The sequence below is a fragment of the Prunus mume genome, linkage group LG2, assembly GCF_029339155.1.
Source record: "Prunus mume cultivar Tortuosa linkage group LG2, ASM2933915v1, whole genome shotgun sequence".
In the NCBI taxonomy this organism is placed as follows: domain Eukaryota; kingdom Viridiplantae; phylum Streptophyta; class Magnoliopsida; order Rosales; family Rosaceae; genus Prunus; species Prunus mume.
In genome coordinates, this window is record NC_142699.1 from 1 (window position 1) to 135,206 (window position 135,206).

Consider the following 135,206-nt stretch of genomic DNA (forward strand, 5'->3'; position numbering starts at 1 on the left):
TGTAATTTAATCTTTTGCATTAATTTTTGTTGTTGTTAACTTATTTTGTTTTAATGTATATTTATGTTATATTAGTTTTTTTTTTTACGAGCATTTCTACCCAAAAAAATTTAAATTTAGAAAATATTAAAAATATAAAATTTGAAAGTAGACACAATAAAATATAAAGTCCTAATTATTCAAATTTGTACTTTAAAAAAAGAGGCATATTTAAATGTAGAAACATAGAACAATTGAAGTATGTCCATGAAAGAAAGAAAAAATGAAAGCAAAGAGGGGGGAAAAGAGAAGAAGAATGAAACAGCAAACATAAGGGGAAAAGGATCGTGGCAACAGAAAAAGTAATTTTTAATATTTTTCAATATGTAGGGCCCGCTGGTTTTTAATGCTTTTGTGGGTTCAGTTTTTCAAAATGTGGAGCCCATTGGGGCTCTAAGGCTCTATACAAGTCCATAGATTTAGGATTATCTCCGGCCAGATAAAACAAAGGCAACATTCTTCAGCTTAATGCAACGTAGAAAAGATTAAGCAAGTACCTGTGAGAAAGATTGAATTTTCCCAATTTGTAAGGAGTAAGGAGAGGGATTGTGGGAGGTTGAGCAGCCATGTCAGAGTTCAGATCCCCTACTGTGGTCTTGATCTTGCAGCTTGGCCTTTTAGCTTTTGTGTGTTTTGGTTTTTGATTGCGCTCTGTTCTGGTAATGAATTGAAACCCAATTGGGTCTTTATACGTCCAGTTGGAACTAAACAACAACAATAATAGCAAATTATGGGCCCCGCACCCCCCAACTTCCCTGGAAGATGTGGTACGTTACAAATCACCAGTCTGCGGTCTGCCCAAGTTTCAATAGATTTTTCTTTTGAGTATCCTACACTCAACTTATTTTTATCCCATATTTCTATATCATATTAATTAAATTAATGTAGTGTATTTTAATAAAGAAATTTTAATTAACATTATTTCTTAAAGTGTTAATAAATCATAAAAGAAAATGTTAAATAAATCAATCGATTATTGTCTACTTCATCCACTAAGCACATGCATATTTATAATACGATACAAATATAGCAGATTATTATTCTTTCCTTTTTTATTTATATTTTTATTATGTACAAAAAATATTTGTTGAACATGAAATTTTGTTTGTTTGTATTTTTTAATTATTTACAGTTTAATAGACTAATGTCTTGCATATTTGTCCCTTTAGATGAATTCGGGGCAGTTTTAGATTAATAAATATTAAAATATAATCATATACGCTTTTAATTACTTTGTTTTGGTATCAATTAATTTTTGGTTTAGTGTTACTTGTTTTCACTTGATTGGAGGGGCGCTCAGGTTTGATTCACATGAATGACGAGAACAATATATATTTGTGATGAAATTAACACTTAGTTGTGACTAGCTCATTCTAGTGATGTAAAACTAGATCAATGAAATTGATACTTTCATCACAATTCATTGCCAACACAATTCATTCTAGAAGACAGAAGGGAATTCAAAAATGAGAACCACAACAACAAAGTCACTGCAAACGTAGCCCGAGAATGAGCAACAACATCGGTTTGAGAGATGTTTTAGTGCGCTTTGTTTTTGCGTGGGTGCTGATGTATTTGAACATCTTTTAGTTGTCTTTGTTTTCCCACGCAATTGTAAACGTCATCAAACGTCTCAATCATTGCATTAAAAAACTGCACAGCTTCCAACTGTTGTAATTGGATTTCTAGATGCTACCAAAACGTATAAATCCCCAATTGGCTTTCCATTAATTTCCAGAGCCAAAAAACCAAAACCCAAACACAAGGGCAAAACCCAGGTGAATTCTGATAGCTGACATGTCTGCTCAACCTCCCACAATTCCTCTCCTTACCCTTCACAAAATGGGAAAGTTCAACCTTTCTCATAGGTACTTAAATCTCTTCTACATTGCATTAAGCTGAAGAATGTTGGCTTTGATTTATCTATTTTTTGCATGGTCTGTACTGCTAGAAATGGGATTTAGTCCACTTTGAAGCAGGTATTTGTGGAAAATCCCAGTTGGCTAACAAGAATAAGAATTTGAGTCACTTCTTGCGTCTTTCTAAGGGCTTTTCACAAATAGGTTCATTCCTAATATGACATATTATAGCAAAACCTTTATAGAGCCTATTTGGAGAGCAAAACCCAAAACTAGCCAATTGTCATTTTCTAATTAGTTCTTAGTGTGTTAAAATTTTCTAAGAACCAAAGAAAAAATAACAAGTAGTTGCATAAAGAGGAGTACATATCAAAATGCTGCATTCTTTTCGAGTTTGGGTTGTGAATTGATGATGTCTTGCAACCTCTGGGGTAGTCTCTGTTGATGTCTACAGCTGCTAAAAACACTTGTCCTGCTTTCTGTTTTTTTCTAGTTGTCAAATTCCTAGCTCCTTGCCTGTGCAGAATAATCATTTATTCTTATTATTCTTGTGGGAATCCTTGAATTGATGATAATCTGACTATATCTTCATAAGTAAAACATATGAATCTGATAAAAATAAATAAAAAATAAAGGACATACATCTCTGTATCTATAATTTATATTCTCTGTGTTTTCCAGAGTTGTTTTAGCACCACTGACTAGAATGAGATCATACAACACTGTTCCACAGCCGCATGCCATCTTATATTATTCTCAGAGAACATCTGAAGGGGGTCTTCTCATAGCTGAAGCCAGTGGAGTTTCTGACACAGCTCAAGGGTAATTTTGAGAAGAGAAGCTTTCCGGTTTCTTTTACCACTGGTTTTAATTGAATACCATACATTTGAGTGTGTACTTTCTTCATTTCAATGTTGGATGACATCTCTATTCCTTTCATATCTGAAGTTTCTCAGATTGTCCTGGCTTATGACAAGGAGCAAGTTGAAGTGAAACCTGATTGTTGACGCTGTTCATGCAAAGGTGGTGTTTTCTCCAGATTTGGCATGCGGGCCGGGTTTCAAACAGCGGTGCGTTTCTGTTATTCACCTTTATGACTTCACTTCTATCATAGAAATACTTATGAGCAATTAGACCATTGAAGCATTAGGAAGCTGATTTTTCAGGAACATATAATCTATTGTGTTCAGATTGTGATTCTGTGTCTCTCTTTGTTTTCAGGTTTCCAGCCAAATGGCCAGGCTCCAATCTCATGTACCGACAAGCCACTTACCCCCCAACTACTAGCTAATGGCGTTGACGTTGCTCAATACACACCTCCAAGGCGATTAAGGACAGATGAGATTCCACAAATTGTGAATGATTTCAGACTTGCTGCAAGGAATGCTATTGAAGCTGGTAACTTATCTTTTAAGTTAAATATAAATCAAAATTTGCAAGAAATCAAAATGGACCATAAATAACTACTCAGCCAAATGTACTTAATAACGAAGATCACGCTAGATTGATGCTTGAATTGTATTTGTTTAGATTTAGAATATCATATGATTTATAATGTTAAGTTAGTAACATCTTGGCTACATGGAAAATGCTTTTCTGATATATAGGCTTTGATGGGGTTGAAATTCATGGGGCGCATGGCTACCTGATTGATCAGTTTATGAAAGACCAAGTGAACGATCGAACAGATGAATATGGTGGATCGCTGGAGAATCGTTGCCGGTTTGCTCTGGAAATCGTTGAAGCTGTTGTTAATGAGATAGGAGCAGATAAAGTTGGAATTAGATTATCTCCATTTGCGGACTATATGGAATCAGCTGATTCAGATCCGAAAGCATTAGGCCTTTATATGGCCAAATCCTTGAACAGATATGGGATCCAGTACTGCCATGTGGTTGAGCCAAGAATGAAGACAGTTGGAGACAAAATTGAAAGCCCTGACAGTCTTCTGCCCATGAGAGAAGCTTTCAAAGGCACCTTCATTGCGGCTGGTGGTTTTGACAGGGAAGATGGGAACAATGCTGTGGCTGAGGGCCATGCAGATCTTATTGTCTATGGACGTTGGTTCTTGGCTAATCCAGATTTGCCAAAAAGATTTGAGCTTAATGCTCCTCTAAATAAGTACAACAGAGATACGTTCTACATATCTGATCCGGTTGTTGGTTACACTGATTATCCATTTCTAGAAACCACCGCTTAAGTTTCCTGCAGCCTATATGGAAGCTTGAACACATACTTAGATTTATATTCTGTATTAATCTGCTCGAATGTGTATTGTTACTATTTTTGCATTGGGTGTATAATTAAATAAAAGAAAAAAAAATGGTGAATAAAAGTTCTAGTTAGGTCTGGTATACTATGTATCAAGTGTTCTGTATGCGGTATCCTCACTCAAGAGCCTCGAATAAAGTGAATACTAAATGCCACTAGACCAATAAGTAGAATAAAAGTAAATGAGGTTACTCTTGGAAGCGTCAATGTGTGCATTTAAAATATGTTGCTGATATGACATTTTAATTGTCGTAGATTTTAATCCAGTGAAACGCCAGAGAAAAGGGTTAAGAATTAAGATGCAAAGCCAGTGAAAACAAGGAGAATATCTAAGTCCTCTCTTTGGAGTCTGCCAGGACCTAGTGTTGTTAAGTTCCTTTTGTTTCTTGGTTGGGTCATTCCAGTACAGAACAATAAAAAAACCTAAAACATGGGGAAATGCCAAATGCAAAATCAGATAGCGAAGGAAGTAAGGCCTGGTAAATCTGCCAAATGCAAAATCTTAAAAGAATTAGAATCCGGTCTCTTAGAAAGAATTGGATCTCTTAAACACAAATAAGTTTACCTTTTAAAAAAATTGGGTTCTTAAATAGTGTTGAGAATCAAAGATTATCCTATAATTTAGGGATTGTATAATAGAATAGGAATGCTATATTATTTGACTTCCTGTATATATTCTTTCCTAGCTAGTTAGCTTTCTTGTAGGAGTAACCTACGGAATCAATGAGAATTCATTCTGGTCCAATATATTTTCTTATACCAATTTTACAAATAGTATTTGGAAAATTATGATAGTTCATAGCCGAATTTAAAATCAATGAATTCAACTCTGATTGCATAAACATGACATGGATATTATTCGAGATTTTCTATTTAAACCCCACTCTTCTCTTAGTCCACCCCATGTTTTAAGTTCACCCCAACTTTTAATTTAAATTTTCACAATTTCTAAGAAAACCCCACTATTTTCCCAAACAACCCTTAAATACACCCCAAACTGAAAAAAAAAAAAAAAAGAACTAAAAGAGATTTTCTATTTAAACCCCACAATTTTTTTATTCCTAGTAAAAAAACACAAACAAATGAAACCCCAAACCGAAATTTAATACTTTCTAGAGAAAGAGAATGAACTTTACCTCTCTCCAAGAATCAGTAACTGGAATTCTAACACTTGGATATTGTTGAGTTGAGAACTTGAGAGAGAGAGAGAGAGAGAGAGAGAGAGAGAGAGAGTTTGTAAATAGAAAGTTCGAAGGAGGTTTCTAAAACTTAATATGAAGAGTGGTGTGATGTGTGTATAGATGTACTAGGGTTAATTATTAAGTTGGATGACCTTTTTTGTCTTTTTACACAATTATAAAACTTATAGCTTAATGATTTAAGTATTGGGGTGAACACAATAGTTCTTCTTGAATTTTTGTATTATTATTATCACGAACTTTTAAAACTAGGTAGGGGGTTTTAGCATATTAAGAATTCATAGCCTTCCTTTTGAATACTTGAATCAGATTAAATTGTGAGAAACAAAAAATTACAACAGAAAAAGGAAAAAAAAAAGTTAGATAACCTATAAGGAACCAAATAAAAATTAAAAATAAAAATGGGAGCAATCAAGTTACTTTCACAAACCAGAAAAAACCCAGAAAGAAATATCATCGAAAGAAGAAATATGAAGAAATGTGATAAAGAAGAAGAAAGAGATGGTGGGAGCATTCGTCATATAACTACCTAAAAATGTAAAAGGGGATTTTATTAATTAAATTGGGTTAAAGAGTTTATATAGTGATAATAATTTAGAAAAATAATATATATATGTACGTACGTATTTTTCAATAATACATTCGTGTTTTATACACGTCTCACATTTTTTGAAAAGCAAACACACAATAGTCGTATTGTACATATACGAATGTATTTCTAATGTTTTATACATGTAATTTTTACAAACTTTTCAGCACGTATTATACAAACAATTCTCACATATTATTGAATAAGAATAACATATGTTATAAAAACTATATTAAAATATCATATATAGGAAAACTAATATCTACTTTAGATATGTTGAAACTAGCAAATTAATCTATATATATATATATATATATATATATAAAGCAAAAGGCAGAGAATGATGAAACATTCAAAATACCAGAAATACCCTTGGTTAATACAAATATTAAGAATTGAAATTATTAATTAAATGAGGATAATATGGTAAATTTACATTTTTTCATATTAAACAAAATAAAAATAAAAATAAAATCAGATAATAGGTCCTACTTTTATGGACCATAACCATAACTACCCATGTTATCTTTTCTTAATTCTAAAAAAAAAGTAAAAATTAAAAAATAAAATCAATTGGCACATGCTCAGGGGCTAGTATTTATAAGGTACAAACTAAAGCAACTAGGAACGTCCTTTTTTATTTTTTACATGACACTGAAAGATAGAGGGTCTTTTAAAAAAAAATAAAATCGTAGCCGCACGGCTATACTCTGTGTTTTTATTTATTTATTTTAAATGGACTTGTGTTGTCACGTGGCGCCTAATCGAAGGGGGTCTTTTGTTTTATATTTAAACGGGTTTTCTTTTAGTATAGTTTATAGCATGCCTATACTATTTTTTACACGTGAGCGCTTAGGTGATGTGCAATGCTCAGTAAATAGTATAGCCGTGCGCTATACTCATTTGTTTTTTCAATTTTTTTTAAAAAGTAGTATAGCGGGGCTACTGTACTATTTTTTATTTATTATTATTTATAAATTGTCTTTAATAAATAGTATAGACGAGCGGTTATAGTCATTTACATATATATATATATATATGTCCAAAAAATACTTTATACATTTTTAAATTAATATATATTATATCTATGATATATATTATATTTTGATCGATCTTCCAATCGAACTATAGGATCTAAAACAAATCACGCAAAATTGGCACATTCTGGGAGGTAGAAAAGATGGCGCAGTGAGGTGTGAGGGTGAGACGATAGAGAAGGATTCTAAAAAGATAAAATAATAATAATAATAATAATAATAATAGACATAAAAGGCAATTTGGAAGAAGAAGAAAAACATTTTCTTTCTATAAGTATATATATGGGTCGCCTGAATTCTTAGGCTCTTGCCCTTGGGCTAGGGCCGACCCGGATATCGATATTTTATCTTATTCATCATAATTATGAGCGTTTTGGGTGTAATTGACATATGGGTTGTGAGGATCAAATACTTTGTATTTATTTATTTATTTATTTATTTCTTTATTCAATAGTGAAAATATTCAACACCTCATGGACGTAGCCCGGTACCATGTAAATCTCTTGTGTCTCTTGCTCAAATTTTATTTACAAGATGCAATTCCTAAGCACTAGAACTCGTTCTAGGGGAGAACCTGCTTGGTCATGTCAAGTTTATTTGAAAGGATTGCGGACCTTGATCTCGAAGAAGTCATTATGTTGTTCAACCAAATTTAAGCATCAACAGTATTGCACATTAAAAAGTTAATGAACTCTCACAATAGAATTATTTGGCTTGAAGGTGATAAAATCTCCATACCTTTTTAGCCTTTAAATCTCATTAATTATATGTTTACTAACCGTAATTGGATTAGGAGGAATTGAATTGAGCAGGAGTTGGATTGAGAAGAACTAGATTCTGGATTTTTATCAAGTTGTTTACTAAACTATATGGAATCAGGATAGGAGTGGTACCAATTACTAAAGTGTCCTCGTTGTTAGGTTAAAGTAGATGGCAAATTTGAAATTTTGAAAATTGTGTGAGGATATAATGGGTAAAAAAGATGAATTCCTAATGGGTTAGTTATCAGGAATTAGAATACCACCTCTCACCTAAGAATCAATTTCCAAATCAGAATTCAATTTCTAATTTCAGATGATGGGCCGACTTACTTTTCAATTCTTTGAAGAACGCATTTAATCCTTTATATTTAATTCAATTTGAGAATTCCAATTCCTGATTAGTAACTACACACCATAAAATACTACAACTTGACACGTCGAATGAAGTAGTAAGGTAGGTTTGCAAAATGTCAAATTTCTCATCATCAAATTCAAATTTGATGTTTTGCATTAAAGACCAATAGTTTGAAAAGTATAAAACGTGAAAAGTGTTATTTGGTAGTTTTAATAAGAACCACGCAATTGCAAATGTCAACATCTCAATAAGCGCATTAAAACTACACGGCTTCGAACTGTTTTTGGATTTTCTAGTTCCTGCCAAATGTTTAAAGCACCAATTGGGTCTTCCATTCATTTCCAGAGCCAAAAACCAAAACCCAAACACAAGAGCAAAACCCAAGTGAAGTCTGATAGCTGATATGTCTGCTCAACCTCCCACAATTCCTCTCCTTACCCCTTACAAAATGGGAAAGTTCAACCTTTCTCATAGGTAATCTTTTTTAAATTACATTATTGATGATATATTGCTGCAAGGTGAAGAACGTTGGCTTCGTTTATCTATTTTTCTAAATCTGTGTCTTGGGTCATTCTGTTGGTGCACAAATTAGCCATACACATGCCCTGTTCTGCTAAAAATGGGATTTAGTCCACTTAGAAGTTAGGAGCAGGTGTTTGTGGATAATCCCAGTTGGCTAACAAGAAATTTTTTTTGAGTTACTTCTTGTGTCTTGCCAAATGAAGTTGTTTTATCTTTTTTCTTATCCTATATCAGCACTTTCATCCACCATTCATTTTCTTCCTCTTTTAGTTCTTAAATTCAGTCCTAAGTTTATTTGGAGTCTGGACAATCTTTATTTGGGTGGTTTGTTTTGTTATGCAGCATCAGCATTTTTTTATGTCAGGCCTAAATTTCTACAGCTAGGGATTGGTTTAGTTAGATAATTTAGATCGCCCAGTTTTCTTCTGTCTCTCCCCGTACTCTTTCAGTATAATTCTATGCTTTTTAATGATAGTAATGCCTCTCTATCTGAGTTTGGGTATTGAATTGATAAGGTGTTGCAAAAAATACTTGCCCTGCTTTCAATTTTTCTTTGTTGTCAAATTCCTAGTTGCTTGCCTGTGCCTGTGCATAATAACCATTTATTCTTACTATTCATGTGAGAATGAGATTCTCCTTGAAGTTGATGATAGTCTAACATATATGAATCTTATAGAAGTAAATTATACAATAAAAAAAGAGGGGGTTGGGGGGGACAGAAAATAGCATCAAGGGGCTCCAGAACTTGAAAATCTATAAATATGTAAGTGATGCCTAGGAGGAGTGACATATGGTTTGATGTTTCCCAATACACCGTGCGGTGTGAAAATGAAAACCGGAAGGATTCATTTTCTTTTTTGTCATCAGTTCATAATGGTTTAACTCTTGCTTATTTTTCTTAAATTTTGTTTTGTATAGCCAGATAGGATAATTATTTGCTGGGTAGTTATATTTTTCTCTTTCAAACCAGTCACGCCATGGAGTTATAGTTCTGATGGTATACTGTGTTCTCCAGAATTATTTTAGCACCTTTGGTTAGATAGGGGCCATACAACAATGTTCTCATCCACACTCCCATATTGTGTTACTCTGCATCTATAATTTAAATCTTCCTTCTTTTCCAGAATTGTTTTAGCACCATTGACTAGACAGAGATCATACAACAATATTCCACAGCCGCATGCCATCTTATATTACTCTCAGAGAACATCTCAAGGGGGTCTTCTCATAGCCGAAGCCAGTGGAGTTTCTGACACAGCTCAAGGGTAATTTTAAGAAGAGTAGCTTTCGATTTCCTTTTACGTTTCTTCATTTCAAAAATGTTGGATGACATCTCTGTTTTAATTTCTGAAGGTATCCAGATATGCCTGGTTTATGGACAAGGGAGCAAGTTGAAGCGTGGAAACCGATTGTTGATGCTGTTCATGCTAAAGGCGGTGTCTTCTTCTGTCAGATTTGGCATGCCGGGAGGGTTTCAACAGCGGTGCCGTCCTGTTGTTCACCTCTATGACTTCACTTCTATCATAGAAAGACTTTTGAGCAATTAGACCATTGAAGCATCAGGAAGCATATTCTTCATGAACATAAGTATTGAGTTCAGATTGTGATCCTCTATCTCTCTCTTGCTTACAGGTTTTCAGCCAAATGGGCAAGCTCCAATCTCTTGTACCGACAAGCCACTAACCCCCCAACTACAAACTAATGGCGTTGACATTGCTCAATACACACCTCCAAGGAGATTAAAGATAGATGAAATTCCACAAATTGTCAATGATTTTAGACTTGCTGCAAGGAATGCTATCGAAGCTGGTAACTTATCTTCTAAGTTAAATATAAATCAAAATTTATAAGAAATCAAAATGGATCATAATTAAGTACTAAGCGAATGTACTAACCAAGATCACGCCAGATTGATTCTTGAATTGTACTCGTTTAGAATATCATATGATTTATAATGTTAAGTTAGTAACATCTTGGCTACATGGAAAATGCTTTTCTGATATATAGGCTTTGATGGAGTTGAAATTCATGGGGCGCACGGCTACCTTATTGATCAGTTTATGAAAGACCAAGTGAACGATCGAACAGATGAATACGGAGGATCGCTGGAGAACCGTTGCCGGTTCGCTTTGGAAATTGTTGAAGCTGTTGTTAATGAGATAGGAGCAGATAAAGTTGGAATTAGATTATCTCCATTTGCGGACTATATGGAATCAGCGGATTCAGATCCGAAAGCATTAGGCCTTTATATGTCCAAATCCTTGAACAAATATGGGATCCTGTACTGCCATATGGTTGAGCCAAGAATGAAGACACCTGGAGACAAAAGTGAAACCCCTGACAGTCTTCTGCCCATGAGAGAAGCTTTCAAAGGCACCTTCATTGCGGCTGGTGGTTTTGACAGGGAAGATGGGAACAATGCTGTGGCTGATGGTCGTGCAGATCTTGTTGCTTATGGCCGGTTGTTCTTGGCTAATCCAGATTTGCCAAAAAGATTCGAGCTTAATGCTCCTTTAAATAAGTACAACAGAGAGACGTTCTACATATCTGATCCGGTTATTGGCTACACTGATTATCCATTTCTTGAAACCACAGCTTAAGTTTCCTGCAGCCTATGGAAGCTTGAATATATTTTATTCTGTATAATCTGGTTAAATATTTTGTTATTCTGTATGTAGAATTAAATAGAAAAAAGGTGACTAAAAGTTTTCTTAAGGTTTGGTATATTATGTTTCTGTGTTGAGGCTCACCCAAGAATCTCTAGTAAGGTGGGGAGTAGGCACTAGACCAACTGCAGTAATTTTTTTTTAATCAAAGATAAACTTCATTAGATAAACTTCAATAGTACAATCAAAGACATTAATAAGACATCTAAAGTACCAGTCCCCATAGGACAACACACTAACACGTTAAAAACAATACTAAAGCTGACAAATGCCGCACTAAAACTACTTGTCCACATTACCACAATTAATCATAAGCCCAAACAAATCTCACATACCAATATAACTGAAACCCTAAAGCAACCCATGAGCCTAAATGAACCCTAACACTACCACCTGAAGAAGCCCGTCGTAGCCACACCGACTACCGCATTCATAACAAATTTGGGAAAATACGGTTTCCAGTGATCTACCTGTGCATAAGAGCGAACAAATAAATGAAAACAACTACCTTGACAAAGAACAATTAGGTGATTTGCAGCAACCTCCGTCAAATACGACGTGGACCCAAATTTAGAGAACATGAGTAGTGTTAGAGACTGGGTTTTGGGAGAAGGATTGGTTTGAGAATGCCTAAAATAGGTGAACGAGAACTTCAATCTGAACATGGCTCAGAAGGAATCACCACAATAGGCTTTTTATTCAAAACCCCACTGTGGACTTATTCACTAACCCAAAAGAAAAAATGCAAGGTAAGAGAAGGAAATGAGGGGCAATGACGCTTCTTTCTCCTCCCCCCCTCCGTGGAATTTTTCTTTGAGACTCACAAAAGGAAATGAGGGACTAGAGTTTTTTCGACCCCTCCCAACATTTTACCAACTGTAGTGTTGAATAAAGGAAAAACTGGATGAGGTTAATCTTGGAAGTGCAAATGTGTACATTTAAAATTGGATAAACTGTTGTTTTGCTCTTGAACTATGTCATAATTGTCAATTTACTCCCCAACAAAATCTTTTGGTAAATTAAGTACAAAATTTTTGTACAAATAGCCAACTTCCCCTTACATCAAAATTTTCAAATTTCATCAAATTTTCCATCCATATTAAGGGTAAGTTTGTAATTTTAAGGAAAATTAAAATCATACCATACTAAAATAAGAAATAGTAGTATTAAAAAGGTTTTTTTAAAAAACAAATCAGAAAAAGAAAAAGGAAAAAACCCGAGCCCCATCAGCCACCCACCCCAACAAGTTCACCTTCATTCATAAGTCCACCCTGCCTAATCACACCGACGGCTAGAGCTCGTCTCTATCATGGCTAAGCTTGGAGGCCAATTAAGCCATGAGTGATGCTATTTGAGCATCTTGTTTGACTATTTTCCTCTGCATTTCTTGAAGTTTTTTCTTTAATAGTTGATGTGCTAGTAACCACCACTAGCATGGCTTCAGAGTTCATGTCTTCATTTCGTTTCAACGCTCGAACTTGGTTGTTGATTTTGAAATTTTTCTCCTATGGGTAATAGATTGGGAACTTGCTAACTCTAGTTGTCATTTGAAGCTAAGAACATTTTTTCGAGAATGAAGTTGGAAATTAGATAATTATATATTTCCCTCTTTTCGGCTGAGGCGGCTGACGGAAAAAACTTTTGGTCCTTCTTCTTTTGAGTGCGGGGTGTGCCATCATCAAACCCCGAATTTGGGCTTAAATGGAATGTGAGTAGATGGATGTGTTGCGTTCGAGATCTGACTTTAATCAAATGATTGTTCGGCCGAACAAGGAACCTCTTTACGGCTTAGGTTCTTTCACTACCTTGGGGTCAAGGCTTTATGTGAGCGACCAAATGATGTGGAGTGGGTAGAAATGAAGATTGAAGGTGAAATGTAATGCAATGAAGAACACGTGTGTAAAGTAAAAGGTGCTTGAATTTAAATATAATTTAAAGACAAATGTGTAAAGTAAAGTGCGAAAGATAAATAACGTAAAGACGAGAATTAAAGTGCGACAAAATAAATCAAAGCGATAAGTAAAGCAAGAATGAAATGAAAGCCATAAGAACGATAAAGTAAAATAAACTTGAAATTAAACTTAATTGAAGTGTGATAACAATGAAAAGTAAAACAATTGAAATAAACTTGAATTTAAATTAAGAAAATATAAATTGAACGAGAATTTAAACTTACACTAAGAAAAGGAAGAACTCGCTACACTAGGTGCATGAAAAGTAAAATCTTAAGTCTATGAAAAGAAAAGTGCGAGATAAAAAGTAGGTTTGTCTGTCTAATGTTGTGTGTCTGATGTCTTCGTTTGGTGAGGTTCAGTATAGGGCATTCGTCAGCCCATGGGCTGGCCATTGAATGGCCAAATGTCAATTCTTTTAAAACTCTTTCCTTTTGAAGCCCCTTGAATTCGTGGGATCACATTGGTGGAAATATTTTGATTGCTTGATTCTTTCATGTTTTGGAGTATACTGAACTATCATCAATCTCCTTAATTTGTTTCCTTGTGAGGCATCCATCATATGCACATTGACCTCCGGCAATCTTGGGCGTGAATCCGTGGCTTGGGCCTTGACCTTCGAGGTTTCATCTTGACATCTGGTGGAACCTTGTGCCTCTTGAGTTTTTAGAATTCTAGAGTTGGCTTACCATCCGTCGACCATCCGCCAAGATGGGTGGTATAGGAACTCCAAAAATTTGGATGTTGGGCTTGACCCTATGTTGGACTATATTTGAGTTCTCAAATATTTGAATATTGGGAACTTGGCGGACATACCTCCTGCCAAACTTCAACTTCCTTGGCCCGACTTTGCTTGCCCAAGTGTTGAGAGAGGGCGCTAAGGTGCGTAAAGAGAAAATTCCCCCGACCCAGTTTTTTGTAAGAGCAGTGGTCGACCAAAGTTTTTAAGGAGTGTCCAGCCCAACTTTTTGAGAAGGAAGCATTCGGCTACTTTTGCAAGGAAACGCTCGGCTACTTTTACAAAGGGAAGCGTCCAGCCATATTTTTGAGAAGGCACCACAGCCTTTGAAGAAAACATATCGGCCGCATTTTTGAAAAGGCACCATGACCTTTGAAGAAAACACCTCATCCACCTTTTTTGCGAAAGCACTTCGGCCGCATTTTTGAAAAGGCACCATGGTCTTTGAAGAAAAGACCTCAACCACCTTCTTTGAGAAAGCATCTCGGCCGCTAGGAATTCTCGTCCGCTAGGAATTCTTGGCCGCTAGTAATTCTTGGCCGCTAAGAATTCTCACTGAGAATTCTTCGCCGCTTAGGAATTCTCGGCCGCTAGGAATTCTTGCCCGCTAGGAATTCTTCGATGCTAGGAATTCTCAGCAGCTAGGAATTCTCGCTGAGAATTCTTCGGCCGCTAGGAATTCTTCCTTAACAAATTGGGTAAATTTTGACCACCCCTAAACATTATAATATTTAAATTTATGATTGAGTGAAAAAATAAAAGAGTTTGTTTTGCTCGAACAATTGCATTGTTTCAAATGCAATTGATATTATTTGTTAGCATTCAAAAACAATTGTTTTGTTGAATGCGGTTATCAAATATAGAAGCATTTTTTGCTATAAAAAGTTGCGTCTGTTGGTGGATACCTGATGGATTCTATATAAACTCATTACCATCTTCTTTACAAAAAAAAAAAAAAAGAAAAAAAGGAGTTTTATCCACTCATGCTATGTTAGAGTAACAATCTTCAAGTTTCCTTCCAAAGTGTCTTGAGAGTATAGATATATAATTGGTTCGCCATAGTCTTAAATTGAAGTACTTTAATTTAGAATTATCGATTGTTGAATCTTGAGATATAAACGCCTATAGAACTGCGAGCAAAAGGGCAAGAGCGAAATCTATCTTTATGACATTGCAATTCTTGCAAACCTCAATCGCTACAGCTGTCATTATTTCTATTTGTGTTTGTTCATTTACATTAATTTCATGTAAAATTGTTATTGTATTTGATGATTACAATTTTGTTGTGAATTATTATAATCTAAATTCATATTTTCTATTGTTCCTCCAACAAATGATGTGACAACCCTTGAGGCTTTGAGGCAGTGACACATCTTTAGAAGCTTTGGCTTGCCTCGGGGCTTATCCCTGTGACATGTCAATTCGATGTCTTGCTTAAGGAATGCCCCCGGTGAAACTTGAGCTCGAAGTCTCATCACTTGTTTGTCAGAGCTTTCCTTTGCTCTGTTTGTCTTCACGAATTCATCTGGTCCTAAGATATTGAGGGCTCTGTGCAAAACTTAAACTAGAGTCCTCACATAGTCTAATATGAAAATACTAAATAAAAAATTTGACATAACGTAATATTATAAAATAATTTTTTTTATAACTAAAATTCATCAATTAGCATGAAATAACAATCACAAATCAAATTCATAAATTTTTTAATATTTTTTATTTGATAAAGTTAAATATTAGTATGTTCAGTAAAAAAATAAGAGTTCAAGAGAAAGAACAATGGCATGAATTTCTGTTTTGGTTTTGTTTTGAGTGGAAGTAAGAACTTTGTTTTTAGGAGAAAGCCTATGGGTGTGATATATAATGTTGTTAGTTTAGTTGGATCTTTCCCCTTCCTTTTTTTTTTTTTCACGTGCTTATATATTTTTTTAAAAACTATTTTAAAATTTGCTGTTATAACGAAAAAAGAAGAAAAATATAAATAGAATGACATCACTAAGACTCAAACTTGGGCCTTGTACTAAGGGATGTGTGCTAGAAACTAGTTCCACCAAATACACTTTTGTGTCAAATTGTTGCATGCTGGAGTATATATAGAGTTTTTATAATATTAGTATATAATATAAAGTAAAAAAATTTCGGGAGCCCTCAAAAATTGGGGGCCTTGTGCAGTTGCACCACTTGCACCATGCCAGGGCCGCCCCTCATTAGGGTTGTCCAACAGTGGCTCTTCAAAGTCTTGGCAACCGTCCTCTGATAGTGAGGTTTTTTCTTTTGTAGAAGTCACCATTGTGGGTTCTGTGATGCCTAAGTTTATTGGGATTGAACCAATCACGATTTGAGTGCTTGTAAAGGCTTTAGCAGCCTTATAATTCTGGATGACTTTGTTGTGCTTGACCTTGTGGTCATTGTTGTGGTAGCTTCCGCACCTGCCATCAGGACACTTTCTACAGCTTTCTCAACAATTCTTTTTTTCAACGGTAATTTGACGGATTGGACAATATTGATTAACGGAGTAAAACACAATAATCAAATTGGCTAAATTGAAAACACGAGGACTAAATTGGCCAAATAGGTAAAACACATGGACTATTTTAACATTTAAGCCTTCTTAAAAACTAACATTTACGATAGTAGGAGGTAAATTTTAACTATTTTTGATATATAAAAAAAAAACTCAAACTCAATGCGTTTATTCTCCCAACCGGAGGAACCCAAATCTTCCTCTTTTGTTTAAAACCACTTTTCATCTTGTTGTGCATTTGACTCATCCCAGGAGTGCACCAGCAAATTTAAATTTGGAATCCAAGTAGTGAGTTTTGACTTGGAGACAGATATTCAAAAGGGTCCCAATGGCTTGACCTTGATTTGTTCAAGCCACCTATTGAAGCTTGTGACTTTGGGTCTGCATCAAACTTTGTCCAAGCGGCCACCGCTTCAAGTAAAAGAATGACGCGTCTTTTCTATTGCAACACAATTCATTCAAGAAGGCATAAGGGAATTCAAGCATCAGAATAATCACAAGTCACTACATACGTAGCCCCACAATGAGCGGTTGGATGACGTTCGTATTTACATGGGTGCTGATTTATTTGTACTTTTTTTTTTTTTTTTCAAAATGAAGAAAAGTATAGGGAGATTACTCTCACTACCAGCAGGGCAGACATAATCTCGAGTCGGAAGGACTTAAGCATGGCACCCAACCGCCAGCCACCCGTATGGATTTCTGTAGGAAATGACAGATCACGCACGAATGAAGACTACTGGCAGCGAAACTTGAACACTAGTGGGTTTACACACAGTGCAGGGACCTTATCAACTATTAGTAATGTAATTTCAATAACAACCCGGACCTAAAAAGCTTGAAAAGTGTGATTCATATGTAATTTCAATAACAAGCACATAATTGGAAACATCATCAAACGTCTCAATGTCTTGTCTTTGGGTTCCTACTAAATGTATAAAACCACAATTGGGGTCTTCCATTCATTTCCAGAGCAAAACAAAAAAGAACCAAAACCGTTACAGAGCAAAGGCCAAGTGCAAAATAACATGTCTGCTCAACCTCCCACAATTCCTCTCCTTACTCCTTACAAAATGGGAAAGTTCAACCTATCTCATAGTTACTTAAATCTCATGTACATTACATTATTGATTAGACATTGCTGCAAGCTGACGATCTGTTTTTATAAATCTGCATCTTGGGTCATTTTGTTGTTGCACAAATTAGCCATGGCATGACCTTGTTCTGCATTAAATGGGGTTGTTGGTACCACCATGCCCATTAGGAGTCCACTACTTGTCCAAACCATGTATTGTCCCGACCTTAACCATCTAGGTACAATTAGGAGTGGTCCACCAATATTTCAATTGGATTATTGTTGTGTTCTCCAATGTGGAACTTACACATCATGAATTGTATCGAGCCGCGCCTACACCAACGATCTCCACCTTGGCGAGATCTAAGCCAAGGTAGCCTGCCCATTACAACACTCTCAGTTTTCAAAGATGGCACGGTCCCCGCAACTCCACCTCTTGCGACAAGGATTTCTTGAACCTCACTAGGAGCCCTTGCCCCACCTACACCAACAGTTTAGTCCACTTAGAGTTAGAAGCAGGCGTTTGTGAAAAATCCGAGTTGGCTAAGAAGAAAAATCCGAGTTGGCTAGAAGAAAAAAAAAAAAAAATACTTCTTGTGTCTTGCCAAATGAAGTTGTTTACCTATATCAGCAGTTTCTTTCTCCACGCATTTTATTGTCCTTTCTACCTTGATCATTTCATAATGGTTTATCTCTTGCTTATTTTTCTTAAATATTTATGATAATTATTTGCTGGGGCTAGTTATGTTGTTCTCTTTTAAAGCTATCACAGGTGATGTAGTTTATATGGTTGTGACAGTTTACTACCAGGAAAGATTGATGCTTATATTTGTAATTTGTAATTTGTTTCTCATCCACATGCCATCTTTTACTCTATTGTATATTTAATTTATTTTCTCTGCCTTTTCCAGAATTGTTTTACCACCACTGGCTAGAATGAGGTCATATATCTCAGAAGAAATTCACTAGAAATTGAAATTTATGAGAATAACACAGGAGATGCAATCAAACCATAAAACTCCTGGACAGATTGAACTATTGTGTTTCTGCCTAATTGGAACCATCAACAATTTTAGCAACAATCAAAGGTTCAAACAATCTATTTGAAACAGCTTTCCCATTAACATAATAAGCTATTACTGCTGAGCATTTTCTCAAGAGAACAATTTGGGATCACATTACCTATATACTCATCTTTCAGACCAAAAAATTGAAACATAATAATTAAAAAAGTTATAAATGCAAAAGAGACAGGAAAACATGGTAAATCAGGTTACCTGCCAATCTCAATTGCATGCATAATCACCACGAATGGTTCCAGGGGCAGATTCTGCTGGGTTGGTGGCACCAATAATCTTTCGGCCAGTTAGGATAACATTCTTACCCTCCCAAGTCATAGCAACAACGGGACCAGAAATAATATAATCAATCAATCCACTGAAAAAGGGCTTTGCAGATAAGTCCTCATAGTGTTTCTCAGCAAAAGGACGATCCACATTGATGAACTTCAAACCTAAACAGATACCAGAAAAAAAAAAAAAAAAAAATATTGAGAAGAAATTCCTGATAAGTTACACATCCAAATTTAGCTAAGCATCCCAAAAAACTTATTGTAGTATAATTAACACACAGAACTGTAAGCCATACATCAAATTTGATGTCCGAAAGTTTTTGTCTGTAAGTCAAGATGATAATCATTATAAAACAGGAAAGGCTTGTTAAATAGGGTTGTCACAAATTATCAAAGTGCAAATAATCATACAAGATCAAACATAGTTGGTTGAAAATTACCTTTCAAATAGAAGCCTTCTTCTCAAACCTGCTAATGATGTCACCAACCTGCAACAAACATGAACCTCTCAGAAAATTTGAAAACTTTCACATAATTAAACAATACGCATACGAGTTGGATTAAAATAGTTTATTGGATTCTGTGTAAGAAAATAACTATATATATGGCCGAAGTTACAAAGGACGGCCTTTGTTCACCCACTTCACACATCCACAGATAATTAAAACTCAAGATTATGCGTGTAAAATCCAACCACTACATACTACAAATATTAAAACTTGATGCATGTAAATAAAAACCCAAAATCCCAGCTCAGAATTGTTAAAATTTGCTTGCTCCCCAGTCCACCCTAAAGAAAACCAAACCCTTCAATTCCTAGGTTTTTCCACCAACCAAACACCATACCAGTAACACTTGCTATGAATTCATAAACAAAAACAAGAACTTAGGCAAACCCACTTAAACAATTATGTATGCTTTTTTTGACATCACCAAAGCCATAAGGATTATGCATATCTACACTACAAGCCTCCAAATAAGGTGTACAAAATTTCAACCAAAATTTTCTTTGAATCTGTTGAAGAAGATTTCATTGGCCCGTACTATTACCTCCTCCTCAATATCAAACTCATTCACATAGTCTAAAGTAGCGTCCACCCCTACAGTGCTATTCCACTTGTACAGTCAAAATATTTAAATAAATAAAAAAATTTATAGGCATGTAGATGCAGAGCAGAAGATGCAAGGATTTTCTAAGCGACTTTATTAGACAGTAACATTAGGCTTCTAATACTAGAAAGAAATCAACAAAGCAGAAAGGCATGGGTGAGCAAGGCCCAATTTTCCAGTCCTTCGACAAATAGGGTTGAGCAATCATCTTCACGTTCACCATACACAGAGGTTCCTCCGCACCCGTGAGAGACAAAGCTTCCCATCTTATACTATTGCTCTGTCTCTCTTCTCCTCTTTTGCTCTCTCCGTGAAATTACAACATGGCAACCCGTTCGTACAATTCTCTATCTGTATTTTTATCTGTAAATTTGAATGCGTTTGTTTTTCTTCTTTGTGAAAATTTGGTTTTGTTTTGTTGATTGTACAGCGGTGGCAAGATCCTTTCTTCAGGTGGCAGCGACAGAAGAGGTTGCTTCCCCTCTCAGAGTTGTTCAGATCGAAGGATTGGTAACTCCATGATTCGCGTCTTTTCTCTGTTTTGCTGCTTGTAAATTTTTGGAAAACTATGCATGCCTAAGTTGATTATAACAATGGACACGACCCACCCAGGCCACCCTGATCCTCCCAGGCCGCCTAGATCCGCCTAGGCCGCCTAGGCGCCGCCTAGATCCTTCCAGTCAGCCAAGGCGCCGCCTAGATCCGCCCAGGCCGCCTAGATCCTTCAAGGCCGCAATGGCGCCGCCTAGATCCTTCCAGGCCGTCTAGGCGCCGCCTAACTCCCTGGCGTCGGTGTCCTCCCGCCTAGTGCCTTGGCCGATTTTTCGAACACTGATCGAAACCTGGCATGGGCTTGCTCTATGCCCTAGACGTTCGTAGTGACGAGTTCGAGTCCTCTATCCGTGGCTACCATGGCATCCAATTTACGTACGTTTCTGATTTTGCAATTTTTTTGCTTGTTTACATGGAAAAGGATTAACAGAGCTAAACCCTGGATACATTCAAGAGTATAGCCGAACGGCTATACCTTTAACATATTCAAATATATTAAAAAAGTGTAGCAGCACTGCTATGCCTCTAAAACTAGTGTTACAGACACCATCTTTCTATTTCCTATAGGAAATGCAAGACAATCACTCTAGCAATAATTATGACAATAACAACTTTGGACACTTACAAGTATATTTTTCTTAAATGGTGTTGAGTAGAAGTGTTGATCAATGCTTGAAGCTCCCTTTAAGAACCTTTGAGTGGAAAATATAAGGGGTTCTTAGATCCAAAATGATTAGCTGTCATTGAATTTAGTCCACGTGTTTTTGGTTTTAGATGTAAGTTCTTTGACTTTTATTACTTTTTTGTTGTGTCGATTTACCCATTGGGGTAAATAAAGAAAACACATTGAAAATCTAAATTTAATGCATTATTTCCTCATAATTGAATTTCATAATTTAAATTTTCAATTCTTTCCTTGGTAATATTTACCTCATATATGGGTACATTTTAATTTAATTCATGACAGTGAAAATCCACGTATTATACCAATTACTCAGGCAAGCACCCACATGAAATTATGTACCTAATGTAAAGGTAAAGAGTGTTATTAGTAATGGAAAAAACTTAGTGATAAATCGTGTTACGTATTAGTCAGGAACATAAATTAAAAGACCACCTATAAATTAGGAACATAAATAAGAAGACCACGTATAATTTAGATACAAAAATAGACAAATAAAAATTGTATTCTACCTATGAAAAAAAAAATTAATGGTACATAAAATACTATTATATGTTGTCGAAAATATGAAAAACACATATATATACCAACAATATACCTACACCATATGATAATATATCCACAAGAGTATGTAATATACCTCTACCATAGGGTGAACAAAAATAAATTTTTTACCAATAAGCCATGTGCTAAATGATGTGCTACTGTATTTGCTTCCCCAAAAACATGTAAAATAAAGGCTCGAGCAAATTGAGCCAAAATAGACATGCAGTCATCCACCAAGCACCTTGCTGTGCCAAATGAATTTCAAGAGACTTTCCGTATCTTACATCAAAATTGACATCAAAATGGTTCCCACTTAAAAAGGAATTGCTTGCTGCATTGAAGGCTACTGATGTGAAGAAGAAGTGGGAGAACAGCTCTTGGGGTATGAAACTGATTGTTCATAAGAGAAGTGCATCTTAGGAAATATCATGATATTTAGTTTACATTTTTGCCACGTATTTTCTTTTGGAAGCTTTATGTTTGCCACAGTGAGGGAGGGGTGAGAGAGGTGGGTTGGCACAAGTGGGGCACGGCAAAGTTGGAAGGAGAAGGAGATGGAGGTTTTTATTTAAATGCTCTCTGGGATGTGTTTGCGGTATTTTCCTTTTCTATTCAATGACAAACATCATAAATAGATCAATATTATCACATAATCGTATATAGCACAAAAGTCAAAGGACTTGTATCAAAGTCGCCAAATCCGAGGATTAAACCCAACTTCTCAATGAAAATTTGTATTTATATCAACTTTTCTAAAAATATAAGATCTTAGTAATACACAGATCATTATTTCACTAGCTGTTGAAACAAAACTAGAGATTTTTTTCCCTATTGTTGAGGCCCAAAATGTCAAGAGAAGCCTAAGAATATTCAAAGCCCAATGTAACGTCCAAAAGTTGTCACATGCTAATCCAAGCTGTATTTCATGAATTTATTCCCAAATGAATATACGAATGTTTTTTTGAATCTAAATTTCCATGTCCTAAAAAAAGTCTTCATGGTATTTACTCTTTATCTCCTTCCTTCTAGGATTAGAGTCTGAGAAATATATGTGGGAGAGGGAAAGAGACTCCACTCACAACTACTACTCAATCTCACTCAAATATGTAAGGAAGGAAATATATATTTAAATAGTATAGCCGCATGAAATTTGTATATTTACTGATATACACACCTTAAGGTCCAATGTATTGATACTTTTATAAAACTATCTATAACTATACACCCTAAGGTCCAATGTATCTACTGATAATATATCTTGCTTTGGTTACTCCAGTTCAATAATTTGCTTAGATAACAATCTGAAATTAAAGTCAATTTCATCCCCTGGAAAGCATGGTAAAACAAATGTTAGCAAGCAAAGCATGAAAAAGCCATGTAGTACCTGGAGAATATTAGGAACTGATGGTAACTCCATGTGAATCACCAAGTGATCAGACAAAGATACTCTTATGAGAGCATATGATTCCCATGTTGAGGTGTTCCCAAGGACCAACCACCATATGCTTCGTTTTTCACCTGTAAAAGAGAATCTGGAGCTCAGTTTGGTTTCTCATTACTAGTTTAGAACAAAAAGAAGTTTTAACCTTAGGGAAACGAGGGGTAAACGCTCTTGATTTGTTTTGCCTGAAATTGGTGTTCACCGGTGTAATGTCTAAAAAGCGAGACTTTCAGCTGTCCTGTTGCTGAACTTTTAATTACACTTTGATACGTGGAAAAGGCTGCACTAGAAGAACAAAATATTATGGATGCAATGCCTACTGAAATCAGTCAAAAAGTTGTCCAGTCATGTTAAATCTTGACCTGTGGGTTAGTCAGCCATGTGTCAACTATCTTAGAAGTCTCTACCTGATACAGTTTTGAAGCAGGAAAATTTCCAATCATGGTCTGCAAAGTTGCCTTGGGGAGACACTATAGTTGCTGTACGCTGAATATTCCTCTTTTGCTTAGCGAGTCAGCAAGTTCAACATTCATGCATGGCATCATATCCATAAGGAAGAATCCCCATCAAACCATAAACACTGAAAAGAACCCGAAAGATATGAGGAGGCTAGGAGGTGAAAACTCTACTTTCTTAAGGAACAAATCATCTCAGTCAAAGAGTAATTGTTTAAAAAAGATAATTAGATAAATCAAAGCTTCACCTTTTTCAGAAACAATTATTGTACCATTTAAGGGCAAGAGCAGCACATTGTCCTTGCAGACAAAAATATAAATGGCTAAATTCCAAAGTGGCCCTTCTAACAACACTTCAATGAGTAAGTGCTTTAGGGGTCTCTGAAGGTCTGGTTAACTCACATCCAACCCTTCCTCAGGCCAGATAAATCTACATGAGAATTGAGCATGGTATTACCTAGACAAGTAAGGGCTGAGAACCTCAGGTTTAGAATTGTCCAAGCCATAGTAAGCTGGATTAAACATCTGTAGAAAACTATTCTCATGTAAGATCTTGTACAGGCTTAATAAATCAAATACTAAGGACTGTAATCAAAACCAAAAGGCTTTTAACTTGTGTCTTCACCACCATATTTAAGTACAAGAGGATCATTGCCAATTGAAGTTGAAAACTATATGCAACTTTGCATCTAGAAAAATGTAAATGATAGGCGTTCTGAACTTTGACAGCAAAAAAAAGATAGGCGCAGAGTATTGAAAAAATAAAGGGGAAAATGCTTTATTGATTAGATATAGGAATGCAAGACTTCATCCATTGACTTTATTAGATTTTCTGATATTCAAAACCCCAAACAACCTGATTCCTAGTATTAATATTTGAGGCAAATATTCAGAAAGTAATATGATTTGTGTTTATTGATTGTTAGGCGGGCGGATTGTGATAGACATCTACTTCCATCTTTTTTTGTAGAATCTGAGCAACTGTTGATTATAAAGGGAGAAAAGCATGTAATCTCATTCACATATTTCTTTCTTTCAATTTTTCATTCTATATAGTCATGTGTGACCAAAACCATTAGTTGCAATATATCTGCGATTGATATTGGAAAATTAACATATCTCTTACCTTAATAATGACCAGATGATGATGACCTGGAGGTTCCTCCGCGCTCGAGAGAGACAAAGCTTCCCATCTTATACTATTGCTTTGTCTCTCTTCTCTTCTATTGCTTTCTCCGTGAAATTACAACATGGCAACCCGTTCATACAATTCTCTTTCTGTATTTTTATCTGTAAATTTGATTGCTTTTGTTTTTCTTCTTTGTGAAAATTTGGTTTTGTTTTGTTGATTGTACAGCGGTGGCAAGATCCTTTCTTCAGGTGGCAGCGACAGAGAAGGTTGCTTCCCCTCTCAGAGTTGTTCAGATCGAAGGATTGGTAACTCTCCATGATTCTCGTCTTTTCTCTGTTTTGCTGCTTGTAAATTTTTGGAGAACTATGGATGCCTAAGTAGACTATAACTATGGACACGATCCTCCCAGCCCGCCTAGATCCTCCCAGCCCGCCTAGATCCGCCTAGGCCGCCTAGGTGCCCCCTTGATTCTTCCAGGCCGCCTAGATCCTTCCAGGCCGCCTAGGCGCCGCCTAGACCCTTCCAGGCCGCCTAGGTGCCGCCTAGACCCTTACAGGCCGCCTAACTCCCTGGCGTTGGTGTCCTCCCGCCTAGTGCCTAGGCCGATTTTTCGAACACCGCCGAAACCTGGAACGGGCTTGCTCTGTGCCCTAGACGTCGTAGTGACGAGTTCGAGTCCTCTTTCCGTGGCTACCATGGCGTCCAATGTACGTATGTTTCTGATTTTGCAATTTTGTTTGTTTGTTTACATGGAAAAGGATTATCATAGTTAAACCCTGGATATATTAAAACGAATAGCCGACCGGCTATACCTTTAAAATATTCAAATATATGTCATTTTAGGGTTTGGGGCAAAAATACCACTTTTGCTAATTAGGATAGAGTAATTTCTTCAATTATTTTATTTATACATGTGTTATTGTGGAATGAGAATTTAAATTCTTTATGATACCTCACATTCTAATGATCTTTCTAGCTATTAGCCCATTAGGCAAGAATAAAAAATGAATTTTATTTATAAGAAACTAGCCTCTTCGCACGAGTTTCCGCGACTGCAAGAGGCTTTTCTTTAAAAAAATAAATTTATTTTAGAAGTAAAAAAGATAAAGGATAGTTGTATTCCATAAAAATAGGACATATTATCCGATCTTGTTTTCATTTTCATTTTTTTTAATATGAAAAAAATGTGAATTTAACAAATTATCATCATTTAATTAATCATTAGCCCTACAAGTTTTCTCCAGAAAAAATATAAATAAAATAAAATTGGTGTCACACTCCAAAAGAATCTGAGGTTTGCCTCAAAGGTGTTTATGCAAGTTCCATGTGTCAAAACTCAAAAGCTATCCGCCCCTAATGTAAATTTACTGCGGCTATTCAAACAAACATTTCCAACCAGCAAACGATTGCCAAACAAAGTTAATTTGTAACCATAGAGAGAGTCCTCCATCAAGATCTTGGAAGGTAAATTAATCTTTTTGAAGTGCCTCTACCAGTGTGGGGTCTCTCTAAGTGTGTCTGTGCATTAGTGTTACTTACCCAATTTGGCTCTTCAACAAATTTAACCATCCATTATGCACTTGGCACGATGATTCAAACACAATAATTGTCTTAAGGTGCATACCTTCTCATTTCTAATTAATCGAAGATGTTGAACAAGAGCATGAACTTTCCGTTCATGAGGTTCCATGACAACAGCTCTTCTATTTTCAAGAAGTGGCCTTCCTCTACTGGGCATATCCTTATAGGCTTTGATGCAAATGGTAAAGCAGCCTGCAATGACTTAGGAATCAAATCACCAATGGGTTGAACTTCTTCAGCTTCCTTTCAATTGGCTGTTGACACAAGAACATGAAATTAAGTACCATTGGATAACACAAAAAAAAACTGAAGAAAGAAAACAATAGCAGTACTGCCGGGGCAGAATTGAGAGAAATCATGTACCACTGCAATAATAAGCAGCCTCACTGTGAGCCCCTCATATCATAGATTACCTTGTAAAGTGAATCTTTGTTAACAGGAATAGGAATATTATGTTCTCTCCTCAATTCAGCAGTAGTTTTCATCCTTTGCCAGGTCTTATCACGAGGTTGCAGTGATGTCGTCAATGGGTTGTAAAACTGAGGAACTTCAACTTGGGTTCAAGCACGCTAAAAAACAATGTCACTCATCTTGATTTTATCCTCAAAGGTGCACCTATGGCTATCCCTTCTTTTGGTTGTCCACCCATCTTTTTCGGTTGGTTGCCAATTTTTCTCTAATAGAGGCGGAGCCCACTAACACAATGAGTCTCACGCCTATTAGACCAATTCCAACGGCCTACCTTTTGCCCGGGCAAGGGGGCCCTGGGCCCAAAAAAGGTTTCCAGTAGACAAACGCTGCCAGGGCTGTTGGTGGGCTCCACAAGCCTGGGCTGGCCCAAAGGCAAGAATTGGGTTTATTGACGTCAACAACAAAAAATTATAATAAAAATAATAATAAAAAGAATCTATAAAAATACTTAAAATTTTCAGAATTTTTTTTTAATAAATACTTAGTCATATTCTTTACTTCCCACACCAAAACTCTATACAAATTCCTCTTCTCATATCTCATGTGAATAGTGGTTGCCATGGTAATGGATGGAAACACTACAAGCCTTTTACAAGGGTCACTATTTATGTGAATAGTAACAGCCTTTGTCTTGCCCTTGCCATTTGCCATGACAAATGAGTGGAAGTGCTCTTAGAGAGATGGTACACAAGTTGATATCTAAAGAGTTGGATAAATTATACAATGGTACCGTATCACCACGTCAGCTGGTGATACTTCCATTCAAAATATGCCACGTATTATTATTATTTTTAAATAATTAAATCTTTTTTTATACAGCTGGACTTTAATTATGTTTTTATCTTTAAAATAAAATTGAGAAAATAAGAATATCCAAAAGACAGAAGAACCACCGCCCAACCCAACCCTGGCTCCCTTGACTGACGTGCCCTCCCTATCATTTTCTTCCTCCGTCCATCTCTCTATTCCATAAACAACAACCATATCTCTATTTCATTGGATCGAAGTGCAGAGAGCGTCATAACGCCTTTTTTTTGGGGCTGATTTTTCTCCACAATATTACCAAAGGGATTAAGATTCTCCTTCTCCTCCTCCTCCTCCATCACTCACTTCCTAATACATATTAAGACCAAAAACACCAACCCAGTTTACAGTTTACTTTTTTTTTCTTGAGCTATGCTTGAAAATGAAAACCCAAGTTTAAGATTTAGAATTTTTTTCGAACTGGGTTTAAGTGATGGATACTCCTGACATACTTAGAATATATGATATTGGTTTTGTTTTCTGCTCCCATGGTTTAAGAGATCTTGCAGATTTTTATGGAGAGAGAGAGGAGGGGGTGGCAAGTAGTGGGAGTGGGGAAATTGGGTTGGGTTGGGGTGGGAGGGAGGTGGTTATGGCGTCTTTTGGTTTTTTGTCTTTCTAAAATTTTATTCTAAATGTAAATAATGAATTTTAAATACAGCTTGTAAAAAAATCAAATTTATTAAAAAAAAATTGACACGTAGCATATTTTGAGTGGAAGTGTATCGCAGCTAACGTGGTGATACGGTACTATTCTATAATTTCTCCTAAAGTTGGTCTCCCTAACATTTTCCTAAAATTATTCAAAGTAAATTAAATTAGCATCATGGGTCATATGAGGAAATATGCCTATCTACGCCCAGAACATTAATTACAATGAAGGATGCTAAGAGCATCCACAATGGGCTCCCTAAACCATCTCCTTAGACAAATTTTAAGGAGGCATTGTAAAAATGCAACTCCAACCATGCTCCCTATCCACCTCCTAAAATAGGGAGTCCTCTAGGAGCTCCTAAATTTGAGGAGAGAGAAAAGACTCCTAGTGACTCCCTATAATTTAATGCTGCTTTATTTAATGAGCATTTCAAACCTTAATTTAATGCTAACTATTTTTTATTTTATTTTTTTAATAGAGATAGACCAATCAAAAAAGAGTTATAACATTTATGACTCTCCAAATTAGGGAGTATGGTTGGAGATGAAATTTTTTAGAGAGCTCCTAAAATAGCTTTCTTATATTTTTAGCTAAGAAATAGAGAGCATCATTGTGGATGCTCTAATATGCATATGTTTCTGCTACCTATATATATGCACTATGCAGTAACAACACCAGCTCAAGAGTAAAGATGAAATGAAAATCATTCAAATTAGACGACGGAGCTATTCATGCTTTCATATATGGTATGGAAGAGTTTAATTGCCAGAATGAATATTAAACTGGCAAAATCCACATGGACAAATAAAAACTGCACACACACACACACAAATATATATATCTATATATATACATATATATATATGGGGCCGGATCCGTGGCACTATATTTTTTACACAAGTTTGACACAATTTTTGGGCCATTAGATTACTCTACCTTTAATAGTTGAGATTAAACATGACATGGCAAAATAATATTTTTCTCTTTAATTAATATTTATACATTAGGATTAAAATTCTGATACCATATTAATTAAGAATTCATTCTCTCTCATCTAATTGATTATCTTTAATTAATTCATTCTCTCTCTTTCTTCTACAAAGAATTGACGCATCCTTCTTTGCCTTTGTTTCTTCTTTCTCTCTCTCTCTCTCTCGTCCCCAAACCAGCTTCTTAATTAATATTTGCATTGTGGTTTCATATCGTTTTCATTTTCCTCCTAAATTTCTTCCTTTCACTTTTTTTTTGATGTCTAAGAGGTGGAAGACCTGACTATCATCAGATAAAAGCTATAGGCAGATCTGACTGGTTTCATATCATTTTCATTTGCCAATTCAATCAAAGAGCTGAGAACTTGAGAGATCAATATAGGCAGATAGAAAATGGATTAAACATAATCTGGCAGTGTGAATCGGGTTGAGGCAAGGCCAGCTTTAAAGGTTGTAAAAGCAGAGGAAGCAGAGTCGACAAGGTAGAGTCACACGACAAGGTAGAGTCACACAATCTATGGAGCAAGCAATAAATCTTGAGTTTCCTACCAGAACATAGCATATTAAGTCTCACGCATTTGATCGATTTTGGTTCTGGTAGGGGGTTTTGATTGATGACTGTTGTGTGCTCCTCTCTCAATTCCAGTCATCTTCCGTGGCCCATGTGCCTAGGCTTTGTAATCGAGTTGCTAACAGGCTTTGCCTTGTTTGCTTTTCATTTACTCCGAGATTGTTTTTGGTTTGGTGAGGCCCCTGAGCTTGTTCAGGATCTCCTCACCCAAGACTGTTGCCTCAATTAATCTTCAATGCAATTGATCGATTTATTTCCAAAAAAAAAAGTCTCACGCATAATCTATTAAGATATTATCAAGTGTGGAGAGAAAGTATAGCTTCAGTCAACTTATATTCTAAATCATTAGAGAGAGAGAGAGAGAGAGAGAGAGAGAGAGATTAGATTACCAAGAAAAAATAGATATTACCAAGAAGAGAGATTACGTTTCCAAGAAAAAAGGGAGGAGAGGAGAGGAGAGGAGAGGAGAGGAGAGAGAGAGAGAGAGAGAGAGAGAGAGAGAGAGAGAGAGAGAGATTAGATTACCAAGAAAAAATGGATATTACCAAGAAGAGAGATTTCGTTTCTAAGAAAAAAGGGAGGAGAGAAAATAATTTTATTTTATTTTTATGAGAGAGAAAATAAAATTAATGATTGTTTATTTAAAACATTAAAACTATTTGTCATGTTAGATTTAATCTCAACCATTAAAAATGGAGTAATCTAATGACCCAAAAATTGTGTCAAAACTTGTGTCAAAAATATAGTGTCACGGATCCGCCCCTATATATATATATGAGACGTAAACATCAAACAAGCATACCTTTTTCACCCGCCTGGATGCCATTAGCGTCAATAGCAGCTCCTTCAAATCGAGCTATTTTGAGATCTGACGTAAACGTATCTTTTACAAGTGCAGTGTTCTTGAAGATCTTGCAGGGGTAACCAACTAGTTTGAGTTTCTTCACTATTTGTGATGCGTGGTTGAACTCAAGCACAACTGCAGTTGCTGTGATCCTAAACTGCTCCTCCTAGACCAAAGAAAGTAGTTTAGGAATGAAGAAAAGGTATAAACATTAAATTCAAAAAAGTTAAATGAAAAGAGAGAAATAAATAACGCACACATGAGAACGAGAAAGGTGGCACTTGAAGGTAGACTATTTGACCACTTTCTTTTTATCAACATTAATTTAATGGAATGGACAATATTGGTTAACAGAATAAAACACAAGGAACAAATCGGCTAAATTGAAAACACGGGACTAAATTGGCCAAATGGGTAAAACACATGGACTATTTTAACATTTAAGCCTTCTTAAAAACTAACAATTATGAAAGTAAGTGGTAAATTTTGGCTATTTTTGATAAAAACTCAAACTCAATGTGTTTATTCTCTTAACCGGCTGAACCCAAATCTTCCTCTTTTGTTTAAAATTACTTTTCATCTTGTACATTTGAATCATCCCAGAAGTGCAGCAGCAAATATAAATTTGGAATCCAAGTACTTAGGGAGGTGTTAAGATTTTAAAAGACTATTTTAGGATAAAAAAGTCTGGTGGTATTCAATTACGACTTTTAAATAATCTAAACAAGTCTTGTGGTATTCCATTGAGACTATTATGATTTTTAAAAGAGGGTGTTAAAATCACGTGGTATTCAATTAATACTTTAAACAAGTAACAAAAAATCTTATGGTATTCAAAAATTTACTAACTTCGAAGGATTTTTTAAAATGTGAAATTGTGTGAGACTTTTTAGTAGGAGGTATAAATACCAAACTCTATCTCAAATCCCACTGTGGCATGAGATTTTTCACGTGAGATTATTTTTTTCTCTAGAAAAGATGAACACCAAGCTCTGCCGAAGGACCTGCCAAAACCTATCGATCCAGATCACAAAACCACCCTCTCCAGCGATCCCCAGGTAATCTGCCCTCTACATGGCTCATGCTGGTCTTGACTTTACAATTTTTATACTTTACGTTGTGGGCAAGCTCTTAAAGGAATACTTAGACCAATTCAGTGGGCTGTGCTTTGTTTAATTCCTCTCAAAGGTATACAACGAAGTCTGGGTATTGTTGCAGCATCTGTTTAATTCCTCTCAGCTGTTCTTGTAATCCTCAGCTCTCAGCTGGTTCCCACCATCTGTTCGACGAAATGCCTCAAAGAGGCTGCAGCAGCTGGGAACCAATATGCCATTGTCCAGGGATGTTAACTTACCTGGTATGCCATTTGTGACTGAAACAAAAGCCCAGGAGGACCTCCCTGTCCCTACCCTTTGTAAATCAGAAACCGTTTCAGGTTTGGTATTTGCTAAGACAAAAAGATCCCCAGGCAAAGTTTTGTATGGTTACTTCCCACGATCATTGAATCTGTTTCTCCAGCAATCAACCTTGATATCATATACATTTTCTCCATAAGGGCCATAAGGATTGCATTTTCACAACCAACAACTTCAGCAAAAGGTGCTCTGTTAATGGTTTCCATACTTGATTGCACCTGTGCTCGAGTTTCTTCTAATAAAGGATATAAATAAGAAGAAAAATAATGCTGAACCGAATCAAATGATTCAGGAAGTTTTTGCACCTGAAACAGTACTAAACAGTACTCAAAGAGGCTCACTAGCTCAGGTGGAATATACTCTAGTGGGGTTTCAGCTCAAGACTCTGTTAGTAAAGGAGATAATGTTTCTGACAATCTAGTTGCAACTGAAAACAAAATGGTAAATTATCTTGATGATGGGGTAATTAGTGACAATATGACAAGTAGTGATGTAGTCGAGGATCAAAAAGTTGAGATGCGGCAGAACTTGACTGAACTTGAAGGTAGTGTTCAAGCAGCAAGGGACGATGGTTTTGCTAATAGGGTACTACCACTGATTCTGTCGAATGAGATGTAATTCAGCTGAAAATGCAGCAACCCAAATCTAAACTTGTTCCATGTTGAGGAGACTGTGGTTTTCTCTTTCTTAATATGAAGTATAAATTATTTCAGCTTTGTTTTTTTGGTTGTGGAATTTTGCTCAATGTGCATGGTAGAAAGAATTAACCCAACTTTGTGTTTTTATTATCTTTGATTCTTGCCACCATTCAAGAGGGGCTAATGGTTTCTAGCATAATTGCAGTTAGCATTGTCAGTTTCAAAAAAAACAAAACCAAAACTTATTTAGCTGATGTGGTATATTCTAAGCCATCGGATTTCTTAAACTCATAATCTGTTAAATCCATATGGTCCTTTTAAATCTTTTAAATCTTGATATAAATCTTTTAAAATACATAAGTAAAAAATCTTGATTATAAAAAATCCATTAATAAAATCCTATATGTCATTACATTTTGCTTAAATCCACAAGACTTTTTTATCCCTAAATAGTCTTTTAAAATCCCAATTGAATACACCCCATTAGTTTTGACTTGTAGACAGATATTCAAAAGGGTCCCAATTGCTTGACCTTGAATTGTTCAAGCCACCTATTGAAGCGCCTTGTGACTTTGGGTCTGCATCAAACTTCGTCCAAACACAATTCATTCAGTAAGACATAAGGAAATTCAAACATCCGAATAATCACAAGTCACTGCATACGTAGCCCCACAATGAGCTGTTTAATGACGTTCGTATTTAGGCGGGTGCTGATTTATTTGTACTTCTAACAATTATTAGTAATGTAATTTCAATAACAACCCGGACCTAAAGAGCTTGAAAAGTGTGATTCAGATGTAATTTCAATAACAAGCACGTAATTGCAAACATCATCAAACGTCTCAATGTCTTGTCTTTGGGTTCCTACTAAATGTATAAAACCCCAATTGGGGTCTTCCATTCATTTCCAAAGCAAAAAGGAAAAAAACCACAACGCAGAGGCCAAGTGCAAGATAACATGCCTGCTCAACCTCCCACAGTTCCTCTCCTTACTCCTTACAAAATGGGAAAGTTCAACCTTTCTCATAGGTACTTAAATCTCTTGTACATTGCATTATTGATTAGATATTGCAGCAAGCTGGCGATCTGTTTTTCTAAATCTCTTAAAATGGGTTTGTTGGTGCCACCATGCCAATTAGGAGTCCACTACTTGTCCACACCATGTATTGTCCCGACCTTAACCACTTAGGTACAATTAGGAGAGTATTCTCCATTGTGGGACTTACACATCATGACTTGTATTTAGCCACCTACACCAACGATCTTCATCTTGGAGAGTTCTAAGTCAAGGTAACCCACCCATTACAACACTCTCACTTTTCAAAGATGGCATGGTCCACACAACTACACCTCTTCCGACAAGGATTTCTTGAACCTCGCTAGGAGCTCTTGCCCCACCTCCAACAACAGTTTAGTCCACTTAGAAGTTAGAAGCAGGCGTTTGTGGAAATTCCGAGTTGGCTAACAAGAAAAAGAATTTTACTTCTTGTGTTTTGCCGAATGAAGTTGTTTACCTATATCAGCAGTTTCTTTCACCATGCATTTTATTGTCCTTTCTGCCTTGATCATTTCATAATGGTTTATCTCTTGCTTATTTTTCTTAAATATTTAGGATAATTATTTGCCGGGGCTAGTTATGTTGTTCTCTTTTAAAGCTATCACAGGTGATGTAGTTATATAGTTGTGATAGTTTCCTACCAGGAAAGATCAATGCTTATATTTGTAATTTGTTTCTCATCCACATGTCATCTTCTTTTACTCTATTGTATCTCTAATTTATTTTCTCTGCCATTTCCAGAATTGTTTTACCACCACTGGCTAGAATGAGATCATACAATAATATTCCACAGCCACATGCCATCTTATACTACTCTCAGAGAACATCTCAAGGGGGTCTTCTCATAGCTGAAGCCACTTTTGTTTCTGAAACAGATCAAGGGTAATTTTAAGAAGAGTAGCTTTCCATTTTATTTTACGTTTGGTTTTTTCAATGAAATTAATTACATAAATTTAATATCTAAAGGTGGGTGAATAATCCTGGTTTATGGACAACGGAGCAAGTTGAAGCTTGGAAACCGATTGTTGATGCTGTTCATGCTAAAGGCGGTGTCTTCTTCTGTCAGATTGTGCATCCGGGGAGGATTTCAAATAGCGGTGCGTTACTGTCTTTTACCTTTATGACTTCACTTCTATAATAGAAAGACTTATGAGCAATTAGACCATTGAAGCATCAGGAAGCTGATTTTTCATGACCATAATGTATTGAGCTCAGATTGTGATTCTGTTTCTGTCTCTGTCTCTCTCTCTTTGCTTGCAGGTTTCCAGCCAAGGGGACAAACTCCAATCTCTTCTACTGACAAGCCACTAACCTCACAAATACTAACTAATGGCGCTGCTCTTGCTGAATACACACCTCCAAGACGATTAAGGACAGATGAGATTCCACAGATTGTCAATGATTTTAGACTTGCTGCAAGGAATGCTATCGAAGCTGGTAAATATAAAATAAGATTTGCAAGAAATAAAAATGGAACATAATTCATAAGCCAAATGTAGCTATTAACGAAAAACACGCCAGATTGATTCTTGAATTGAATTGTGTTGGTTTAGAGTCTCATATTGTTTAATGTTTTAACTTTGTAATCATATGATTCAGTTTTGTCTAATTTTAACTTTGTAACATCTTCGCTGAATGGAAAATGCTTGGCTGATATATAGGCTTTGATGGGGTTGAAATTCATGGGGCACATGGCTACCTGATTGATCAGTTTATGAAAGACCAAGTGAACGATCGAACAGATGAATATGGTGGATCGCTGGAGAATCGTTGCCGGTTCCCCCTGGAAATCGTTGAAGCTGTTGCTAATGAGATAGGAGCAGATAAAGTTGGAATTAGATTATCTCCATTTGCCGACTATATGGAATCAGGGGATTCGAATCCGAAAGCATTAGGCCTTTATATGGCCAAATCCTTGAACAAATACGGGATCCTGTACTGCCATGTGGTTGAGCCAAGAATGAAGACAGTTGGAGACAAAAGTGAAACCCCTTACAGTCTTCTGCCCATGAGAGAAGCTTTCAAAGGCACCTTCATTGCTGCTGGTGGTTTTGACAGGGAAGATGGGAACAATGCTGTGGCAAAGGGCCATGCAGATCTTATTGCTTATGGACGTTGGTTCTTGGCTAATCCAGATTTGCCCAGGAGATTTGAGCTTAATGCTCCTCTAAATAAGTACAACCGAGAGACATTCTATACATCCGATCCGGTTATTGGTTACACTGATTATCCATTTCTTGAAACTACTGCTTAAGTTTCCTGCAGCCCAAGGAAGCTTGAACATACTTGGATATTAATCTGCTTATTCGTATTGTTACCATTCTTCCAGTATATGTATAAGTAGATAGAAAATAAAAGGTGAAAAAAAGTTGTCATTTTTTTATGGTGGAATGAAACTTGTCATTGGGTTTGGTATATTATGTTTCTGTGTTGGCTAATATTTGTATCAAGTGTTTCTGTGTGCGGCAGCCTCACCCAAAATTGTTCTCCTGTCAGTAAATGCCACTAGACCAGCTGATGAGAATAAAAGTAGATGAGGTCTAACATGTATTGCATTTAATTGCATCAAAGCTTCCTATAAATGACATTTTAATTTCATGGTCTCATCCAATCCAATGTACCTAAAAAAACCACATACTCGGATGCCAAAGAATGAACATATGATACATGTTGAAGGTTATGAATACAAATTGCATATTGACAATTCCCACAAGTAGTTTTGATCTCAGCAATCCCTGAGGTCATGTTTCTGAGAGAGTATCAAATCCTAGAGTATCTACCGCGTTTTCTTTTCCGGCAGCACACTGACCTAGTTTCCTCAAGCCACAGAAACAGTTGGCAAAAGTTTGTGCATCCATCAGTCCTCTGCATTTCTCCTGATTTTTTTCTTCAGTTTGTCTTGCTCCCGATATCTCTCTCGTCGTTCTTCTCTCTGGCACTTTTTCGACAATTGCTCTTCTTTGGCTTTCTGCACTTCAATTTCTTTCCTTTTTTTATCATCCTTTAGCTTGCGCTTCTTTATCTGCAAGAGCCAAAGTGAAGTTAAAATACTTTAAAAAATAATAGGTTGATGATAAGGGACACTCTCTGGCATAATATTGTCACCATAAAATACCAGCTGTGTATGCGCTCTGGTGTAAGGGCAACATAACAAAAAAGACAAATAAGGTTCTCATAGCATGAATGCACTCTAGATTAGCCCTACAAGTTTCCCCCAGAAAAAGTATAAATAAATATAAATTAAAATTGGTGTCACACTCCAAAAGAGTCTGAGGTTTGCCTCAAAGGTGTTTATGCAAGTTCCGTGTGTCAAAACTCAAAAGCAATCCTCCCCCAATGTAAATTTACCACGGCTATTCAAACAAACATTTCCAAGCAGCAAACGATTGCCAAACAAAGTTAATTTGTAACCATAGAAAAAGTCCTCCATCAAGATCTTGGAAGGTAAATTAATCTTTTTGGAGTGCCTCTGCCAGTGTGGTCTCTCTAAGTGTGGCTGTGCATTAGTTACTTAACCAATTTGGCTCTCCAACAAATTTAACGATCAATTATGCACTTGGCACGACGGTTCAAACACAATAATTGTCTTAAGGTGCATACCTTCTCATTTCTAATTAATCGAAGATGTTGAACAAGAGCATGAACTTTCCGTTCATGAGGTTCCATGACAACAGCTCTTCTATTTTCAGGAAGTGGCCTTCCTCTACTGGGTATATCCTTAGGCTTTGATGCAAATGGCAAAGCAGCCTGCAATGACTTAGGAATCACCAATGGGTTGAACTTCTTCAGCTTCCTTTCAAGTGGCTGTTGACACAAGAACATGAAATTAAGTACCATTGGATAACACACAAAAACTGAAGAAAGAAAACAAGCAGTACGGCCGGGGCAGAATTGAGAGAGACCATGTACCACTGCAATAAGCAGCCTCATTGTGAGCCCCTCATATCATAGATTACCTTTTAAAGTGAATCGTCAAAAAAGCATCTATTTCAAAACAAATGTTTAAGGCAGGGAGCACACCGAACCCAGATGAAATAGAGAGGAACAGAGAGGGGCGGAGAGATTTCAGTGGAGGAGGGAAAGGGGCTGGGGCTGGGGCTGGGCTGCGTGGAGAAGAGAGAGAAGCTGGGCTGAGAGATTTCACAGGCTAGAGGAGATAAGGGTTGGCTGTTGTGGCTATGTCCGATAGGAAGGGAGGGGGAGGATCGCGTTCGCCGGACATGGGTGATTGGGAGGGGCGTTGGACTATGGGAAGTGAAAATATTTTCAAATAGATTAAATTTTTAGTTTTTGTTTTCACTTTTGTTACTTTTTCCTCACATCCTCCCCTCTCATCTTTCCTCTCATTCTCACTTTCATTCTCCTTTTTTTTCGATATACACTCTGACACAAAAAGTGAAAACTAAAAACTAAAATTGAAATGATTATCAAATGGGCGCCTTAGATAATTACGTGTCTTCAGAAAATTAAAAGGCAACAAACACTCACACAGTGCCAATTTTTTTGCCAGAAAGATACAAATACAGTCATGAAAAGAATAGATTAAGGGACACATACACGTTTTGTAAAGGTTAAAAAGCAAGGATTTTGGGTCAAGTTTGTCCTGTTTGCCTTTGGCTTTATTGTGAAGGCACCTTCTATAGTGCACCAGGTGCACCCATGCACCATTTGTCCTTTATGATGCTCTCAGATTTTTTTAAAAATTGGTTACCAGTTATACAAATGATCAAGTTTCCTCTTTTTGAAAATGCAATTGCATAAGGGTCATGCAATTATGCCCTTCCTGTTTGGCAATTGGCATATGATTGGACATGTTATTTTTCAATTGAGTTTATTCTTTTGACTCACGATGACATACTTATGAATTTTGCAATGGTATTTGTTTGCTTTTACAAATCTAAAGTTACCGTTTTAGACTCTTTTTTTTATGAAATGTTTGACTTTTTTTCTTCTTCTTCTGATTTCGATATGTCACCTCATTGTAAATTAAAGTATCACAGTGTTGGACCTTAGGATAACCGTCCAATTGTGAGCGATCCGAACGTCCCTTTCGGATCACACCTGCAAGATGTAATTCCTAGACCCGTAATTGGACCTTAGGATATCTCGTTCTACGTATACGCACTCGGAACTTGGGGATTTAAGTATTTAATTTGTGATTTCCGTTTTGAAGTGATTCTATATTAATTAAGGGTTCGTATCTCGAAATAGGTGCTCTGATCGATAGTATGTAACACCCCGACTCCAAATTTATCCCATATTTTAATTAATTTGAGCGAAATTAAGAATTTACCCATGGGATAGGGGTATTTTAGTCATTTTCTTACCTGGAAGGAATTTGGGAATTTCGGATGTACCGCTTGAGAGCACGGCGAGATGAGTTCGAGACACGAGTGGGCTTGAATCGAGTTGTAACGAGAGAGTTACGATCGAATGAAACTCAGTACGATCGTAAATATTTGGATATTGATTTTTGGTTAAAGGCGGAATTGCCCCGCCTCTCTCACACTCTCTCTCTCCCGCACGCCCTCTCTCTCTCTCCTGTTCGCGACGGTAAAACAATCGCCACGCTTTGACCGCCGTCGCTCGTCCGCCACCAAAGTTGACGGCCGTACCAAATGACCGCCGCCCGCTTCCTACCCCGCCAGTCCCGCCACCGCCGTGATTTCGCCGGAAAACGAGGAGAAAGCTCGTTTTGATGTAAACTTCGCCGCTTCTCCGTCGTCCGCCACCGATTCCGCAAGTGAGGTATGGTTTCACCTATTTTCCGAGCTCTAGCTGCTGTTGGGTAGGAATTGATCGATTTGTAGCGAGGCAACCTCGATTTACGAATTGGGTTTCGCCGGATTTCGGATGAGATTCCGCCACTTCCGTTTTTGGGGTACGCCCAAGAACAAAAGTGACTCCAAATTAGGTGTTTTACCTAGGTAGGAGTCTTGAGCCGTGATTTGTGGTTTTTCCGGCGATGGGTTATCGCTTGGACACCCATGCGCCGGCGCGGCACTGTAGCTGAGGGCATTTTTGTCCCAATGTGATCCTCTCGATGTCACGAGCGCGTGGGTGTGCTCGGATTTCAATTTGGATATCGTTAGAGTCCCGAACGGATATCGCATATCGCGTATTTTCTGGGTTCACTAGGTTTGGACCGTTGGATGGTCCTGAAGTTATAATATGTTGATCTAGGTATTGCCGGATTGTATAGGATTCGACGGATTGTAAACGGAGTCCCGGATACTCCGGAAATGCCAACCACAGGGTTAGGGTTTTAGTAATCGTCCGATCTCGCGATCGTGAGCGATCCGACCGTCCGATCTGGACCAAACTTGCAGGACATGTGTCCTAGAGCCTGTAGAACCTATAGGAACTTTCGGATTGGAGTTTGGAGGTTGTGGGCCCCGCAGGCCCGTTTGACCCTAGGTTGACCGTGAGACTTCCGAGATAGTCTTACCTTTATTTGAGGGTTAGAATGACCTTAGTGACAGGTCTTGAGCGTTGTTGAGTAAAATGGATATTGTGGGTTTAGGATATAAATTGGTGAATTTAAACGTGGGAGTTTATGGAATGTTTTATTGGTTGATGTTATTGTATGATATATTTAATTAATTGTGTGGATGTATAATGATATATAAGGAGATTGAATGTTAGTTTACAGTGCTATACGACTACCCCACTACTATATTGTGATTATGTTGAGACCTTTAAACCCGTGATGGCTGGTGAGAATGTAGCCAGGCCCAAGTGAACAATATGATGGCTGGTGAGAATGTAGCCAGGCCCAAGTGACAATATGATGGTTGGTGAGAATGTAGCCAGGCCCAAGTGACAATATGATGGCTGGTGAGAATGTAGCCAGGCCCAAGTGAACAATGTGATGGCTGGTGAGAATGTAGCCAAGAGACAGATGATGGTGGTGAGAATGTAGCCAGCCCACAGGAGGTCGCACGCGCCTTTGGATTAGCCGGCGTGTTGACCCTACGTGGCCGGGTGCGCCCGACGTATGAGGAGATATGATTGTGTGAGGGCTGGTGAGAATGTAGCAGGCCCAAGATGAGGTCACACGCGCCTTTGGATTAGCCGTGTTGACAGACCCATACGTGGCCGGGTGCGTCCCGATGTATGAGGGGAGATATGATTGTGTGAGGGGTGAGAATGTAGCCGTGCCTGTGGTTGAGGTCGACGCTTTTTGGATTAGCCGGCGTAGATGCACTCCCATACGAGGCCGGCGTCCCCGTATGAAGGGAGCTATGTGATTGTGTTTGGTGTGTTGTGATGGATAAATCCTAGAATGTATGAATTTATATGGATGTAATGGTTTATTTGATATCAGGAGCCAGGATTGATAGGAAAGAGCTACGTGTGGCTTGATCCCTTAGTAGAGTACGTAGGCAGCCTGGGATAGCGCCTAGGTGCAGCCACGGCCTAGACACCACTTAGGTGGTTTTATCGTATGATGCGGACCTCGTGGTTGGTCCCGAAACTTGGTTGAATTGAGGCTTGTCCGGTGGACTGAGTGAGTGAAGGTGTGCATGGATAGATTTTAAATTGGTTATGTGCATGTTTAATGCATTAAGTTATTTTGAAAACAGTGTGGACAGTTCTATTAGAATCATTTGAAGGCCAGAGGCCATTTATGTAAATTGCATGAGATTATATAGTGCGTCTGGTTGGGTTATAAAATGTGTTTTATGTGGAAATTTTGGGAATGTTCAATTTATGGAGATTCACGAAAGTCTCGGTTCTTAATCCTCTTTGGTAAAAGAGGACATAGTTTTAAGGAGTGAACCCGGCATGGTGTGATGCCGAGGTCTCCGCAAGATTCGCCTCGGTTCTGGGAAATTCAGGGTCCTGTCATAGTACACAAGCAGTGACCCTCTCAAGGTCAGGCAGCTTGGGACTATTTGTGAGTGGACTTTGTTTTCAACATATGCATGGTTTTATTGATGAAAGATTTATGCATAATGTTTTGAATGGTATATTGGATATATTAATATTAAAATGTTGAATTTGATGTTCGTATAGTGCTTTGGCAATATATTGTGGGTTTGACATATTTGAGTATCGAGAGTATGTTTGTATGGATTTTGGGGAAATTCTATATATATTGTTTATATGTGGGGTACTTGGGTTGTTGAGGTGAGATTTTGGAAGGATTTGAGTATGAGGGATTGTTGAGAGAAGATATATGATTACACTATGTAAGTACCATCCCCAGTTACTAGGCTTCCCACACGTGGCGTTGGAATTTTCGGAGTGTAAAACACTTCCCATACGTAGCGTTGGAATTTCCAGCATATGGGAAGATTATGTATATTGCTTGGGATCATCACACATGGCGTTGAAATTTCTGGTGTGTGATGATGTAGTCTGCGCACGTAGGACTTAGTATTGAGCTACACATGGCGTTGGATGTTCCGGTGTGTGAGCTATGGAGTTTCGTCCCCCGGTTGGACCGCTCATCCCTAGACGCAGGATAGCACCTGAAAATCCTGCGGGCTAGCCAAATAATCCCCCGGTTGGATTGTTTCCCCAGTACCTAGGTAGTGTGAGAAGTATATGACATATCTATAATTATATATTTATAAATATAGGTGTGAGTGTAAAGCAAGTAGAGTACATGTAGTGGGTTGGTAAGAACAATATAATTTTGGGAATGAAGTTTGTGGTTCGAGTGATTTTTGGGTTCAATGGGTTTTCGAGAAAAATGTTTTTGAGCTTTTGACTATGAATTGTGAATCTGCATGCTTTGGGCATTATTTTTACACGGTGGGGTTATTATGTTGTTTTAAATGCAAACCTTGTTTTTGTCCACTAACATGTTTTCTGTTTTGCGCCCCCCATAGTAGTTGCTCCGGAAGGTGGCAAGTCTGTGTTCGAGGCCAAATCGTTTACATCCATAGATTAGGATTCGAGTAATTTCTTTTACTCAACTGGTTGTTGTCGTAATCCAAATCTATAGATGCTCTGTTATTGCCCATGTTAGATTTTTACTTGAGGCCGGAGGCCATTTATCTGTGTACTGTTGAATGTTGAAAGCATGTCTGGTTGGGATTATATTATGTATATTATGCAAGTTGAATTTTGTTGGGTTTGTGCATTTTACAGGGAGATTCTGCCAAAATTTTGGTAGAATGTCTCGCTTTAGTAAGTGGCCCGGCATCGGATGATGTCAAGAATAAGATGGGATCTGTCCCCGCTTTCGAGGAATTTCGGGGTGGGTCCTATCAGAAATACTTTCTGCTATGATGTGAACCATCTAAATCGCACAATTAGAAAGAGAGGGAGAAAACTAGAGTTCTTACCTGCCATAGAGAGGTTGAGAGAAAGCCAGCCACAGAGATCCAGATGAGAGTGAGAGAGAAATCATAACTGTGAAAACCTAAATATAAAAAAAAACAAAGAACCCAGCGATGAAGCAGCAGCAACAAGGAAGATACCCAGACCAAAAGCCCTAGAAAGGAGAACGAAATGAAGAAGGAGAAGAAGGAGCATGACCTACTTGAGAGGAGAGGAGATGTGGTCGCCGGCATCGTCTCGTAGTCACAAAAGGAGGAGAGGAGCTGCTGTGGAAGGAATCGAACTCGAAGAGAAAGAAATGAGAAACCCAACCCTAAAAGTCGACTTGAAATGTCTCTAACTGAGAGAGCAAGTATTTTTGTCTTTTTTTTAAAAATTATTTTACCTAGAGCAACCAATTTAACCGTAACTAACAATCAACGCTTTGGATTACCCACATACCCCAACTACACATCCAATGGTCTATAATAAGTGGCGCATCAGTGCGCCTTGTGCACTTTAGGAATCCATCCTAAGATTAAGTTGGGTTGTATAATCTCAATTATTGGTTCGACCAAAAAAGAAAATTCTAAATTATTGATGTAAGAAATTTGATGAATTATTACTTTTTGGACGGTTAGATACGTCAACTTGTTGGACCATTGGAAAAGTGCAAGTGTCACTGATGCCCATCTTTAATTTCGGTCTGTGTGGTGTATTTTGCTTACAAAAGTGGAAAATTAGTCAAAAGATAATGGCTCTTGAAATCATGAAAGGCAGAACCTGCCCCTCCACTACAGATAAGCCTCCTTTAACTTTTGGGATAAAGATTCGTGTAACAGATCCTTTAAGCAGTCTCTGTGGTTCTAGCTTCTTCAAAGTTGTTCAACTCCAATTAATTTCCTCAAAGTTGGCTGCGCTTTCCAGCGCACCAGCACTACTTCATTGTCTTTTTCAGATTCTGCCATTACGATTATCTCTCATTGTGATTCTGACTTCCATTATCTCATTCTATTTTTAAGTTGTTTTCACAAAATCTAGTTACCGAAAACAAAATTTAGACATCAACCCCAACAATCCTCCTCCATCCCCCACCAGAGCCCCCACACCATTGGAATTAAGCCTTTAAGATAAATGCCACTTGAAATTTGTTATTCATTATCTATATCTATACATATAACTGCCACTTGGAATATTGAGCCTTTCAAATTAGTTTTATCCCCATTATTGTTTGTATAAAAATAAAAAAATAAAAAAATTAGTTCCATTCAGTTTCAATATTATTGAAGAAAGTCTTGGGTTCAAATTTAATAAGGTCAAGAATGACAGGCTGGCACAGTAGTGGAACACCCACGAGCCTCATATTATTACATATCTTATCATATAATTGACTTGGAGTTTGCCTTGAAGACTTACTGCAATCATCCTGCAATCAGTTCTTGTTCCTAAACACTGCTCTCAACCAATTTCTAAAGCTAAAAACAATGGCTGATGCTCTCATTTCCGTGCTGCTAGAACGGTTGGTCTCGATAACCTATGAATACGTGGAAGGAGAGTTGAAACATGTTTTGAACGTTAAGGAAGATGTTGAGAAATTCACTCGGACTCTCCGAGTAATTCGAGCTGTGCTTGAGGATGCAGAGCAACGCCAAGTGACGGATCGAGCTGTCAAAATCTGGTTGGATGAGCTCAAAGATATATCCTACCAGATGGTGGATGTGCTGGATGAGTGGAACACAGACATTCTCAAACAACAAGTTGAGAAGCAAGAAAGCGAAGGTGATCCAAATGCTTTTGTTACAAAGAAGAAGGTACGTTTCTCTAGTTTCTCCCGTTGCTTTTGTTTTGGCAACGTCAGTCGGGTGATTTTTCACCGTGACATTGCTCTGAAAATAAAAGATCTGAATGATAAGTTAACTAAGATTAATAAGGAAAGAGAAGATTACCAGTTTCTAAGCAAAGAATTAGGCATTCAACAACCTCAACGACCTCAAACTGCATCTTTTGTCGATATATCTGAGATATTTGGTCGAGAAACTGAAAAAGAGGATTTGATAACAAACTTGTTGAGTGATAGTAGTGCGGAAGGGAAGGGGCTCCTTATCATCCCTATTGTAGGGATGGGAGGCATGGGAAAGACCACTTTGACCCAACTAGCCTATAATGATGACAATGTTAAAGCCCATTTTGAGATCAGAAAATGGGTTTGTGTGTCAGACCCTTTTGATGAGATTAAGATTGCCAAAGATATTAGTGGCGATTGCGCCACGAGTTCAAATCAGCTGGATTATGTCTTGCAACGTATGTCCGAATCCATCCAGGGCAAAAGGTTTCTTCTTGTCCTGGATGACGTGTGGACTGAAAACCGTCAAAAGTGGGAGCTTTTAAAGGTACCACTAATGCAAAACGGTGCTAAAGGCAGCATAATATTGGTCACCACAAGAAAAGAAGAGGTTGCTAATATGATGAGAGCAACACCAAACATGATCGATCTGAAAGGGTTGAGTGATGAATATTGTTTGGCAATCTTCAATCATATGGCCTTTCCTGATGGGGATGTAGATGAGTCTAAGGCATTTGAAGATATTAGTAAGAAAATTGTAAAGAAGTGTAAAGGTTTGCCTCTTGCTGCAAAGACTTTAGGTAGTCTCATGCGGAATAAGAGAACGAAAAGAGAATGGAAAGAAGTTTTGAATAGTAAGATATGGGATCTAGAGAAGGTCGAGCAAGAAGTTTTCCAACCCTTATTACTAAGTTATTATGATTTGTCCCCAACAATTAAATGTTGCCTTTTATATTGTGCTACTTTTCCTAAAGATTACACGTTTGAACGAGATCGTTTGATTGAACTTTGGATGGCACAAGACTATGTTATTTCGAAATGGAATAAACAAAAGGGAACAACGGGTAATGCAGTTTTTGACAACTTAGTGGCACGGTCATTTTTCCAAGATTTTCAAAAAGATCCAGACACTGGTACCATTACAGGTTGCAAAATGCATGATATTGTGCATGACTTTGTACAATTTCTCACCAAGAATGAGTGTTTGATTATGGATCACACAGAGTGTGCTACTAGCGAATCAAAGTTATTGGGTGATAAGGTTCGTCATTTGACCTTGAGATATTTTCTTGATGGTCCACTTGCTATCTCATCCAACAATTGCCAAAAGCTTCGCACGCTTGCAACTTTTGGTTCAAGAATTACTACAATAGACTCAAATTTAATTTTACAATTGAAATGTCTTAGGACATTAAATTTGAGTCGTAATTCCATGAAAGAACTCCCAAAGGAGATTGGTGAACTGATACATTTGAGGCATATTGATTTGTCTTACAATAATTATTTGGAGAAATTACCAGACACTATTTGTGGTTTGTACAATTTGTCAACCTTGCGCCTTGTGCGGTGCTCTAAACTTAAAAAACTGCCTAAAAACATGGGAAACTTGATTAACTTAAAGCATCTTTATGTTGACTGGTGTAAAGATCTGAAGTCGTTGCCGAAAGGAATAGGGAGATTAACAAGTTTGCGAATACTAGATGTGTGTCGGTGTGGTGGCGACAACGATGAAGCATTCCAAGTTGGGGATCTGAGAAAGTTGAACCTTGAGGGAAGTCTGGAAATACAACTTGTGGGGGATGCGACAGATAAGAGCGAGGTTGAGAAAGCACAATTGTGGGACAAAAAGCTATTTAATCTCACCGTTTATTTTAAAAGGCAGACGAACAGTGTAGAAATACTGAATGCCTTGCGACCGCACCCAGATTTGGAATCTTTAAAGATTTTGTGTCATAATGGCACCACGTGGCCCAATTGGATTCAGTCTTTAAAAAATTTGAGATTCCTTAATGTCGGTGGGGGGACACAGTGTGAACTTTGGCCTCTTGGGAAATTGGAGTACCTTGAAACACTGACGCTATGGAGTATGGATGGAATGAAAAAGGTCGGTGTTGAATTTTTGGGATTAGAAGATCAAACCTCATTCAGAATCAGATCACCAAAATTGAAATGAAAAAGGTCGGTGGAGTACCTTGATATTATTCCCAAAATTGAAACGACTCTGGTTTGGCATGATGTCGAATTGGGAAGAGTGGGAAGGCGTGGAAGAGTGGACGAAAGAGGATTCTGAAATTACAATCATGCCATGCCTTTCTGAGTTAAGAATTGAATTGTGCGATTCGCATTATCAGGTAATTGAGCCAAGATTATTGAGAGTGGGCCAAGATTATTGTTACGAACCCAAACATCCGCATTATCAGGTAATTGAGCTCTAGCAATCTCTTAATTATTTACATACTTATGTATGAATTCCAACTATCATCATAAATTTTGTGAACACCTTATTTTTAAGGTATATATAACTAATCTACTGTTGTATTGATGATTTGCAAAACTTTCTTTGTGTCATTAATTCGTAAAATATACTCTGAGGAACTACCTACTTTAGTAGGTCTAGATTGATTAATTTCTGTTGAATTCCTTTCGTTACTGGGCTTGGGCCCCCATTTATCCCCCAAAAAAAAGGTGCTTTGATGTTTGTTTTGTTAAATCTCTGGAGTTAATTTTCAATTAGCTAGTATTAATAAATTCATTTACTTATTATGCCACACGAGGTTTCTTGTTTTGTTTAATCTGCATGCTTTAGTTGTTCCTCAAAAAATTTAATTCTCCGAATTGAAAAATGTCTAGGAGAAATTATTGCAAGAAGCAAATTAATTGATCAACTATGTATGTGTCATCATTTCAGGGACTCTATTGAAGCAAACAGAGTGATGTAAACCATCAAAAGTCAGTCTACGGAAGTTCCAATAACTGAAATTTTGATTATTTTCACCACTCGCTAGGTATTTTTCTTCCTGCTAAATTGTTCGCATATATCATCATTTTTCTATAAAGAGGATTTTTCAAATGAGTATGAAAGGTACTTTCCTTTTTATGTTTTGTACAAAAAGTAAAACTTAGCCAGCTGCAGTGCAGTGCTTTGACGTTTGTTTTGTTAAATCTCTGGATTTTAGAGCATCAAGGGAACTTGTCCTGCTTTGTTTGACTGATTTCGATGAAGCTTTTACCTAAAATGAGTAAGTTTTTTCATCAGTATGTGAAGTAATCCTATGTAATTTAAATACATGCTTGTATTTGTGATTGCTAGTTGTCAATTTCTAATGTCATGCTAGGTCTCCTATCAAATTTTCATGGCACAGGATTTTCTTTTCGTAGTTACTGGAGCTCTTTTCGTGGCATGGGAGGGAGGGAAGAGTGAATATGACCCCAAGTTTCATTTTAATTCACCTTCAAGTGTCATCAAGTTGCTCAAAGGCTATATGAGGTTTGTTGTTTTGTTTAATCTGCATGCTTTAGTTGTTTCAAAAAAATTAATTCCTGAAAAATGTCTAAGAGAAATTATTGCAATAAGCAAATTGATCGACTATGTATGTGTAAGGAATTATTATAAGAATACCCAAGTAACAGTCGTTGTTTTAGATACTTGAAAGAATACCAAGTACATTTTTGGGAGCCTAAAAGTGTGAGGCTCTCTCTGTAACTGGACAAGCAGTTTCTACTCTTTCCTTCATTATAATACCGTTCATCATTTCAGGGACTCTATGGAAGCGAACGGAGTGGCGTAAACCATCAAAGTCAGCCTACGGAAGTTCCAATAACTGAAATGTTGATAATTTTCATCAAAAGTCAGCCTTGAGAAGTTGACAGAGACATGATGAATTTCGAAGGTCTACTGAGCTTTTGATTTACAAACATTGATGAGTGGTTTGTAAGCAGAAACTTCGTGAACTTATTTTTAAGGGACAGGCAACATCGACTGTATATATAACTAATCTAATGGTGTATTGATCATTTGCAAAACTTCCTTTGTGTCATTAATTCGTAAAATGCACTCTGAGGACTGGTGAATTTACTTTGGCTTTCTCTTATTTTATTTATTGTGTATCAGTTCCCAGTTTTTGCTGTTCCTCTAGAAGGTGTGTTTTGTTTGCCTTCGGGTAACTTTGATTTGGTGTGTGTCGTTAATATCGTTAACCTTGCCTTAAACAAGCAATTCATAAAAGAAGAGGTAACTTGTTTTCAACGTCAAGAAAGAAGTTGAACAATAAGTTGGCAATCTCAAAGCTATTCAAGCTGCGCGTGCTTAAGGATGCAGAGCAAATTGTATACAACTTATTGCAACTTGTAACACTATACTTGAAATTGAGTTAAGTTTGATTTCGAAATATACTTCACCAGGCCCATTAGTCTCTTGGATATGGAACTTAGTGCAACAAGCCTTTGGTCCAATATCATTTTTTTATTTCCTGCAGCATTGGTCTCATTTTTTGTGCTTTTGCCCAATGAATTATTGGCTTCTTTGAGTTCCTAATGATTCAGGATTTCCATCTCCTCATCCTCTAGCGTGAGTGAAGGGGCTATAGTAATAATAGTAATATTAGTAAGCTAGTATTAATTTTTTATGTATTTGTTCATGTCTCTCGTATTTGGGTTTTGAATAGTATTGACTATTTTCAGTGCTATATTTTGTAAACTCTTATGGTGCTTATTATTTTGAGATATTTAGTGATATACCCATTCTTAGCACTAATATTATAAATAAACCCTACACCTTTGAATTTCTATAAACAAACCCAAAAAATGGAAGCTGGCCTTATTGAATTTAATATTAATTATTAAATTACTTTGATGCCTATTGAGTGCTTTTGGTATTTTTATGAGATTTTAGGGTTGGGCTTGTTTTAAAAAATTGATGGCAGCTTTGTAATTTATAAGAAATTAAAAGCCTCTTTGTTATGTTGTAAATGGACTTTGGGTGTGTTTATAAAGTCCATTTCATATGAGGCATTTTTATAATTTGAGCTCCTATATTGGGTATAATAGTGAATCTCCCAAAAAACAATGTCACTCATCTTAATTTTATACTCAAAGGTGCACCTATAGCTATCCCTTCTTTTGGCTGTCCACCCATCTTTTCCGGTTGGTTACCAATTTCTTCTTTTGCAGCCTGTCGAGATTAAAGTTATTCAAAGTAAATTAAATTAGCATCATGGGTCGTATGAGGAAATATGCCTATCCACGCTCAGAACATTAATTACAATGAAGGATGCTAAGACGCATATGTTTCTGCTACATATGCACTATGCAGTAACAACACCAGCTCAAGAGTAAAGATGAAATGAAAATCATTCAAATTAGACGACGGCGCTATTCATGCTTTCATATATGGTATGGAAGAGTTTAATTCCCAGAATGAATATGGAACTGCCAAAATCCCCACGGACAAATAAAAACTACATGCACACACACACACACATATATATATATATATATGACGTAAACATCAAACAAGCATACCTTTTTAACCTGCCCCTGAATGCCACTTGCAGTTTGAACAGCAGCTCCTTCAAATCAAACTATTTCGAGATCTGACTTAAACGTATCTTTTACAAGTGCATTGTTCTTGAAGATCTTACAGGGGTGACCAACTAAGTTTGAGGTTTCTTCACTATTCGTGATGCGTGGTTGAACTCAAGCACAACTGCAGTTGCTGTGATCCTAAACTGCGCCTGCTAGACCAAAGAAAGTAGCTTAGGAATGAAGAAAAAGGTATAAACATAAAATTCAAAAAAGTTAAATGAAAAGAGAGAAATAAATAACGCACACATGGGAACGAGAGAGGTGGCACTGAAAGTAGACTATTTGACCACTTTCTTTTTATCAACAGTATTTTAACGGAATGGACAATATTAGCTAACAAAGTAAAACACAAGGAATAAATTGGCTAAATTGAAAACACGGGGACTAAATTGGCCAAATAGATAAAACACATGGACTATTTTAACATTTAAGCCATCTTAAAAACTAACATTTATGATAGTAAGAGGTAAATTTTGACTATTTTTGATATATAAAAAAAAAACTCAAACTCAATGTGTTTATTCTCCCAACCGGATGAACCCAAATCTTCCTCTTTTGTTTAAAACCAGTTTTCATCTTGTTGTGCATTTGACTCATCCCAGGAGTGCACCAGCAAATTTAAATTTGGAATCCAAGTAGTGAGTTTTGACTTGGAGACAGATATTCAAAAGGGTCCCAATGGCTTGACCTTGATTTGTTCAAGCCACCTATTGAAGCTAGCCTTGTGACTTTGGGTCTGCATCAAACTTTGTCCAAGCGGCCACCGCTTCAAGTAAAAGAATGATGCGTCTTTTCTATTGCAACACAATTCATTCAAGAAGGCATAAGGGAATTCAAGCATCAGAATAATCACAAGTCACTACATACGTAGCCCCACAATGAGCGGTTGGATGACGTTCGTATTTACATGGGTGCTGATTTATTTGTACTTCTAACAACTATTAGTAATGTAATTTCAATAACAACCCGGACCTAAAGAGCTTGAAAAGTGTGATTCAGATGTAAGTTCAATAACAAGCACGTAATTGCAAACATCATCAAACGTCTCAATGTCTTGTCTTCGGGTTCCTACTAAATGTATAAAACCCCAATTGGGGTCTTCCATTCATTTCCAGAGCAAAAAAGTAAAAAACCAAAACCCTTACAGAGCAAAGGCCAAGTGCAAGATAACATGCCTGCTCAACCTCCCACAATTCCTCTCCATACTCCTTACAAAATGGGAAAGTTCAACCTTTCTCATAGCTTAAATCTCTTGTACATTGCATTATTGATTAGATATTGCTGCAAGCTGGCGATCTGTTTTTCTAAATCTGTATCTTGGGTCATTTTGTTGTCGCACAAATCAGCCATGGCATGACCTTGTTCTGCTTAAAATGGGGTTGTCGGTACCACCATGCCCATTAGGAGTCCACTACTTGTCCAAACCATGTATTGTCCCGACCTTAACCACCTAGGTACAATTAGGAGAGTATTCTCCAATGTGGGACATACACATCATGACTTGTATTTAGCCACCTACACCAACGATCTTCATCTTAGCGAGATCTAAGTCAAGGTAACCCACCCATTACAACACTCTCACTTTTCAAAGATGGCATGATCCCGCAACTCCGCCTCTTCCGACAAGGATTTCTTGAGCCTCACTAGGAGCTTTTGCCCCACATGCACAAACAGTTTAGTCCACTTAGAAGTTAGAGGCAGGCGTTTGTGGAAAATCCGAGTTGGCTAACAAGAAAAAGAATTTTACTTCTTGTGTTTTGCCGAATGAAGTTGTTTACCTATATCAGCAGTTTCTTTCACCATGCATTTTATTGTCCTTTCTGCCTTGATCATTTCATAATGGTTTATCTCGTGCTTATTTTTCTTAAATATTTAGGATAATTACTAGCAAAAGTGCTCACGCGATGCTGCGGGTTTTAAAATTGCGTGAAATGTGTATAAAGCAATGAAAATAGGCAGGGAACATCTCAACTACCCAATTGCCAAAATACTCAAGGGGTTTACCAACATGTTCAAATATTGTAATCATTAAACCTATCATTACAACAACAAATTAACACCAACCAATTGTCAATTGATGCCATTAGCTAATTCCTATGCTCTATTCACAAAACTTAAAACAATTAATTGAAATTTCAGCCTAGAAACTCACCCCTTACTTAATAGAACTGAAAACACCAACACCTGCAAAATATCAAAAGAAAACATGGTCTTAAAAAATAAAAAATAAAAAAAAAATTAGCTAAACACAAAACAACAACAGACCACGAAATCAACAGAGGGATAATAGTCTGTACGTTACCTAAATGCTTTCTTTATGAAACTGTTGAAATATGAAACTGTAAATCTCCCTCTACTCACTACAATGGGGTTGGCTTAACCAACAAAGTAGAAAAAGGAATGCTACCCATAGATGAAAAATATGTTCAATTATTAGGGGAAAAAAATGGATAAAGGGAAAAGTTAAAACAAATGAAATAGATTCTTAAAAAAGGGAAATGCCAGGCCAACAAAAATTGAACTTAAAATGCATGTTCTAAGTAGTTAGCAGGAAGACCCAAAAACAACCAAACTAATGTGAACTTTCAACTTTAGCAAGTAAGATGGAGAAAATTGAAGAATTAAGAGCCGCAACAACTGCACATCTCATATAAAAAAATCAGAAAAATCAGAATAGATGAAAACCATTTGGTGAACTAAAAACAAAACCAAAATGAGAGAGAGATTCATACCATTGACATCAGACTGGGGGTTCCTGTATTGATTTCTCCAGTTCTTTTTCTTTCGATCTTCCTCCCTATAACAACAAACCAAAGTCAATTTCTGATTTACTTCTCAATTTTCAACATGACAAATGAATAAACCAACCTAGAAAACCAAAAGAACCTTTAAACCAACATTTTTTCTCCATAGGCAAGCTTACCCCTCTTATCGATTTTTACTTGCTTGGCTTCGATTTTTACTTCTCAATAGGAAATTTTCAAGAAGGATGAGATGAGAACGATGAGACGATGAAAACGATGAAGACCAAAGAGAGTCCAAGGGGAAGTTGCAATTTTCAAGAAGGATGAGATTAGAACGCAAGAAAAGATGAGAACAATGAAACGATGAAACGATGAGAACAATGAAGACAAAAAGAGAGTCGAAGGGGAAGGGACAAAAAGGGAGATTGTCCACATCTCAATTCATTATAAGATATAAAAATAAACCATAACTAATCCTAAAATTAAGGATTTAAAGTAACAAATTTAGAATAAAGATTTTTAAAAAGTTAAAACTTAAAATGGAACCAAGTGAAAGAAGAGAAAACTACCAAAGGCTATGGTGGAGCATAAAGCATTTAAGTTTTTGAGAGGAATGTGCAGAGAAATAAGGTGTAAAAGAAGGTGTGGATATGCTGATAGGTTTTCATAATATTCGAGAGGATGCCTCTGACGCAGCCTCCTTCACATCTGCCACCAAAGGCAAACATCAAATACAAATTACGATTCAACTGATCGAAACAAAATTAGAAAAAAGCGAAATAAATGTGATAAAAGAGTGACGCTTTGGGGTCAAAGGTGGAGACCATTGGCAACAAATTGGATTTCACCAGGAGAAGAGTTGAGAAGGAACCACTTCTCCACCGCAAAAAAACATTGACTACATTAGACACTGACAAATAATCAAAATGGGTACAAATTTATTAATTAGAAAAAAATAAAGTATAAACGGCAAAGAGAACAAACCTCATTAATGGAAAGCACTTGACCATTGCTCTTCTTGACCTTCTTCAGCTTCCTCACGAAATACCTATTCCAAACAAATCAATCAACAATATTAAGTTTAACCCAGATATAAGCAAAATATCACAACCACAAAATTAACAATTTTCAAATGACACAATATCCAAAAACCAATTTTCCACAGTTGATATGCATGACCTCTTCAACAGATGAATAGAAAACTGACCTGTTGCCTAGCAACAATGAGAAGAGCTATCAAGCAGTCCAAAAAGCAGTTAGACAGCACCTATAGAAAAACGCAAAAACCGAAAAATGAAATAAAGCAACAATCAAAAGAGCGAAAAATAAAAACACACAGATTCTGTTTGTGGTAATGGTCTAAAAGCACATGATTTACGATAAACAATGATTTTCAAAAGGAAATGAAGAAAAAAAGGAGCTACTATATAGATAACAACAGGAACACATTTACAATCCAATATTCTGAAGTAAAATAAAGAGAAATAATGCAAAGCAAACAAATGACTGAATTCTGACATAATGGGGCATATATATAAGCTGTGAGCTAGCACATGCTACTCCATCCTCTATAAGACTTCTTGTCTGGCAGTAAGACACTGTCCCAAACAGACAAAACACAGAAACAACCCAAAAAGGCCAAAAGAAAGAAAAAGAAAAGAAGGGTCATCAACAATTACTCATTTATCAACAGAGATTGCAAAAAATAAAACTTGTTCTCTATTTTTTCTAAGCAAATCAGTTGAAAATAAAATATCAGAAGCAAGATTGGTCTCTAGGCATTTCAATTATCATCACATCTTATACTTCGGATTCAAGCATGGTATAAACAGTAACTGAGAACAAAAACAAAATTTTTATTGATACTTAACCGATGAGACATTCCTAGCATACATTAAACCTAGCTATTTTGACACACCAATAGACTTCAAAATCAAATATGAAATGCAAAACCGAAACAATACATGGGAATTTCAACATAGGAACACACCTCTTAATTAACAGAACAAAAAACAACCACCAAACAGCTCTATCTAAAGCAGCAGAACACCACCTACAAAACATCAAAAGCAAACATTAAAGGTTATTGTCCTCTAGTATGAGTTGAAATTAAAATCCCACAAATACACATTTAAAAGTGTGCATTAAACTATGTTAAAGGTTGGAGAAAGAGAATCAAATCCACTTCTACATTCAATTTTTAATTTTTCAATCTATACTCCATACACACAGAACTTAATAATTAGAAATTAGAGTACAGAATCAGAAGTTGGTGCTGCCCATGGGTCCAGCTGTACTCTTTTGGGTTAGAGAGAGAGAAAAGACTGTAAATAAGTCTTTTACAGAGAGAGAGAGAGAGAGAGAGAGAGAGAGAGAGAGAGAGAGAGAAGATGTACCCTTAGGTTTTGTTTATCAACCTCATGTATTAAAAATCAATTCCTTGCTTGGAGAACAAAAGTTTTAAATTTAAAATAAAATATGACAAAAAGACTCCAAACAATCCAAATCTAGAGTAAAATCATCAACCAGTTCAATCAAAGGCAACAATCAAAGGCTGAGATAGCTAGAATACCTCAGTTGCAATGAATCAAAACGAAAAACATAGAAAATAAACTCTGCAAGCAACAAAATCCCAGAGTGCCCTTTTGAATTTGGATTTCTGGACAGAGAGAGAGAGAGAGAGAGAGAGAGAGTGGGAAAACAGCAAGATAAAACAAACCATACACTTTTCCTCTTCTCTCCTTTTAAGACTCAAATTGAACTGTGTTGCTTTATCTGTTTTTGCTGCATCAGAGATTCTCTCCACCTCTTTCAAGTCAAAGTGAGAGAATAAATTATTATTATTATTATTATTATTATTATTATTATTATTTAAAGCTGGTATGAAATGAGAGATGGAAGGAAAGGAGGAACTACAGCTCATGGCATATATTCCGCCAACATAACCCCACTTATGTTTCCAGATATGGAGTGAGAACACAGGACAGGCCAACTACTCCAAACGCCACAAATTGGATCAAAGCTTTTAAGGCTCCTAACCAACATTTATGTTACCTTCTTTTCTCTCTCATCCACAATACAAAAATGGGTCTGCTGCAGAATATGCAAAATCAGAATATGAATTTGGTTTTGTCCACTGATGCAAAGCCCGGGCTAAAATGGACTGCAGAACTTCATCAAAGATTTGTTGAAGCAGTCAATCAGCTTGGTGGGGCAGACAGTTGAGTATATAAGCTTGATTGATATTCTTCTTCAAATCCCTTTTTAGTTTCTTTCTATTTCTATACAAAGTTCTAATGTCTTTGTTTCACATATGGGCAGAGGTCACACTAAAGAGTTTGATGAGGGTGACGGGAATTCATGTACTCACTCTGTACCACCTAAAGAGCCACTCACAGGCATTTTTCTCCCTTTTCTTGGTTAATCACATCCAGTCTTTTTTCAGACTATTATGGAAAAGCATAACTGTAAAACTGTTTTGTTTTCTTGTGCAGAAATACAGGCTAGGGAAAAGCCACCAGTCAGAAAACTGCACTGACATTAAGAAAGAAGGTGACTCCAATGCTTCATAAGATTATAAAAACTATAAAGGATCATCATCTTTACTCTTTTTTCTTCTTCTTAATCTTCTTGAAATCTTAATATTTGAAATGTTTCTCTGATAATGTCCTACACTAAATGCAGGTCTTAAATTATGTCTTACATGCCGTTCATAGTTATACAGAATATCTTTATCTTGGTTCATCAAATCTATCTCTCCCCCAAATTTGTCTAATTTATCTCTCTACTGGGGGCAATTCTTTTGAGCATAAATCGAACACAACCCAAAACAATTATAAAAAAGAAAAAGAAAAACAATCACTATATCAATCAACAAAAACGATTAAAAAGGAAGATCAAAAGAGAAACCAAATAATAAATATAACCAACAATTGAAATATTCATCAATTTTAATCTTATTTTTTTTAAAACAAAACCTGCCTAAGCAATCAAAAGTCACCTTAAACAATCAAAATCACAAAAGAACTATATTTTCGAGGATATGGATCTTACCTGAAATGTTTTGTTGAGGTTGCAAAATCACCTTTTTCCTCATACTCAAACCCTTCAACAACCAAAAAACAATGAAAGGAAATTTTCATTGTAAACATAAGCACATGTATGAAAGAACAAAGGTACCAAATTTTCAATCCAAACATAATAATAGAACAAAGACACAAACTTTTTCCTTTATGTCCTTGAGTTTCCACAGAAACCCAAGTGATTTCAATAAAAAGTACCTCCACCAACTGAGCCGCGCCATGGGGATGTCTTTGGGACCCCAAACGACGCCGTCGCAGATGGCTTCTTCACGGCCACACCCATAGCCACCAATTGAGGCCCCAACACAGCTGAAACTGACATCTTCGGTTCTCACAGTGAGAAAAAGACGATGGAATTGGGTTTTCTGAGCGAACGAAACGTTCGCAGCTGATGAGAGAAAGGAAGAGAGAAGAGAGAGAGAGAGAGGGCTGCGATGAAGGGAAGAGGTTCGAAGAAAAGAGAACAGGGCTGGAGGGGGCCAATTCACTGTTCAAAAGTCAGCTCAAGGAAGCAGACCATCTCCTAAGTGAGGGCAAAACCGTCACTTCACTATTGCTAAGCTACAGTCTAGGAACAGTGAATTCCTGAACTCAGTTTTAGTATATATATAATTTGCCGGGGCTAGTTATGTTGTTCTCTTTTAAAGCTATCACAGGTGATGTAGTTATATAGTTGTGATAGTTTACTACCAGGAAAGATTGATGCTTATATTTGTAATTTGTTTCTCATCCACATTTCATCTTCTTTTACTCTATTGTATCTCTAATTTATTTTCTCTGCCTTTTCCAGAATTGTTTTACCACCACTGGCTAGAATGAGATCATACAATAATATTCCACAGCCACATGCCATCTTATACTACTCTCAGAGAACATCTCAAGGGGGTCTTCTCATAGCTGAAGCCACTTTTGTTTCTGAAACAGATCAAGGGTAATTTTAAGAAGAGTAGCTTTCCATTTTATTTTACGTTTGGTTTTTTCAATGAAATTAATTACATAAATTTAATATCTCCAGGTGGGTGAATAATCCTGGTTTATGGACAACGGAGCAAGTTGAAGCTTGGAAACCGATTGTTGCTGCTGTTCATGCTAAAGGCGGTGTCTTCTTCTGTCAGATTATGCATCCAGGGAGGGTTTCAAATAGCGGTGCGTTTCGTCTTTCACCTTTATGACTTCACTTCTATAATAGAAAGAATTATGAGCAATTAGACCATTAAAGCATCAGGAAGCTCATTTTTCATGACCATAATGTATTGAGCTCAGATTGTGATTCTGTTTCTGTCTCTGTCTCTCTCTCTTTGCTTGCAGGTTTCCAGCCAAGGGGACAAGCTCCAATCTCTTCTACTGACAAGCCACTAACCTCACAAATACTAACTAATGGCTTTGCTGTTGCTGTTGCTGTTGCTGAATACACACCTCCAAGACGATTAAGGACAGATGAGATTACACAAATTGTCAATGATTTTAGACTTGCTGCAAGGAATGCTATCGAAGCTGGTAAATATAAAATAAGATTTGCAAGAAATAAAAATGGAACATAATTCATAAGCCAAATGTAGCTATTAACGAAAAACACGCCAGATTGATTCTTGAATTGAATTGTGTTGGTTTAGAGTCTCATATTGTTTAATGTTTTAACTTTGTAATCATATGATTCAGTTTTGTCTAATTTTAACTTTGTAACATCTTCGCTGAATGGAAAACGCTTGGCTGATATATAGGCTTTGATGGGGTTGAAATTCATGGGGCACATGGCTACCTGATTGATCAGTTTATGAAAGACCAAGTGAACGATCGAACAGATGAATATGGTGGATCACTGGAGAATCGTTGCCGGTTTGCTCTGGAAATCGTTGAAGCTGTTGCTAATGAGATAGGAGCAGATAAAGTTGGAATTAGATTATCTCCATTTGCCGACTATATGGAATCAGGGGATTCGAATCCGAAAGCATTAGGCCTTTATATGGCCAAATCCTTGAACAAATACGGGATCCTGTACTGCCATGTGGTTGAGCCAAGAATGAAGACAGTTGGAGACAAAAGTGAAACCCCTTACAGTCTTCTGCCCATGAGAGAAGCTTTCAAAGGCACCTTCATTGCTGCTGGAGGTTTTGACAGGGAAGATGGGAACAATGCTGTGGCAAAGGGCCATGCAGATCTTATTGCTTATGGACGTTGGTTCTTGGCTAATCCAGATTTGCCCAGGAGATTTGAGCTTAATGCTCTTCTAAATAAGTACAACCGAGAGACATTCTATACATCTGATCCGGTTATTGGTTACACTGATTATCCATTTCTTAAAACTACTGCTTAAGTTTCCTGCAGCCCAAGGAAGCTTGAACATACTTGGATTAATCTGCTTATTTGTATTGTTACCATTCTTCCACTATATGTATAAGTAGATAGAAAATAAAAGGTGAAAAAAAGTTGTCATTTTTTTTTTGGTGGAATGAAACTTGTCATTTGGTTTGGTATTTGTATCGAGTGTTTCTGTGCGCGGCAGCCTCACCCAAAATTGTTCTCCTGTCAGTAAATGCCACTAGACCAGCTGATGAGAATAAAAGTAGATGAGGTCTAACATGTATTGTATTTAATTGCATCAAAGCTTTCTATAAATGTAGCTATTTGAACCCTACGATATAAAATGACATTTTAATTTCATGGTCTCATCCAATCCAATGTACCTAAAAAAACCACATACTCGGATGCCAAAGAATGAACATATGATACATGTTGAAGGTTATGAATACAAATTGCATATTGACAATTCCCACAAGTAGTTTTGATCTCAGCAATCCCTGAGGTCATGTTTCTGAGAGAGTATCAAATCCTAGAGTATCTACCGCGTTTTCTTTTCCGGCAGCACACTGACCTAGTTTCCTCAAGCCACGGAAACAGTTGGCAAAAGTTTGTGCATCCATCAGTCCTCTGCATTTCTCCTGATTTTTTTCTTCAGTTTGTCTTGCTCCCGATATCTCTCTCGTCGTTCTTCTCTCTGGCACTTTTTCGACAATTGCTCTTCTTTGGCTTTCTGCACTTCAATTTCTTTCCTTTTTTTATCATCCTTTAGCTTGCGCTTCTTTATCTGCAAGAGCTAAAGTGAAGTTAAAATACTTTAAAAAATAATAGGTTGATGATAAGGGACACTCTCTGGCATAATATTGTCACACCATAAAATACCAGCTGTGTATGCGCTCTGGTGTAAGGGCAACATAACAAAAAAGACAAATAAGGTTCTCATAGCATGAATGCACTCTAGATTAGCCCTACAAGTTTTCCCCAGAAAAAGTATAAATAAATATAAATTGAAATTGGTGTCACACTCCAAAAGAGTCTGAGGTTTGCCTCAAAGGTGTTTATGCAAGTTCCATGTGTCAAAACTCAAAAGCAATCCTCCCCCAATGTAAATTTACCGCGCCTATTCAAACAAACATTTCCAACCAGCTCTTCTATTTTCAGGAAGTGGCCTTCCTCTACCGGGTATATCCTTAGGCTTTGATGCCAATGGCAAAGCAGCCTGCAATGACTTAGGAATCACCAATGGGTTGAACTTCTTCAGCTTCCTTTCAAGTGGCTGTTGACACAAGAACATGAAACTAAGTACCATTGGATAACACACAAAAACTGAAGAAAGAAAACAAGCAGTACGGCCGGGGCAGAATTGAGAGAAACCATGTACCACTGCAATAAGCAGCCTCATTGTGAGCCCCTCATATCATAGATTACCTTGTAAAGTGAATCTTCAAAAAAGCATCTATTTCAAAACAAAACAAAAACCTACTTGTAGTGGTATATTTGGATCTTTTTAAGGTTAGAAAATAGTTTCTTTAAAGAAAAAAAAACATAAACACGCTCATTAAAATCGTGTCGTTTTCTTTTACAGAAGTTTCTGGTGTCTCGCTCTCTCTCTCTCTCTCTCTCTCTCTCTCTCTCTCTCTCTCTCTCCCCCTCATCAAACGAATTTGATAGCCTATTGCCAAGCCCCTCTGAAATTTCCAACGGGTTGTTGAATAGAAACTGCTACTGAGTTTGATGTTTGTCAATTTGGTCACTTTTTTTTTGCCTAGTTCTCTCTCTTCATCTTTCACCCTCTTCTTCTTTTTCCAGATAACTCAAACAAACAAACAAAATTCCAACTTGTAATTTCTTATTAATTAGCATTTTATGATTATTGAATTTAGCAGATATCAGTTTCTTCATCACATTAGGTTTAAAAAGTAAGAAATCTGTAACGTGGCCTTTGCTTATGTTTTTTTTATATGAAATAGAGATGTTTAAGGCAGGGAGCACACCGAACCCAGATGAAATAGAGAGGAACAGAGAGGGGCGGAGAGATTTCAGTGGAGGAGGGAAAGGGGCTGGGGCTGGGGCTGGGCTGCGTGGAGAAGAGAGAAGCTGGGCTGAGAGATTTCACGGGCTAGAGGAGATAAGGGTTGGCTGTTGTGGCTATGTCCGATAGGAAGGGAGGGGGAGGATCGCGTTCGCCGGACATGGGTGATTGGGAGGGGCGTTGGGCGATGGGAAGGGAGATGGAGGATCGAGATGGAGTAATTAGAAAATCACTGATGTAGTCACGTGTGAAAAGCAACCCACAACTACCGGTTTCCCAGTTTTTTAGGTGCTTTTATTGGTTTTTTTTCAATTTATTCTGGACCATCGGATCAAATAATTCAAATCTAAACGTCCAACAAGTTGATGTACCGATACTTTGATGTATATTAGAATTTTCATCAAATTTCGTTTGAGGCCCGTTTGATAGCTATTTCATTTTTCATTTTTAGTTTTAGAATATAGAGGAAAATTAGAATGAAAATAGGAGTGAAGATGAGATTGAGAAGATGATGAGAACGAGAAGTAAGAAAAGCAAAAACAAAAACTTGAAAGTGAAAATATTTTCAAATAGATTAAATTTTTAGTTTTTGTTTTCACTTTTGTTACTTTTCCCTCACATCATCCCCTCTCATCTTTCCTCTCATTCTCACTTTCATTCTCCTTTTTTTTTTCGGTATACACTCTGACACAAAAAGTGAAAACTAAAAACTAAAATTGAAATGATTATCAAATGGGCCCTTAGATAGTTACGTGTCTTCAGAAAATTAAAAGGCAACAAACACTCACACAGTGCCAATTTTTTTGCCAGAAAGATACAAATACAGTCATGAAAAGAATAGATTAAGGGACACAGACACGTTTTGTAAAGGTTAAAAAGCAAGGATTTTGGGTCAAGTTTGTCCTGTTTGCCTTTGGCTTTATTGTGAAGGCACCTTCTATAGTGCACCAGGTGCACCCATGCACCATTTGTCCTTTATGATGCTCTCAGATTTTTTTAAAAATTGGTTACCAGTTATACAAATGATCAAGTTTCCTCTTTTTGAAAATGCAATTGCATAAGGGTCATGCAATTATGCCCTTCCTGTTTGGCAATTGTCATATGATTGGACATGTTATTTTTCAATTGAGTTTATTCTTTTTACTCACGATGACATACTTATGAATTTTGCAATGGTATTTGTTTGCTTTTACAAATCTAAAGTTACCGTTTTAGACTCTTTTTTTTATGAAATGTTTGACTTTTTTTCTTCTTCTTCTGATTTCGATATGTCACCTCATTGTAAATTAAAGTATCACAGTGTTGGACCTTAGGATAACCGTCCAATTGTGAGCGATCCGAACGTCCCTTTCGGATCACACCTGCAAGATGTAATTCCTAGACCCGTAATTGGACCTTAGGATATCTCGTTCTACATATACGCACTGGGAACTTGGGGATTTAAGTATTTAATTTGTGATTTCCGTTTTGAAGTGATGCTATATTAATTAAGGGTTCGTATCTCGAAATAGGTGCTCTGATCGATAGTACACAGCAGGCAAGACCCTCTCAGGGTCAGGCAGCTTGAGACTATTTGTCAGTGGACTTTGTTTTCAACATATGCATGGTTTTATTGATGAAAGATTTATGCATAATGTTTTAAATGGTATATTGGATATATTAATATTAAAATGTTGAATTTGATGTTCGTATAGTGCTTTGGCAATATATTGTGGGTTTGACATATTTGAGTATCGAGAGTATGTTTGTATGGATTTTGGAGAAATTCTATATATATTGTTTATATGTGGGGTACTTGGGTTGTTGAGGTGAGATTGTGGAAGGATTTGAGTATGAGGGATTGTTGAGAGAAGATATATGATTACACTATGTAAGTACCATCCCCAGTTACTAGGCTTCCCACACGTGGCGTTGGAATTTTCGGCGTGTGAAACACTTCCCATACGTAGCGTTGGAATTTCCAGCATATGGGAAGATTATGTATATTGCTTGGGATCATCACACATGGCGTTGAAATTTCCGGTGTGTGATGATGTAGTCTGCGCACGTAGGACTTAGTATTGGAGCTACACATGGCGTTGGATGTTCCGGTGTGTGAGCTATGGAGTTTCGTCCCCCGGTTGGACCGCTCATCCCTAGACGCAGGATAGCACCTGGAAATCCTGCGGGCTAGCCAAACAATCCCCCGGTTGGATTGTTTCCCTAGTACCTAGGTAGTGTGAGAAGTATATGACATATCTATAATTATATATTTATATATATATAGGTGTGAGTGTAAAGCAAGTAGAGTACATGTAGTGGGTTGGTAAGAATAGTATAATTTTGGGAATGAAGTTTGTGGTTCGAGTGATTTTTGGGTTCAATGGGTTTTCGAGAAAAATGTTTTTGAGCTTTTGATTATGAATTGTGAATCTGCATGCTTTGGGCATTATTTTTACACGGTGGGGTTATTATGTTGTTTTAAATGCAAACCTTGTTTTTGTCCACTAACATGTTTTCTGTTTTGCGCCCCCAAGATAGTAGTTGCTCCAGGAAGGTGGCAAGCTGTGTTCGAGGCCAAACCGTTTACATCCGTAGATTAGGATTCGAGTAATTTCTTTTACTCAACTGGTTATTGTCGTAATCCAAATCTATAGATGCTCTATTATTGCCCATGTTAGATTTTTACTTGAGGCCGAAGGCCATTTACTGTGTACTGTTGAATGTTGAAAGCATGCTGCTTTGGTTGGGATTATATTATGTATATTATGCAAGTTGAATTTTGTTGGGTTTGCGCATTTTACAGGGGAGATTCTGCTAAAATTTTGGTAGAATGTCTCGGTTTTTAGTAAGTGGGCCCGGCATCGGGGTGATGTCAGTAACAAGATGGGATCTGTCCCCGTTTTTGAGGAATTTCGGGGTGGGTCCTGTCAGAAATACTTTCTGCTATGATGCGAACCATCTAAATCACACAATTAGAAAGAGAGGGAGAAAACTAGAGTTCTTACCTGCCATAGAGAGGTTGAGAGAAAGCCAACCACAGAGATCCAGGATGAGAGTAAGAGAGAAATCATAACTGTGAAAACCTAAATATAAAAAAACAAAGAACCCAGTGATGAAGCAGCAGCAACAAGGAAGATACCCAGACCAAAAGCCCTAGAAAGGAGAACGAAATGAAGAAGGAGAAGAAGGAGCATGACCTACTTGAGAGGAGAGGAGATGTGGTCGCCGGCATCGTCTCGTAGTCACAAAAGGAGGAGAGGAGCTGCTGTGGAAGGAATCGAACTCGAAGAGAAAGAAATGAGAAACCCAACCCTAAAAGTCGACTTGAAATGTCTCTAACTGAGAGAGCAAGTATTTTTGTCTTTTTTTTAAAAATTATTTTACCTAGAGCAACCAATTTAACCAGTAACTAACAATCAACGCTTTGGATTACCCACATACCCCAACTACGCATCCAATGGTCTATAATAAGTGGCGCATCAGTGCGCCTTGTGCACTGTAGGAATCCATCCTAAGATTAAGTTGGGTTGTATAATCTCAATTATTGGTTCGACCAAAAAAAAAAAATCTAAATTATTGATGTAAGAAATTTGATGAATTATTACTTTTTGGACGGTTAGATACATCAACTTGTTGGACCATTGGAAAAGTGCAAGTGTCACTGATGCCCATCTTTAATTTCGGTCTGTGTGGTGTATTTTGCTTACAAAAGTGGAATTTGTTATTCATTATCTATATCTATACATATAACTGCCACTTGGAATATTGAGCCTTTCAAATTAGTTTTATCCCCCATTATTGTTTGTATAAAAATAAAAAAAATAAAAAAAAATTAGTTCCATTCAGTTTCAATATTATTGAAGAAAGTCTTGGGTTCAAATTTAATAAATGACAATCTTGACAAGTCGTTGTCGTTAATCTTGTCTTGTATGATAAGGTCAAGAATGACAGGCTGGCACAGTAGTGGAACACCCACGAGCCTCATATTATTACATATCTTATCATATAATTGACTTGGAGTTTGCCTTGAAGACTTACTGCAATCATCCTGCAATCAGTTCTTGTTCCTAAACACTGCTCTCAACCAATTTCTAAAGCTAAAAACAATGGCTGATGCTCTCATTTCCGTGCTGCTAGAACGGTTGGTCTCGATAACCTATGAATACGTGGAAGGAGAGTTGAAACATGTTTTGAACGTTAAGGAAGATGTTGAGAAATTCACTCGGACTCTCCGAGTAATTCGAGCTGTGCTTGAGGATGCAGAGCAACGCCAAGTGACGGATCAAGCTGTCAAAATCTGGTTGGATGAGCTCAAAGATATATCCTACCAGATGGTGGATGTGCTGGATGAGTGGAACACAGACATTCTCAAACAACAAGTTGAGAAGCAAGAAAGCGAAGGTGATCCAAATGCTTTTGTTACAAAGAAGAAGGTACGTTTCTCTAGTTTCTCCCATTGCTTTTGTTTTGGCAACGTCAGTCGGGTGATTTTTCACCGTGACATTGCTCTGAAAATAAAAGATCTGAATGATAAGTTAACTGAGGTTTATGAGGAAAGAAAAAAGTACCAGTTTCAAAGCAAAGAATTAGGCATTCAACAACCTCAACAACCACAACGACCTCAAACTGCATCTTTTGTCGATATATCTGAGATATTTGGTCGAGAAAATGAAAAAAAGGTTTTGATAACAAACTTGTTGAGTGATAGTAGTGCGGAAGGGAAGGGGCTCCTTATCATCCCTATTGTAGGGATGGGAGGCATGGGTAAGACCACTTTGACCCAACTAGCCTATAATGATGACCAAGTCAAATCCCGTTTTGATATGAGGAAATGGGTTTGTGTTTCAGACCCTTTTGATGAGATTAAGATTGCCAAAGCCATTATTGGTAAAGACGCCCCAAATTTAAATGAGTTGGATGAGGTCTTGCAATGTATGTCTAGATCCATCCAGGGCAAAAGGTTTCTCCTTGTCCTGGATGATGTATGGACCGATGATCGTGAAAAGTGGGAAAAATTAAAGGTACCATTAATGCAAAGTGGTGCTGAAGGCAGCAGAATATTGGTGACCACAAGAAAACATGAGGTTGCTATTATGATGAGAGCAACAAGAAACATGATCAATCTGGGAGGGTTGAGTGATGAATATTGTTTGGCAATCTTCAATCATATGGCCTTTCCTGATGGGGATGTAGATGAGTCTAAGGCATTTGAAGATATTAGTAAGAAAATTGTAAAGAAGTGTAAAGGTTTGCCTCTTGCTGCAAAGACTTTAGGTAGTCTCATGCAGAATAAGAGAACGAAAAGAGAATGGAAAGAAGTTTTGAATAGTAAGATATGGGATCTAGAGAAGGTCGAGCAAGAAGTTTTCCAACCCCTGTTCCTAAGCTATTATGATTTGGCCCCAACAATTAAATGTTGCCTTTTATATTGTGCTACTTTTCCAAAAGATTACAAGTTTGAACGAGATTGTTTGATTGAACTTTGGATGGCACAAGACTATGTTATTTCAAAAAGGAATAAAGAAAAGGGAACAGCAGGTGATGCAATTTTTGACAACTTAGTGGCACGGTCATTTTTCCAAGATTTTCAAAAAGATCCAGACACTGGTACCATTACTTGCAAAATGCATGATATTGTGCATGACTTTGTACAATTTCTCACCAAGAATGAGTGTTTGATTATGGATCATGGAGAGGAAACTACCAGCGAATCAAAGGTATTGGGTGATAAGCTTCATCATTTGACCTTGAGATATGTTCCAGAAGGTCCATTTCCACTTTTTATCTCATCTTACAATTGCAAAAATCTTCGCACGCTCGCATCTTTTGATTCAAGAATTACTACCATAGACTCAAATTTAATTTTACAATTGAAATGTCTTAGGACATTAAATTTGAGTCGTAATTCCATGAAAGAACTCCCAGAAGAGATTGGTGAATTAATACATTTGAGGCATATTGATTTGTCTCACAATTATTATTTGGAGAAATTACCAGACACTATTTGTGGTTTGTACAATTTGTCAACCTTGCGCCTTGAGATGTGCACTAAACTTAAAAAATTGCCTGAAAACATGGGAAACTTGATTAACTTAAAGCATCTCTATGTTGAAGGGTGTTGGCATCTGGTGCCGTTCCCCAAAGGGATAGGGAGATTAACAAGTTTACAAACACTAGATTTGTGTCACTGTGATGGCAACAACGATGAAGCATTCCAAATTGGGGATCTGAGAAACTTGAACCTTGAGGGAAGTCTGGAAATACAACTTGTGGGGGATGCGACAGATAAGAGCGAGGTTGAGAAAGCACAATTGTGGGACAAAAAGCTATTTCATCTCACCGTTCTTTTTATAATGCAGAGGAACAGTAGTAGTAGTAGTGTAGAAATACTGAATGCCTTGCGACCGCATCCAGATTTGGAATCTTTAAACATTCTGCATCATAATGGCACCACGTGGCCCAATTGGATTCAGTCTTTAAAAAATTTGAGATTCCTTAGTCTTGTTGGGGTGACACAGTGTGAACTTTGGCCTCTTGGGAAATTGGAGTACCTGGAAACACTGACGCTATGGAGTATGTTAGGAGTGAGAAAGGTCGGTGTTGAATTTTTGGGATTAGAAGATCAAACCTCATTCAGAATCAGATCACCACCCCTGATATTATTCCCAAAATTGAAACGACTCTGCTTTGGCATGATGTCGAATTGGGAAGAGTGGGAAGGCGTGGAAGAGTGGACGAAAGAGGATTCTGAAATTACAATCATGCCATGCCTTTCTGAGTTAACAATTGACCACTGCGGATTGCTAAAAGCACTGCCAGACTTCCTCTTCAAAACACCACTGCAGACTCTTCGCATCCGTGGATCTGAGAGACTTTTAGAGCGTTACCAAGAAGGCAATGGAGAGTGGGCCAAGATTATTGTTACGAACCCACACATCCGCATTATCAGGTAATTGAGCTCTAGCAATCTCTTAATTATTTACATACTTATGTATGAATTCCAACTATCATCATAAATTTTGTGAACACCTTATTTTTAAGGTATATATAACTAATCTACTGTTGTATTGATGATTTGCAAAACTTTCTTTGTGTCATTAATTCGTAAAATATACTCTGAGGAACTACCTACTTTAGTAGGTCTAGATTGATTAATTTCTGTTGAATTCCTTTCGTTACTGGGCTTGGGCCCCCATTTATCCCCCAAAAAAAAGGTGCTTTGATGTTTGTTTTGTTAAATCTCTGGAGTTAATTTTCAATTAGCTAGTATTAATAAATTCATTTACTTATTATGCCACACGAGGTTTCATGTTTTGTTTAATCTGCATGCTTTAGTTGTTCCTCAAAAAATTTAATTCCCGAATTGAAAAATTAATAAATGATTGCAAGAATTAATTGATCAACTATGTATGTGTCATCATTTCAGAGACTGCTGAAGCAAACAGAGTGATGTAAACCATCAAAAGTCAGCCTACGGAAGTTCCAATAACTGAAATTTTGATTATTTTCACCACTCGCTAGGTATTTTTCTTCCTGCTAAATTGTTCGTATATATCATCATTTTTCTACGGAAGTTTCCTTTTTATGTTTTGTACAAAAAGTAAAACTTATTCCTCTTGGCCAGCTGCAGTGCTTTGATGTTTGTTTTGTTAAATCTCTGGATTTTAGAGCATAAGCAACTTAAATAAAGATAATTTCTGGTCATCCAAACTGCAGAAAATATTGCAAGCACTCTTTGGGGAGCTCAGACCTCATATTTTCTTTAAAAGATAGTCTCTGGATTTTTCAAGACATGTTAACCCTCTGGTATTAATAAGGGCTTGTCCAATATAGATCCCTATATTTTCTATTTCCTAGACATATACCCATCACTCTATAAATCTATGTGTAAAACCCAATTTCAAATTTAAATGACCAGTAGGATATAAGAGGTCGTAGTATTTCTATGTTTTTACATCGTTGCCACTAAACTTCATATTTTATTTATAATTTATTTCAAGCATTTCATTAACTGCCATAATTGTAATTAATATACTCCCTATTAATAGCATATCAATCACCCCATTTCTTTTAGTTGTCATTCCCTCTCACATCTTGCCCCCTAAAATTGCAAACAAAAAAAAAATCTGTAAATTACATATCCAATAATGTACCTATGAATAATATAATATAAATATATACATATAAAATATAGGTATATTATTTACCCAAAAAAAAAAGTCAGTTACTTTGTAATTGCGTATATTTTTCATAATTAAAAATAGGTACACAATAATTTATATAAAATATAGGTACATTATTTGGAGAGGAAAGATAGGTACATTATTAGAGGAAAAAAATTGGTAAGTTATTTGGAGAGAGAAAATAGGTTAATTTAAAAAAATTACGTTTAATAAAACAAATAATAGGTACTTTATTCAGAGAAAAAAGGCTATATTATTTATGGAAAAAAATAAGTACATTATATAGATAAATAATAGGTACTTTATTCGTAGTAGGTATATTATTCAAATGGTAGGTACACTGGATGACATATAATACCTAAATCCTAATTGTAAGTACATTAAAATTAATGTAGGTATATTGGAATAGATAATTATGTACACTTTTCATACTAGGTAAATTATATTTTTCATAAAACAAATAGGTACATTATTTTTTTACAAATTTATAAATAAACCCAATTCTAGACATGTATTTATAAAAAAACCCAAGCACTATTTAAACACAGAAACACACCCAAAATCAACCCCAAAGTCAACTTTTTGGGTGTGTTTATAAATGGGTTTTGAGTGTGTGTAATGATGGGTTTTGGATGTGTTTATAAAGTATTTTGGGTGTTGGGTTTTTTTATAATTTCAACCTCCATTTTGGGTGTTTTAGTGAAACTCCCTTTTTTTTTTCAACATAATTAGTATGTACAGTTTTATTCATAAACAATTATAAAGTGGATTATTAGTCATGTATAATTCATAAAAAGAAAATAACATAAACATTTTATTAAACAAACCAATTACCGAAATTTGAATTTATTGTTAAATTTTTTTTTTAAATGTTCCAAAATTAATTCCTATATCCATTACAACCATTTGGAGATCTTTCCAAATTCAACATCTGTCATTATATACAATCCAATTAAAAACTGAATCCAATTAAAAACTGTTTCCATATTGATTCATACATTAATATACAAAATGCAATAATGGCTTAGTTGGGGGTATTTTTGGAATCTGAAAAGTACAATAAATCAGATTTTATGCTTAATTAGGTAACTTGCTGAGTTGGATCCTAGTCATGGGTTTTTACTTATACAAATTGGGTATTATTTATAGGAACAAAAAGTGAAGGGTTTTAAGTATGACAAATTGAATTTGAAGGGTGTAAGCCAAATTTACTATATTAATAAATTCATTTACTTGTTATGCCACATGAGGTTTATTGTTTTGTTTACTCTCCGTGCTAATGTTTGTAGGACCAACAGCTAATTTCTTGTGTCCCCTCTATGCCGGATGACTGGAAAGCAGGGATACACCATCAAGGGAACTTGTCCTGCTTTGTTTGACTGATTTCGATGAAGCTTTTACCTAAATGAGTAAGTTTTTTCATCAGTATGTGAAGTAATCCTATGTAATTTAAATAAATGCTTGTATTTGTGATTGCTAGTTGTCAAATTCTATTGTCAGTAGGTCTCCTATCAAATTTTCATGGCACAGGATTTTCTTTTCGTAGTTACTGAAGCTCTCTTCGTGGCATGGGAGGGAGGGAAGAGTGAATATGACCCCAAGTTTCATTTTAATTCACCTTCAAGTGTCATCAAGTTGCTCAAAGGCTATATGAGGTTTGTTGTTTTGTTTAATCTGCATGCTTTTGTTGTTTCTACTCTTTCCTAAAAGTGCGAGGCTCTTTCTGTAACTGGACAAGCAGTTTCTACTCTTTCCTTCATTATAATACCGTTCATCATTTCAGGGACTCTATGGAAGCGAACGGAGTGGTGTAAAGCATCAAAGTCAGTCTACGGAAGTTCCAATAACTGAAATTTTGATAATTTTCGTCAAAAGTCAGCCTTGAGAAGTTGACAGAGACATGATGAATTTCGAAGGTCTACTGAGCTTTTGATTTACAAACATTGATGAGTACCCTTATTTTTTGTTTTGTAAGCAGAAACTTCGTGAACACCTTATTTTTAAGGGACAGGCAACATCGACTGTATATATAACTAATCTACTGGTGTATTGATCATTTGCAAAACTTCCTTTGTGTCATTAATTCGTAAGATGTATTCTTGAGGAACTGGTGAATTTACTTTGGCTCTCTTATTTTATTGTGTATCAGTTCCCAGTTTTTGCTGTTCCTCTAGAAGGTGTGTTTTGTTTGCCTTGGGTAACTTTGATTTGGTGTGTGTCGTTAATATCGTTAACCTTGCCTTAAACAAGCAATTCATAAAAGAAGAGGTAACTTGTTTTCAACGTGAAGAAAGAAGTTGAACAATAAGTTGGCAATCTCAAAGCTATTCAAGCTGCGCGCGCTTAAGGATGCAGAGCAAATTGTATACAACTTATTGCAACTTGTAACACTATACTTGAAATTGAGTTAAGTTTGATTTCGAAATATACTTCACCAGGCCCATTAGTCTCTTGGATATGGAACTTAGTGCAACAAGCCTTTGGTCCAATATCATTTTTTTATTTCCTGCAGCATTGGTCTCATTTTTTGTGCTTTTGCCCAATGAATTATTGGCTTCTTTGAGTTACTAATGATTCAGGATTTCCATCTCCTCATCCTCTAGCGTGAGTGAAGGGGCTATAGTAATAATAGTAATATTAGTAAGCTAGTATTAATTTTTTATGTATTTGTTCATGTCTCTCGTATTTGGGTTTTGAATAGTATTGACTATTTTCAGTGCTATATTTTGTAAACTCTTATGGTGCTTATTATTTTGAGATATTTAGTGATATATCCATTCTTAGCACTAATATTATAAATAAACCCTACACCTTTGAATTTCTATAAACAAACCCAAAAAATGGCAGCTGGCCTTATTGAATTTAATATTAATTATTAAATTACTTTGATGCCTATTGAGTGTTTTTGGTATTTTTATGAGATTTTAGGGTTGGGCTTGTTTTAAAAAATTGATGGCAGTTTAGTAATTTATAAGAAATTAAAAGCCTCTTTGTTATGTTGTAAATGGATTTTGGGTGTATTTATAAAATCCATTTCATATGGAGCATTTTTATAATTTGAGTCTCTATATTGAGTATAATAGTGAATCTCCCAAAAAACAATGTCACTCATCTTAATTTTATACTCAAAGGTGCACCTATAGCTATCCCTTCTTTTGGCTGTCCACCCATCTTTTCCGGTTGGTTACCAATTTCTTCTTTTGCAGCCTGTCGAGATTAAAGTTATTCAAAGTAAATTAAATTAGCATCATGGGTCATATGAGGAAATATGCCTATCCAGTCTCGGTGCAGTTGCACCACTTGCACCATGCCAGGGCCGCCCCTCATTAGGGTTGTCAAACAGTGGCTCTTCAAAGTCTTGGCAACCGTCCTCTGATAGTGAGGTTTTCTCTTTTGTAGAAGTCACCATTGTGGGTTCTGTGATGCCTAAGTTTATTGGGATTGAACCAATCACGATTTGAGTGCTTGTAAAGGCTTTAGCAGCCTTATAATTCTGGATGACTTTGTTGTGCTTGACCTTGTGGTCATTGTTGTGGTAGCTTCCGCACCTGCCATCAGGACACTTTCTACAGCTTTCTCAACAATTCTTTTTTTCAACGGTAATTTGACGGATTGGACAATATTGATTAACGGAGTAAAACACAATAATCAAATTGACTAAATTGAAAACACGATGACTAAATTGGCCAAATAGGTAAAACACATGGACTATTTTAACATTTAAGCCTTCTTAAAAACTAACATTTACGATAGTAAAAGGTAAATTTTGACTATTTTTTATATATATAAAAAAACTCAAACTCATTGTGTTTATTCTCCTAACCAGATGAACCCAAATCTTCCTCTTTTATTTAAAACCATTTTTCATCTTGTTGTGCATTTGACTCATCCCAGGAGTGCACCAGCAAATTTAAATTTGGAATCCAATAGTGAGTTTTGACTTGGAGACAGATATTCAAAAGGGTCCCAATGGATTGACCTTGATTTGTTCAAGCCACCTATTGAAGCTAGCCTTGTGACTTTGGGTCTGCATCAAACTTTGTCCAAGCGGCCACCGCTTCAAGTAAAAGAATGATGCGTCTTTTCTATTGCAACACAATTCATTCAAGAAGGCATCAGGGAATTCAAGCATCAGAATAATCAAAAGTCACTACATACGTAGCCCCACAATGAGCGGTTGGATGACGTTCGTATTTACATGGGTGCTGATTTATTTGTACTTCTAACAACTATTAGTAATGTAATTTCAATAACAACCCGGACCTAAAGAGCTTGAAAAGTGTGATTCAGATGTAAGTTCAATAACAAGCACGTAATTGCAAACATCATCAAACGTCTCAATGTCTTGTCTTTGGGTTCCTACTAAATGTATAAAACCCCAATTGGGGTCTTCCATTCATTTCCAGAGCAAAAAAGTAAAAAACCAAAACCCTTACAGAGCAAAGGCCAAGTGCAAGATAACATGCCTGCTCAACCTCCCACAATTCCTCTCCATACTCCTTACAAAATGGGAAAGTTCAACCTTTCTCATAGGTACTTAAATCTCTTGTACATTGCATTATTGATTAGATATTGCTGCAAGCTGGCGATCTCTTTTTCTAAATCTGTATCTTGGGTCATTTTGTTGTTGCACAAATTAGCCATGGCATGACCTTGTTCTGCATTAAATGGGGTTGTTGGTACCACCATGCCCATTAGGAGTCCACTACTTGTCCAAACCATGTATTGTCCCGACCTTAACCATCTAGGTACAATTAGGAGTGGTCCACCAATATTTCAATTGGATTATTGTTGTATTCTCCAATGTGGAACTTACACATCATGAATTGTATCGAGCCGCCTACACCAACGATCTCCACCTTGGCGAGATCTAAGCCAAGGTGCCTGCCCATTACAACACCCTCAGTTTTCAAAGATGGCACGGTCCCCGCAACTCCACCTCTTCCGACAAGGATTTCTTGAGCCTCACTAGGAGCCCTTGCCCCACCTACACAAACAGTTTAGTCCACTTAGAAGCTAGAAGCAGGCGTTTGTGAAAAATCCGAGTTGGCTAAGAAGAAAAAAAAAATTACTTCTTGTGTCTTGCCAAATGAAGTTGTTTACCTATATCAGCTGACAGGACCCGTCCCGAATTTCCCAGAACCCGAGATGAATCCTGCGGAGACCTCGGCATCACACCCATGCCGGGTTCACTCCTTAAAACTATGTCCTCTTTTACCAAAGAGGATTAAGGGCACGAGACTTTCTGCGAAATTTAGTCTCCCCAAATTGGACATTCCCAAAATTTCCACCTGCATAAAACACATTTTATAACCCAACCAGCAGCACGCACAATATAATCTCATGCAATTTACATAAATGGCCTCCGGCCTTCAAATGATTCTAGCAGAACTGCCCACACTGTTTTTAAAATAACTTAATGCATCAAACATGCATATAACAAATTCAAAATCTATCTATGCACACCTTCACTCACTCAGTCCACCGGACAAGCCTCAATTCAACCAAGTGTCGGGACCAACAACGAGGTCCGAACCAATCTCAATAAGACCACCTAAGTGGGGTCTAATCTGTGGCTGCACCTAGTAACTTCAGGCTGCCTACATACCCTACTAAGAGATCAAGCCACACATAGCTCTTTCGTATCAATCTTGACTCCTAATATCAATACACCATTACAGCCATGCAAATTCATACATTCTAGGATTTTATCCATCTCAACACACCAAACACAATCATATCGCCCTTCATCGTCGGGACGCACCCGGCCACGTATGGAGTCATCAACAGGCTAATCCAAAGGCGCGTGCGACCTCAACACTAGGCACGGCTACATTCTCACCACCCGCACACAATCATATCTCCTCATCGTCGGGGCGCACCGGTCACGTATGGGTGCATCAACTCGCCGGCTAATCCAAAAGCGCGTGTGACCTCAACACTGGGCACTGGCTGCATTCTCACCAGCCCGCACAATCATATCTCCTCATCGTCGGGGCCTTGCCACGTGTATGGGAGTGCATCAACTCTGTTGGCTAATCCAAAGGCGTGCGACCTCAACTCTTGGGCTGGCTACATTCTCACGACCATCATATTGTTCACTTTGGGCTGGCTACATTCTCACGACCATCATCTTTGTTCACTTTGAGCCTTGCTACATTCTCACCAGACCACGAGTTTAAAGGCCTCAACATAATCACAATATGGGGGTGAGTGCGTGGGGTAGTGCGTATAGCACTGTAAACTAACATTCGATCCCTTTATATACTTTTATACATCCCCACAATTAATTAAGTATATAATATAATTTCTAATCTTACATCAACCTTAACCAATAAAGCATTCCATAAACTTCCCCATTTAAATTCATCAATTTATATCCTAAACCCACAATATCCATTTAACTCAACAACGCTCAAGACCTGTCACTAAGGTCATCCTAACCCTCAAGGAAAGGTAAGACTATCTCGGAAGTCTCACGGTCAACCTAGGGTCAAACGGGCCCGCGGGGCCCACAACCTCCAAATTCCGATCCAAAAGTTCCTATAGGTCCTACCAAGTCTAGAACACACGTCCTGCAAGTTTGGTCCAGATCGGACGGTCGGATTGCTCACGATCGCACAATCGAACGGTTAATAAAACCCTAAACCTAGGGCTGGCATTTCCGAAGTATCCGGGACTCCGTTTCACGATTCGTCAAATCCTACACGATCCTGGTAATACTTAGATCAACATATTATAACTTCAGGACCATCCAACGGTCCAAACCTAGCGAACCGGAAAATACGCGATATCGATATCCGTTCGGGACTCTAACAGTACCCAAAATGAGATCCGAGCACACCTACGCGCTCGTGAGAACCAGGAGATCATTTTAGAACCTCGAGCCGGTCCATTTTCCTAGCCCACGCGCCGCCACCGCCGGGCGTGGGTGCCTTGAGTAATTTCCGGCGGCGGAAAACTCAAACCGCCGGCCAAGCTTCCTATCCTAGATGTAAAACCCTATTACGAGCCACTTTTGTTCTTGGGCATACCCAAAATCTGACCGGAAGTGGCGAAATCGCGAACCCAAAACCGGCGAACCTAACTCGAAAATCGGATAATCTAGGCTCAAAATTAACGAAATCCTACCCATCCATCAGCTATATCATGAGAAAGGATAGATTTCCATACGGATCGCCAAAAATGGCGGTGGACGACGGAGAAAGCGGCGAAGTTTGGCGAAGCAAGCTTTCTCTTGATTTTCCGGCGAAATCTCGGCGGTGGCGGGGACTGGCGGGGTAGGAAGAGGCGGCGGTCATTTAGTACCGGCCCATCGACTTTGGTGGCGGAAGAGCACGGCCGGCCAAAGCGTGGCCGGTGTGGTGGCGATCGCGAACAGGAGAGAGAGAGAGAGAGAGAGAGAGAGAGAGAGAGAGAGAGAGAGAGAGAGAGATGAGGGCAATTCCGTCTTTTTAACCAAAAATTCCATTTCAAAATATTTACGGTTTTGCCACTGAGGGTATTTGGATCGTATCTCTCTCGTTACAACTCCGATTCGAGCCCACTACGTGTCTACGAACTCATGTCGCTGTGCTCTACGCAAGGTACATCCGGAATTCCCAAATTCCTTCCGGGTAAGAAAATGACTAAAATACCCCTATCCCACGGGTAAATTCTTAATTTCGCTCAAATTAATTAAAACAGGAGATAAATTTGGAGTCGGGGTGTTACAGCAGTTTCTTTCTCCACGCATTTTATTGTCCTTTCTACCTTGATCATTTCATAATGGTTTATCTCTTGCTTATTTTTCTTAAATATTTACGATAATTATTTGATGGGGCTAGTTATGTTGTTCTCTTTTAAAGCTATCACAGGTGATGTAGTTATATAGTTGTGACAGTTTACTACCAAGAAAGATTGATGCTTATATTTGTAATTTGTAATTTGTAATTTGTTTCTCATCCACATGCCATCTTTTACTCTATTGCATCTCTAATTTATTTTCTCTACCTTTTCCAGAATTGTTTTACCACCACTGGCTAGAATGAGGTCATATATCTCAGAAGAAATTCACTAGAAATTGAAATTTATGAGAATAACACAGGAGATGCAATCAAACCATAAAACTCCTGGACATATTGGACTATTGTGTTTCTGCCTAATTGGAACCATCAACAATTTTAGCAACAATCAAAGGTTCAAACAATCTATTTGAAACAGCTTTCCCATTAACATAATAAGCTATTACTGCTGAGCATTTTCTCAAGAGAACGATTTGGGATCACATTACCTATACAGCCATCAACAGTACCTATATACTCATCTTTCAGACCAAAAAATTGAAACATAATAATTAAAAAAGTTATAAATGCAAAAGAGACAGGAAAACATGGTAAATCAGGTTACCTGCCAAAAATCTTTCGGCCAGTTAGGATAACATTCTTACCCTCCCAAGTCATAGCAATAACGGGACCAGAAATAATATAATCAATCAATCCACTGAAAAAGGGCTTTGAAGACAAGTCCTCATAGTGTTTCTCAGCAAAAGGACGATCCACATTGATGAACTTCAAACCTGAACAGAAACCAGAAAAAAAAAAAAAAAAAAAACTTATTGAGAAGAAATTCCTGATAAGTTACACATCCAAATTTAGCTAAGCATCCCAAAAAACTTATTGTGGTATAATTAACACACAGAACTGAAAGCCATACATCAAATTCGATGTCCGAAAGTTTTTGTCTGTAAGTCAAGTTGATAATCATTATAAAACAGGAAAGGCTTGTTAAATAATACGGGTTGTCACAGAATTATCAAAGTGCACATAATCATACAAGATCAAACATCGTTGGTTGGAAATTACCTTTCAAATAGAAGCCTTCTTCTCAAACCTGCTAATGATGTCACCAACCTGCAACAAACATGAACCTCTCAGAAAATTTGAAAACTTTCACATAATTAAACAATACGCACGAGTTTGGATTAAAATAGTTTATTGGATTCTGTGTAAGAAAATAACTATATATATGGCCGAAGTTACAAAGGACGGCCTTTGTTCACCCACTTCACACATCCACAGATAATTAAAACTCAAGATTATGCGTGTAAAATCCAACCACTACATACTACAAATATTAAAACTTGATGCATGTAAATAAAAACCCAAAATCCCAGCTCAGAATTGTTAAAATTTGCTTGCTCCCCAGTCCACCCAAAAGAAAACCAAACCCTTCAATTCCTAGGTTTTCCACCAACCAAACACCATACCAGTAACACTTGCTATGAAATTCATAAACAAAAACAAGAACTTAGGCAAACCCACTCAAACACAGATAAGATTTTGCCCAGTACCTAATTAATTACTGCTTTTGCCAGCTCAGAATTATTGTTTTATCTCTCTTTTGCCAGTAACTAACTAATTAAGAGGCTAAAACTAGTTGAAGGTGTCTTCCCCTTCATTCCAGAATTGGAATAAACAATTATGTATGCTTTTTTTGACATCACCAAAGCCATAAGGATAAGCATATGTACACTACAAGCCTCCAAAATAAGGCGTACAAAATTTCAACCAAAATTTTCTTTGAATCTGTTGAAGAAGATTTCATTGGCCCGTACTATTACCTCCTCCTCAATATCAAACTCATTCACATAGTCTAAAGTAGCGTCCACCCCTACAGTGCTATTCCACTTGTACAGTCAAAACATTTAAATAAATAAAAAAATTTATAGGCATGTAGATGCAGAGCAGAAGATGCAAGGATTTTCTAAGTGACTTTATTAGACAGTAACATTAGGCTTCTAATACTAGAAAGAAATCAACAAAGCAGAAAGGCATGGCTGAGCAAGGCCCAATTTTCCAGTCCTTCGACAAATAGGGTTGAGCAATCATCTTCACGTTCACCATACACAGAGGTTCCTCCGCACCCGTGAGAGACAAAGCTTCCCATCTTATACTATTGCTCTGTCTCTCTTCTCCTCTTTTGCTCTCTCCGTGAAATTACAACATGGCAACCCGTTCGTACAATTCTCTATCTGTATTTTTATCTGTAAATTTGAATGCGTTTGTTTTTCTTCTTTGTGAAAATTTGGTTTTGTTTTGTTGATTGTACAGCGGTGGCAAGATCCTTTCTTCAGGTGGCAGCGACAGAAGAGGTTGCTTCCCCCCTCAGAGTTATTCAGATCGAAGGATTGGTAACTCCATGATTCGCGTCTTTTCTCTGTTTTGCCGCTTGTAAATTTTTGGAAAACTATGCATGCCTAAGTTAATTATAACAATGGACACGACCCACCCAGGCCACCCTGATCCTCCCAGGCCGCCTAGATCCTCCCAGGCCACCTAGATCCGCCTAGGCGCCTAGCGCCGCCTAGATCCTTCCAGTCAGCCAAGGCGCCGCCTAGATCCTTCCAGGCCGCCTAGGCGCCGCCTAGATCCTTCAAGGCCGCAATGGCGCCGCCTAGATCCTTCAAGGCCGTCTAGGCGCCGCCTAACTCCCTGGCGTCGGTCTCCTCCCGCCTAGTGCCTTGGCCGATTTTTCGAACACTGATCGAAACCTGGCATGGGCTTGCTCTATGCCCTAGACGTTCGTAGTGACGAGTTCGAGTCCTCTATCCGTGGCTACCATGGCGTCCAATTTACGTACGTTTCTGATTTTGCAATTTTTTGGTGCTTGTTTACATGGAAAAGGATTAACAGAGCTAAACCCTGGATACATTACAGAGTATAGCCGAACGGCTATACCTTTAACATATTCAAATATATTAAAAAAGTGTAGCAGCACGGCTATGCCTCTAAAACTAGTGTTACAGACACCATCTTTCTATTTCCTATAGGAAATGCAAGACAATCAGTCTGGCAATAATTATGACAATAACAACTTTGGACACTTACAAGTATATTTTTTTTTAAGGTTTTTAGGTTTTAGACATAAAAAATTTTCACTTAAATTTTCAAAAAGACAATAGTGTTGGATTCCTTAAAATCTAAAAATAAATAAGGGCATTTTTGTCCATTTTTGCTTCTTTTAAAATTTTTCTCTCTCCTTTTGCTTTTTCTAAAATGTCCCTTTTTTTTAAATGGTGTTGAGTAGAAGTGTTGATCAGTGCTTGAAGCTCCCTTTAAGAACCTTTGAGTGGAAAATATAAGGGGTTCTTAGATCCAAAATGATTAGCTATCATTGAATTTAGTCCACGTGTTTTTGGTTTTAGATATAAGTTCTTTGACTTTTATTACTTTTTTGTTGTGTCGATTTACCCATTGGGGTAAATAAAGAAAACACATTGAAAATATAAATTTAATGCATTATTTCCTCATAATTGAATTTCATAATTTAAATTTTCAATTCTTTCCTTGGTAATATTTACCTCATATATGGGTACATTTTAATTTAATTCATGACAGTGAAAATCCACGTATTATACCAATTACTCAGGCAAGCACCCACATGAAATTATGTACCTAATGTAAAGGTAAAGAGTGTTATTATTAGTAATGGAAAAAACTTAGTGATAAATCGTGTTACGTATAAGTCAGGAACATAAATTAAAAGACCACCTATAAGTTAGGAACATAAATAAGAAGACCACGTCTAATTTAGATACAAAAATAGACAAATAAAAATTGTATTCTACCTATGAAAAAAAATTAATGGTACATAAAATACTATTATATGTTGTCGAAAATATGAAAAACACATATATATACCAACAATATACCTACACCATATGATAATATATCCACAAGAGTATGTAATATACCTCTACCATAGGGTGAACAAAAATAAATTTTTTAACCAATAAGTCATGTGCTAAATGATGTGCTACTGTATTTGCTTCCCCAAAAACATGTAAAATAAAGGCTCGAAGCAAATTGAGCCAAAATAGACATGCAGTCATCCACCAAGCACCTTGCTGTGCCAAATGAATTTCAAGAGACTTTCCGTATCTTACATCAAAATTGACATCAAAATGGTTCCCACGAAAAAGGAATTGCTTGCTGCATTGAAGGCTACTGATGTGAAGAAGAAGTGGGAGAACACGACTCTTGGGGTATGAAACTGATTGTTCATAAGAGAAGTGCATCTTAGGAAATATCATGATATTTAGTTTACATTTTTGCCACGTGTTTATACCAAAATTTTGAAGCTTTAGTTTGCCAATGAGCATCGGATACGTGGACCAAACTAAAGCTATGGAAGCCTTGGCACCTAGCTTTAGTATTTGAATGCTTCTCTTGTGTTTGCGATATTTTCCTTTTCTATTCAATGGACAACTTCACCCTAGGGACACATGGCATCCCAAATATGAAGTCCACATCCCAATCGTATAACTCTAAACAATTTGCACACTCCCCAAGGCCTATAAAGAGGACAACTATCCGAGGTAAACCCAACTTCTCAATCGAACTTACGGCATTTGTATTGATATCAATCTTTTCTAAATTCGTATTACTTAAGCATCTTGGCGAATACCACACGGTGTCCTAGGTCTTATTTCACCAGCATTTGTTATCTTGAAACAAAACCCTAGACATACCGTTGAGGCCCAAAATGTCACTAAGAAAGTGCCGAACCATTTTTCTTGTCAACACCACGTATTTTCTTTTGGAAGCTTTATGTTTGCCCAGTGAGGAGGGGTGAGAGAGGTGGGTTGGCACGAATGTTTTTTATTTAAATGATCTAGGATGTGTTTACGATAACAAGCTTTTCTAAATGTCAAATGAACTATGTGCAAGCTAATACATTTTTCAATGTTAAACCACCTAGCATGCTTAAGTAGGCCCACGCTATAGATATGCATGAGGGCTTGTTGAGCATGTTGTGTTGTGGATGGTTAAAAGTGTCTATAAGGCCCATCAAGGGGTCAAAGAGTGGAAGTTTTGGTCTGCTTGGGCGCACCAAAACTCGAGCCCACTCTCATGAGCCCAATTACAAGAGTAAGCAAAGAGAACAACCAGCCTCTTCTACCAGCATCAAAGCCAGAGCTACCCACGTCTCTTCCACAAGCATTAAAACCTAGCTTCTACCATCTGACCATCCATCATTAATATATTTAACACTCAATCGCCAACGTCTTACTGCCAGTATTAAAGGCCAAAGGACTTATCTTTGCTTTTCGTCAAGCGCCTATAAATGGGAGGCATTGGTTACCGAGAAATTGAGTATCAACTCAAAACTTGGCCAAAAAGATTCAAAGAAAAAAGAGTATCGACTCAATTTATGCATAATATTTTGAGTGCAGAGATTTATGATAATAAATAAGATATTTAAACCCCACACTTCTCTTAGTTCACCCCATGTTCTAAGTTCACCTCAACTTTTAATTTAAATTTTCACAATTTCTAAGAAAACCCCCACTATCTTCCCAACCTACCCTTAAATACACCCCAAACAGAAAAAAAATTTAAGAACTAAAATAGATTTTCTATTTAAACCCCACAATTTTCTTTGTTCCCAAAAAAAAAAAATACAAACAAATGAAACCCCAAATTAGAAATTTAATACTTTCTAGAGAAAGAGAACAACTGTATATTCTAACACTTGGGTATTATTGAATAAACTGGAAGGGAAGGAGGTTTCTAAAACTTAATATGAAAAGTGGTGGGGTGTGTAGTGTATAGATGTACTAGGGTTAATTATTAAGTTGTATGACCTTTTTTGTCTCTTTACACAATAATAAAACTTACAGCTTAATGATTTAAGTATTGGGGGTGAACAAAGAGAAGTACGGGGTTTAAATAGATTCATAAATAATAAGGCTCGCTCGAATGCTTAATAAACAAGACCTTAAATTGTGTATATTGTAATTGAATAGGGTATGATGAGTCATATGACCTTGAAAGATACGCAGATGAAGGAACTGATTTGCAATGAATAATCAGGCACTAGCTAGTGGCAACGTCCTTTTAATTATTCTAGTATATTACATTATGAATGCCCCATTCACTAGCGGCTAGACTTTTATTTAATCAGGCACCGGCTGCTAGACTATTACATTATAATCAGGCACTAGCGGCTAGACTTTTTTTTTTTAAAAAAAAAAAAGCATATAGCAGCTCGGCTATATACCTTTTCTATATTAGAGCATATTATTTTTAATTTTTTACGAGTATAGCCGGGCGGCCTTACTCTTTTTTATTTTTGTTGCATATAGCCGCTCGGCTGTATTCTTTATTATTATTATTCTATTTTTGTATCGTATCGACGCACGGCTATACTCTTTAAATATACAATTTTTTCAGATCTTGGGGCTAAAATACCACTTTAGCTCATTCTTGCTAGAGTCATTTCTTCAATTATTTTGGGCAAGAATAAGAAATAATAGGGGTTAAACCCATAAATACAATACTAAAAGGGATCCACCAACTTTTTGTGGATCAAAGAATGTTGAATTTCAGAGTATAAAATTGCTTGAATGCATTTTGAATCTAAATTTCCATGTCCTAAAAAAAGTCTTCATGGTATTTACTCTTTATCTCCTTCCTTCTAGGATTAGAGTCTGAGAAATATATGTGGGAGAGGGAAAGAGACTCCACTCACAACTACTGCTCAATCTCACTCAAATATGTAAGGAAGGAAATATATATTTAAATAGTATAGCTGCATGAAATTTGTATATTTACTGATATACACCTTAAGGTCCAATGTATTGATACTTTTATAAAACTATCTATAACTATACACCCTAAGGTCCAATGTATCTACTGATAATATATCTTGCTTTGGTTACTCCAGTTCAATAATTTGCTTAGATAACAATCTGAAATTAAAGTCAATTTCATCCCCTGGAAAGCATGGTAAAACAAATGTTAGCAAGCAAAGCATGAAAAAGCCATGTAGTACCTGGAGAATCTTAGGAACTGATGGTAACTCCATGTGAATCACCAAGTGATCAGACAAAGATACTCTTATGAGAGCATATGATTCCCATGTTGAGGTGTTCCCAAGGACCAACCACCATATGCTTCGTTTTTCACCTGTAAAAGAGAATCTGGAGCTCAGTTTGGTTTCTCATTACTAGTTTAGAACAAAAAGAAGTTTTAACCTTAGGGAAACGAGGGGTAAACGCTCTTGATTTGTTTTGCCTGAAATTGGTGTTCACCGGTGTAATGTCTAAAAAGCGAGACTTTCTGCTGTCCTGTTGCTGAAGTTTTAATTACACTTTGATATGTGGAAAAGGCTGCAGATCCTAGAAGAACAAAATATTATGGATGCAATGCCTACTGAAATCAGTCAAAAAGTTGTCCAGTCATGTTAAATCTTGACCTGTGGGTTAGTCAGCCATGTGTCAACTATCTTAGAAGTCTCTACCTGATACAATTTTGAAGCAAGAAAATTTCCAATCATGGTCTGCAAAGTTGCCTTGGGGAGACACTATAGTTGCTGTACGCTGAATATTCCTCTTTTGCTTAGCGAGTCAGCAAGTTCAACATTCATGCATGGCATCATATCCATAAGGAAGAATCCCCATCAAACCATAAACCCTGAAAAGAACCCGAAAGATATGAGAAGAGGCTAGGAAGTGAAAACTCTACTTTCTTAAGGAACAAATCATCCGAGTCAAAGAGTAATTGTTAAAAATAAATAATTAGATAAATCAAAGCTTCACCTTTTTCAGAAACAATTAGTGTACCATTTAAGGGCAAGAGCAGCACATTTTCCTTGCAGACAAAAATATAATTGGCTAAATTCCAAAGTGGCCCTTCTAACAACACTTTAATGAGTAAGTCATAATTTCTCATGCTTTAGGGGTCTCTGAAGGTCTGGTTAACTCACATCCAACCCTTCCTCAGGCCAGATAAATCTACATGAGAATTGAGCATGGTATTACCTAGACAAGTAAGGGCTGATGAGAACCTCAGGTTTAGAATTGTCCAAGCCATAGTAAGCTGGATTAAACATCTGTAGAAAACTATTCTCATGTAAGATCTTGTACAGACTTAATAAATCAAATACTAAGGACTGTAATCAAAACCAAAAGGCTTTTAACTTGTGTCTTCACCACCATATTTAAGTACAAGAGGATCATTGCCAATTGAAGTTGAAAACTATATGCAACTTTGCATCTAGAAAAATGTAAATGATAGGCGTTCTGAACTTTAACAGCAAAAAAAAGATAGGCGCAGAGTATTGAAAAAATAAAGGGGAAAATGCTTTATTGATTAGATATAGGAATGCAAGACTTCATCCATTGACTTTATTAGATTTTCTGATATTCAAAACCCCAAACAACCTGATTCCTAGTATTAATATTTGAGGCAAATATTCAGAAAGTAATATGATTTGTGTTTATTGATTGTTAGGCGGGCCGATTGTGATAGACATCTACTTCCATCTTTTTTTGTAGAATCTGAGCAACTGTTGATTATAAAGGGAGAAAAGCATGTAATCTCATTCACATATTTCTTTCTTTCAATTTTTCATTCTATATAGTCATGTGTGACCAAAACCATTAGTTGCAATATATCTGCGATTGATATTTGAAAATTAACATATCTCTTACCTTAATAATGACCAGATGATGATGGACCTGGGAGGTTCCTCCGCACTCGAGAGAGACAAAGCTTCCCATCTTATACTATTGCTTTGTCTCTCTTCTCTTCTATTGCTTTCTCCGTGAAATTACAACATGGCAACCCGTTCATACAATTCTCTTTCTGTATTTTTATCTGTAAATTTGATTGCTTTTGTTTTTCTTCTTTGTGAAAATTTGGTTTTGTTTTGTTGATTGTACAGCGGTGGCAAGATCCTTTCTTCAGGTGGCAGCGACAGAGAAGGTTGCTTCCCCTCTCAGAGTTGTTCAGATCGAAGGATTGGTAACTCTCCATGATTCTCGTCTTTTCTCTGTTTTGCTGCTTGTAAATTTTTGGAGAACTATGGATGCCTAAGTAGACTATAACTATGGACACGATCCTCCCAGCCCGCCTAGATCCTCCCAGCCCGCCTAGATCCGCCTAGGCCGCCTAGGTGCCCCTTGATTCTTCCAGGCCGCCTAGGCGCCGCCTAGATCCTTCCAGGCCGCCTAGGCGCCGCCTACCCTTCCAGGCCGCCTAGGTGCCGCCTAGACCCTTCCAGGCCGCCTAACTCCCTGGCGTTGGTGTCCTCCCGCCTAGTGCCTAGGCCGATTTTTCGAACACTGCTCGAAACCTGGAACGGGCTTGCTCTGTGCCCTAGACGTTCGTAGTGACGAGTTCGAGTCCTCTTTCCGTGGCGTCCAATGTACGTATGTTTCTGATTTTGCAATTTTGTTTGTTTGTTTACATGGAAAAGGATTATCATCGTTAAAACCTGGATATATTAAAACGTATAGCCGATCGGCTATACCTTTAAAATATTCAAATACTATGTTATTTTAGGGTTTGGGGCAAAAATACCACTTTTGCTAATTAGGATAGAGTAATTTCTTCAATTATTTTATTTATACCAATGTTATTGTGGAATGAGAATTTAAATTCTTTATGATACCTCACATTCTAATGATCTTTCTAGCTATTAGCCCATTAGGCAAGAATAAAAAATGAATTTTATTTATAAGAAACTAGCCTCTTCGCACGAGTTTCCACGACTGCAAGAGGCTTTTCTTAAAAAAATAAATTTATTTTAGAAGTAAAAAAGATAATGGGTAGTTGTATTCCATAAAAATTGGACATATTATCCGATCTTGTTTTCATTTTCATTTTTTTTAATATGAAAAAAATGTGAATTTACAAATTATCATCATTTAATTAATCATTAGCCCTACAAGTTTTCTCCAGAAAAAATATAAATAAATTAAAATTGGTGTCACACTCCAAAAGAATCTGAGGTTTGCCTCAAAGGTGTTTATGCAAGTTCCATGTGTCAAAACTCAAAAGCTATCCGCCCCTAATGTAAATTTACTGCGGCTATTCAAACAAACATTTCCAACCAGCAAACGATTGCCAAACAAAGTTAATTTGTAACCATAGAGAAAGTCCTCCATCAAGATCTTGGAAGGTAAATTAATCTTTTTGAAGTGCCTCTACCAGTGTGGGGTCTCTCTAAGTGTGTCTGTGCATTAGTGTTACTTACCCAATTTGGCTCTTCAACAAATTTAACCATCCATTATGCACTTGGCACGATGATTCAAACACAATAATTGTCTTAAGGTGCATACCTTCTCATTTCTAATTAATCGAAGATGTTGAACAAGAGCATGAACTTTCCGTTCATGAGGTTCCATGACAACAGCTCTTCTATTTTCAAGAAGTGGCCTTCCTCTACTGGGCATATCCTTATAGGCTTTGATGCAAATGGTAAAGCAGCCTGCAATGACTTAGGAATCAAATCACCAATGGGTTGAACTTCTTCAGCTTCCTTTCAATTGGCTGTTGACACAAGAACATGAAATTAAGTACCATTGGATAACACAAAAAAAAACTGAAGAAAGAAAACAATAGCAGTACTGCCGGGGCAGAATTGAGAGAAATCATGTACCACTGCAATAATAAGCAGCCTCACTGTGAGCCCCTCATATCATAGATTACCTTGTAAAGTGAATCTTTGTTAACAGGAATAGGAATATTATGTTCTCTCCTCAATTCAGCAGTAGTTTTCATCCTTTGCCAGGTCTTATCACGAGGTTGCAGTGATGTCGTCAATGGGTTGTAAAACTGAGGAACTTCATCTTGGGTTCAAGCACGCTAAAAAACAATGTCACTCATCTTGATTTTATCCTCAAAGGTGCACCTGTAGCTATCCCTTCTTTTGGTTGTCCACCCATCTTTTTCGGTTGGTTGCCAATTTTTCTCTAATAGAGGTGGAGCCCACTAACACAATGAGTCTCATGCTCTATTAGAGCGATTCCAACGGCTTACCTTTTGCCCGGGCAAGGGGGCCCTGGGCCCAAAAAAGGTTTCCAGCAGACAAACGCTGCCAGGGCTGTTGGTGGGCTCCACAAGCCTGGGCTGGCCCAAAGGCAAGAATAGCCTGAGTTGTTGCTTGGGTTTATTGACGTCAACAACAAATAATATAAAAAAAAAAAATCTATAAAAATACTTAAAATTTTCAGATTTTTTTTTAAATAAATAATTAGTCATATTCTTTACTTCCCACACCAAAACTCTATACAAATTCCTCTCCTCATATCTCATGTGAATAGTGGTTGCCATGGCAATGGATGGAAACACCACAAGCCTTTTACAATGGTTGTCACTATTTATGTGAATAGTAACAGCCTTTGCCTTGCCCTTGCCATTTGCCATGACAAATGAGTGGAAGTGCTCTTAGAGAGATGGTACACAAGTTGATATCTAAAGAGTTGGATAAATTATACAATGGTACCGTATCACCACGTCAGCTGGTGATACTTCCATTCAAAATATGCCACGTATTATTATTATTTTTAAATAATTAAATCTTTTTTTATACAGCTGGACTTTAATTATGTTTTTATCTTTAAAATAAAATTGAGAAAATAAGAATATCCAAAAGACAGAAGAACCACCGCCCAACCCAACCCTCGCTCCCTTGACTGACGTGCCCTCCCTATCATTTTCTTCCTCCGTCCATCTCTCTATTCCATAAACAACAACCATATCTCTATTTCATTGGATCGAAGTGCAGAGAGCGTCATAACGCCTTTTTTTTGGGGCTGATTTTTCTCCACAATATTACCAAAGGGATTAAGATTCTCCTTCTCCTCCTCCTCCTCCATCACTCACTTCCTAATACATATTAAGACCAAAAACACCAACCCAGTTTACAGTTTACTTTTTTTTTCTTGAGCTATGCTTGAAAATGAAAACCCAAGTTTAAGATTTAGAATTTTTTTCGAACTGGGTTTAAGTGATGGATACTCCTGACATACTTAGAATATATGATATTGGTTTTGTTTTCTGCTCCCATGGTTTAAGAGATCTTGCAGATTTTTATGGAGAGAGAGAGGGAGGGGGTGGCAAGTAGTGGGAGTGGGGAAATTGGGTTGGGTTGGGGTGGGAGGGAGGTGGTTATGGCGTCTTTTGGTTTTTTGTCTTTCTAAAATTTTATTCTAAATGTAAATAATGAATTTTAAATACAGCTTGTAAAAAAATCAAATTTATTAAAAAAAAATTGACACGTAGCATATTTTGAGTGGAAGTGTATCGCAGCTAACGTGGTGATACGGTACTATTCTATAATTTCTCCTAAAGTTGGTCTCCCTAACATTTTCCTAAAATTATTCAAAGTAAATTAAATTAGCATCATGGGTCATATGAGGAAATATGCCTATCTACGCCCAGAACATTAATTACAATGAAGGATGCTAAGAGCATCCACAATGGGCTCCCTAAACCATCTCCTTAGACAAATTTTAAGGAAGCATTGTAAAAATGCAACTCCAACCATGCTCCCTATCCACCTCCTAAAATAGGGAGTCCTCTAGGAGCTCCTAAATTTGAGGAGAGAGAAAAGACTCCTAGTGACTCCCTATAATTTAATGCTGCTTTATTTAATGAGCATTTCAAACCTTAATTTAATGCTAACTATTTTTTATTTTATTTTTTTAATAGAGATAGACCAATCAAAAAAGAGTTATAACATTTATGACTCTCCAAATTAGGGAGTATGGTTGGAGATGAAATTTTTTAGAGAGCTCCTAAAATAGCTTTCTTATATTTTTAGCTAAGAAATAGAGAGCATCATTATGGATGCTCTCATATGCATATGTTTCTGCTACCTATATATATGCACTATGCAGTAACAACACCAGCTCAAGAGTAAAGATGAAATGAAAATCATTCAAATTAGACGACGGAGCTATTCATGCTTTCATATATGGTATGGAAGAGTTTAATTGCCAGAATGAATATTAAACTGGCAAAATCCACATGGACAAATAAAAACTGCACACACACACACACACAACACAAATATATATATATATATATATATATCTATATATATACATATATATATGGGGCCGGATCCGTGGCACTATATTTTTTACACAAGTTTGACACAATTTTTGGGCCATTAGATTACTCCACCTTTAATAGTTGAGATTAAACATGACATGGCAAAATAATATTTTTCTCTTTAATTAATATTTATACATTAGGATTAAAATTCTGATACCATATTAATTAAGAATTCATTCTCTCTCATCTAATTGATTATCTTTAATTAATTCATTCTCTCTCTTTCTTCTACAAAGAATTGACGCATCCTTCTTTGCCTTTGTTTCTTCTTTCTCTCTCTCTCTCTCTCGTCCCCAAACCAGCTTCTTAATTAATATTTGCATTGTGGTTTCATATCGTTTTCATTTTCCTCCTAAATTTCTTCCTTTCACTTTTTTTTTAATGTCTAAGAGGTGGAAGACCTGACTATCATCAGATAAAAGCTATAGGCAGATCTGACTTGGTTTCATATCATTTTCATTTGCCAATTCAATCAAAGAGCTGAGAACTTGAGAGATCAATATAGGCAGATAGAAAATGGATTAAACATAATCTGGCAGTGTGAATCGGGTTGAGGCAAGGCCAGCTTTAAAGGTTGTAAAAGCAGAGGAAGCAGAGTCGACAAGGTAGAGTCACACGACAAGGTAGAGTCACACAATCTATGGAGCAAGCAATAAATCTTGAGTTTCCTACCAGAACATAGCATATTAAGTCTCACGCATTTGATCGATTTTGGTTCTGGTAGGGGGTTTTGATTGATGACTGTTGTGTGCTCCTCTCTCAATTCCAGTCATCTTCCGTGGCCCATGTGCCTAGGCTTTGTAATCGAGTTGCTAACAGGCTTTGCCTTGTTTGCTTTTCATTTACTCCGAAAGATTGTTTTTGGTTTGGTGAGGCCCCTGAGCTTGTTCAGGATCTCCTCACCCAAGACTGTTGCCTCAATTAATCTTCAATGCAATTGATCGATTTATTTCCAAAAAAAAAAGTCTCACGCATAATCTATTAAGATATTATCAAGTGTGGAGAGAAAGTATAGCTTCAGTCAACTTATATTCTAAATCATTAGAGAGAGAGAGAGAGAGATTAGATTACCAAGAAAAAATAGATATTACCAAGAAGAGAGATTACGTTTCCAAGAAAAAAGGGAGGAGAGGAGAGGAGAGGAGAGGAGAGGAGAGGAGAGAGAGAGAGAGAGAGAGAGAGAGAGAGAGAGATTAGATTACTAAGAAAAAATGGATATTACCAAGAGGAGAGATTTCGTTTCTAAGAAAAAAGGGAGGAGAGAAAATAATTTTATTTTATTTTTATGAGAGAGAAAATAAAATTAATGATTGTTTATTTAAAACATTAAAACTATTTGTCATGTTAGATTTAATCTCAACCATTAAAAATGGAGTAATCTAATGACCCAAAAATTGTGTCAAAACTTGTGTCAAAAATATAGTGCCATGGATCCGCCCCTATATATATATATATATATATGAGACGTAAACATCAAACAAGCATACCTTTTTCACCCGCCCCTGAATGCCATTGGCGAGTTCGAACAGCAGCTCCTTCAAATCGAGCTATTTTGAGATCTGACGTAAACGTATCTTTTACAAGTGCAGTGTTCTTGAAGATCTTGCAGGGGTAACCAACTAGTTTGAGTTTCTTCACTATTTGTGATGCGTGGTTGAACTCAAGCACAACTGCAGTTGCTGTGATCCTAAACTGCTCCTCCTAGACCAAAGAAAGTAGTTTAGGAATGAAGAAAAGGTATAAACATTAAATTCAAAAAAGTTAAATGAAAAGAGAGAAATAAATAACGCACACATGGGAACGAGAGAGGTGGCACTTGAAGGTAGACTATTTGACCACTTTCTTTTTATCAACATTAATTTAATGGAATGGACAATATTGGTTAACAGAATAAAACACAAGGAACAAATCGGCTAAATTGAAAACACAGGACTAAATTGGCCATATGGGTAAAACACATGGACTATTTTAACATTTAAGCCTTCTTAAAAACTAACAATTATGAAAGTAAGAGGTAAATTTTGGCTATTTTTGATAAAAACTCAAACTCAATGTGTTTATTCTCTTAACCGGCTGAACCCAAATCTTCCTCTTTTGTTTAAAATTACTTTTCATCTTGTACATTTGAATCATCCCAGAAGTGCAGCAGCAAATATAAATTTGGAATCCAAGTACTTAGGGAGGTGTTAAGATTTTAAAAGACTATTTTAGGATAAAAAAGTCCGGTGGTATTCAATTACGACTTTTAAATAATCTAAACAAGTCTTGTGGTATTCCATTGAGACTATTAGGATTTTTAAAAGAGGGTGTTAAAATCACGTGGTATTCAATTAAAACTTTAAACAAGTAACAAAAAATCTTATGGTATTCAAAAATTTACTAACTTCGAAGGATTTTTTAAAATGTGAAATTGTGTGAGACTTTTTAGTAGGAGGTATAAATACCAAACTCTATCTCAAATCCCACTGTGGCATGAGATTTTTCACGTGAGATTTTTTTCTCTAGAAAAGATGAACACCAAGCTCTGCCGAAGGACCTGCCAAAACCTATCGATCCAGATCACAAAACCACCCTCTCCAGCGATCCCCAGGTAATCTGCCCTCTACATGGCTCATGCTGGTCTTGACTTTACAATTTTTATACTTTACGTTGTGGGCAAGCTCTTAAAGGAATACTTAGACCAATTCAGTGGGCTGTGCTTTGTTTAATTCCTCTCAAAGGTATACAACGAAGTCTGGGTATTGTTGCAGCATCTGTTTAATTCCTCTCAGCTGTTCTTGTAATCCTCAGCTCTCAGCTGGTTCCCACCATCTGTTCGACGAAATGCCTCAAAGAGGCTGCAGCAGCTGGGAACCAATATGCCATTGTCCAGGGATGTTAACTTACCTGGTATGCCATTTGTGACTGAAACAAAAGCCCAGGAGGACCTCCCTGTCCCTACCCTTTGTAAATCAGAAACCGTTTCAGGTTTGGTATTTGCTAAGACAAAAAGATCCCCAGGCAAAGTTTTGTATGGTTACTTCCCACGATCATTGAATCTGTTTCTCCAGCAATCAACCTTGATATCATATACATTTTCTCCATAAGGGCCATAAGGATTGCATTTTCACAACCAACAACTTCAGCAAAAGGTGCTCTGTTAATGGTTTCCATACTTGATTGCACCTGTGCTCGAGTTTCTTCTAATAAAGGATATAAATAAGAAGAAAAATAATGCTGAACCGAATCAAATGATTCAGGAAGTTTTTGCACCTGAAACAGTACTAAACAGTACTCAAAGAGGCTCACTAGCTCAGGTGGAATATACTCTAGTGGGGTTTCAGCTCAAGACTCTGTTAGTAAAGGAGATAATGTTTCTGACAATCTAGTTGCAACTGAAAACAAAATGGTAAATTATCTTGATGATGGGGTAATTAGTGACAATATGACAAGTAGTGATGTAGTCGAGGATCAAAAAGTTGAGATGCGGCAGAACTTGACTGAACTTGAAGGTAGTGTTCAAGCAGCAAGGGACGATGGTTTTGCTAATGGGGTACTACCACTGATTCTGTCGAATGAGATGTAATTCAGCTGAAAATGCAGCAACCCAAATCTAAACTTGTTCAATGTTGAGGAGACTGTGGTTTTCTCTTTCTTAATATGAAGTATAAATTATTTCAGCTTTGTTTTTTTGGTTGTGGAATTTTGCTCAATGTGCATGGTAGAAAGAATTAACCCAACTTTGTATTTTTATTATCTTTGATTCTCGCCACCATTCAAGAGGGGCTAATGGTTTCTAGCATAATTGCAGTTAGCATTGTCAGTTTCAAAAAAAACAAAACCAAAACTTATTTAGCTGATGTGGTATATTCTAAGCCATCGGATTTTTTAAACTCATAATCCGTTAAATCCATATGGTTCTTTTAAATCTTTTAAATCTTGATATAAATCTTTTAAAATACATAAGTAAAAAATCTTGACTATAAAAAATCCATTAATAAAATCCTATATGTCATTACATTTTGCTTAGATCCACAAGACTTTTTTATCCCTAACTAGTCTTTTAAAATCCTGATTGAATATACCCCCTTAGTTTTGACTTGTGGACAGATATTCAAAAGGGTCCCAATTGCTTGAGCTTGACTTGTTCAAGCCACCTATTGAAGCGCCTTGTGACTTTGGGTCTGCATCAAACTTCGTCCAAACACAATTCATTCAAGAAGACATAAGGAAATTCAAACATCCGAATAATCACAAGTCACTGCATACGTAGCCCCACAATGAGCTGTTTAATGACGTTCGTATTTACGCGGGTGCTGATTTATTTGTACTTCTAACAACTATTAGTAATGTAATTTCAATAACAACCCGGACCTAAAGAGCTTGAAAAGTGTGATTCAGATGTAATTTCAATAACAAGCGCGTAATTGCAAACATCATCAAACGTCCCAATGTCTTGTCTTTGGGTTCCTACTAAATGTATAAAACCCCAATTGGGGTCTTCCATTCATTTCCAAAGCAAAAAAGAAAAAAACCACAACGCAGAGGCCAAGTGCAAGATAACATGCCTGCTCAACCTCCCACAGTTCCTCTCCTTACTCCTTACAAAATGGGAAAGTTCAACCTTTCTCATAGGTACTTAAATCTCTTGTACATTGCATTATTGATTAGATATTGCAGCAAGCTGGCGATCTGTTTTTCTAAATCTGTATCTTGGGTCATTTTGTCGTCGCACAAATTAGCCATGGCATGACCTTGTTCTGCTTAAAATGGGGTTGTCGGTACCACCATGCCCATTAGGAGTCCACTACTTGTCCAAACCATGTATTGTCCCGACCTTAACCACCTAGGTACAATTAGGAGAGTATTCTCCAATATGGGACATACACATCATGACTTGTATTTAGCCACCTACACCAACGATCTTCATCTTAGCGAGATCTAAGTCAAGGTAACCCACCCATTACAACACTCTCACTTTTCAAAGATGGCATGATCCCGCAACTCCACCTCTTCCGACAAGGATTTCTTGAGTCTCACTAGGAGCTTTTGCCCCACATGCACAGACAGTTTAGTCCACTTAGAAGTTAGAGGCAGGCGTTTGTGGAAAATCCGAGTTGGCTAACAAGAAAAAGAATTTTACTTCTTATGTCTGCCAAATGAAGTTGTTTACCTATATCAGCAGTTTCTTTCACCATGCATTTTATTGTCCTTTCCGCCTTGATCATTTCATAATGGTTTATCTCTTGCTTATTTTTCTTAAATATTTATGATAATTATTTGCCGGGGCTAGTTATGTTGTTCTCTTTTAAAGCTATCACAGGTGATGTAGTTATATAGTTGTGATAGTTTCCTACCAGGAAAGATCGATGCTTATATTTGTAATTTGTTTCTCATCCACATGTCATCTTCTTTTACTCTATTGTATCTCTAATTTATTTTCTCTGCCTTTTCCAGAATTGTTTTACCACCACTGGGTAGAATGAGATCATACAATAATATTCCACAGCCACATGCCATCTTATACTACTCTCAGAGAACTTCTCAAGGGGGACTTCTCATAGCTGAAGCCACTTTTGTTTCTGACACAGATCAAGGGTAATTTTAAGAAGAGTAGCTTTCCATTTTATTTTACGTTTGGTTTTTTCAATGAAATTAATTACATAAATTTAATATCTCAAGGTGGGTGAATAATCCTGGTTTATGGACAACGGAGCAAGTTGAAGCTTGGAAACCGATTGTTGATGCTGTTCATGCTAAAGGCGGTGTCTTCTTCTGTCAGATTATGCATCCAGGGAGGGTTTCAAATAGCGGTGCATTTCGTCTTTCACCTTTATGACTTCACTTCTATAATAGGAAGACTTATGAGCAATTAGACCATTGAAGCATCAGCAAGCTGATTTTTCATGACCATAATGTATTGAGCTCAGATTGTGATTCTGTTTCTGTCTCTGTCTCTCTCTCTTTGCTTGCAGGTTTCCAGCCAAGGGGACAAACTCCAATCTCTTCTACTGACAAGCCACTAACCTCACAAATACTAACTAATGGCGCTGCTCTTGCTGAATACACACCTCCAAGACGATTAAGGACAGATGAGATTCCACAAATTGTCAATGATTTTAGACTTGCTGCAAGGAATGCTATCGAAGCTGGTAAATATAAAATAAGATTTGCAAGAAATAAAAATGGAACATAATTCATAAGCCAAATGTAGCTATTAACGAAAAACACGCCAGATTGATTCTTGAATAATTGAATTGTGTTGGTTTAGAGTCTCATATTGTTTAATGTTTTAACTTTGTAATCATATGATTCAGTTTTGTCTAATTTTAACTTTGTAACATCTTCGCTGAATGGAAAATGCTTGTCTGATATATAGGCTTTGATGGGGTTGAAATTCATGGGGCACATGGCTACCTGATTGATCAGTTTATGAAAGACCAAGTGAACGATCGAACAGATGAATATGGTGGATCACTGGAGAATCGTTGCCGGTTTGCTCTGGAAATCGTTGAAGCTGTTGCTAATGAGATAGGAGCAGATAAAGTTGGAATTAGATTATCTCCATTTGCCGACTATATGGAATCAGGGGATTCGAATCCGAAAGCATTAGGCCTTTATATGGCCAAATCCTTGAACAAATACGGGATCCTGTACTGCCATGTGGTTGAGCCAAGAATGAAGACAGTTGGAGACAAAAGTGAAACCCCTTACAGTCTTCTGCCCATGAGAGAAGCTTTCAAAGGCACCTTCATTGCTGCTGGTGGTTTTGACAGGGAAGATGGGAACAATGCTGTGGCAAAGGGCCATGCAGATCTTATTGCTTATGGACGTTGGTTCTTGGCTAATCCAGATTTGCCCAGGAGATTTGAGCTTAATGCTCCTCTAAATAAGTACAACCGAGAGACATTCTATACATCTGATCCGGTTATTGGTTACACTGATTATCCATTTCTTAAAACTACTGCTTAAGTTTCCTGCAGCCCAAGGAAGCTTGAACATACTTGGATTAATCTGCTTATTCGTATTGTTACCATTCTTCCACTATATGTATAAGTAGATAGAAAATAAAAGGTGAAAAAAAGTTGTCATTTTTTTTTTGGTGGAATGAAACTTGTCATTTGGTTTGGTATATTATGTCTGTGTTGGCTAATATTTGTATCGAGTGTTTCTGTGCGCGGCAGCCTCACCCAAAATTGTTCTCCTGTCAGTAAATGCCACTAGACCAGCTGATGAGAATAAAAGTAGATGAGGTCTAACATGTATTGTATTTAATTGCATCAAAGCTTTCTATAAATGTAGCTATTTGAACCCTACGATATAAAATGACATTTTAATTTCATGGTCTCATCCAATCCAATGTACCTAAAAAAACCACATACTCGGATGCCAAAGAATGAACATATGATACATGTTGAAGGTTATGAATACAAATTGCATATTGACAATTCCCACAAGTAGTTTTGATCTCAGCAATCCCTGAGGTCATGTTTCTGAGAGAGTATCAAATCCTAGAGTATCTACCGCGTTTTCTTTTCCGGCAGCACACTGACCTAGTTTCCTCAAGCCACGGAAACAGTTGGCAAAAGTTTGTGCATCCATCAGTCCTCTGCATTTCTCCTGATTTTTTTTCTTCAGTTTGTCTTGCTCCCGATATCTCTCTCGTCGTTCTTCTCTCTGGCACTTTTTCGACAATTGCTCTTCTTTGGCTTTCTGCACTTCAATTTCTTTCCTTTTTTTATCATCCTTTAGCTTGCGCTTATTTATCTGCAAGAGCCAAAGTGAAGTTAAAATACTTTAAAAAATAATAGGTTGATGATAAGGGACACTCTCTGGCATAATATTGTCACCATAAAATACCAGCTGTGTATGCGCTCTGGTGTAAGGGCAACATAACAAAAAAGACAAATAAGGTTCTCATAGCATGAATGCACTCTAGATTAGCCCTACAAGTTTTCCCCAGAAAAAGTATAAATAAATATAAATTGAAATTGGTGTCACACTCCAAAAGAGTCTGAGGTTTGCCTCAAAGGTGTTTATGCAAGTTCCATGTGTCAAAATTCAAAAGCAATCCTCCCCCAATGTAAATTTACCGCGCCTATTCAAACAAACATTTCCAACCAGCGACCGATTGCCAAACAAAGTTAATTTGTAACCATAGAAAAAGTCCTCCATCAAGATCTTGGAAGGTAAATTAATCTTTTTGGAGTGCCTCTGCCAGTGTGTGGTCTCTCTAAGTGTGGCTGTGCATTAGTTACTTAACCAATTTGGCTCTCCAACAAATTTAACGATCAATTATGCACTTGGCACGACAATAAGCACCATTGGATAACACACAAAAACTGAAGAAAGAAAACAAGCAGTACGGCCGGGGCAGAATTGAGAGAAACCATGTACCACTGCAATAAGCAGCCTCATTGTGAGCCCCTCATATCATAGATTACCTTGTAAAGTGAATCTTCAAAAAAGCATCTATTTCAAAACAAAACAAAAACCTACTTTTAGTGGTATATTTGGATCTTTTTAAGGTTAGAAAATAGTTTCTTTAAATAAATAAAAACATAAACACGCTCATTAAAATCGTGTCGTTTTCTTTTACAGAAGTTTCTGGTGTCTCGCTCTCTCTCTCTCTCTCTCTCTCTCTCTCTCTCTCTCTCTCTCCCCCTCATCAAACGAATTTGATAGCCTATTGCCAAGCCCCTCTGAAATTTCCAACGGGTTGTTGAATAGAAAACTGCTACTGAGTTTGATGTTTGTCAATTTGGTCACTTTTTTTTTGCCTAGTTCTCTCTCTTCATCTTTCACCCTCTTCTTCTTTTTCCAGATAACTCAAACAAACAAACAAAATTCCAACTTGTAATTTCTTATTAATTAGCATTTTATGATTATTGAATTTAGCAGATATCAGTTTCTTCATCACATTAGGTTTAAAAAGTAAGAAATCTGTAACGTGGCCTTTGCTTATGTTTTTTTTATATGAAATAGAGATGTTTAAGGCAGGGAGCACACCGAACCCAGATGAAATAGAGAGGAACAGAGAGGGGCGGAGAGATTTCAGTGGAGGAGGGAAAGGGGCTGGGGCTGGGGCTGGGCTGCGTGGAGAAGAGAGAAGCTGGGCTGAGAGATTTCACGGGCTAGAGGAGATAAGGGTTGGCTGTTGTGGCTATGTCCGATAGGAAGGGAGGGGGAGGATCGCGTTCGCCGGACATGGGTGATTGGGAGGGGCGTTGGGCGATGGGAAGGGAGATGGAGGATCGAGATGGAGTAATTAGAAAATCACTGATGTAGTCACGTGTGAAAAGCAACCCACAACTACCGGTTTCCCAGTTTTTTAGGTGCTTTTATTGGTTTTTTTTCAATTTATTCTGGACCATCGGATCAAATAATTCAAATCTAAACGTCCAACAAGTTGATGTACCGATACTTTGATGTATATTAGAATTTTCATCAAATTTCGTTTGAGGCCCGTTTGATAGCTATTTCATTTTTCATTTTTAGTTTTAGAATATAGAGGAAAATTAGAATGAAAATATGAGTGAAGATGAGATTGAGAAGATGATGAGAACGAGAAGTAAGAAAAGCAAAAACAAAAACTTGAAAGTGAAAATATTTTCAAATAGATTAAATTTTTAGTTTTTGTTTTCACTTTTGTTACTTTTCCCTCACATCATCCCCTCTCATCTTTCCTCTCATTCTCACTTTCATTCTCCTTTTTTTTTTCGGTATACACTCTGACACAAAAAGTGAAAACTAAAAACTAAAATTGAAATGATTATCAAATGGGCCCTTAGATAGTTACGTGTCTTCAGAAAATTAAAAGGCAACAAACACTCACACAGTGCCAATTTTTTTGCCAGAAAGATACAAATACAGTCATGAAAAGAATAGATTAAGGGACACAGACACGTTTTGTAAAGGTTAAAAAGCAAGGATTTTGGGTCAAGTTTGTCCTGTTTGCCTTTGGCTTTATTGTGAAGGCACCTTCTATAGTGCACCAGGTGCACCCATGCACCATTTGTCCTTTATGATGCTCTCAGATTTTTTTAAAAATTGGTTACCAGTTATACAAATGATCAAGTTTCCTCTTTTTGAAAATGCAATTGCATAAGGGTCATGCAATTATGCCCTTCCTGTTTGGCAATTGTCATATGATTGGACATGTTATTTTTCAATTGAGTTTATTCTTTTTACTCACGATGACATACTTATGAATTTTGCAATGGTATTTGTTTGCTTTTACAAATCTAAAGTTACCGTTTTAGACTCTTTTTTTTATGAAATGTTTGACTTTTTTTCTTCTTCTTCTGATTTCGATATGTCACCTCATTGTAAATTAAAGTATCACAGTGTTGGACCTTAGGATAACCGTCCAATTGTGAGCGATCCGAACGTCCCTTTCGGATCACACCTGCAAGATGTAATTCCTAGACCCGTAATTGGACCTTAGGATATCTCGTTCTACATATACGCACTGGGAACTTGGGGATTTAAGTATTTAATTTGTGATTTCCGTTTTGAAGTGATGCTATATTAATTAAGGGTTCGTATCTCGAAATAGGTGCTCTGATCGATAGTACACAGCAGGCAAGACCCTCTCAGGGTCAGGCAGCTTGAGACTATTTGTCAGTGGACTTTGTTTTCAACATATGCATGGTTTTATTGATGAAAGATTTATGCATAATGTTTTAAATGGTATATTGGATATATTAATATTAAAATGTTGAATTTGATGTTCGTATAGTGCTTTGGCAATATATTGTGGGTTTGACATATTTGAGTATCGAGAGTATGTTTGTATGGATTTTGGAGAAATTCTATATATATTGTTTATATGTGGGGTACTTGGGTTGTTGAGGTGAGATTGTGGAAGGATTTGAGTATGAGGGATTGTTGAGAGAAGATATATGATTACACTATGTAAGTACCATCCCCAGTTACTAGGCTTCCCACACGTGGCGTTGGAATTTTCGGCGTGTGAAACACTTCCCATACGTAGCGTTGGAATTTCCAGCATATGGGAAGATTATGTATATTGCTTGGGATCATCACACATGGCGTTGAAATTTCCGGTGTGTGATGATGTAGTCTGCGCACGTAGGACTTAGTATTGGAGCTACACATGGCGTTGGATGTTCCGGTGTGTGAGCTATGGAGTTTCGTCCCCCGGTTGGACCGCTCATCCCTAGACGTAGGATAGCACCTGGAAATCCTGCGGGCTAGCCCAACAATCCCCCGGTTGGATTGTTTCCCTAGTACCTAGGTAGTGTGAGAAGTATATGACATATCTATAATTATATATTTATATATATATAGGTGTGAGTGTAAAGCAAGTAGAGTACATGTAGTGGGTTGGTAAGAATAGTATAATTTTGGGAATGAAGTTTGTGGTTCGAGTGATTTTTGGGTTCAATAGGTTTTCGAGAAAAATGTTTTTGAGCTTTTGATTATGAATTGTGAATCTGCATGCTTTGGGCATTATTTTTACACGGTGGGGTTATTATGTTGTTTTAAATGCAAACCTTGTTTTTGTCCACTAACATGTTTTCTGTTTTGCGCCCCCCATATAGTAGTTGCTCCAGGAAGGTGGCAAGCTGTGTTCGAGGCCAAAACGTTTACATCCGTAGATTAGGATTCGAGTAATTTCTTTTACTCAACTGGTTGTTGTCGTAATCCAAATCTATAGATGCTCTGTTATTGCCCATGTTAGATTTTTACTTGAGGCCGGAGGCCATTTACTGTGTACTGTTGAATGTTGAAAGCATGTTGCTGGTTGGGATTATATTATGTATATTATGCAAGTTGAATTTTGTTGGGTTTGCGCATTTTACAGGGGAGATTCTGCTAAAATTTTGGTAGAATGTCTCGGTTTTTAGTAAGTGGGCCCGGCATCGGGTGATGTCAGAACAAGATGGGATCTGTCCCCGTTTTTGAGGAATTTGGGGTGGGTCCTGTCGAAATACTTTCTGCTATGATGCGAACCATCTAAATCACACAATTAGAAAGAGAGGGAGAAAACTAGAGTTCTTACCTGCCATAGAGAGGTTGAGAGAAAGCCAGCCACAGAGATCCAGATGAGAGTAAGAGAGAAATCATAACTGTGAAAACCTAAATATAAAAAAAAACAAAGAACCCAGCGATGAAGCAGCAGCAACAAGGAAGATACCCAGACCAAAAGCCCTAGAAAGGAGAACGAAATGAAGAAGGAGAAGAAGGAGCATGACCTACTTGAGAGGAGAGGAGATGTGGTCGCCGGCATCGTCTCGTAGTCACAAAAGGAGGAGAGGAGCTGCTGTGGAAGGAATCGAACTCGAAGAGAAAGAAATGAGAAACCCAACCCTAAAAGTCGACTTGAAATGTCTCTAACTGAGAGAGCAAGTATTTTTGTCTTTTTTTTAAAAATTATTTTACCTAGAGCAACCAATTTAACCAGTAACTAACAATCAACGCTTTGGATTACCCACATACCCCAACTACGCATCCAATGGTCTATAATAAGTGGCGCATCAGTGCGCCTTGTGCACTGTAGGAATCCATCCTAAGATTAAGTTGGGTTGTATAATCTCAATTATTGGTTCGACCAAAAAAAAAAAATCTAAATTATTGATGTAAGAAATTTGATGAATTATTACTTTTTGGACGGTTAGATACATCAACTTGTTGGACCATTGGAAAAGTGCAAGTGTCACTGATGCCCATCTTTAATTTCGGTCTGTGTGGTGTATTTTGCTTACAAAAGTGGAATTTGTTATTCATTATCTATATCTATACATATAACTGCCACTTGGAATATTGAGCCTTTCAAATTAGTTTTATCCCCCATTATTGTTTGTATAAAAATAAAAAAAATAAAAAAAAATTAGTTCCATTCAGTTTCAATATTATTGAAGAAAGTCTTGGGTTCAAATTTAATAAATGACAATCTTGACAAGTCGTTGTCGTTAATCTTGTCTTGTATGATAAGGTCAAGAATGACAGGCTGGCACAGTAGTGGAACACCCACGAGCCTCATATTATTACATATCTTATCATATAATTGACTTGGAGTTTGCCTTGAAGACTTACTGCAATCATCCTGCAATCAGTTCTTGTTCCTAAACACTGCTCTCAACCAATTTCTAAAGCTAAAAACAATGGCTGATGCTCTCATTTCCGTGCTGCTAGAACGGTTGGTCTCGATAACCTATGAATACGTGGAAGGAGAGTTGAAACATGTTTTGAACGTTAAGGAAGATGTTGAGAAATTCACTCGGACTCTCCGAGTAATTCGAGCTGTGCTTGAGGATGCAGAGCAACGCCAAGTGACGGATCAAGCTGTCAAAATCTGGTTGGATGAGCTCAAAGATATATCCTACCAGATGGTGGATGTGCTGGATGAGTGGAACACAGACATTCTCAAACAACAAGTTGAGAAGCAAGAAAGCGAAGGTGATCCAAATGCTTTTGTTACAAAGAAGAAGGTACGTTTCTCTAGTTTCTCCCATTGCTTTTGTTTTGGCAACGTCAGTCGGGTGATTTTTCACCGTGACATTGCTCTGAAAATAAAAGATCTGAATGATAAGTTAACTGAGGTTTATGAGGAAAGAAAAAAGTACCAGTTTCAAAGCAAAGAATTAGGCATTCAACAACCTCAACAACCACAACGACCTCAAACTGCATCTTTTGTCGATATATCTGAGATATTTGGTCGAGAAAATGAAAAAAAGGTTTTGATAACAAACTTGTTGAGTGATAGTAGTGCGGAAGGGAAGGGGCTCCTTATCATCCCTATTGTAGGGATGGGAGGCATGGGTAAGACCACTTTGACCCAACTAGCCTATAATGATGACCAAGTCAAATCCCGTTTTGATATGAGGAAATGGGTTTGTGTTTCAGACCCTTTTGATGAGATTAAGATTGCCAAAGCCATTATTGGTAAAGACGCCCCAAATTTAAATGAGTTGGATGAGGTCTTGCAATGTATGTCTAGATCCATCCAGGGCAAAAGGTTTCTCCTTGTCCTGGATGATGTATGGACCGATGATCGTGAAAAGTGGGAAAAATTAAAGGTACCATTAATGCAAAGTGGTGCTGAAGGCAGCAGAATATTGGTGACCACAAGAAAACATGAGGTTGCTATTATGATGAGAGCAACAAGAAACATGATCAATCTGGGAGGGTTGAGTGATGAATATTGTTTGGCAATCTTCAATCATATGGCCTTTCCTGATGGGGATGTAGATGAGTCTAAGGCATTTGAAGATATTAGTAAGAAAATTGTAAAGAAGTGTAAAGGTTTGCCTCTTGCTGCAAAGACTTTAGGTAGTCTCATGCAGAATAAGAGAACGAAAAGAGAATGGAAAGAAGTTTTGAATAGTAAGATATGGGATCTAGAGAAGGTCGAGCAAGAAGTTTTCCAACCCCTGTTCCTAAGCTATTATGATTTGGCCCCAACAATTAAATGTTGCCTTTTATATTGTGCTACTTTTCCAAAAGATTACAAGTTTGAACGAGATTGTTTGATTGAACTTTGGATGGCACAAGACTATGTTATTTCAAAAAGGAATAAAGAAAAGGGAACAGCAGGTGATGCAATTTTTGACAACTTAGTGGCACGGTCATTTTTCCAAGATTTTCAAAAAGATCCAGACACTGGTACCATTACTTGCAAAATGCATGATATTGTGCATGACTTTGTACAATTTCTCACCAAGAATGAGTGTTTGATTATGGATCATGGAGAGGAAACTACCAGCGAATCAAAGGTATTGGGTGATAAGCTTCATCATTTGACCTTGAGATATGTTCCAGAAGGTCCATTTCCACTTTTTATCTCATCTTACAATTGCAAAAATCTTCGCACGCTCGCATCTTTTGATTCAAGAATTACTACCATAGACTCAAATTTAATTTTACAATTGAAATGTCTTAGGACATTAAATTTGAGTCGTAATTCCATGAAAGAACTCCCAGAAGAGATTGGTGAATTAATACATTTGAGGCATATTGATTTGTCTCACAATTATTATTTGGAGAAATTACCAGACACTATTTGTGGTTTGTACAATTTGTCAACCTTGCGCCTTGAGATGTGCACTAAACTTAAAAAATTGCCTGAAAACATGGGAAACTTGATTAACTTAAAGCATCTCTATGTTGAAGGGTGTTGGCATCTGGTGCCGTTCCCCAAAGGGATAGGGAGATTAACAAGTTTACAAACACTAGATTTGTGTCACTGTGATGGCAACAACGATGAAGCATTCCAAATTGGGGATCTGAGAAACTTGAACCTTGAGGGAAGTCTGAAAATACAACTTGTGGGGGATGCGACAGATAAGAGCGAGGTTGAGAAAGCACAATTGTGGGACAAAAAGCTATTTGATCTCACCGTTAATTTTAAAAGGCAGACGAACAGTAGTAGTAGTAGTGTAGAAATACTGAATGCCTTGCGACCGCATCCAGATTTGGAATCTTTAGAGATTCTGCATCATAATGGCACCACGTGGCCCAATTGGATTCAGTCTTTAAAAAATTTGAGATTCCTTTTTCTTGTTGGGGTGACACAGTGTGAACTTTGGCCTCTTGGGAAATTGGAGTGCCTTGAAAGACTGACCATAGACGAGACCATGGACGAGATGAAAGGAGTGAGAAAGGTCGGTGTTGAATTTTTGGGATTAGAAGATGAAACCTCATTCAGAATCAGATCACCCCAGATATCATTCCCAAAATTGGAACAACTCAACTTTCACGAAATGTGGAATTGGGAAGAGTGGGAAGGCGTGGAAGAGTGGACGAAAGAGGATTCTGAAATTACAATCATGCCATGCCTTTCTGAGTTACAAATTTTTGGCTGCTATTCGCTAAAAGCACTGCCAGACTTCCTCTTCAAAACACCACTGCAGACTCTTCGCATCACTGGATCTGAGAGACTTTCAGAGCGTTACCAAGAAGGCAATGGAGAGTGGGCCAAGATTTCTGCTACGATCCCAAACATCCGCATTATCAGGTAATTGAGCTCTAGCAATCTCTTAATTATTTACATACTTATGTATGAATTCCAACTATCATCATAAATTTTGTGAACACCTTATTTTTAAGGTATATATAACTAATCTACTGTTGTATTGATGATTTGCAAAACTTTCTTTGTGTCATTAATTCGTAAAATATACTCTGAGGAACTACCTACTTTAGTAGGTCTAGATTGATTAATTTCTGTTGAATTCCTTTCGTTACTGGGCTTGGGCCCCCATTTATCCCCGAAAAAAAAGGTGCTTTGATGTTTGTTTTGTTAAATCTCTGGAGTTAATTTTCAATTAGCTAGTATTAATAAATTCATTTACTTATTATGCCACACGAGGTTTCATGTTTTGTTTAATCTGCATGCTTTAGTTGTTCCTCAAAAAATTTAATTCCCGAATTGAAAAATTAATAAATGATTGCAAGAATTAATTGATCAACTATGTATGTGTCATCATTTCAGAGACTGCTGAAGCAAACAGAGTGATGTAAACCATCAAAAGTCAGCCTACGGAAGTTCCAATAACTGAAATTTTGATTATTTTCACCACTCGCTATGTATTTTTCTTCCTGCTAAATTGTTCGCATATATCATCATTTTTCTATAAAGAGGATTTTTCAAATGAGTATGAAAGGTACTTTCCTTTTTATGTTTTGTACAAAAAGTAAAACTTATTCCTCTTGGCCAGCTGCAGTGCTTTGATGTTTGTTTTGTTAAATCTCTGGATTTTAGAGCATAAGCAACTTAAATAAAGATAATTTCTGGTCATCCAAACTGCAGAAAATAAATTCAGACCTCACATTCTATGCCGGATGACTGGAAAGCAGGGATACACCATCAAGGGAACTTGTCCTGCTTTGTTTGACTGATTTCGATGAAGCTTTTACCTAAAATGAGTAAGTTTTTTCAACAGTATGTGAAGTAATCCTATGTAATTTAAATAAATGCTTGTATTTGTGATTGCTAGTTGTCAAATTCTAATGTCACTAGGTCTCCTATCAAATTTTCATGGCACAGGATTTTCTTTTCGTAGTTACTGGAGCTCTTTTCATGGCATGGGAGGGAGGGAAGAGTGAATATGACCCCAAGTTTCATTTTAATTCACCTTCAAGTGTCATCAAGTTGCTCAAAGGCTATATGAGGTTTGTTGTTTTGTTTAATCTGCATGCTTTAGTTGTTTCAAAAAAATTAATTCCTGAAAAATGTCTAAGAGAAATTATTGCAATAAGCAAATTGATCAACTATGTATGCGTAAGGAATTATTATAAGAATACCCAAGTAACAGTCGTTGTTTTAGATACTTGAAAGAATACCAAGTACATTTTTGGGAGCCTAAAAGTGTGAGGCTCTCTCTATAACTGGACAAGCAGTTGCACTCTCCCTAAAAGTGCAAGATAACATGCCTGCTCAACCTCCCACAATTCCTCTCCATACTCCTTACAAAATGGGAAAGTTCAACCTTTCTCATAGGTACTTAAATCTCTTGTACATTGCATTATTGATTAGATATTGCTGCAAGCTGGCGATCTGTTTTTCTAAATCTGTATCTTGGGTCATTTTGTTGTCGCACAAATTGGCCATGGCATGACCTTGTTCTGCTTAAAATGGGTTTGTTGGTACCACCATGCCAATTAGGAGTCCACTACTTGTCCACACCATGTATTGTCCCGACCTTAACCACTTAGGTACAATTAGGAGAGTATTCTCCATTGTGGGACTTACACATCATGACTTGTATTTAGCCACCTACACCAACGATCTCCATCTTGGAGAGTTCTAAGTCAAGGTAACCCACCCATTACAACACTCTCACTTTTCAAAGATGGCACGGTCCCGCAACTCCACCTCTTCCGACAAGGATTTCTTGAGCCTCACTAGGAGCTCTTGCCCCTCCTGCACAAACAGTTTAGTCCACTTAGAAGTTAGAAGCTGGCGTTTGTGGAAAATCCGAGTTGGCTAACAAGAAAAAGAATTTTACTTCTTATGTCTGCCAAATGAAGTTGTTTACCTATATCAGCAGTTTCTTTCACCATGCATTTTATTGTCCTTTCCGCCTTGATCATTTCATAATGGTTTAACTCTTGCTTATTTTTCTTAAATATTTATGATAATTATTTGCCGGGGCTAGTTATGTTGTTCTCTTTTAAAGCTATCACAGGTGATGTAGTTATATAGTTGTGATAGTTTCCTACCAGGAAAGATCGATGCTTATATTTGTAATTTGTTTCTCATCCACATGTCATCTTCTTTTACTCTATTGTATCTCTAATTTATTTTCTCTGCCTTTTCCAGAATTGTTTTACCACCACTGGGTAGAATGAGATCATACAATAATATTCCACAGCCACATGCCATCTTATACTACTCTCAGAGAACTTCTCAAGGGGGACTTCTCATAGCTGAAGCCACTTTTGTTTCTGACACAGATCAAGGGTAATTTTAAGAAGAGTAGCTTTCCATTTTCTTTTACGTTTGGTTTTTTCAATGAAATTAATTACATAAATTTAATATCTCAAGGTGGGTGAATAATCCTGGTTTATGGACAACGGAGCAAGTTGAAGCTTGGAAACCGATTGTTGATGCTGTTCATGCTAAAGGCGGTGTCTTCTTCTGTCAGATTATGCATCCAGGGAGGGTTTCAAATAGCGGTGCATTTCGTCTTTCACCTTTATGACTTCACTTCTATAATAGGAAGACTTATGAGCAATTAGACCATTGAAGCATCAGCAAGCTGATTTTTCATGACCATAATGTATTGAGCTCAGATTGTGATTCTGTTTCTGTCTCTGTCTCTCTCTCTTTGCTTGCAGGTTTCCAGCCAAGGGGACAAACTCCAATCTCTTCTACTGACAAGCCACTAACCTCACAAATACTAACTAATGGCGCTGCTCTTGCTGAATACACACCTCCAAGACGATTAAGGACAGATGAGATTCCACAAATTGTCAATGATTTTAGACTTGCTGCAAGGAATGCTATCGAAGCTGGTAAATATAAAATAAGATTTGCAAGAAATAAAAATGGAACATAATTCATAAGCCAAATGTAGCTATTAACGAAAAACACGCCAGATTGATTCTTGAATAATTGAATTGTGTTGGTTTAGAGTCTCATATTGTTTAATGTTTTAACTTTGTAATCATATGATTCAGTTTTGTCTAATTTTAACTTTGTAACATCTTCGCTGAATGGAAAATGCTTGGCTGATATATAGGCTTTGATGGGGTTGAAATTCATGGGGCACATGGCTACCTGATTGATCAGTTTATGAAAGACCAAGTGAACGATCGAACAGATGAATATGGTGGATCGCTGGAGAATCGTTGCCGGTTCCCCCTGGAAATCGTTGAAGCTGTTGCTAATGAGATAGGAGCAGATAAAGTTGGAATTAGATTATCTCCATTTGCCGACTATATGGAATCAGGGGATTCGAATCCGAAAGCATTAGGCCTTTATATGGCCAAATCCTTGAACAAATACGGGATCCTGTACTGCCATGTGGTTGAGCCAAGAATGAAGACAGTTGGAGACAAAAGTGAAACCCCTTACAGTCTTCTGCCCATGAGAGAAGCTTTCAAAGGCACCTTCATTGCTGCTGGTGGTTTTGACAGGGAAGATGGGAACAATGCTGTGGCAAAGGGCCATGCAGATCTTATTGCTTATGGACGTTGGTTCTTGGCTAATCCAGATTTGCCCAGGAGATTTGAGCTTAATGCTCCTCTAAATAAGTACAACCGAGAGACATTCTATACATCTGATCCGGTTATTGGTTACACTGATTATCCATTTCTTGAAACTACTGCTTAAGTTTCCTGCAGCCCAAGGAAGCTTGAACATACTTGGATATTAATCTGCTTATTCGTATTGTTACCATTCTTCCACTATATATATAAGTAGATAGAAAATAAAAGGTGAAAAAAAGTTGTCATTTTTTTTTTGGTGGAATGAAACTTGTCATTTGGTTTGGTATATTATGTCTGTGTTGGCTAATATTTGTATCGAGTGTTTCTGTGCGCGGCAGCCTCACCCAAAATTGTTCTCCTGTCAGTAAATGCCACTAGACCAGCTGATGAGAATAAAAGTAGATGAGGTCTAACATGTATTGTATTTAATTGCATCAAAGCTTTCTATAAATGTAGCTATTTGAACCCTACGATATAAAATGACATTTTAATTTCATGGTCTCATCCAATCCAATGTACCTAAAAAACCACGTACTTGGATGCCAAAGAATGAACATATGATGCATGTTGAACGTTATGAATACAAATTGCATATTGACAATTCCCACAAGTCGTTTTGATCTCAGCAATCCCTGAGGTCATGTTTCTGTGAGAGTATCAAATCCTAGAGTATCTACCGCGTTTTCTTTTCCGGCAGCACACTGACCTAGTTAACTCAAGACACAGAAACAGTTGGCAAAAGTTTGTGCATCCATCAGTCCTCTGCATTTCTCCTGATTTTTTTCTTCAGTTTGTCTTGCTCCCGATATCTCTCTCGTCGTTCTTCTCTCTGGCGCTTTTTCGACAATTGCTCTTCTTTGGCTTTATGCACTTCAATTTCTTTCCTTTTTTTATCATCCTTTAGCTTGCGCTTCTTTATCTGCAAGAGCCAAAGTGAAGTTAAAATACTTTAAAAAATAATAGGGTGATGATAAGGGACACTCTGTGGCATAATATTGTCACACCATAAAATACCAGCTGTGTATGCGCTCTGGTGTAAGGGCAACATAACAAAAAAGACAAATAAGGTCCTCATAGCATAATTGCACTCTAGACTAGCCCTACAAGTTTTCTCCAGAATAAATATAAATTAAAATTGGTGTCACTCTCCAGAAAGTCTGAGGTTTGCCTCAAAGGTGTTTATGCAAGTTCCATGCGTCAAAACTCAAAAGCAATCCTCCCCCAATTTAAATTTAATGCGGCTATTCAAACAAACATTTCCAAACAGCTACCGATTGCCAAACAAAGTTAATTTGTAACCACAGAAAAAGTCCTCCATCAAGATCTTGGAAGGTAAATTAATCTTTTTGGAGTGCCTCTACCAGTGTGGGGTCTCTCTAAGTGTGGCTGTGCATTAGTGTTACTTACCCAATTTGGCTCTCCAACAAATTTAACCATCAATTATGCACTTGGCACGATGGTTCAAACACAATAATTGTCTTAAGGTGCATACCTTCTCATTTCTAATTAATCGAAGATGTTGAACAAGAGCATGAACTTTCCGTTCATGAGGTTCCATGACAACAGCTCTTCTATTTTCAAGAAGTGGCCTTCCTCTACTGGGTATATCCTTAGGCTTTGAAGCAAATGGTAAAGCAGCCTGCAATGACTTAGGAACCACCAATGGGTTGAACTTCTTCAGCTTCCTTTCAATGGGCTGTTGACACAAGAACATGAAATTAAGTACCGTTGGATAACACACAAAAACTGAAGAAAGAAAACAAGCAGTACTGCCGCGGCAGAATTGAGAGAAACCATGTACCACTGCAATAAGCAGCCTCACTGTAAGTCCCTCATATCATAGATTACCTTGTACAGTGAATCTTTGTTAACAGGAATAGGAATATTATGTTCTCTCCTCAATTCAGCAGTAGTTTTCATCCCTTGCCAGGTCTTATCACGAGGTTGCAGTGATGTCGTCAATGGGTTGTAAAACTGAGGAACTTCAACTTGGGTCCAAGCACGCAAAAAAACAATGTCACTCATCTTAATTTTATCCTCAAAGGTGCACCTAGCTATCCCTTCTTTTGGTTGTCCACCCATCTTTTTCGGTTGGTTACCAATTTCTTCTTTTGCAGCCTGTCGAGATTAAAGTTATTCAAAGTTAATTAAAATAGCATCATGGATCATATGAGGAAATATGCCTATCCACGCTCAGAACTTTAATTACAATGAAGGTTGCTAATACGCATATGTTTCTGTTACCTATATATATGCACTATGCAGTAACAACACCAGCTCAAGAGTAAAGATGAAATGAAAATCATTCCAATTAGACGATGGCTCTATTCATGCTTTCATATATGGTATGGAAGAGTTTAATTGCCAGAATGAATATTAAACTGGCAAAATCCACATGGACAAATAAAAACTGCACACAAACAATATATGACATAAACATCAAACAAGCATACCTTTTTCACCTGCCCCCGAATGCCACTGACAGTTCGAACAGCAGCTCCTTCAAATCGAGCTATTTCAAGATCTGACGTAAACATATCTTTTACAAGTGCAGTGTTCTTGAAGATCTTGCAGGGGTGACCAACTAGTTTGAGTTTCTTCACTATTCGTGATGCGTGGTTGAACTCAAGCACAACAGCAGTTGCTGTGATCCTAAACTGCACCTGCCAGACCAACGAATGTAGCTAATGAAGAAAAAGGTATAAACATAAAATTCAAAAAAGTTAAATGAAAAGACATAAATAAATAACACATGCATGGGAACGAGAGAGGTGGCACTGAAAGTAGACTCTTTGACCAAAAGGCGCAGTACACAACCTAAGAAAAATATTTATTAAAAAAACACTTAATATAGAATTTAAGAAATAAAAGGAAACACAATTATTGATTTACAAAGTGGTCTGCAGATCAGATTGGAACACCATTTAGTAATTCCATGGTTTAAACCGTTCCCTTTCGATCTCATTGAAAAGTGGGCCTCACATGTGACCCTCAACTTAGTCCTCATTAGATAAATCTCATATGGAAAATATTCAAAGCTTTCCCTATGCCAATCCTAAAAATTTCGAAGGGATTTTAAGAAACATAAAAAATAAAAATAAAAAGAAGGAAGAAAAAAGAAGAAGAAACGAAAGAAACATGTCAAACCTGATTGTTTGATAAATTCTGGAAAGCAACCACACCAGTATTAGGAGGGGCAAGAGGGCCCCAAAACATTGCAAGGCAATGCATGTGTTCAGGAGTGTACTTAAGCATGCGATGCCTTCCATTACGATCTTCAATAGCATAAACAGGTATTGTTTGGTACCGCCTCCACCCGATAGAAACAATAATAGGATCGCTAGTCTTAAGTACTTTCTTGTGCCACCTATGCCGCTTTAACCTGGCCTGGGATAAAGGGAACAAGACATCTGATGAGATAAAAATTCTTCAAATATGCAAGAACATTGAGCCCATAGGGGATCATGTGCAATGAAAGAGTAAGAGCATCCACAATGGGAGGGTGTATAAGGGGGTGTATGTTAAATATACATCCCTTATCACCGGAATCATCTCCAATGAGGAGATGTAAAGGGTTGTAAACATACATCACCACCATGGAGATGTAAAATAAAATGCACATTTGCATCTATTTTTACATCTTTTGCAGGCAGGACCCACCCAAGAAAAGAGAGGAAAAATGAAGAAAAGGGGATGTAAAAGTGGCTTTACATCGTTTCCCATTTGAGCAAAACGTATTTACACCCCGGAGTGTAAAGGGATGTAAAAGTGGCTTTACACACCCCCCAACTGTGCATGCTCTAAGTAAGCTATCACCAAGAGCGACTGCCAATTATGACCTTAACATGTTTTAACATCTAGCTCCTACATGTCGTGTTAAAGTAAATGAGGCAAAAAATTCTAATCTGGCTCTTTCTATGTGCAGAAATCATTAGGAATCCATTAGTTTGATCTATACATTGGTTTGCATTTATCAGAGAAGCAGCCTTCACTCACTTCAAGCTTTATCATATTTTAAATATAATTGGGACCCGTAGAGTAAATGACAAGTCATTTTCTTTGAAAGTGAAAATTAATGTAACAAGTTAATAAGAGCAGTAAGTGCTAGTTTTCAGTAAATTTCAAAAGGCAAAGAAGTCTATTAAACAATAATGCAATTTCAAATTCACAAAAGAACTGGTAGCAACACCAGTGGTTAATAATATAATAGCCTATCATTGCTATCCATCTATCTATAATATAAAGTGAGCTCCTGTTAGGGTGTCACTGTATTTCACCCAATGTTTTAAAACGCGAAGGCGTAAAGCAATGCGTTTTACCGAAAGCTTTGCGAGGCGCCTAGCAGCGTTGAGGCATAAGCATTTTGGGTTTTTTTTTCAAAATTATTAAATGATAAATATATAAACATATATTAAATGTAAAATTATAAAAATAGTATAGCATCCTTGGGCATTCTTTTCTGGTTCTTTATATTTTTCTAGGCCCTGTATAGCTTGTTTCAGTTATTGGGCTTAGGCCTCACATGCTAGTTTAAAAGAAATGCCCTTTTTTTCCCAAAAAGCCCATTTTAATACTATTTGCTTAAGACCCAAAGCCCATTTTAATACTATGCTTAAGCCTCATTTACAAAACCTGTTTTATGCCAACGACATCGTTAGTTATATAAAAAAAAATTAAGCCAGATCATCATCTTCTTTGCGGTTGCACAGCACCAAGTTATCTTCTCCTTCCTCTCTCCCTCCTCACAAGCATCGCCACACGCCTCACATACGCTCCAGTGCGCCTCAACTGTAAATCGTGCCACCAGAGGCGCCTCGACGCGAAATCGTGGACGCCTGCACCTTTTAAATCATTGATTTCACCCAATACTTTTTTTGTGTCTAAGTTGTCTAATTGTCTAAAAAGGCCCTATGAATAATATAATAGTTTGATTAAAATACGACCACCCATTGACTATTCAGTATCATAAAATAGGGGAGCTATCTTACACATGCAGCAGGGAGGACTAGTATAAAACAAAACAAACAAACAAACAAACAGTAAAATGTGAATATTTCTAATGTACACTAACCTGCATGTGTCCGACATTTTCTTCACCAAGACCAATTCCTCCAACCAAAATAGGATGGCAGGGGTCAAAATATTCAACCATCTCATAAGGGACATCATGAACCTCCAACCTTAGGTAAGTCCCTGTCCGGAAACCCTCTATCTCTAATCGGGTGGCCTCATCCAGGTCATTGAGTTCAGCTATATTCATTTGCTTCCGAAGTTCAATCTCATCCTTCAGCTGGAAGAACCAGGCATGAGATCCCACTACCTTGGACTGCACAAAACAATCTTAAATATGCGAGAAAGTTTACCTTATCAAAATAGCCACTTTCTTTGGATTGATCTCTACCAAATTTGCCTTCGTGTTTATTCTCAAGCTCCTCTTCAGATGACTCAGCTCCATCAAACGTATATCAAATTAAGGGCACAAAAGTAATTTCAGAATTTATCTACCAATGCAACACAGTACATACAACCAAACCGAAAATAAAAATGCTCGCATACACACAGAATTACTATTAGAGCATCATATATGGACAAATGCAATATATAACCAAGAAACTATCCCAGCTTAATCCAATTCCAAACTCAGTGGAAAAAACAATCAACAAAATTCTTCCTTGGTTTTTATGGTGGAAAAGCAATATGTAATTCTTTGAAAAGTATATAAAGAAAATATTTTTAGTGAAAAGGATATTGAGCATCAAACTTTGCACGAAGCGCAAGCTTTTTCAGCCTCCTCTCCTCTTTGGCCAAATCATCTTCCTTTTGGTGTGCATCATTGCTTGCATCATCGGAATGATTCCCATCATGCTTCTCCCCAGTTTCTAAATCTTCAAAGTCACCATACACAGCATCATCATCTTCAACTTTAGCCTCAGCAGCTTGATTTCTTTGAGAAGCTTTCGACCAATCACCAGTAACAAAACGATCACGAATACCCACCCTAAGCTTTTCCTCTTTCCAGTCTTTGAGATTCGAATAATTTGTGAATTTGGAACAGTCCTCAACATTCCAATTTCCGCCTTCTATTCCTCCATGTTTCTGGAATAAACGAACAAAAATGATAATATGACAGCGCTCACTTCAGTTATGGAGGTTATCCCAATAATTTTGTTGAGATTGGAAAGATATATAAATCCCTTTGATGTTAAAGCATGCACATCTTACTGTGAGATATAAACAAGCAGTGTCTCAAACAAACCTTGTTTCCTTCTCCTTTTGGCTTAAAAAAGTCATCTCCATCACTTTCATCATCTGCACTACCATCATGTTCTTCATTGATAGAAGTTGCTTGTGTCGATGTAGATTTCCCATATACAAGTTGCATAAGGTTAATAATTTGTCTTGAGGAAGTCCTTTCTACCAAAGATTCTTTCCACTTTGCAATGTTTCCCATCTCATCTAAGAATTGAGACATTAAAATATGTAAGCAATTGATGGATGACATTTTCAGTTATATACCATTTTCTTATAAATCTTAGTTTTTATCAACATACATAATATAGGACCGTTCACCCAAAAACGTTGTATCTAATACAAAAGATAAGCATAGTTCTTCTTGCTCAGAACATAAGAATATTACAACATTAAAAAAATTGGAAATTTAAATTTACCATCTGTTTCATGAATATCTTCATCTTCCTCTGAAGACTCTGAACCAGAAGATGCATGAATATCATCCTCATTGTTGTCATTGCCGTCATCTTCAGCCTCTAAATCTGAATCCTATAATCGAAGAATATGCATAGAACATGAGTATTATTAACTAGATCATGGATGCTAAATGTACACACATTTCTGGTTTTCGCTAATTATATTCATATCCATAAGCTGAAAGGTGAAGAAGATATGACAACTAGAGAAGTATTAATAAGTATAACATCTATTATACATTTATCAAACGTTCAATTCAGAATGTACATGTTTAGTATCAGAAAATCATGACCAAGTAATCCATGAGGATCAGACATGAAATAAAGTAAAAAATAAGAAATTCAATAGAAGATTAAATTATTAAATTCAATAGTTATTGAAGTTATCTTATAACTCTAATAACCAAAGTGGCAAAAAAATAAGAGCTGTTTAATGTGTATAAGCCTCAGCAAGTGAACTTCAATATTTGCCTGTAACGTGAGACAGACAAACACAAACCAAACACAAACAACATATTTTTCTCCAAATGATGGTTCTATTCAACAGAGATGATGAGTTTAGCTTTGTTCACCTCCATATCGTTACGATCAAGGTCATTTCCAAAGATAACTTTTCTCCTTGACCTTCCATCATGAAACTCAACATGTTCCTTCAGGTGATCTTTAAGAGTAGCATCGTGATCCGATGCATCTTTATGAGCTGCTTCATTCTTATCTGAAGATTCTGATTCTGAACCGTCAAAATCCTCCGCATCACTTTCTTCGGCAGAACCTTCACCTTTGGTTGCTTCCCCAGACTGATATTCCTCAAAAGACTCTATTCTACCAATATGTTCTCTAGATTCATCAGTATCTTTTCCATCACTTTGAGCCTTTGACAATAAATTAGGCTTCCGACTAAATAGATTAATGAAGCTCTCCTCTAACTTTTCATCAACTGAATATTTTGTGTTCTGAAGAGATTTTACCAAAGCCACACCCACATCTTGGCACTTGCCTGTTACACAGGAACACGAGTATCAAGTGATGAAATTGATGGCAGTTGCAAGAAGAGAAATAGAAAAATGTGTCATTCAAGAAAGAGATTTTTCCGCTTCAAAAAATAAACTAGGGAGAGATTGCAACTGATATACACCATGGAATCAAAATAAATATATGTATCGTTCCAAATGTTACCGACACATACAAATATGCATACAGAAAAAAAAAATTAACCTTCATTTGTTGCTTCACCCTTTTCATCAATGTTGGAAAACTGGACAAAGTGGTCATTTATGTTTATATAGACAGCATCTTTATCATACAGGAGATCCCCAAGTCCAGACATGGGTGCATAAAACAATTTTTCCTTATCACGCAGTCCCTTCTTTTTGGCAGCTGAGGGTAAGGGACAAGGATCAGCTAAGCCTGTCATACCAGCTAAACTGTAATCCCCAACACCTGCAATATGAATCTGATGCACAATGCAAATCAGACAACAATATATCGTTAAAAATTAAACAGCAAGATAATCCATCTATGAATCATATTTTCAGAGTTTGCTGCCTTCCCTACGAGACTATGACTCCAATTTCTATTCATTCTGAGAAATATAAATATAATGATGAATGAAAAAAAAAAAAATAAAAAGGAACACCGGAAAAAAAAAAAACCTACAAGTCTCCGGTTCCATTAACACTAGTGTGCCCTTCATGCATGGATGGAGCAATCAACCCCTCATTGCACACTCCCTCAACAAAAAGCCCCTTTCCTTTTTCATCCTTCATGGATTGTTCTTTACAGCTTTAAGTTGCTGTACAATTTTATATAATTAACCCGTTTCACATTTTTTATTAAAGCTTGTTTATTCACTCTATTATAATTTAGTTATCTATTCTCCAAAATATATTCAACTGAAAATTTGCTCTGGTAACATGAAAACATTTATATTGAGGACAACTGTATGTGTATTGCATGAAAAGTACTATGAATCAATACCCTTAGTTTTTAATTCTTTTGTCAAATATTTTCCTTCTAGTTTTATTGTTTGGAGTTGCCCCACTAAAAGAAATTTATGGCTTCATCCCTGCATTCGGAATTCATGGAGAGCATTAATGGACCTCTCTTAACATAGACCTGGGTTATCAGCTTTCCTTCCAATTAAACTCGTCTGTTTACATAAATTTCTAAGGGAAATAAGCCAAGAGCTCTATAAGTCAAGCACGTACCTTTGTTCCTTTTTTCATGTTACAGCCCCGCAAATAACCGTACAGTGTGACATTTCTATCGCATTTATTATTCAAACGCACTTTTTCAGGAGGAGTGACATCTTCAAAACGATCTACTAAAACATAAGGATGAGCAGTTCGCCAAGATAAAGGATGGAACTTCATAACAGATATGAAACGTGCCAGATTGTGAATTTCACGTTTGACATACCTGTTCATTAAAGCAGAGGTAAGTTAGCTAACAAAAAAAAATGCAACTCATAATAGTTGTCAACTTTCGCAAGTGACTGGATCATCCAGTACAGAGAGTGACAACTTACTTTCCATGAATGAGACCAGATAAATAAAACAATTTAGCTCCATCATATATTTCAGTCCAGAAACGATGTTTGAGGTGCTGCTTTGTTTTCTTCAATTTCTTTACATCTTTAAACTTGTCAAGGTGAGTAAGAACTCCCATAACCTTTGGGAAGCCATGAACTTGCAATATGTTCAGGAATTCAAATGTCTCCTGTAAAAGGAAATAAAGCCAATACAATATTATAATATTAATGTCTCAGATATCATATTGATGGATAATGTGATCAGTCCGATAAAGGAATTGAAATATGTAACAAATGATGTATCAAAAAACCCAGAACATCCACTGAATAAATATTTACGCAGAGTCATCTCGGGATACATAATAATGACTTCTATGATGCGCGCACACTTGTGTGTTTGTTTGATACGTATGACAGGAGTTCAATTCATAAACATTCTAAGACGAATGGGGTACAATTTTTGTTGGCATCAGGATTTCCATTGAAGTTTAAACCATCCAAGTGGAGACAGTAGAAGAAAAGGTAACAAGATCAATCGTCTCAAGTCTCACCATTTCAAAACCATAGCTTCCGTCGATTAGAAGTAGTGCTAAATCAGCAAACTTTGCAGCATCAATCATACCATTGATATCATTTGGGCACTCCACAAACTGCACCCGCCTTTGCTTCCCTAACAGAAGCAATCAATCAAGAATTTAACGAACAGTGCTCAATCTAAATCAAACTAAATCAAATCATTGCAATGAATGAATCAAGGCACCTGAAACAATGGTAATCGGGCCTCGAACCTCTGGTAAACTATGCTTGGTATAATGCTTCACAAGAGACTTAATCAACAAAGACTTGCCAACCTAGAAATCAACAATGAGGAATTAAAACAAAAAAATTGGTCTGAACAAATTAACAGCAGTTTGAGGGAGAAGCGGTAAGATATTACCTTGGGAGGTCCATGCACCAGAACAACATATGGAGGTTGTTCGCCATAGGAACGATCAATGGTTGGGACATGAAGCCTGCGCTGCTCTTTCTCCACGGAGCGAGATTGAAGACGCTTGGCTTTCACAGTTGAGCTAAAAGCAAATGCCTTTGGGTTTTGCTTCTTGCCGCTTTGGGAAGAAGCGTCACGCTTCTTCTTGTCGGCCTTGGAACCCGACTGCCTGGACCTATGTTCCTTGTGCGACTGCTCCTTAGTTCCGCTATCTATGGCCATGGATGGTAACCTAATTAAGAAACCCCAGCACCACAGCTTCACCAACACTGCTTGTATGCTTTGAAAACATCAATGAAAGAGTAAAGTGGATTTTTTTATTTTTTTTTTTGGGTAAGGAGGAGTTAGGGTTTTGGTAGGGTTTTGCAGATAGCGAGAGAGGAGGGAGGGGACTTACGGGCTGTTGGGTGTTTTTTCTTTTTTCTTTTTCTTTTTGTTTTTTACTTTTCTTTTCTTTTGTTTTGGGCTGTGGGGTTTTGGCGGTTTTTTTTCTTTTGTGGCCTCATCGAACGACCTCTCCTTCATTTCTGCTCGGCGCTCACTCTCTCACTCTCAGTATCTGGCAGCATCTCTCTCAAGATTCAGGTAAGCTTCCGCTCTCATCTCTCTCATCTCGTGTTTTAGGTTGGCATCTCAGCCTCTCTAACTCTCTCTCTCATCACCATCCTCTCAGCCTCTGTGTCACCTTCGATTGAATCTCAAAGCAGCTTGGGTTAATGAACTCTCTCTCAGGTAAACTTTCTCAGATTCTCTCCTTCAATTAGTGTTTTTTTGGTAAAATTGAAATTAAATTAGGCCTTTTGTGTGAAATCAAATTGGACTTCGGTTTAGGGTTTTTGACATTGAAATTGGGGCTTGTGAATTGAAATTCAAACTAGGCATAAACTATATGCATGCTGTTTTTACTAGTGAATTGGTTTCCATCTTCGTAACTGACTGTCTATGATTACTGTTTCATAATTTTATTAGTTTAGAATTACTGAATTACTTAGGGACATATATTTTCTCGGAAATTTCTAATGATTTCACTCTTTGTATTTTAGAGCGTCTGTCTCTATTTGAGTTTTTTGTTGCATGGGACATTTAATTACATTTTCTTGCCGTTGTTGTTTCCTTTTATTGTGTTTGATTCTTTTAGGCTGCAGATGAAATGTAATGCATCATGCATGTTATGTAGTCTATATGCCATGGGTAGAATTTAGGAGATCATGGCTGCTATTCTAGATTCCAGTTGGTAAAACAATTGAGAGTAATGGTTTTTTTTTTTTTTTTTTCTATAGGTGTTCAATGTGTTTCCTTGCTGAATTATTTTTCCTTCAATTCTTCCCCCTCCGTTTTCAAACTTCATCTCAATGAGTTTCTCTTTCCAACACACATAGCATTGCTTAGCTAGAGAGTTGAGAGCCATCTTTCCTGCTAATTGTAAAATAGAGCTTCAATTTCTTCCTTCAGCGCCATTTCAACAAAGATGATGACAATAACAGTGAAGCCCCTCTCATCCCAATCACCATTATTCAAGTACATCTCGCAAAACCCAGTTTTGTTTCTCTCTCGGTTACTCTGCTCTGGAAGCTCAACTAACGATGACATTGAGACTGTTTTTCGTATAGTCAGTTGCCGGAACCATTCTAAAAACTTGAAGCAAGCATTGAAATCAAGTGGAGTTTTCCTCTCAAATGATTGTTTGATAAGGTTCTAAAACGGGTTAGGTTCAGCCATGGAAACCCTTTACAAGCTTTGGAGGTTTTCAATTACACTGGGAACAGAAGAAGGTTTTATCACAGTGCCCTTTCACTAGATACTATGCTTTATATATTAGGAAGAAGTCGAATGTTTGAAAAAACTTGGGAGGTCTTAGTTGACATTAAGTATAAGAATAGAAATTTGATAACCCCACGGACTGTAATGGTTGTTTTAGCTAGGATCGCTAAAGTTTGTTCGGTTAGGCAAACTGTGGAGTCTTTTAGAAAGTTCAAGAAGCTTGTGCCCGAATTCGATACAACTTGTTTCAATTCTCTGTTGAGGACTCTTTGTCAGGAGAAGTGTATAACAGATGCTAGGAATGTGTATCATAGTTTGAAGCATAACTTTAGGCCTAATTTGCAAACTTTCAATATATTTTTAGGGAGTTTTACTAAAACACCCAAAATGGGGGCTGAAATTATAAAAAAACCCAACATCCAAAACACTTTATAAACACACCCAAAACCCATCATTACACACACTCAAAACTCATTTATAAACACACCCAAAAAATATACAATTGTTGATTTTGGGGTTGATTTTGGGTGTGTTTCTATGTTTAAATAGTGTTTGGGTTTTTTTATAAATACATGTCTAGGATTGGGTTTATTTATAAATTTGTAATATTTTTATCCAGGTGGAAGTCATCTGAGGAAGCTGAGGGATTCTATACGGAGATGAGGGAGATGGGCGTGGAACCTGATATCGTTTCATACAATTGTTTGGTTGATGTTTATTGTAAGAGAAATAAACAAGGCGTATAAGGTGGTAGAGCAAATGCGTGATGAGAATATATCACCTGCTGTGTTCACCTATACCAGTATACTTGGGGGATTGGGGTTGGTTGGTCAGCCCAATAAAGCCAGAGATGTATTGAAGGAAATGAACGAGTGTGGATGCTACCCAGATGTTGCAGCATACAATGCTGCCATTAGGAATTTTTGCATTGCAAAGAGGCTTGGTTATGCTTATGGGTTGATGGATGCAATGATGAGTAAGGGTTTGAGTCTAAATGCAACTATATACAATTTGTTCTTTAGGGTTTTCTTCTAGTCAAAAGACTTGCAAAGCTCATGGAGTGTGTATGGCAGAATGATGCATACAGGGTGCCTTCCAAATACGCAGTCTTGTATGTTCCTGATCAGGTTGTTTAGGAGGCAAGAAAAGGCAGCTATGGCATTACAGCTGTGGAATGATATGGTAGAGAAGGGTTTCGATTCTTATATATTGGTATCTGATGTGCTGTTTGATTTGCTTTGTGATTTGGGAAAACTAATGGAAGCAGAAAGGTGCCTCTTGCAGATGGTAGAAAAGGGGCATTAACCTAGGGCATGTTTGGTATGCCTCACTATGCCTCACTGGACTGGACTGTGCTATATAATACTTAAAACCCATGTTTGGTAAAGAAGGGGATTAACTTAAGTGGGATTGTATAGTCCATCAGTGTAAAAAACCCCGGTAATGTTTCATTCAGAATGATCAAGGTTCTTATGGAACTGGCAAACAAACATGAGGCCCTGAAGAACTTGACGGAGAAAATGGCAGTTTTTGGCACATCAATCCATCTTCTGGAGAGTACAAAGAGCTCAACAGAGACATCACACTCAGAATCACTTCTAATATAAAAGTGTGTGGGTTACTGATGGTGTTATGGAATTGCTGATGCAGAAAATGTTTCTGATTGATATGGAATTAGAAACACTTGATGGCCCTATTTTTAGAGTAATGCCATTGCACGCTATGGTGAGGCTCGGTTTTAAGTTCCTTAATTTATATCTAGAAATGTTGTTATGTTTAAATCTAATTCTATGCTTGCATTTGCTGCACTGACTCAGTTATAATCCTCTTTGTGGTCTTCCTTGATTGAATATGTAAGTGATGTGAGGGGGCTGTCTTGCACTTGTAAAACTCCCCGGTTAATTAAATGTATCCTTTAAAGCTTCCATTTATTCAATTTTGACATAACATGCTGTTTGAGTTAATGAGATGTTAAAAATCTACTGTTACTCATAGTAAGGTGACTTTGGATTTATAATTGGGTCTCATTTTTAGGATTGTAGGCTTAATTTGCATGAATTTTAAAGCTTTAGAACATGCATTAGGAATCTTTACTGATATATTCATTAGAATGCGGATATGATTTGCAATCCACATTCCCTTGAAGTGCTTATGATTTTTGCCATTGTATTGTTGGTTTTGACAGGCGCATGCGCAGCAATGGATTGATTTTGCCGGTTATTGACGAAAAGTTTTACCTCTGAATTTCCTCATGTATAGAGAGATGCTTTTCGATCTTTAGTTAATCGGCGTAACTTTCGCAGAATCTGTATTTAGTGGACGTTTGATGTCAAACCGTCTTTTTTTCAGAAGGGAAACTCTCACGTACAGTTTTTTTGATAACCAGAGACTTTTCCTGTTCTTGGATTTCCCTATTTATGTATTTTAAAAAATGAGGGATTACTTCTTACTCATCTCATATGCAGCTAATCGACTCTGGAATGGAACAAAAAAATAAACAAATAGATAGATAAAACGTAGCCGCAGAATCATTATAAGTCGCTGAAAACGTAGCCCCAGAATGAGCAACAACACTCAGATGTTTGATGACATTTGTATTTAGTGGGTACTGATTTATTTGTAATTATAACTATTTAGGCTGAGGTGGATTCTCTCTCTCTCTCTCTCTCTCTCTCTCTCAATGAGATGAGCTATAAAGGTTGAATAGTTAGTAATGGAATTTTAACCACGCAATTGGGAAATGTATAAAGGCCCAGTTCGATCTTCCATTGATTTCCGCATAAAATAAAATAAAACCAAAACTCAAAAAGGGCAAAAGCAAAGTGCAAGATCACTGTGACATATCTGCTCAACCTCCCACATAACAAATGTAAGTTATGTAACAATGGCATTTCATATAGGTACTTGGAATTTGTATATGTATAATGTACAAATACTTCGACATCTATTTACATGATTAAGTAATGGAAGGCTTATTTCAACTATAAATGAAAAAGAGAGGAAAAGTGTGACCATAATGGAGAGATTTCAATAAGAGCTAGAACCATCTTCAACACCTTCAGGAACGAGTACATCAAAATCACTTACAGTCCATTCCGCAGTCTCTCCTGGGCTACTGACATATATTTCTGTACCAACATTAATCGAAGACCATACCCTCCGTGCTGGTTTTGTTCCTGGGTCCTGTGCAACAAGATCATGAACACCTAGGTAAGAGGAGAAAATGACTGACTACAAATAGTTTCTGCAGTCAACTAGGAGAATATAGGCTTCTACTTGAGGCAAAGAAAAATTATTTTTCACTAAAACCCCCTAATAAATAAAACAAATTTGAAATAATTATATGCGTTGTGGGGAAATTTTGTGTTGTTAGTAGTACTTCCAACTTTTTTTGTAATTTTTTTATATTTATATGTGAATATGGACTTAGGGGCCCCATTTAAGGGGTTGACCTAAATCGATGCAACGACGAGGGCCAGCCCTGCCAGTGGCATCCTTGTCATCCCAATTACAAAGACTTGTAAATAATACCCAGCAAGGCTCTTTAACCATCTGTGCGGTGCATTTTCGTGTTTGCAGCTTTCATGCGTTTAGCTGTTTAATGCAGAGGGTGCTTGTGTGGGATGCATGATGACTCAACTTTTTTCTATGACTGGACACAACTTCGCATGTGGGAATATTCAACATGAACAAGGTAACAAGCTCCAAAAAGCAAATTTCATATTTCGAAGAACAAAAACCAACTGAAATACCAAAAGATTAATGAAATGAACTCTCAATGAAAATTTTGGAGCAAATACTGAATTATACCAGGTAGAAATACAACCGGCTAGAGAGGGCCCCCACATCAAGCTCCCATGTCCTGGGGTCTCCAACCCATCCATCTCCTTGTTTAGCAGGATAGCCATGTACAGCCCATTCAGGATGTGGAAGAATTTGTACCAGTTCTTGTGCTTGTGGATTGCTATATGGGTCACATATGTCATATGGTTTCTCCAGAAATTCAGCATTTCCAGGTGTACAGTAGAGATGATAAGCAGAATATGGAAACCGAGATGTTTCGTTTCGATATATTATATCACCAGTACGAGTAACATGGTAAGGAGGGCAGGAAACAAGGTTATCCGGCCGACACCAGCTTGTAGTTTCTGGATTTATTATCATTTCACTGTATCTAGTCACATCTGTCAGAACATTACCATCACATGGTTTTCCATTGTTCTTCCAACAGCTTCCTATGTCAAGGAGATAAAATTGACTGTTGGAGCCTCCTCCACGCTTAACATCTAGTGTCAATCTTACTTTAAAATGCGGAGAGACTGGCAGCTGAAAAAAAAAAAAGTAAAATTATCTATTAAATGCTTTGAGGTGTGACTTCAAACTTCGAAATATTGACGCATGAGGAATAGAAATATCAAAGAAATAGTATTAAATAGATTTCATCAAATGTACAAGATTTAGATTTACATAAGAGAGCATCCAGATTTCATTTTGTATGTTTGTGGCCAGTCAGAATAGTGAACAAAATAAAGAAAAGAAATAGGGGTACTTTGAAGATGTTTTGAGACATGAAATTCTAGTGCCCGTGAGTAAGAATTAAAGCTGTGGAACTGACCTTTCTCATGATGCCACGACCATCATAGTGATAACCACCATTAAGTCCTTTTGTTGCATCTGCACGAAGATACAACATAAGCCAGGGGTACTTTGAAGATGTTGTCAATCTATGCGAGAAAATCCAACTTCCTGTGCCCAAGTTTTTCTGCCATGAGACTGAAAAGTAGGAGTTCTTCCCTATACCTTTGCTCAAATCAGCATCAAGATCATAAGTTCCATAAAATCCTCCAATTAAAGACACTGCTCGGTCACCATAAGAAACCAATCTTGAGTAGTTATGGTAGACAAGTGGCTGATTCATACAACCTTGACCAAAACATGGAAAATTCCTATCCGTAACAATTCTGCTTACCGGCTTGCCATTTTCAGGACAAAGAGTAGTGTTTTTGTCAAAATTTCCGTTCTTAAGCATGACCATCCAAAATTGCCATGGATCTGATGAATTCTGAACCTCACATAGAGAAGCAAGATACAGTTCCTTTTCCTTTGCATATAAGTCAGGGTCTGTGTATGGCTTAAAATCCCTTACAGGAAAATTATCACCAGCCCGTAAGTTGTTGTCTGATTCATTTACTCTGTGATGAATCACACACTTACTTTCCATACCTAGGGAGGTCCTATCCAAATGATCTGATAACAGAAAATATAAAACCAAAAAGGATCAATAAGAAAGCAAAGTCTAAGTGACACAAAAATTACAAACAATGTACTTCAGTATTAGTTTGGATTAGAACTAATCCTAAATATGGTACATTGATAGTGACATGAATTTACAGAAAGAAGTAATCATTTCATAGTACAATCATTCTACAGCTAAGTTCAGGCAGGCTGCATGTGTGTAGTTGGTGCTGAAAGAAGCAAGCCACAGTCACAAATTAAGGAATCAAGTTTTAATTAGCAACAAGACAGTTCCAAGTTCGTGAATTGTACCAGAAACTATTGGAAATAACCAGCAGAAACATAAACATGCTTGAAAAATACAGACCGAAATTCGTACTAATTTCAGAATGTGTGGTGATTTGTGTAAATTTGCATCATCCAGAAACAATTCAGGAAAACTGAGCTGACTAAAAAGTACACTAGAGTCCTATTATTGACCGTGAAAGTTCCTCATAAGTTGCCTGAAATTGGGTTACATATAATAATGGGTCTCATGCATTATCTAATGGGAAAATCCCAATTGAAGAAAGAACAAAAGCAGATTAACCTACTAACTCAAAAGCAAAGACAACCATTCACCTCTTATCAAGAAGCTAAAGCAAGGGTAATTAATGATCATTAACTTCATAAGCCAAATAGGTTTTCCATCAATACATGCATACATAAAAAAGAAATTTGTGAAACTCTAAACATGTCAGTATTTACTCAAACACATTTGGGTACTTCAGTTATATTTTTTGCTCTGAACTTGAGCATACCAGTAAGAGAGCAATCAATATCAGCACAATCGGCCAGCCTGGGGCTGCCCATGTTGGGTGCTTCCATTCCAACTTCATTGCAGAAGTTCCAAGCTTCCAATGCAACTCTCATATTTGGGTTCTTCATTCCTGGGTCTCCTATTGCTGATATGTACTTCTCTGAGACAGTGCTTACAAGATCACCCAAATTCAAGGCAAATAGTTGACAAACAAGAACAGAAACAACAACCGAAGCTGAGTTGAGAAGACCCATTTTTTGTAACTGTAAGGAAGAACTGGATCATCTGGTATGTAAAAACTCACTTTGTTGCATCAAGGAAGAGAGAGAGAGAGAGAGAGAGAGAGAGCTTTTGCTTTGAAGCAAAGTTGCTGACGCTTGCAGTGTTGTTGGTAGTTTTCACAGGGACATGTGGATGGTCTTGCGAGAAACCCAACACATGAATTTAGGCCCACGTGAAAGCTAACAAACAAGAATGGGCTTCTACTGCAAGATGATGGCATACAAAGTGTTCGAACAAATTTCGTGAAGGGATTCAAACGCAAAACCTCGAATTGGATATAAGAATAATTATTATTAGGGGTAATGTTAGGGTTATCATATTGTGTGCCACTTCTTTATAATAGTATTTTCTTTCGAATATGATTATTGATAATTGGTGATTATAATTTGATTTACGTGCATTTGAAAGGTGAATGGTTAAAAGAGAGATTATTTGAGAAATGAGAATCACATGTTAGTGGTGGAAAAATTATGGAATTATTGGGCTGAGAAAGTAATTATGGAAAAGAAGGTATTGAGAAAGATCTTTTGTGTAGTTGAGTCTAAATTGGATTATGTTTCCTCATACTGGCGCTCTTTTTCTATTATTTCTTTCTGCCATATCCTTAATAACGGGTTGGTTACACCTACAACCGAAATCCTTACATGATGCATTTTTTTTACAATTTTTTGATCACCACGTCTGTATTGTAAATATGCAGTTACGAATAAAATTGGCATTGTGATTATTTCATTGTATATAGGTCAAATTAAGTTTGTATATTTATTTGATCATAATTAAGTGATTATTTCATTGCGTAAAATTAAGTTTGTATATTCATTGTATATAGGCCAAATTATTTATTTGTATAGGTCAAATTAAGTTTGTATATTTTGGTTTGTTGTTATGTGCGGGTGGACAGGGAGACCTTCATGGTTCCTCCGCTCTCATGATGGAACTTCTAGCTATTCGTCATGCGCTCAGTGAATGTTCTCACTTTCATCTAACATAATTAATTGTGGAGTCGGATTCTCAAAAGGGAATCTCAATGCTTAATGGTCGGGTTACAGTGGACTCAGATCCGAGGGAATTGTCTTTGATATCCAAAGCTGGTGGCTTCTGTCTCTTGTGTTTGCTCCTGTGTCCCGCAACCAGCTGCCCATTCTCGTCGCTGGTTTTGTTTCTAAACAAGGTAATCATGTGTTTGAGATCACCTTGAACCGATCGGCTCTTAAATTTTCTTGCCTCACGTAAACCTTCTCATTCTATTAATATCATTTTCCAGCGTTTTGAAAAAAGAAAAAAAAATGATTAACCGATCCTTAAAATGATGAAACAAAGAATGAACGGTTCGAATTATGAGATGACTAGTTAACACCATGTAAACATACTGGACCAAGGTTTTTTTTTTGGGTGATTCTATTGGCACCCCATTAATTACTCTTTACACCCCATACTAATTTTAAATATAAATAACCTATTTTACCCTTGTACACAATTACCGTTAAGGACAAAAAAAATTAAAATTAAAATTAAAATTGCTCACTACACCCCACATATGTTCCTGCAACCCTAGTTTGACTTTTTTCTCAAACTATCATGTTCCTAAACCCTAAACCCAAGATTTATAAGTTTATACTGGTGAAAAAATATATTGTATTTATTCATGAAGGGTGAGATTGAAGTTAGAGACGCTTCGAATGAGGTACGAGTTTATTTTTTGGCGTTTTGCAAGTTTAATATTTCATAACAGTCGCTGGTTGTGTTCAGCATATCAAGACTAACGCGATATACTCGTGGATGCCACCGAACTTTGCATCTTTTCGTTGATTTCACCGTGAGAACTTAATATTGTGGGGATCCACCGTAAGATGGAACGTAGTTCAGTGGTGTACTACCGAAATTTTACCCGCGTTTCAGTGGCATCCAACCGAAATTTATTTATTTTTTCAGTAACTTATTGCCAACCACAAATTTAATCCAAGCTATTTTGATCTTACTCCCATTGAAGGAACAAAATCAAGGTGACGCCCCTCATGAAGGCAACAATGTGGGAACAGAATGTGTAATGAACTATAGTGATCAATTCACAACTTATTCGGTAATTATTTATCTGAAATCCTTTTTAGTATCATTAACGTGGCATTAATGTTTCAAATTTTATATTTAAATAATATGAGTTTTATGTGTAGATATTCAATGGTAGAGATGCATTACTTCGATGGGCTCGTGAACAAGGAAAATTGAATAATATTGTCATTGTAATTAAAAGGTCTGATTATGGAGGTGAGGGCAAGAGGAGACCTCATGTAATACTTGCTTGTGAGAGGAACGGTAACTATAAGTCTTGCAAGTCTAGTGAGACAACTGATATAAGATCGGATGCAAATAGATATATGAAAAAGTAGACACTCGTACCAAGAAAATGATGCCTATTCTTGTTAAAAGGTGTCAATATTGGTGATGGGGATGATTGGAAGTTGGAGGTGGTTTGTGGAGTACACAACCATCCTATTTCAGAGTATCTTCAAGGTCATTCATTTGTGGGGCGACTTACTGAAGAGGAGAATGCCTTGTTGGTGGACATGTCTAAGAGTTTGGTGAAACCCAGAGATATTTTGGTCACCATTAAAGATAGAGATGCAATGAATGTTTCAACTATGAAGACAATATACAATGCTAGGATCCGAAATAGAACCAAAGAATTTGCTGGGAGAACCCAAATGCAACAATTGCTTACTAAGTTATCCGAACAAAATTATATTGAGTGGCATAGGACATCTGGGGATATTATAACTGACCTGTTTTGGACACACCCCATTAATATTGATATTTTGCGCATTTCCATGTGTGTACTTATGGATTGCACCTATAAGACTAATAGGTATCGCTTTCCTACTTGCAAATTGTGGGGTGACATCTACGAATATGACATTCTCTCGCTATGATGTGTATATGTGAATGCCGAGAAGGAAGACAATTACATGGGCATTGACTCGTTGAGGAGTTTTGTTGATGGATAATTGTCTCCTGTGTTATTGTCACCGATCGAGTTAGCACTCTGAATTCTATTACCTATTTCCGAAAGCACGACATTTATTATGTAGATGGCATATTAACAAAGGAGTGTTGGCAAACTGCAAGAAGTTATTTGGGACCCTCAAACAATGGAAGCAATTTAATGAGGATTGGAATACTTTGGTTGGTTCAGAAACGGAGGAGGAATATTGGCGTTGTTTGCGACATGATTGAGTCTAAGTTCAGTGAATTTCAAAAAGCTCTTGAATACATACATGAAAATTGGTTAAATCCATTTAAGGATAGGTTTGTGGCCGCATGGACAGACACTTGTATGCATCTTGGATCGACGACCTCAAATAGGTATGTATTTTAGTCAACTTTTGATATGTTAATTTGAAAATTTATTTTGCTTCAGGAAAATTTATTATTGTTATCAACAGAGCGGAAAGTGCACATGCAAAGTTGAAGCGACACCCCGCTCAAGCCAACTTAACTTTGAGAGATCATGGGTAACTATACACTCATTGTTAGAGCTGGAGCACACAGAGATTAAGGCATCTTTTGAAAAGAGTCGATGTTTTATTCAACATAGGTTCAGGCATCCGGAGTTGAGAGAGTTAGTAGGTTTTGTTTCTATAAAGGCTTTGAGTGTAATTGTGGTGCGAGTTAGAAAGGTAAATTCAGTTTACTTATTGCATGTACATATATGGTTTACAGAGTTAACATTGTACTTTTTTTGCAATCAGGTTAGATAGATGGGGTGGATGCTTTATCATGTGGTTGTGCTATTCGTCGAACCCACCAATTACCATGTGCACATGAAATTGCGGAGTATAGAGAGCGTGGTGTACCAATACCACTTGATGTCGTGCATTCACATTGGAGGAAATTAGACCTCATCAATATAGGAAACAGTAATCATGGCACAACTTCACCAGGAAGGTCACAACTACAAAGATTCAATATGTGGTATGAACAACAAGATGGTGAGAAGAAGAAACAAGTCCACATGACACTGGAGGAGTTAATGAACCCTGGTTCTACTGCACTTACTGAACCAAAAGAGAAGTTGAAGACCAAAGGGAGACCGCGAAAAGTCGATACTTCTACTCGTCGTTTGCCATCTGCATTTGAGATTGCTGAGGCCTCCATTGCTCTACCTAAAAATAAACCAAAGCAAAGCCTGACTGCCTCACTCAAAATAAAACCAAAGAAAAGTACCATTGCAGTGCCAAAAAAAAGAAACATGGTTGCTTCTAGTTCCATGTTGTCTAATCCAAAAAAATTTAAGGTATGTACTACAAATGTTTAATTTTATAATGTGTTATTACCATATAACTAATATTTTGTTTTATTTTCAGCTCTATAAGCCTCGCGAAAACCAATCAGCATTCGATACATATATGCATATAGAGAAATTCCCTGAGGGTATTAGGAAATATATCACTCACCAGACCGAAGTTCTTCCGGATGGTAATCGTGGATCCGCCGAATACACGATGTACTCTGAATCTGTGGAAACATTGAGAATCGCGCCCGAATTCATGACAAACTCACATACTATCACCGTATTATTGCAATTGTTCAGTAGCCTCTTCATCAGTCACTCCTAAGTACTTAACTAACAACTCAAAATTTGTGTCGTCATCATCTCCAAGAGGAGCAACCGCTGCACCAGACACAGGAATGCCTAAAATAGATGACACATCATCCAATGTGATGGTCATCTCACCAAAAGGCATGTGAAAGGTGTTCGTTTCGGGATGCCACCTCTCAACAAATGTAGACACCACAATCTTATCAGCATTCCGATAAGAACACCTAATAAGGTGCTCTAATCCAGACCTCTGAATGTACCCTTTGAATATACCATTATTTGGATTACCCCACCAATTCCACTCACGAAGGGTAGATGTTTTCGACATGCACCTAAGGGGCTCACGTTCCTAGTTAAACAATAAAAACAAAATTAAGGTTAGTTACCATGAACTAGATTTATATTCTACCTTCTATTGTCACAGTAAAACGACTTACCTGGTTATTCCAAATTGTAGCTGCTATGTGAGTTTTAAAACTCGTAAGTAAAGATGGATCAATGGGACCTACTCGAGATGGCTCAGTAGGCTCGGCATGTACCTCAACATTACTATCCTCGAGCAGGCTACATCTTCAACCTCTCGCACAACATTACTATAACTGCAGAGGAACTACATCTTCAACCTCCAGTATCCTCAATGTGATCTTGGGAGCCGTTTCCCGCCTCCTCGCTGAGGCCGTGGGACGTTGTCTATTAGGTCGTGATGATGAAGCTTCAGTAGTACCCCTGCGAATCCTCTTCATATCTAAAAATAAAAAATATTAAGTACACTCAGTAACGTATTCGGTACATAATCACTGAAAAACGGAAATAAATTCGGTGGACAATCATCGAAAAAGAATACATATTTGGTGGAGTACATAAAAACCGAAAGAAATTCGTGGAGTCCTGAAAATAGAAACAGATTCGTGTACTACCACCAAACAAGGTAATACTTCGTGGTAACCCACCGAAAGTACATGTTCATTCGGGGACTACCACCAAGCAATGTAATAATCTGTGGCAATCCAATCAAACTAGAATCCAATCTGTAAAACCAGGTTCGAACTACCCAGAACCTTGAAATCAAAATCAAAATCAGTATCAGACTTTGGCTTTTCAAAAGTGAAATCAAATGTAGGCTTAATCAACACTTAGAAACGTAAATATATAAATCAAATTTGAAATCAAACCTTGAATAAGGATTTGTGAGAACTTGACCTTCAATGGCTTTTGGGTTTGCAGAGATGGAGATGGGTGTGATGGTTCTGTTTCAGAGATGGTTCACTTTTGGTCGGAGGAGATGGCAAAGGGCTTTTCGATGGTGAGTAAAAGATCCATGATGGCAAGGGATGAATTCTTCAATGTCACGATGCGTAAACGACAAAGGAATTCTTCAATGGTTCGCTGGATGGAGGTTGGGTAAATGGGATGGGGTGTGGTGATGGGTGTGTCTGCAAGAGGAGAGAATTTTCGGAGGGGTGGCTGGATATCGATGGGGTGGGGTTTGATTTCGATGGTGGCTAAAGGGAAGGGGTTTTTGGGTAGTTAAGGAATGGGGTTTGATGAGGCAATTTAGAAAAAAAAGGTTTAATGAGTAATTTGAAATTTTATTAAAATTTAGTGGGTGAAAATTATGTAAAGAGTAATTTATGTTCTATATAGGATTATTTATTTTTTTTTTTAAGGCAAAAAAAACTAATTGGACGAGAGTTCAAATTGACTCTATTAATGTTGCATCTCTATAATGAAAATAATCCGCATAAAAAAATTAGTGAAAATAAAAGCTTTGTTTTGTGATCTATCTCTTATCTTCTTATTTTTTAACGGATCTCTCTCTCTCTCTTCTCTCTTTTAACGAAGGATGTTTTTATAAATA

General features: G+C 37.1%; 12 protein-coding genes, 7 long non-coding RNA genes and 3 pseudogenes across 71 annotated transcripts; 13 read left to right on the top strand and 9 right to left on the bottom strand.

Moving 5' to 3' along the window:
* Positions 1-2,926: 2,926 nt before the first annotated feature.
* Positions 2,927-4,252, top strand: LOC148919354 (12-oxophytodienoate reductase 2 pseudogene; annotated as a pseudogene). Its single transcript, XR_016124671.1, has 3 exons — positions 2,927-2,968; positions 3,120-3,296; positions 3,506-4,252. The product of XR_016124671.1 is annotated as a 12-oxophytodienoate reductase 2 pseudogene (transcript).
* A 4,158-nt stretch (positions 4,253-8,410) lies between these two features.
* Positions 8,411-11,347, top strand: LOC148919355 (putative 12-oxophytodienoate reductase 11). Its single transcript, XM_089047289.1, has 5 exons — positions 8,411-8,584; positions 9,757-9,897; positions 9,986-10,140; positions 10,262-10,441; positions 10,640-11,347. Exons 1-5 carry the CDS (start codon positions 8,514-8,516, stop codon positions 11,230-11,232), a joined length of 1,140 nt encoding a protein of 379 aa, XP_088903415.1. The 5' UTR covers positions 8,411-8,513; the 3' UTR covers positions 11,233-11,347.
* Positions 11,348-18,868: 7,521 nt separating this feature from the next.
* On the bottom strand, positions 18,869-25,814 carry LOC148919356 (uncharacterized). Its single transcript, XR_016124673.1, has 6 exons — positions 24,849-25,814; positions 23,675-23,847; positions 23,413-23,547; positions 23,211-23,344; positions 19,377-19,424; positions 18,869-19,098 (listed from the first exon to the last, which is right to left on the bottom strand). It is a non-coding gene; the product is annotated as an uncharacterized LOC148919356 (long non-coding RNA).
* Positions 25,815-26,084: 270 nt separating this feature from the next.
* On the bottom strand, positions 26,085-30,751 carry LOC148919357 (uncharacterized; annotated as a pseudogene). The gene is made up of 3 exons (XR_016124212.1): positions 30,728-30,751; positions 26,849-27,111; positions 26,085-26,689 (listed from the first exon to the last, which is right to left on the bottom strand). The product of XR_016124212.1 is annotated as an uncharacterized LOC148919357 (transcript).
* Positions 30,752-31,649: 898 nt separating this feature from the next.
* LOC148919358 (uncharacterized) lies at positions 31,650-32,901 on the top strand. The gene is made up of 2 exons (XR_016124281.1): positions 31,650-31,827; positions 31,958-32,901. It is a non-coding gene; the product is annotated as an uncharacterized LOC148919358 (long non-coding RNA).
* Positions 32,902-33,744: 843 nt separating this feature from the next.
* On the top strand, positions 33,745-36,294 carry LOC148919359 (12-oxophytodienoate reductase 2-like). Of its 3 annotated transcripts, none has more exons than XM_089047260.1 (5): positions 33,745-33,851; positions 34,621-34,761; positions 34,846-34,976; positions 35,140-35,316; positions 35,541-36,294. In XM_089047260.1, exons 1-5 carry the CDS (start codon positions 33,781-33,783, stop codon positions 36,131-36,133), a joined length of 1,113 nt encoding a protein of 370 aa, XP_088903386.1. In that variant the 5' UTR covers positions 33,745-33,780; the 3' UTR covers positions 36,134-36,294. The 3 variants fall into 3 exon arrangements, with proteins under 3 accessions (XP_088903386.1, XP_088903387.1, XP_088903388.1); XM_089047261.1 differs by lacking the exon at positions 33,745-33,851 and adding an exon at positions 33,953-34,486; XM_089047262.1 differs by lacking the exon at positions 33,745-33,851 and adding an exon at positions 34,379-34,400.
* A 228-nt stretch (positions 36,295-36,522) lies between these two features.
* On the bottom strand, positions 36,523-43,515 carry LOC148919360 (uncharacterized). Of its 4 annotated transcripts, none has more exons than XR_016124666.1 (4): positions 43,372-43,508; positions 43,179-43,255; positions 37,480-37,683; positions 36,523-36,901 (listed from the first exon to the last, which is right to left on the bottom strand). XR_016124666.1 is itself a non-coding variant. In XM_089047266.1 (4 exons), exons 1-4 carry the CDS (start codon positions 43,404-43,406, stop codon positions 36,737-36,739), a joined length of 477 nt encoding a protein of 158 aa, XP_088903392.1. In that variant the 5' UTR covers positions 43,407-43,515; the 3' UTR covers positions 36,523-36,736. The 4 variants fall into 4 exon arrangements, 2 of the variants coding, with proteins under 2 accessions (XP_088903392.1, XP_088903393.1); XM_089047266.1 differs by having other exon boundaries at positions 43,376-43,515; XR_016124667.1 differs by lacking the exons at positions 43,179-43,255; positions 43,372-43,508 and adding an exon at positions 37,836-38,155.
* Positions 43,516-44,434: 919 nt separating this feature from the next.
* LOC148919361 (putative disease resistance protein RGA1) lies at positions 44,435-71,964 on the top strand. Its single transcript, XM_089047253.1, is given in 6 exon segments — positions 44,435-47,165; positions 47,167-47,415; positions 69,143-69,237; positions 71,189-71,308; positions 71,446-71,554; positions 71,683-71,964. Coding segments are annotated over 3 exon segments (2,802 nt in total). The 5' UTR covers positions 44,435-44,636; the 3' UTR covers positions 69,167-69,237; positions 71,189-71,308; positions 71,446-71,554; positions 71,683-71,964.
* LOC107880094 (12-oxophytodienoate reductase 2-like) lies at positions 47,274-60,063 on the top strand. 6 transcript variants are annotated; one of them, XM_089047254.1, is made up of 8 exons: positions 47,274-47,415; positions 47,904-48,000; positions 48,134-48,234; positions 48,331-48,482; positions 58,195-58,335; positions 58,420-58,550; positions 58,713-58,901; positions 59,126-60,063. In XM_089047254.1, exons 4-8 carry the CDS (start codon positions 48,349-48,351, stop codon positions 59,716-59,718), a joined length of 1,188 nt encoding a protein of 395 aa, XP_088903380.1. In that variant the 5' UTR covers positions 47,274-47,415; positions 47,904-48,000; positions 48,134-48,234; positions 48,331-48,348; the 3' UTR covers positions 59,719-60,063. The 6 variants fall into 6 exon arrangements, with proteins under 6 accessions (XP_088903380.1, XP_088903384.1, XP_088903382.1 ...); XM_089047258.1 differs by having other exon boundaries at positions 48,358-48,482; XM_089047256.1 differs by having other exon boundaries at positions 48,374-48,482.
* Positions 52,531-57,885, bottom strand: LOC103343571 (uncharacterized). 24 transcript variants are annotated; one of them, XM_089047286.1, is made up of 9 exons: positions 57,603-57,873; positions 57,376-57,427; positions 55,313-55,375; positions 54,530-54,589; positions 54,307-54,370; positions 54,147-54,195; positions 53,502-54,022; positions 53,311-53,375; positions 52,531-52,762 (listed from the first exon to the last, which is right to left on the bottom strand). In XM_089047286.1, exons 1-4 carry the CDS (start codon positions 57,724-57,726, stop codon positions 54,559-54,561), a joined length of 270 nt encoding a protein of 89 aa, XP_088903412.1. In that variant the 5' UTR covers positions 57,727-57,873; the 3' UTR covers positions 52,531-52,762; positions 53,311-53,375; positions 53,502-54,022; positions 54,147-54,195; positions 54,307-54,370; positions 54,530-54,558. The 24 variants fall into 24 exon arrangements, 21 of the variants coding, with proteins under 21 accessions (XP_088903412.1, XP_088903410.1, XP_088903408.1 ...); XM_089047284.1 differs by having other exon boundaries at positions 53,502-54,030; XM_089047282.1 differs by having other exon boundaries at positions 53,502-54,030; positions 54,147-54,220.
* On the bottom strand, positions 60,043-88,588 carry LOC148919362 (uncharacterized). Its single transcript, XR_016124672.1, has 3 exons — positions 88,329-88,588; positions 88,009-88,219; positions 60,043-60,489 (listed from the first exon to the last, which is right to left on the bottom strand). It is a non-coding gene; the product is annotated as an uncharacterized LOC148919362 (long non-coding RNA).
* On the top strand, positions 65,721-71,964 carry LOC103319323 (disease resistance protein RGA2-like). 8 transcript variants are annotated; one of them, XM_089047250.1, is made up of 6 exons: positions 65,722-68,665; positions 69,143-69,237; positions 69,341-69,522; positions 71,189-71,308; positions 71,446-71,554; positions 71,683-71,964. In XM_089047250.1, the coding sequence occupies exons 1-2, from the start codon at positions 65,823-65,825 to the stop codon at positions 69,150-69,152; spliced, it is 2,853 nt and encodes a 950-aa protein (XP_088903376.1). In that variant the 5' UTR covers positions 65,722-65,822; the 3' UTR covers positions 69,153-69,237; positions 69,341-69,522; positions 71,189-71,308; positions 71,446-71,554; positions 71,683-71,964. The 8 variants fall into 8 exon arrangements, with proteins under 8 accessions (XP_088903374.1, XP_088903373.1, XP_088903372.1 ...); XM_089047252.1 differs by having other exon boundaries at positions 69,433-69,522; XM_089047251.1 differs by lacking the exon at positions 69,341-69,522 and having other exon boundaries at positions 71,430-71,554.
* Positions 84,438-86,311, bottom strand: LOC107880501 (uncharacterized). 2 transcript variants are annotated; one of them, XR_016124336.1, is made up of 3 exons: positions 85,483-86,311; positions 84,919-85,357; positions 84,438-84,850 (listed from the first exon to the last, which is right to left on the bottom strand). It is a non-coding gene; the product is annotated as an uncharacterized LOC107880501 (long non-coding RNA). The 2 variants fall into 2 exon arrangements; XR_016124335.1 differs by having other exon boundaries at positions 84,438-85,357.
* A 4,683-nt stretch (positions 88,589-93,271) lies between the features above and the next one.
* Positions 93,272-94,449, top strand: LOC148919363 (uncharacterized). Its single transcript, XR_016124275.1, has 2 exons — positions 93,272-93,380; positions 93,511-94,449. It is a non-coding gene; the product is annotated as an uncharacterized LOC148919363 (long non-coding RNA).
* Positions 94,450-95,302: 853 nt separating this feature from the next.
* Positions 95,303-98,117, top strand: LOC107880077 (12-oxophytodienoate reductase 2-like). 3 transcript variants are annotated; one of them, XM_089047263.1, is made up of 5 exons: positions 95,303-95,404; positions 96,227-96,367; positions 96,452-96,582; positions 96,745-96,921; positions 97,149-98,117. In XM_089047263.1, the coding sequence occupies exons 1-5, from the start codon at positions 95,334-95,336 to the stop codon at positions 97,739-97,741; spliced, it is 1,113 nt and encodes a 370-aa protein (XP_088903389.1). In that variant the 5' UTR covers positions 95,303-95,333; the 3' UTR covers positions 97,742-98,117. The 3 variants fall into 3 exon arrangements, with proteins under 3 accessions (XP_088903389.1, XP_088903391.1, XP_088903390.1); XM_089047265.1 differs by lacking the exon at positions 95,303-95,404 and adding an exon at positions 95,870-96,006; XM_089047264.1 differs by lacking the exon at positions 95,303-95,404 and adding an exon at positions 95,874-96,092.
* On the bottom strand, positions 98,089-103,254 carry LOC103319322 (uncharacterized). 2 transcript variants are annotated; one of them, XR_016124675.1, is made up of 3 exons: positions 102,995-103,254; positions 102,798-102,874; positions 98,089-98,536 (listed from the first exon to the last, which is right to left on the bottom strand). It is a non-coding gene; the product is annotated as an uncharacterized LOC103319322 (long non-coding RNA). The 2 variants fall into 2 exon arrangements; XR_016124674.1 differs by having other exon boundaries at positions 102,991-103,254.
* A 547-nt stretch (positions 103,255-103,801) lies between these two features.
* LOC103319321 (disease resistance protein RGA2-like) lies at positions 103,802-107,498 on the top strand. Its single transcript, XM_089047290.1, has 3 exons — positions 103,802-106,751; positions 107,229-107,323; positions 107,455-107,498. Exons 1-2 carry the CDS (start codon positions 103,900-103,902, stop codon positions 107,236-107,238), a joined length of 2,862 nt encoding a protein of 953 aa, XP_088903416.1. The 5' UTR covers positions 103,802-103,899; the 3' UTR covers positions 107,239-107,323; positions 107,455-107,498.
* Positions 107,377-110,735, top strand: LOC148919364 (12-oxophytodienoate reductase 2-like). Of its 5 annotated transcripts, XM_089047291.1 has the most exons (7): positions 107,377-107,400; positions 107,547-107,662; positions 107,800-107,908; positions 109,059-109,199; positions 109,284-109,414; positions 109,577-109,753; positions 109,981-110,735. In XM_089047291.1, the coding sequence occupies exons 2-7, from the start codon at positions 107,641-107,643 to the stop codon at positions 110,571-110,573; spliced, it is 1,173 nt and encodes a 390-aa protein (XP_088903417.1). In that variant the 5' UTR covers positions 107,377-107,400; positions 107,547-107,640; the 3' UTR covers positions 110,574-110,735. The 5 variants fall into 5 exon arrangements, with proteins under 5 accessions (XP_088903417.1, XP_088903418.1, XP_088903419.1 ...); XM_089047292.1 differs by lacking the exon at positions 107,377-107,400 and having other exon boundaries at positions 107,647-107,662; positions 107,784-107,908; XM_089047293.1 differs by lacking the exons at positions 107,377-107,400; positions 107,547-107,662; positions 107,800-107,908 and adding an exon at positions 108,108-108,236.
* Positions 110,736-110,852: 117 nt separating this feature from the next.
* LOC103319324 (uncharacterized) lies at positions 110,853-121,079 on the bottom strand. The gene is made up of 17 exons (XM_008220853.3): positions 120,624-121,079; positions 120,447-120,537; positions 120,238-120,356; positions 119,684-119,874; positions 119,364-119,574; positions 118,372-118,609; positions 117,729-118,153; positions 117,118-117,229; positions 116,706-116,905; positions 116,199-116,545; positions 115,813-115,909; positions 115,521-115,739; positions 113,597-113,836; positions 112,903-113,112; positions 112,298-112,567; positions 111,942-112,145; positions 110,853-111,368 (listed from the first exon to the last, which is right to left on the bottom strand). Exons 1-17 carry the CDS (start codon positions 120,894-120,896, stop codon positions 111,204-111,206), a joined length of 3,612 nt encoding a protein of 1,203 aa, XP_008219075.2. The 5' UTR covers positions 120,897-121,079; the 3' UTR covers positions 110,853-111,203.
* On the top strand, positions 120,895-123,865 carry LOC103319325 (putative pentatricopeptide repeat-containing protein At1g02420; annotated as a pseudogene). The gene is made up of 4 exons (XR_016124213.1): positions 120,895-120,949; positions 121,048-121,259; positions 121,348-121,406; positions 123,055-123,865. The product of XR_016124213.1 is annotated as a putative pentatricopeptide repeat-containing protein At1g02420 (transcript).
* A 1,444-nt stretch (positions 123,866-125,309) lies between these two features.
* LOC103319326 (uncharacterized) lies at positions 125,310-129,058 on the bottom strand. Of its 2 annotated transcripts, XM_089046822.1 has the most exons (5): positions 128,471-128,777; positions 127,236-127,682; positions 127,051-127,109; positions 126,246-126,761; positions 125,310-125,618 (listed from the first exon to the last, which is right to left on the bottom strand). In XM_089046822.1, the coding sequence occupies exons 1-5, from the start codon at positions 128,721-128,723 to the stop codon at positions 125,463-125,465; spliced, it is 1,431 nt and encodes a 476-aa protein (XP_088902948.1). In that variant the 5' UTR covers positions 128,724-128,777; the 3' UTR covers positions 125,310-125,462. The 2 variants fall into 2 exon arrangements, with proteins under 2 accessions (XP_088902948.1, XP_008219076.2); XM_008220854.2 differs by having other exon boundaries at positions 127,051-127,682; positions 128,471-129,058.
* A 1,079-nt stretch (positions 129,059-130,137) lies between these two features.
* LOC148919365 (uncharacterized) lies at positions 130,138-131,108 on the top strand. Its single transcript, XR_016124498.1, has 3 exons — positions 130,138-130,435; positions 130,742-130,831; positions 130,923-131,108. It is a non-coding gene; the product is annotated as an uncharacterized LOC148919365 (long non-coding RNA).
* The last annotated feature ends 4,098 nt before the right edge of the window (positions 131,109-135,206 follow it).

Bases quoted from the DNA above. Each gene is read 5' to 3' on its own strand.
- LOC148919355 (XM_089047289.1), top strand. From the start codon at position 8,514: ATGTCTGCTCAACCTCCCACAATTCCTCTCCTTACCCCTTACAAAATG. The intron at 9,898-9,985 runs GTAATTTTAAGA...TAATTTCTGAAG, and splicing joins GTTTCTGACACAGCTCAAGG to GTATCCAGATATGCCTGGTT. The intron at 10,141-10,261 runs GACTTCACTTCT...CTCTCTTGCTTA, and splicing joins GTCCTGTTGTTCACCTCTAT to CAGGTTTTCAGCCAAATGGG.
- LOC103319326 (XM_008220854.2), bottom strand. From the start codon at position 128,723: ATGGGTCTTCTCAACTCAGCTTCGGTTGTTGTTTCTGTTCTTGTTTGT. The intron at 126,762-127,050 runs GTCAGTTCCACA...TTTTTTTTTCAG, and splicing joins GTCGTGGCATCATGAGAAAG to CTGCCAGTCTCTCCGCATTT. The intron at 125,619-126,245 runs GTATAATTCAGT...CTTGTTGCACAG, and splicing joins GCCGGTTGTATTTCTACCTG to GACCCAGGAACAAAACCAGC.
- LOC103319323 (XM_089047248.1), top strand. From the start codon at position 65,823: ATGGCTGATGCTCTCATTTCCGTGCTGCTAGAACGGTTGGTCTCGATA.
- LOC103319321 (XM_089047290.1), top strand. From the start codon at position 103,900: ATGGCTGATGCTCTCATTTCCGTGCTGCTAGAACGGTTGGTCTCGATA.
- LOC103319324 (XM_008220853.3), bottom strand. From the start codon at position 120,896: ATGGCCATAGATAGCGGAACTAAGGAGCAGTCGCACAAGGAACATAGG. The intron at 120,538-120,623 runs GTAATATCTTAC...GTTGATTTCTAG, and splicing joins TGGTGCATGGACCTCCCAAG to GTTGGCAAGTCTTTGTTGAT. The intron at 119,575-119,683 runs GTAAGTTGTCAC...TTTAATGAACAG, and splicing joins TCTGGTCTCATTCATGGAAA to GTATGTCAAACGTGAAATTC.
- LOC148919359 (XM_089047260.1), top strand. From the start codon at position 33,781: ATGCCTGCTCAACCTCCCACAGTTCCTCTCCTTACTCCTTACAAAATG. The intron at 33,852-34,620 runs GTACTTAAATCT...TGCCATTTCCAG, and splicing joins AAGTTCAACCTTTCTCATAG to AATTGTTTTACCACCACTGG. The intron at 34,762-34,845 runs GTAATTTTAAGA...TAATATCTAAAG, and splicing joins GTTTCTGAAACAGATCAAGG to GTGGGTGAATAATCCTGGTT.
- LOC148919360 (XM_089047266.1), bottom strand. From the start codon at position 43,406: ATGCCGGCGACCACATCTCCTCTCCTCTCAA. The intron at 43,256-43,375 runs GTAGGTCATGCT...TTTTATATTTAG, and splicing joins CACATCTCCTCTCCTCTCAA to GTTTTCACAGTTATGATTTC. The intron at 37,684-43,178 runs GTAAGAACTCTA...TTGTGTCAACAG, and splicing joins TCTCAACCTCTCTATGGCAG to CCACTTGAAAGGAAGCTGAA.
- LOC148919364 (XM_089047291.1), top strand. From the start codon at position 107,641: ATGAAGCTTTTACCTAAAATGA. The intron at 107,909-109,058 runs GTTTGTTGTTTT...TGCCTTTTCCAG, and splicing joins TTGCTCAAAGGCTATATGAG to AATTGTTTTACCACCACTGG. The intron at 109,415-109,576 runs GTGCATTTCGTC...CTTTGCTTGCAG, and splicing joins AGGGAGGGTTTCAAATAGCG to GTTTCCAGCCAAGGGGACAA.
- LOC103343571 (XM_089047268.1), bottom strand. From the start codon at position 57,726: ATGTCAGTTTCAGCTGTGTTGGGGCCTCAATTGGTGGCTATGGGTGTG. The intron at 57,428-57,602 runs GTACTTTTTATT...TGGTTGTTGAAG, and splicing joins GCGCGGCTCAGTTGGTGGAG to GGTTTGAGTATGAGGAAAAA. The intron at 54,196-54,306 runs GTTTGTTCTCTT...GCGGTGGAGAAG, and splicing joins AAGTGCTTTCCATTAATGAG to TGGTTCCTTCTCAACTCTTC.
- LOC107880077 (XM_089047263.1), top strand. From the start codon at position 95,334: ATGCCTGCTCAACCTCCCACAGTTCCTCTCCTTACTCCTTACAAAATG. The intron at 96,368-96,451 runs GTAATTTTAAGA...TAATATCTCAAG, and splicing joins GTTTCTGACACAGATCAAGG to GTGGGTGAATAATCCTGGTT. The intron at 96,922-97,148 runs GTAAATATAAAA...TCTGATATATAG, and splicing joins AAGGAATGCTATCGAAGCTG to GCTTTGATGGGGTTGAAATT.
- LOC107880094 (XM_089047254.1), top strand. From the start codon at position 48,349: ATGGCACAGGATTTTCTTTTCGTAGTTACTGGAGCTCTTTTCGTGGCA. The intron at 58,336-58,419 runs GTAATTTTAAGA...TAATATCTCCAG, and splicing joins GTTTCTGAAACAGATCAAGG to GTGGGTGAATAATCCTGGTT. The intron at 58,551-58,712 runs GTGCGTTTCGTC...CTTTGCTTGCAG, and splicing joins AGGGAGGGTTTCAAATAGCG to GTTTCCAGCCAAGGGGACAA.